This window comes from Necator americanus, chromosome V (assembly GCF_031761385.1).
Source record: "Necator americanus strain Aroian chromosome V, whole genome shotgun sequence".
NCBI lineage: Eukaryota > Metazoa > Nematoda > Chromadorea > Rhabditida > Ancylostomatidae > Necator > Necator americanus.
The window spans coordinates 10,649,690-10,775,702 of record NC_087375.1 but is presented as its reverse complement, the minus strand read 5'-3'; the positions used below and the strand labels follow the sequence as shown (position 1 = coordinate 10,775,702).

The window sequence follows — 126,013 nt, the reverse complement described above, 5'->3', positions numbered from 1 at the left end:
ACAGATTTTGACGCGTAGCCGAAAATCTGAAATTTCGCACTTTTCCTCACTGCAAGACTACGGTAGCGTGCTTTAAAAAATTCAGTGCAATATTTTGATACAACATCAAGAAAAACCCTTAACTGCAAATAATTCTGGTGTCTGTAGGTGTTCTAGATCCCTCAAAGCTGGTTGAAAAACTTGCAAATTTGAGGAAAAATTTGGGGCTTTTTCAGCTGGAGTTCAAAATATTTTTTTGAAGGTTAGAAGCACCAACCTTTGTAAGAATGTAGACGAAATCTCTCCCCTCCATTCTGTAAAAGCGTTATTGCATAAAATTAACTTCGAGCGAAAAACTCAGAAACTCGTTGAACCTGCTTTGTACTAATTTTATTCCTAACATCGGCTGTAGATGTCTTTTTTCGCTCAGTAACAGCATCGGAATTGCTTTTTTTTTGGGTGATAATAGGAAAATCCGTCATTGTCGTTCGAGAAATGTGTACTTAAATTTCCTAAACGCTAAATCCAAAAATCACACATCTGTATGGGATTGATACCTCGGACCTCAATTAACCGTGGTAATAGAAGAGCGAAACATCGCCCTCTGCCATCGATTAGCACATCGTCTATCAACGGAGCTTTCAATAAAGTACGTAATGCATTCAATTGGTCGTAATGAAGGAGGTCCCGAAACGATGCTCAACCGATGAAAGAAACGAGGTTTGCCTCCTACGGCCTCTTAGAACTCAACACCTAGTCTGGTTAGTTCCATTTCTTTTATACAAAATAATAATATGGAAATTTGTGATGCTTAGATTTAATGGTTATGAGAGCAAGTTAAATTCTTAGCAGGATCAAAATTTTTGCTTAGTCACGTGCATTTAAAAAAAAACTTTGTTTTCCATTTAATTACCTTCACAACTTCTATTATATTATTTATAATGCACTACACATATTTACTTCGTAATTTGATGGTGTGTTCTCAAATTGACAGCTGACTGTGGACACCGGATACTCTCTCGTTTTTATTCCTTCTCTCATACTCAATTTCATACTCATTTTCTTGGTGAAATTTTTAAAAACAACTCACTTTAAAGCAAGGCCGGAAGTCTTAGCTAAGAACGCATTGTATAATTTACACTCTTTTTTCTTGCCTTCACACTCATGACCCATCGTATTTATTCTAATCTAGATGTCCTTCATTTTTTTTTAGAATTTTCCCAAACGTGTCCCAGACAAAAGGTGTGGAACTATTGCAGCAAAATCTTCAAAAAATACTTCACGCCATCTTTTTTTTAACCATTTTGCCTCCGTTAACGTGTGTTTATTTAATATCGACTATCCCTCGTCTTCCACTCCTTCTCCTTCATTTTTTTCTCCTCTTCTGACAAGCCTTACAACTCCCCTTCCGCTCCGATACCCCACTTACGACCCCCTGTGGAGAAATTCTCAGCGTACGTTTGACCCTGCCCTTAGTAGCTGCTTTCTGCGAATGTCAGTACGCTTCTCCTTTTTCGTAGACGGACATAACTATGAATACACATTTCATATTCGCATTTCATTTCCATAAAATCCGCTCTTGACCAAAAATGGAACATTGACTGTGGTAAAAGCCTCATGAAAAAACCTTTCGGAAATTTCACGAAGTTACTGTTTAATTCAATCGAGTGTTGAATAGAATAGAAATTGTAGGCATTATTTCGCAAAGAAAACTCAAAAAGCGAAAAAAAATCGCACAAAGTGGGGGAAAAACGGGAATCTCTTGCGCAATCAACAAAAATTCTGCTAATGAGGAGCAATTTTCTAGAACAGAATTTTTTCTTTCCATTCTATAATGAGGAATTATAAAAATTATACGGTTTAACAAGGTTAAAAGAAATAATATGAGAGGAGGAAACACTATGAATTGACATTTAATCTCTGTTGATCCAGCACATTGAAGACCTTCGCGAAAGTTTGAGAATCCTAAGGGTGTGAATGGCTTATCGTTTTGATCTTTGAAGAAGAACTTTTGTGGAGAATCACGGTAGTCAAAGGTGAAATTGAGATGAGAGATCAGCTGGGAAGAGCTTCCTGATCTCAAGGAGGGAATCCCCCTGTAATCTGTTTTTTTTTCTAGTTAGAAGACGAATCCATCATCTCTCCAAACTTGAACATTTGAACATGAACAAAACATATATTGATGTCATATATATATGGATATAAATAAATAATTAAATAAATAAATGAACAAATAAGTATACAGAATCGTGGTTAACAACATCTCAATACATATATATTCACAAATTATTACTACTCCTTATATATACATGTGATAAAGTGAGAAATAAACAAACAAATAAATAATGCTCGTGCTGCACTTTGGAAAAGGTTTAAGGAATGCATGAAAAAAATGAAATTTAAAATATTAGCAAAACATGAAGGCAACTTCTTCTCATTCAAATAGCCTCAATTCGTTATATATTTAACATTTACGCATCACTTACAGAATAGATGAATCACCTAATCCATACCTACGGGCATGTACTAGGCACTGAATTAAAAGCGAAACTAAAATCTTCCCGGATGAGAAATATACATAGAGGACAAGATGGGAATTTAGGAAAACCTGCAGATAGATAAACAGCTGCGGAATGAGATGGTTGCTTTGTAGATTTGATTTGAGGGGCATGGGAGTAAATAGGGCTGCGAACGCGAAATGTGCAAGTTCTCGTCTCGCTTCCATAGATTCTACTGGACAGCGTAAAGAGAATGCAGAAATTCTGACGCCAAGAAATTGACAACTTTTCTTCTCACAGAAAGAGGTCTCTTTTACTACTGTGAAGAAATCGAAACAGGTAGACGTCATATTCCTTCTCATTGAGTCATTTTCGGTTATTTTTTTTTGTAATTCTTGGTTTTACCGTGAGCATTTTTCCTCCTCACCGAATTGAAATATCGAAATTTGTAGTAGTTTGCTAACGAAGTTTGTGGAACGTTTTTTTTTTCAGGTGTATTGAAAAATTGTTAAAGTTAGCCTTGATTTTCGTGGACCTAATTGTAACCTCTTTTCCATTTACTGCTGTGAAAAAATAAAATTACAAGAACGAGACTGTTATACAAGAAGAAATGTGTTGAACGAAAATAGAAAGGTACTAGCCGTGGATGCGAATTTTAGGAGAAAATTTACTGGAACCATCCTGAATAGAACTAAAACTTTTGCCAGTACAAGTTAACAGGTGCTGAAGAATCGTAGCGATAGTGAATTTTGTTAGAAAACTGACCAAAAATCACAAATTACGACTACATTGAGGAGAGCCTAACGAAGACTTTCAAAAAAAGAGCTACAGTGTCAAACAACAGAATGGCTTTGTTGTTCCGTAATGAGAATTGGTGGGATTATTCGCACCGATGTGTCTCTGCTTAGGTAAACAAGTTGAGTAATCCCGTCTAGGCAATCCGGGGCACTTAGAAATAGCCTCAAATCGTTTTCTTCTGTCTTCAGCTGAATTGTTTTCGTCGTCACGTGTTCGTGCTGTGTGTTGACATTGCAAGAGGTACAAGTAATACAGTATTAAGAAGGAAGGCAAAGCCAATAAACAGTGGCGAACGTCTCAATTATTACCTACACCATTAGCTGACGAAGACAATCTTCTCACCAGTCATTAAAGGTAGCAAACTTTCGCAAAAAAGAAGTTTTATTAACTAAGTGATGTAGCGCAGTGGTAAGAGGTCAGCACTTAAATGGCACGATCGACAGTTCGATTCCGCACATGACCTCACTCGTTTTGGGTCCCACAAAAATGATAGTGCGGTACGAGACGTGTCTGAAAAGATAAAACACTGACTTCAGACATTCCCTTCTCTCCGAAAGTCATTCTGCAAGCAGCACAAGAGTTCATAAACCGGGAACTTTTCCGAATGGTAGTCGGATGCGTGGGTGCTTCCTATAAGAATTGACTAAGGTCAAAAACATTACGTTTTCGTGGTTTGTGACGACGGAAGTGAGTATAGATCCGGAACAAATCCGAGACAGAAATCATTTTGGATTTTTTTGGATTCATTTCTTCGCTAACCTCATATAGAAAGATCGAAAGAAAGATATAAAGGTTACCTTGGCGCAGTAGGAACGTCTTCGAAGAAAATTCAAATAAGAGTGGACAAAATAAAGAAGCGAAGATAGGCATCAAGACGCTATTTAAAGGACATCCCTCGCCCGAGGATGAAGGACGAACGCAGAATTAAACCTCCGTGTCCTTCATTACTTTTTTTGGAGATAGTAAATGAGTCTGCCAAGAGTAAATGAATCTGCTAGGCCACTACCCACTAGAACCCGACTAATGACAGTGCAATCCGTTTGGGAAACAATTACTCTGCACATAGACTTGGAACGAATGAAAATTGCACTGCTCTTTGTCCTGAAACGATGAACGAGAAGCAAGGGAAAGAAAAAAAAACGAAAATGCCCTCATTCAATTAGGTATTAGTGCTTTTCTGCAAGAAGAAAAGGAAAGGTAGGTCCCAAAAAAAAAAACGCCAACGAATCGGCCTTCGAAAAAAAAAGTGTGCGTTGCTCCATCAATTGCTGGTTTGAGACCTAACGACCGCATCGTGATTGCTAAACGCTTTAGTTCCGATCGAATGTCAGTATTCGAACGAACACTGGGGAAATGGATTATTCTGACATTTAAATAGTCGGATATTCGAGGTGAATCACCTAGTGGAATACGCAAAGATATATCGCATATCGTGAAGTCGTACATACAATTGGAATACATGAGGAGCTCAAAAGTACGCCCGCTTGACTTTAGTTTTTAAGGAAAAAGAAGTTTATAAACTTTTTCCTGGATGATTATGTACTTTGTTGATTGAAATTGTTAAAGTACGTCAGACATTAGAATCTGAAGTGCTTCCAGGATCTCTCTCTCTCTCTCTTTCTTTTTCTTTGAAAAAGATCATCAGATTTAGGAAGAACTTCCCTCTAAAAATCGTCACCTTTTTTTCGAGACCAATGAAGACATCAAATCCAATCGGTGAATCGATTAAAAATTGGGAATTTTATTTCGGGAACATTTCAAACACTTGAAGAATTAGATTTGGCCGGATAGAATTTCAGAGCGAGACTTTCGACTGGCTAGCTTAAATATCATTCATTCAGCCGGCTAAGTTGGATCGTAATAGGCAACGCCTTCCACGATAATGTGGATGGAGCACGCTTTCTTCATTATCATCGTCCTACAACAGACTTACTATTAAGTAATTGAGGACAAGCGGCGAAAATCTAAGCGGATCAACATTGGGGCATCCGCAGACGGTACATAATCAAGAGAATGGAAGTGTCATAAAGATCAGAGAGATTTCTGAAGTTTTCAGGATCTATGGTATCCTAAGGCATGTATCAACACCATCATCATCAGCATTTCCGGAGTGCTCCACGTAATGAGGTCGACTAATCGGCAGAGGCAAAACTCGCATCTTATGGAGGCGTAATACGGCAGCGTGCGATTAATAGCACTGCTTCCATTAATCCGTATAAAGGTCTGATATAAGGGAACAGCTCCAGGAACTCATCATGAAAATAGGTGAGTGGAGAAGAAATGAGCGTAGAAAGTTTAGAAGTGATTATTTAGGCCTCTGAGAACGACAAAAAAGCCGAAATTTCAGGCCAATAACGGTTCCGTTCAAGAAAACATCGTGGGGACATCAACAGAAAACATAATCCAGAAAAAGTTCCAACAGATTGAATTTTGCAAGGTGATGGAGATCAATCGAATGGGACAAGATGACAAATGTTAAATGCTACTATTAGAACGATTAAGAATCCTGAACAATATCGATTAATGTCAAGTAGATCGGAAATCGAAACAAATCTTTGTACAGCAATATACCTTTCTAAAAATTGCTGTCAGATTGCGTCGATATGTATTATATATATATATATATATATATATATATATATTCAGATCATCCATGAGAAGAAATCATCATAGGAAGAATATAAGTGTTTGAAATTATGAGAAATGAAAAATGCATGAGATTTGCTAGAAACGCGTTTGGGGAGCATGAAAATAGAACGTTCACATGAAACACATGAGATAATATCTATAATTCACTGAGTTCTTTTTTTTTCTGCTCGTCCAGTAGAATTTTATATGATTGACTTGGGCTAAGACAGAACGTCGACAGTGATTAGTGGAGCATACATATTTGCAGCGATAACATTTTGCTCATGTCGGTATTTTCAAGGAATAAAATAACTACTCAAATTAAGGTCAAAAGAGCCGGGAATAGTGCTATGGATTTGGGAGGGGAAAAGGAAAGGATAATTGAAAAAAATGCATTGACGAATGAAAACCGTGGAGTGAAAATGAAAATAAAACAACTAAGAAAAAGTGTTTGAAATAAAGATTGAGAACGAACAGGAGAAAAAAAAGCTGATATGCAAAAGTACTTTCACGTAGTCCTATTCAAGCCAGCGAAATACGACCTAAATCACTATGTAGGTTTCTGGAAGAGCTTTCTGCTTTTGTTTGAAATAATAAAAAAATCCTGAAGTCCTAAAACTGCATCTGCTCTTTCTTTTGTTGGAGCATCCAGAATCAACTTAGAGTTCCCTGGTCTCTCCATAACTAAATTTTCAGCTGTTACAGCTTAGAATCTCTAACGATGAACTCCTTTTAGAAATGGGGCCCCAGAAAACAACGAACAACTTATATTTACATATATGTATGTGCATGTATACAGAGGTGAGGGTAAAGAAATAGGAAAAATGAAGGAGGAAAGAAATAGGAAGGATGAAAGAGGAAAGGAGGAAAAAAACAAAAAGAAAAAGGGAAGAAATGCCAGGAATAAGAAGAATGAAAGAAGCAGAGAAGAGGAAGGAAGAAAGAAGTAGAAAAATGATGAAACGAAGAAATGATGAAACAAAAATCACTACTCCTAGATTTTGGAAAATGAATTGGTATGAGGAGAATAGAAAAAAAAAGAAGAAGATTTTTTTTCCTGAGAAGAAAAACTTTGCTGAACTAAACAAAACAGAAGTGTATTAGTTTTCCAATGTCTTTGATGAAGTTTACGCTCATTTTTTTCTTCAGGAAAGCGTTCCACGTCTTTGTCGTATTTCTCATTATACATACATAGACAGCATTCAATGCATAGAAATTACCATATAAATAGGATAAAGGAATAAACAAACAAATAAATATATTGCCAAGATATGTTGATGGATAAATTAATGAATTGTTTCTTCTGAGTCACATTCTCATAGAATTGTAGCCGAAAGTGTACTTCGTAAACATTTCGTAAGTACGTAACATGTGTAAGTTCAGTCTTTGTACTATAGATAAGGGTGGTCATTTTAATCTCAAACAAAATCAGAACCTAAAGATAGTTGTTATGTTTGGTGTATTTATCCAAAATTAAAAGATAAACTACCTGTAGGAACAGGGTTTCAAAGAAAAAAGAACAGTAGCAGCTTGATTGACATTACGAATATCCACGACCATTAGTTGGTGCTGAAGGATTTCTTCCTTTTGTGGTTCTAATCATTGCTAAAATTATCCTTAGATTACTGTATATTCTATAGTCAGAATCGCGTTATTAACTGAGGTGCAGCCCTAGAAATTATTACTGTGATGATTACTGGATGAGTCAACTAAAAACTATGACGCTCACAAGATTAGAACTGGAAATGTAATTGTAATCTATCTCATTGGTTTGGAATTATTTTCTTCTTTCTTCGAACCATGATTTGAAAATGAAATGAAAATTGTCATTATTACTTTACTTTCACCAAACAAGAGATTTCCTCCCTCGTCCACTTCCCAGAAAAAAGTAACTTAATGAGTTTTTATTGGCTCTTTTAGAGAATTCCCTTAACGATGGTTACGATGTCTATCACATTAGGAGACGAGAGCGAAAGGAAGAAGAGGAAACAACGATCAGACACTAAGGAAAACAAGAAGAGAACACGAAATGCTCAAGTTTTTCTTGATAAAATCACTGTTGATGCTGAAAAAAGAAGAGAAAAAGAGAAATTAAAGGTGAAAGATTGAAGGTAAATGGAAAGGATGTTGAAGTGACTTGTGGCTCGGAGAAAAAAAGAAAACAAGAGAATGCTTTTTCCAATTCGAGTGTCTTAGAGCAAAGATGATAATTTCTCATTTCTGATTTCTGATGCTGAGATTTCTTTCTCATAGGAACACATCTCTCTTGCTTCTCCAGTCTGTGAAATGGCGGCCATTTATCCTAACTTCGACCACCATTTTTACTCTGTTTAGGAATTTTCTTGAATAAAAAAAGATAAAGAAGAAAAATGTGAGATTAAGAGTGTTTGTTTCAGTTTCAGACAGCTCCATCAATTTGGAATTGAAGGCGAAGGGAATTAAAGGATTGTAATAGTGCAAGGATAGTCCGTCCAGGACTACACAACTTACTTCAGGAAGAAGAAGAGTCAGAATTGAGAGAATAAAATCTCATAGAAGTATATACATAGCTGGAGTACAATTCAGCTAATGGATGGTACCATTAACGCACATAGGACATTTAATGTTGAGGAGATGAGGGGTTCGAGAGCAGCGAAAAAGTTTCTTCGAAATTACATACATACCTCTCCTTTGTCAGCACACTGACAAAGCCGTTTGTGCGCTGAGGAATGAGTGGCATTTAATGGAATCTGAACATTTTTTTTTCAGCAAGACAAACAATTCCCCTAAAACTAATTTCAATTCCTATTTTCTGTATTCTAAAAGCCTTTCTCTGCGGTTTTTTATTGAAAATTGAAATGCAATCTGGATAATGTGGTGGTCATGGTAGTCTTTGTTTATATAACAAAAATCTCTCTGTTGGAGAGGAAGTAAGAGAGAAAAAATTTTGGTAAATGTCCTTAGTTGCAACCGGTTGGAGTTTTGTGGAAGCAGCAGAGCGCATATTCAAGTGAATAATCGATAAATCAATCGGTCACTTCCTTTGTCCCTCAAGGACAGCGTATCACGAAATTGAATTAGTACGGAAATCGTGAAGTTCGGGCTGTAGATTACGAAAACCACCGTGGTCCGTTCATCTTTCTCTAATCGTCGTGAAAAACCGGCGTGAGAACAGCGTTTTTTCCTACGAGGTACTTTAGTACACCTTCCCTTGTGCACGCTACGATCCCCTCAGCAGATTACTCAATCGTTTTACTTGAATACTTGCTGGTGAGAAGACTTCATTACTCTTCGACCACTCGCTCGTGGTCGTGGCGCGTGCACAAGGATGTGGTCGTGCTGATATCGTAGGAAAGAACACCATCTTTTGAGCCGTTTTTCAACCACAATTAGGGAGAATTGAGCGGAACCACGTTCGTTTTCGAAATCCGAATCCGAAATTTACGTTTTTCCTGAGATTACCGTACTACGTCAACCTCGTGATACGCTGCCTTTAAAGGCATCACCCCACAAATCTGGAGTGGTACGGATTTCCAGTGGAGCATTCGTATACAGGGTCGTAGATTATGGAGAGGAGGGTGATCCCGTCCATTTCTTATCTTTTCTTTTTTCTTCCTAAATTTTTTCTGTTAAATGTTTCCTTCTTAAATGCCGTAGAAAATGGCCCGAAAAATACGGCTTCGAGCGTTCCGGCGCACTATTTTCTACAAGTTCGGTTGGAGCGCGCCAGCCCTGTGCGGCGCCGTATCTTCCGGGCCGTTTTTTACGGCAACTAAGAAGAAATGGACGGAATCACACCCCTCTCCGTAATCTACGATCCCGTATACGAATACTCCACCTGAAATCCGCACCACCTCAGATTCGTGGGGTGATGCCTTTAAGAATCACTAAATAATGATGTCGAGTGAGGCATCCTTCACGAGATCTCAAACCTGCAAAAACAACTTAAGCACTTTGAGAATGATTGCGAACGAAATTCCTAGCGAGGATAAAAAGGACAGAATTTAAATCTGAGTGCGAGGCGGTGAAAATCGTATTGACCAAAAAACCCTCTTCCAACAGCTTTGCGAAGAGTGCATTGAAGTCCCTGTTTGAAACACTTCCTCTTTGTTTGATAATTTTGTGCATAGAAATCTGCAGAAAAAAATGTTAAGAAAAAGTTATACAGTTGTGAGGTAAAGGAAAAATGTCAGCATGAAAGCAAAAGTCATCACTGTTCATACTTCTTTGGGTTCACTGGAAAATATGGACTTCAAGCTATGATTAATAAATAATTGTAGTCTTAAAATGAATTTGTAGTTATTTATCCAGGAAAGACGGTGGAATGTGAAACGAATTGTGGCATGATGTGAGTCGTGTCGACTTCGTCTGAAAACATCTGGCTGGTTAGCTACAAATTGGATGTCTTGTGCTGTCGTTTAGTGGCGAAGTTGCATATATTCGGCACAAACATTTACATCTTGTCACTTTCGCTATAGGATACACATAAATGCCTGAGTGAAGAGGCATGGCTCTCAGGAATAAGTCACCCTGAGCAATTTATCTTGTACATATAAGCTGTAGATAACCAGCAAATCATAAATTTGTTATTATGAGTAGCTAAAAACTGAGATGCATATGAAAAAGCATTTTAAAAAGTTCCTGGAGTGAGATAACAGATTAGAAATGAAGTGCGCCTACGTTTTGCATCAGTAGGCCTACGGCGTTTATGGGTGGATACACCATTAGCTACTAAACTTTTGGGAGCTTACACTGTTTCTGGAGGATCAAAAAGAGATAGGTCAGACAACAAATAGAATAAATTGTTCATAAAATAAATACAGCAATACAAATGAGCAAATGAAATATTCTATCCTAGACATAATTTTGTCTTGAATAGACAGAAATGTTCTTGTTTTCAGCTGATATCAACTGAAAACTACAACTTCACAGCCGGCTGTGACGATCGTGGTTGGATTTCTTTGTATTCGTCGTCGACGTCGTGTGTGCATTGTGTGCGTATATATGGGAGCAAGGAATGAACAACGTAACACGCGGAAGTGGAAATAAACACCCTAAAAGTATTAGTGGTACCTACATATGTATAGGGAGTACTTAATAGGCATTTATTCTGTTTCTTATGGTGAAGAAGAACACCAGCAAAAACCTAGTCGACAGTGTATTATTATTATTATTTATTATTACTATATATTAATACTATCATCTGTTATCGCTATCGTTATTATTTTCATTTTTATTACTAATATTGGGGCGGGTGTAGTGTAGCGGTTAGGGATTCCGCTACCTGCACGATCGACCAGAGGTTCGAATCCGCCCTGGTGCTCACCATGCCCTTCATCCCTCCGGGGTCGACAAATTGGTACCAGACCTGTCTGGGAGGATAAAAACACTGAGTTGACACATCGGCTAACCCCTGGAAGTCACTGTATAGGCCAGATTCACGTTCGTAAACCTCAAACGATTCTGAATTGAAGTGAACGTGGGGCGCATCCCAAGCGGATTGATGAGCGCCAGAAACTTTATCCTTTACTAATATTATCACTATCATTATTAAATATAAAAAGTATTTAATATTTAGAATTTCACGTATGTGAGTGGAAATTATCCGAATTTTTCGAAATGTAAGCAATTAATTTACAAATACAATAAAGAAATTAAAAAATTACAATTGAAGAATTACAGAATTAGATACAGACCATGACGTATTCATTTATATTTTGATATTATTTTGACATGTATGAAAATTTTGCTTTACATAGTACAGTAGGATGTGAAAAAGAAATCTTTAATAACATTCTAATGTTTGCCAGAAAAAATGTTCACCTCTACAGTCTTATCCACGAATGTATAGCCTATCCTAACTCACTTTTTACTCATTAGCGCTCTCCATCTGTTTAGTTCTAAACGCATAGTGGAGAAGCAGTGTAAAACACCTATAAATGAAGTTATGCTAGTGCATATTCAAATTTTATTTAAATTATATCATAATTTATTCTCAGAAATTATTATACCCTGAGAAAATCATGCTAGTCGGCGGATTTGCTGAAAAAAACTGTTATTGACCACCCACCACTAGGAGAACTGTGTCAGTTTTGATTGCAAAAAAAAATACGTGCAGAGTTTTTTTGTAATGTTTTTACTCGGACAAAATTTTAGATTCTTTTTGGGGCACCATCGATATATTGAATAAATAAATAAACAACCGGAAATACCTACTACATATATATCCGTGCTAGCAAGCCTATCTCATATTAAATCTAATGAAAAGTAGACAAGGAAGGGATAAAACACCGAGTGTGCCAAATTATGCCAGATTTTCCATGATTTTCTTTGCCAGAAAAGGAATCATTTCTTTTGTTAGAATAATAATTTGAAGGATTTGCTGTTACATCAAAAACAACAAAACACGATTTTTTTTCAGAAATCATTCAGAAACTCCTTTTTTCAGAAATTCCTAGCATCTTCCCACTACACATGCAACGCTTCTGTGATCTTCGAATTTACGAACAGCAGATTTGCTGCAAATAAGTTATTTTCAACGGAAAACTTTGGTTTATCTGCCGAAAATCTGGTTTAATCACGGTTCTAATGACTTTCGCGGTTGCAAGAGCGATTACTGTACGAGGAGTGTGTTTAAAGCATGACAAATCACTTTGAATAATTGAACGGTTTAGTGAAGTATTATGGATTATGGACTTTGGGATAGGGATAAGTCTGTGCGTCTTCTGCGGTGCTCCTCATTCTAACCACAGAGATCAGGAGTGAAAATAAAAGTTTTCATGTCTTCTAATTGATAGTTAAGCTGACTTAGCTCAAAGCTTCTTCAAAATTCACAAGAAAATCATAAAAGTGCCCAGTGGGATCGTTTGCGTGGATTTCAATCCAGGGATTATGAAGTTCATAAGGAGTTTCCTTCAAAATCAGTTTAATTTGATACAGGGGTAACTACGAACCGGGTAAGTGCATAAATAAAAGTAATAAAATAATAAGTAGTAGTAAAAGTAATAATAATAAGTAATAGTAATAAAAGTTCATAAATAAAAACCTTATTTAAAAAAAGAAATATTGAGAGCTTGAAATTTTGTCTTCCGAAACAGCAGTTGAAGCATACAGTGCGAGCCCGATGCCCCGACCCTTTTCACTTTTGGAACCTCTTCCAGTATTCGACGGTTGGCGAAAGGATCCCTACCCCTTTGGACCCCTAGGGAAGAAACTCCTCCACTTCTGGAAGGTTGGCGAAGGGACCCTCATCACCTGCGGTGCACCTATGAGCTAGACCCCCTTCACCTGAGGAGGGTCCGGGTCCTCCCTATCCCACCTATGAGTTGGAGAAATTTGATTCAATGGTGGACCCCTCTTCGGTTGTTTTTTCAGACTAGTAACATCTAGCACGGAGAGAGGATACCATTCTCGACAATGAAGAAATTTTGGCCGAGATAGTTACTGCGCGACTACGTATCCTTTCACTTATCCTATTAATAATCTTGTTTTATTGTATCCTTATAACCCGTATGTTATCGTCTTACTGTATTACTGTATTTTTATAATTGAAGAAAACAGTTTGTCTGTGAGCACACAAAACGAGAGAGCGCGAACCTTGAAGAATGTACAGACGACAGTGGAAATCCGAGAGAGTATTCCTCGCTGAGAGACTCTTATTCTCACAACTAGGACGGGTTGGGAAAAAAAGGAAATGAAACAAAGAAAACGAAGTAGCTCATTCTGATCACTTCAAAACACTTTTCCACATTTTTGACAGGAGAATCGTGAATGACATGGATGGAAAGAATTAGAAAGAGTTAGTAATTAGAATGTTTCCTCTAAAATTGCAGTATTTCTGTTTTCATTAAAACAAAATCCTTGATTTCCAGGATCGAACTCTTCGAAAGAGTAAAATGTTCGTTGTGGTCCTAACGCTAACATTGCTGCGTTTGTTTGAACATGAAAGAATGAATGAAAAATGAAAATGAAATGAAAGAACATGCTTGTACGAAAAGGAATCGTGCATAGGATGTCATTGAAGAGGCTGAGCTCCAATTGAATCGGCTTCTTTCACTTCTTTTTTACACCAACGAAAAAATGATGCTGCGAGGTCACGAAATGCAATCGTCAATTCTTTTCGTGTTGTCTTTTCGTTTGAAATGAGGCAGCACTATGTACAATGAGAAAAAAAAAACATTCTCTAGAAAAATATATCTTTATTATATTTATAAGATTCTTCTCAACTGGTTTTCAATCCTTACATCAGGATCGCCATCATTTAAATCCGAAAGATCCATTTTCTTCACAAATATGAAAAAAACTGGTAGAAATTTTCCTATCCGGAGGCTTTCAAAGAAAATATATCGTAAGGAAGAGTTTCAATCTCCATAAGAGGACAAGTACTTCATAATAATTGTCTTTGCTTTTTCGATCCCCACTCGTGTATAGGAATAAAGAAATTAAAGAAATAAGCACCTCAAATGTAAGCTCTAGTTCAGTTTCTGCTACCTCTAGAAATGTTGTAGTACTGTTGTAGTACTGTTATGATTCTGACATTTTGCCATCGATTTTTGCTTGGTTTCCTCTCTGGTCCACTTTTTTGTGTGGAAATAAATCAAACAAAAAAATCTGATAAATACTTAATGAACGGTGCTTAAAGAAAACATTCTCAGTGTGTTCACGTTTCTAAGATACTAGATATGAAGTATTTTAATTTCTTCTGGAATCTGTTTCTCAGGCCCCTTTCCCTCCAACCAAAATTTCTATCCCATGTGAATTCTATTGAAAGCTTTGCCCTATGCACCGGATTACTGTCCGCCTAACAGGAGACGGCGTGTGGGAGAGTGGGACCATCAGTCGACTACTCGTCCGGGTGCGGATAAACCACGCCCATCCCCACCACCACCACAACCACTTCGAGGACGAGTCTTTGCTAAATTAACTAATTGTTTTACATACTGTTGCTCTTAAAGTTACTTATAAATCGAACTCAAACGAAAATGTTAGGAATAAGGATAAAGAGGGATTATTCATCTGAACTAGCTTTGCTTTAGACATTAATCCTTTAAATTAGCTTCTTTTTATTGAGCAAAAAGAAAAGTGATTTGCAACTAATGAGATTTTCTTTTGCAAAATTCTGCTGGGAAATTTCTTGCGAAAAAACGAAAATTCATTGCCTCAGTTTAGGCTAATAGGCATCTATTCTTAGAATTTAGTCAAGCAAGCAATTCAGTTGAACAATGACGACAAAATAGCCGCACTGCAACCATGTACGGTAGTTGCAGGAGAGTTTTATACGCATGAAACTGTTGAAAAAATAAAATATTGGATTAGAAGTGAAACGACAGGTGCATTGTTAGAAATATTGCGATGAAAATGAGCTGACGTGTGCAACGTTACGGAAATCAAGGGTTTTTTTGCGAATTGAACAAAAAGTAAGTACATGGAAGATTTATGATTAAAAAAACCTATAGTCGCCAGAGAGTCTATTGGAATACATAGGAGAGTGAGGAAAAAAACTAGGAGAAAAATTATGAAAAGTTTCAGCTTACGGTCACTGCTGAGACGCAGCTTCGTACAACTGTATACGAAGATACATATGTATGCAAATTTTTTTCTTTTTTTTTCAAATTTTTGTTTCGCCGTCAAAAAGACACAAGGAACATTGAGAGAAAAGAGTGGAATATGTCCGGAAGAGGATGACGAGGTGATATGGTTGGAAATATTTGTCACGGATACCAGCTGTAGGAGCGGATTCCAGGAATTTTAAAAGGAACACGAACGAGACATACTCTCCATAGCACTTTTGAGGCGAAGCAGCATTATTTGCAAAGTGAATAAATCAAAATATGACTAAAACTGCTGCGAAAGAAGTGGAAAAATAAGAACAACACGGATATCCATGTAATACTTTTTTTTACTACTTTTTTACTTTTTTTTCAGGATTTCTGCAGATGCAAATTTTTGAGAAAGAGGGATCGCAGAGAGAATAAGGAGGATATATTGAGTTTTTAATTATAACAATTCTTTTTAAATTTACTCGAATCAATAGCATTGGGTTTTATTGCAGAACACAAGAAAAAAAGGAATTTTCGTAACAACCATCGATCTGTCTATCGTTTGCACCATATACACTTCTTGCCTATTTGTACTGTCAAAGAAAGAGGCATAAATTCCGTTCCGTATAATAAGTCCAAGAAATCCACTTTGAGTAATCAGAAATAATCCACTTAATTTAAAAACTAATTTTAGAAAAACTTAAGATGTTATGTGAGTTTCTATGATTTATGTCATGTAAACGAAGCACAGCTCTGGTAAGTGAGAAGGGTGCGAGAGAGAGGAGCCGGACCCTCCTCAGGTGAATGGGGGTCTGACTCATGCGGTGCAGCTCAAATGATGAGGCTCCCTTCGCCAACCATAAAGAGGTGAAGGGAGTCTCTTTGTCAAAAGTCAGGATCTGACGAGGGTCGGTTCTCCAACCGTCCAAAAGTGGTCGCAGCACTGGCTCCGACAATAGCATGTTTGTAAGTAAGTAGTAACCACAAATCGCATATCTACAATGCGCGGAGGAGGAGGGTTCGAGGAACAAGGAATGAATGCCTCTGAATACCTCGTATTTGATGCATTTGATGTATTGCCGAATGTTCAACACGCATCAATGAATTCTTTCAGCACACACCACTACGTACGAGTAAAAGCCAATCCTGTGATGTATAAATTAAAAATGAAACAAAAAAAGAGGAAATAATCACCACCAACTGCGACTAACCATTTATTTCGTGAACGTGTTTGTCATTTTCGTAATTATTATATGTGGTAGCATCCCAGATTGCGTTATTTATCGCAAAAATAGAATTTGGAATATTTTTTCAAGGATTTTCAAAGGAAAAAGAGTAGTTAGGGAGATTTTTTTTATAAGGTTTCTTTCGAATGTACAAACCTAATCTGTTAAATCTAATTTCTTCTCTCCCTGGCGTATTACCGTACCATCCACTTTGGAAACTTTTAAAATTCGATGAAAGAACTTTCCTCAACAGAGAACACTCACACACAAAAATCGAAATAAAAAAAAACACGTCTTATAATTAGCATGCGGCTAGACATGCTTCTTAGTTTTTCTTTGTTCAAAAAGTCTTTCTGAGAATCTCTCAACGAAAAATCTCATCAGAAGTTTTGATTTTTTTAAAAAAAACCAACATAGCTGTGTTACAGGGGTCCAACAACCTTGGTTTGATTGTTGTTTCTCTCGTTTATTAGAAAACATTTCGCAGGCCACAGATGAAATCATTTGGTCAGTTGGTGATCAGAAAGAAGTAGATGGAAATTTTCCAGAATTTAAATCTTATATTAGGAGCTTAGCCGAAATTCGTTTGGAACGGAGTCGGGGCAGCTGTGGAATTGTGAATATGTGTGGATGAAAGGGTTGTTTACAGCGGAATTCTATATAATTTGGGAGGTTCGTATAGTGAAGCATCAAAACATCTAAACATAAGCAAAATTCGTCAGAATAACTGTCTATCTAAAATTAATTTTAAAAAAAGATGCAAAATATCTTTTCAAAACCGGTGAGGAATAAATTCTGAACGAATGATAAAATCTTAGAAGGAAGATTGGCGATCCTATTTTCTGGAAGACCACCCTCGGTACTCCGATTAGAAAATAGGTCTAACGATTGCTTTAAATGGCTTGGCATTGAGCACTGTATCGAATCACCTTCATCACCAGAATCAATCGATAAGAACAAATTGACGATCCGATCAAGTGGTCAGAATTAACATCTTTTCAGTGGCATCCTGAGAGATGATTTTTTTTTAGCAAAAGGCTTCCTCAAGACAGGATGCGGTTCAAAACATGAGGAGGAAACAATGTAATATACATTTGGAAATATCCGGAATAATCGAGTAGTGCTGAAGCGAGAAGCGAGCGAAGAGCATGAATTATGATCCTAAAACTAATTGCTGACTAATTGGTTGTCCGTTCACCGAAAGTGCAGGATAGCTTTTATTTTTTCCACGAACGTCAAACTCTTGTACTCAGTCGAAAAACATCCCTGTTAATTATCAATATCCAAGAGGATGTTGTGACTTGACGGCTACATCGACCAGAAATCAGGATCTATGTACCTCGAATAACTGCTTGTGATCTACGCCTGTGTTCAACAATAGATCAATATGTCAATAAATCAAAATAGGGTAAGATAACATAATAAGATCATAACTCTTTCGTAACCTAGGAATACTCTTGTGCCCGCGTACAGCGCCACTTACTCAGGGGGGTAACCGCGTTCAGGCGGATAAATGAGCCTCGTTTGTGGACATTGTTCTAAAAATCATACATATCCAAAAAGAGAAAATTCTTTTCGAATAAATGCATCGCATAGTGGAAACTTTTATCCACTCGTTTCGCGATTGAAAATGTTCGTCCCAGCACACAGCTTAGGTCCCGCAACACACGGCTTAGGTCCCGCAATACCACTGCGCCAAGTTTGCGTGAGTTTCAAATCAACCTAATAATATTGGGTAGTACGTCAGGAGAAAAAAATCGCCAATGGTTCTATTCCCATCGTATTTACTCTCCAAAAGACAAATATGTTGGATACAGGTTCTAGATGAGGATCCTTCAGTTTCACGTGACTTGAAATGTTTCCTTAAGCACAATCGATAGCCTTTCCATACCGCTATGTGAGAATATAATCCTTTAGAAATGTCTACTTCTCAGACATTTTCATCATATTCATCGTTTTCGTATGCTGCTATAGTTCTGTATTGTCGTCCCACGAACTATTCAATATGACTAAGTTCACTGATTCATTTGCTTCTATGCCTGCTATTGTCTTCTATAGCTCCTTCGTACGTACATATTCCTAATGTTCGACTTTAAACTTTTCATCTCCGCAGAAAATCTGTACAGGATCTCTTGCGTTTCGCTCCGAGCTCATTTCTTTCTTTCTTTTTACTTACTCAGTGGAAAACATCGTTTACTGGTAATTCACTTTACTTATTATGTACTTATTTATACAATTTACTGGTAAATGTTGCCGTTTCTGTATTTTTATTGTTATTGTTATCGTGTTCTTACTGTGTACTGTGCAAAACTACAAATTCTAAACCAATTTAAATCAATTTCTCAGGAGTCAGAAATATTCCACAGTTGAATTCATTACCTATGCATCATGTGAGCGAATTTTCAACGTATGTGGATGATTACACCCAACAGGTATCAATACAACAACTTTTTAACCGGTTGAAGCGTAGGTAAGTGAACGTATCGGATTCATTCGCATAGAGTGTCAGTTCGAGCGCTAGATTGACAACGGAGCGTGGTCACGTCTCTTCTGTGTTCAACTTCCAATCGGGTGAAATGTATGCTGGGGTGAAAACGACATGAAGCAGGTACGCAACCGCATACGCAGCTTCTCTCGATGCCGTCGGTGGAGCGTAGCGGCTACGGACGTGGTGAAACGCTTGCTGGCGCCATGCATCGCTGCAGTTCGCGACGGTCCCAACACGGTCCCAACTGCTACCTCCGCCGCACCGCTTCGAGCGCGTACGCAAATGCACCACAACTACACTCGTGATTCTTGTCGTTTTGACCCGACTATAGTTGGGGAGTAGGGCACTAAGTCGCCCTTATTTCTCGAAATAAATAATCAAATCAGTTGGGACCCTGAGACTTAAGCATTGGTCTTTGAGGATCTATGGCATGTAAGCTAAAGTTACCAAGAGAAAAATGTAGGAAAGAGCGTCCAGAAATAAAGCCTCCACTAAGTGCCCCGCACCCCCTCCTCCCCACCCTCAACTACATTTTCCTCTTCCAATTTGACCACTTTTTTGAAGGAAGGTCGTTAGATCCACTGTCTCAAAGACACGTGATCGGGTCCAAATGATCCGAAATTCGGTGCAGCTGCGTAAGCGGCTGCGTTCGATGCGACGCGTTTGAGCGAGCGGTTACAATCAGGGTGAGAATTTCGCTAACTCCACTCGGACTGCAGATATGAGTGGAGCTAACGAAGGTCCCACCTCCCACCGAACACAGCAGTAGATCGTTTTCACAGGATAGTACTCGCTTGGACTAAACGCAGATATCGTAGATGAAAATTCTGTCCGCTCTTGACCTCAGACGAAGAGTAAGGTTCATTTCACTGCTAATTGGATTCCATGTCGAAAAACTGAAGAAGTCAGATTCAATCATAATAGAACAAAAGAGTAGGAACGTTCGAGTGAACACATGAAAACAATCTTGGCAACCCGTTATTGTTATTGAAGAGGAATTCTTCCACGTTCGCGTGCGCAGACACAAATGATACTTGAGAAGTGAGGGAGATGGAGTTATCCAACACCTACTGCTGCAAAGAGTTACTCAAAATGTTGACGAGAAGAAAAAAGAAACTACACTGTTCTGCTGTGACCCGTTTCTTTCACAAAATCTTTCAGGAAAAGACTCGATGCTCCTTCATTCAAAGTATGACATAGAGCTGAAGTGACGCTGTTTACAATGTTTCTGGAATCTCTTTTCTGATTTTAGCGCTAACCTTAACGCGACAAAACAGCACGTGCAGTTGTGTCAAAACGACAAGGAGCTCGGTGAAGTTACTTAAGAGGATCCGCTCGAAGCGGTACGGTGGAGCGAAGGGGTTAAGGTCGGGGGGAACCCTTGCTAGCACAACTCATCGCTGCAGTTCACAATGGTCCCACCTCGATTACAACCGCTCGCTCCACCAGGTCGGTTCGAATGCAGCCACCTAAGCAACTGCACCGAGCTTCATGTCCTTTTGATCCGATTATGGTTAAAGGCAGCATGCCAGAGATCTGGGGTAGTACGGACTTTAGGTGGAGCATCCGTATACGGGGTCGTAGATTATGGAGACAGGGGTGGTTCCGCTCATCACTCTCTGAATCACTGTAAGCAGCCGGCCCCTGAATGCTGCTTTGTACGATGCCTTCTATTGCAGCGCACCACCCTTGCACGCATAGCGTCCCTTACAGCCTATCGGGGCAGTCCGAATTGATTTTCGACGAATCGCAGGGCGGAGGCGGCGCAAGGGGTGGAGCGTGGCAATAGATGGCGTCGTACAAAACAGCATTCTGGAGGCGGCTGTTTGCAGTGATGCAGGGAGAGATGAGCTGAACTACCCCCGTCTCCATAATCTACGACCCCGTATACGGATTCTCCACCTGAAATCCGCACCACCTCAGATTCGTGGTATGCTGCCTTTAACCTTGCCCAACCTTGCGCACTATGAGAGGAATGAAAATCTCCGAATGAATAAAGAAAAACCCAAAACCAAAAAGAAAATCTCGAGTTCCTACTTTTTGGAATTAATTCAGCTTGTTTACAGCCAATTCCGACTGCTAGATCCAACTTTTTGTTGTACAACGTAAATAATAACTACTCAAATAATGGTTCCATAGTTGATCAGGTGAGAGAGGTTTCCCGTAGTACTGCATGATATTGCCAACTTCATTGAATTTACATGAAAAAATAGTTGTTGCTAATGTTTTTCTTTCAGATGGGTGTAATTGAGAATCATGCTTCGATGACAATCAAACAGCACTCACGCATGCGTGTAAGTACAACCTTAATCTACCGTAATTTGTTTGAGATTAGAACAATATTTTTTGCGTAGGGGTGTACTAACGAATGTGTAAGAACTATGTATGGTTTTCGGAGAATATTTAACATACAGAGAACGACAGCCCACACAAACTTACTCCAGCTAAGAGAACTAATCTTAGTAGAAAAGTAGAGAAAATAAAAGAAAACAAAACTGATGGGAATCACCAAAGATTATACCTGGAATTAATCCTGATCACATATCCACTTGATGAAGTGTTTGATTTCCATTTTAATACGCGCTGACGTATTACGTTGTTTCTAGGAACTCGAATATGCCCTGGAGGATCTACTCACGGCAGATTCGGATGGATTATTGATCGTGATCAGCTTTGGACAAGAATCGCAACCAGAATTTGTTGCTCCTCCGCCCGCAGAACGAGCAGTAGTTTTGCCTCCACCAACCCATCCTGTATATGTTACTGAAAAATCGATAATAATACAAGAAACAAAATGAATCGGCAATTTTCGGTTCCCTTGTCGAGTTGAAATAATAATTTGTTTCTCTCCTCATCGATCTCCTTAATCAGAACGATAGCACCATATCAATTGAGATAATTAGACCTCAAATATAAGCTAATTATGAGTGTTTCTCATTAATTTCCCCTACCAAGCACAACGAGGTGAACAATCAGAAGATGCCGAAAGCAAAACATGAAGGTAACCACACTCACCTACTTGTTCTTTCCTGAAGTCGCGGCTGTTCCTGGAACAGGAAGATCGAATTCCATCACTTTGCATACCTTCGTCCTTGTATTTAGGAAAACAGCCTAAAGAAAGAAAGAAGAAAAGCAAAAAAGGCAAGAAGAGTGGAAAAAGTGGAACTAGCAAGAAAATTAAGAAAAGTCAGAAAAAAGATAAGAAACTTCAAAAACAGTCCGGAAAAAGTGGTTGGATAGATGCTTTTTTTGGCTTTTTCTTTTTTTTTTCTCGAGTTTCAAATCTCACGGACTTCCAAGTGTTGCAGACAGGAAACGAACTAAGGGAAAGGACAGAAAAAAGAAAGAATCCGTAGATCCGAAAGTGAAACACAAAAAAAGTAAGAAGGATAAAGCAGACAGACATCACAAAAAAACTAAAACGTCCTCTTCTGCGAGGTAAGTCCTGGAGGCAGCTGGGAGTTAGTGAGTTTGCTGCGAAAAAACTTTCGTGATTTCCGTAACTGAGGGCACGATGGGCGACCGAGATATCGTTGGTTTTGAGGTGATTGAATAATGGTATCGTATTACCGTATCATCCGTACAAGACCACGTAGACCACGGGAAATTAAGGCCACATCTCGTCGGATCAAAACTACTTACAGCTTGGTGCAACTGTGTAAGCGGTTGTGCTGGGAATGGCGCGATGGGGCTAGCGGGTCCCACCTCGATGGCAACCGCTAGCTCCACTGCGCCTCTTCAAGCGCATCTGCTTCCAGTATTGTAGCCAAGCTTCCAGTCGTCCTCTGTATATGCTTCTACTTGCATTCTACACGGATATGAGATATACTTGGGTCAAACCGACATGAAGCACAAACAGGTGCGTAAGCGGCTGCGCTCGAAGCGGCGCAGTGGAGCGTCGTGTAAGAATCCTCGCTACCGCCATCCATCTCTGCAGTTCACTATGGTCCCACCTCAATTCCTGCCGCTCTCTCCACTGCGCCGCTTCGACCGCTGCCGCTTACGCAACTGTCCCCGCTACATGTGGTTTTGATACGACTATAGTATCTGGCTGTGGTTTGACTCGCGATTTTGAGAAACACATATCAATTTAGCCTAGTACACACGGTACTGCTTTATCTTGCCTTGCCTTTCACAGCTTCCAACAACCGAGAGCGGCGCGACGAGCTATGTCTAGGTCAAAATCGTCCGAAGTTTGGTTAATTTGCGTAAGCGGTTGCATTCGAAGCGGCGTGGTTGAACTTAGCTGTGTGAATCGAGAGCGGACCTTCGCTAACACCATTATGGCGAAGCTAGCGGTAGTCCTACCTAGGCCCCAACGACTACCTCTACCGTGTCTCGTCTGTCTGAGCGCCGGAGCTTACGCAAGTGCACCGAGCTTCAGGTCGTTTTGGCCCGACTGTTGACTTTGCCGCAGCGCGCAGCGAAAACTGTGCAAGTACACACACTGCGTCGTTTGCCCCAGATGGCTCGCAGTATAATAGGGTCAAAACGACATGAAGCACGTACGCAATTGCGTACGCGGCTTCTCTCGAGGCGCTTCAGTGGAGCATAGCGGCTGAGAGGGTGCTGAAACCCTTGCTGGCGCCATCCATCGCTGCAGCTCACGACGGCCACACCTCGATTCCAACTGCTGCCTCCACCGCGCCGTTTCGAGCGCGTACGCAAATGCACCGCAACTGCACTCGTGATTCATGTCGTTCTGACCCGACTATATATTCCACCACATACTTGCACTATGCGGAAAAAAACTGTGAACATGGCTGGGGGATTAGTGGACTGTGCTGGGACCAGGAACGAACGGGTTGGAGGCGGACGTGGTGGCAATTCGAAGTGTGAGAAAAGAAAAAATTGTTAACAATCTGTGGTTCAGCAAGAAGAAACCGAAGACAGATAAAAAGAACTGGATCGAGGAGGAGTTCCTGCAACCTGGAGCTCGCGATGCAAAACCTTCAAAGCCTTCGCCTCAAGAGAAGATGTAAGTGAACTGGAACGTTTGCTTACAGCTTTTGCTTGTTTTTTTTTCTCTATTTTTTTGTTCCCTTACTTGTCCGTAATTCACTTCAATTTTCAGTTATATATCATCTTTATTTAAAAGAAAGTTTTTTTTTTGATACTTTGCACTAGACCGTAGCATGGAATCAGTTCTGTTGGAACGCGGTTAATTTTTGCTAGTCAGTAGTCTGTTATTTCCGAGGCGAAGACATTTGTCTACTCGTAATAGGATTTAAAAGCATCGTATCACGTGTTAGTGTGGAAATTTGATAGAAAATATATAGTTAAGAAGTATGTTACGAACTTGAATTTGAATAACGAAATTCAACGTGACCCCCTCAACCTCCCTTAACAATCCTGAAAGCCGTGGGAAACAGCGCTCGTTTCTACGAGGTAGTTTGAAAGGCGTCATTGTTGTGCGCGCGTCGCGTCGACTAGCGAGCAGTCAAGAATCGATGAGGTCTGAGGTCTTCTCAACAGCTTATTCAACTAAAACCAATGGAGGATGAGGGGGAGAAGACCGGTAGGTTTACAAAAGGGTGCGTTCTAACCTACCTCGTAGGAAAAAACGCTGTTCTCACGCCGGTTTTCCAGAACGATTAGGGAAAAGTGAACGGACCACGGTGGTTTCCGTAATCTACTGCCCCAACTTTACGATTTCCGTACTAATTGAATTTCGTGGTACGCTGCCTTTAAGGGACAAACTAAGTGACCGATTGATTTATTGATTATTGACTTGGATATGTGCTCTACTGCTTCCATAAAACTCCAACCGGTTCCAACGTCCCGAACTCGGTGTTTTGCATAACGTTTTCAAATTACGTCAATTTCATGATATACCTCCCCTTAACAAGTTCTTTTGTATTGTGGTGTGGGATTTGACACCCACTGGAAAAACATCCACTGTTTTTTGTCGTGTCTTTCTGAGAAATTTGTTCCATCTTTAACTTTAGAAGTTCCTTTTCTTGACGACGAAGAAAGGACTTTCTAGAAACTCGAAGCATATTGTTTAGATGTGATTAATCTGCCAGTTTCTTTTGTGTTTATTGTTACGAAGAAATTACGCCACCGTAATTTATTTTCCATTGAACAACAACACAGTGTCTGTGTCTGTATTAAATTGTTCGTAGTAATGATTTCAGGCCTGAAGGTATGGGGGCCATTGATTCAACTCAACAATTTCCACCGTCAGGCATTAAAGTCGAAAAGAAAGTGAAGTAGGTTCTCTTCAGCTCATCGAAACCGTCGCCATGATTCTTTCGAACAGAAGAGTAGTAGCCGTCGCCAAGCGTATTCTGCCTTGGCGACCGGCTTCTACTCTTCTGTGAATATGAGAGCAGCAGTGACTTGGGGATAGGAAAAGAAAACAGTCAATTTCCCACGATAAAGACGGATTCGCAGAAATTTTCCTGTCAAACTCGTAGGAAAAAAGAAGCTTAATTACTTATTTATTTATTTGGTTGAAATCACACGTCTTTGCCCGGTAATATGGTGGGGTCAAAACGACATTAAGCACGGTGCAATTGCGTACGCGGCTTTTTTCGAGGCGGTGCGATGGAGCGTACTGGAACCTTTATTGTCACTTCCCATCGCTGCAGTTTGTGCAGGTTCCACCTCGATTCCAACTGCTGCCCTCACCGCGCCGTTTCGAGCACGTGCGCATTTGCACCGTGCTTCATTTCGTTTTGACCTGACTATAGATAGAGTTGCGTCATCGGTGAAAGCGGACATAGACACTCAGTCAGGCAGACCTATACGACTGTAGTCGATGGAACAATGGCACCGATTTAAAGGCATCACTCCACGAATCTGTGGTGGTACGGATTCCAGGTGGAGTATTCTTATAAGGAATAGTAGATTATGGAGAGGAGAGTGATTCCGTCCATTTCTTCCTAATTGTCGTCAAAAACGGCCAAGAAGATGCGGCGCCGCACAAGGCTGGCGCGCTCCAGTCGAACTCCCTGTAGGAAGTAGTGCTCCAAAACGCCTGAAGCCGTATCTTCCGAACCGTTTTTTACGGCAATTAGAAAGAAATAGACGGAATCACCCCCTCTCCATAATCTACTATCCCTTGTAAGAATACTCCACTTGAAATCTGCACCACCTCATATTTGTGGGGTGATGCCTTTAAAGGAAGAAACTTTGTAGTACGACTACAGATTTATTCTAATCATGAACGGGTACACGAAAAAAGGACAACGCACTACGGTAAGACAAAAATGGAAAATAGACGTAAGCGTACGAGCGCCATCAGTTCGTGAAGAAAAAGAAGGAGGGGAAAGATGCAATCGTTTCGCCTACAGTGGGAGCATCGCTATTTAAAGGCAGCATACATGGGGTGGTACAGATTTCAGATGGAGTATCCGTATACGTGGTCGTAGATTATGGAGAACGGGGTGGTTCCGTTCATCTCTCTCTGAATCACTGCAAGCAGCTGTTGCCGTTGTTGTTGTTGTTGCTGTTTTACACGATGCCTTCTACTGCAGCGCACCACCTATCGGGGCAGTCCGAATTGATTTCCAACAAATCGCAGGGCGGAGGCGGCGCAAGAGGTGGAGCGTTGCAATAGATGGCGTCGTACAAAACGGCATTCTGGAGGCGGTTGTTTGCAGTGATGCAGGGAGAAATGACTACCCCGTCTCCATAATCTACGGCCCCATATACGGATACTCCGCCTGAAATCCGCTCCATCTCAGATTCGTGGTATGCTGCCTTTAAGGATCTCACTTGTTACCATAAACACGATTTCTGCAATGGCGTTGTCCTTTTCGAATGGACTTCGTGGTAAGGAGTCTAGCTGGGAAACGGATTTTACCGGCCTTTATTTTTACTGAGCTCTGTTGAAAGATGGTCAGTAAAGTATCCAGTCCTATCGACTGACATAGGCGGGCACTGTCCGTTGAACGATAGACACATTACGTTTGGTGACAACTAAGAAGATATGTTGCCATTTTCAGTGTTTGCGGAGTGTAGCGACATTTTTCATGCCAGAATATTCAACCTAGCTTTTTTTTCTGTAGTAGTGTCCTTTGTTGAAGATTTCAAAAAGCAGCGCGAATGCATTCGTTTGGTCGGAACTTTTAGAGAAGGTAGCGGTGAAGCGTTGGTGGTGATGGACTCGACTCAACGGTACCCACCAAATATGATTAAAGAAGAGAAGAAAATAAAGTGGGTCCTTTTCGTTTCTGTTCTTTTTTTCATCTTTTTGACTCGACTATCCTCCGCAGCTGCTGGTGATTACGGCTAGCACTGGCTGTGGGGATCTCATTCTTGATATTTGTTGGTTGTGGGCGAGTCAGTCGCGGTGGTTGTTGTTATCCTATGCACCTAAGACCAATGTCTTCTGGAAATAAAGTCATCATCTCCAGTTTAGCAGTATTTTCGTGGTACCGTTGATATCACGAAAATACTGCCAAATTCCCTCCCGAGCCGCGAAGGTGTAAGAACAAGAACTCCATGGATGTGAAATAAAATCATACGATGAATGCGGTTTGCAGATTCCGATGCTTTTCACTGGATGTGTCTACATGTTGCACTGAATGTGCAGTGTGAGCACTCACTGCGAAAGGTTAAAGGCAGCATACCACGAATCTGAGGTGATGCGAATTTCAGGTGGAGTATTCGTATACGGGATAGTAGATTATGGAGAGAGGTGTGATTCCGTCCATTTCTTCCTAATCGCCGTAAAAAAAACGGCCCGGAAGATGCGGCGCCGCGCAGGGCTGGCGCGCTCCAATCGAACTCCTTGTGGAAAATAGTGCGCCGGAACGCTCAAAGCCGTAACTTCCGGCCCGTTTTCTATGGCAATTAGGAAGAAATGAACGGAATCGCCCTCTTCCCCATAATCTACGACCCTGTATGCGAATACTTCACGTAAAATCCGTACCATTCCAGATTCGTGAGGTGATGCCTTTAAATAGTGATGCTCCCACTGTGAGCAAAACGATTGCATCTTTTGCTGTTGCTTAAATTCGATTATCAACAGATTGCATCTTTTCCCTCATTCTTTTTGTTTTTCTTTTAAATCCTTCCGTCTTACTTCTAAACAGAGATAAATGCTGCTGGAAGACGGGCACAATTTTTTAGGGACGCATAAGCATGCGCAGAGAACTTATCTAGGTTTCTAGATAGAGGTATTCGTTATCTAATAACTCACCTACTACAATGATGACACCGTAATCAACCGAACTGCAAAAGTTGGATGAGTTGCGTGAGAGGATGTGAGCTTTGCTTCCTCTTTCCCCATACTTCATCCGCTTATTCTGCCTCAATGCTCTACACCCTTCTCAACAATTCCAGCATTTTCTTCAAACAAAAAGGTGGCAATATTACCGAAATATTACTAAATATTGATAATCTCCTACTGATTGATTGAAATTGATTATTTTTATTGATCTAGACCCATGAAAGAGACGGCAAAAATGGTTCCAACTGCAGATGAGAAGGCAAAGTGTGTGGATTTTTCCTGTTTTGTTTGCTTCTGTATTCGTTGACATTGTGACTATCCATGTACATAGTTTGTCGTCAGCGAATTAACCTGAAAATTCCAATGAGAGTCAATTTCTTGCCAAGTAGATTAGATTCGACATCGTTATCATAATTTAGGAAACCAGACGAGGTGCCAATTGCCCTTGTAACATCGACGGCGTTGCCACCGCCACCGCCGCGCCTAGTAGGGAAAGAAATAGAAGTACCATCACCTATGGCCGCCAAGAAGTCAAAGGAGAGGGCTGATGCTGAACGCCTTAAAATGCTCGAGGAGAAGGTAGCTTTGACTACAAACTTTGTAGATTTTGATGTCCATCTGTCGTCTAATGAATCACCAGATGAATTTACTAAACACCCACCACAGATATACGGCATCAAGCCGGAAAAACCAACCCCACCGAGGGCAACAGTGGTAAAGCTGAGGCCGTCACCTCCACTGCAAGGAACACAAGATGATGAAATGGTGTCATCTCGCAAGGCAAAGGTGCAGTTTCTATTTTTTACTGGATCCTAATTATATAAACGTTTATTTCCGCTTCGCTTCAGAGAATAGCTCCTGAACCACCGCGTGTGAAAGCATCACCACCAAAAGAATCAGTTACCATATCAGTAACGGGAGGTCCCACATTGTCAAAACGACTGCCTGTTGTAAGACGGGAATCAGCCGAATTGGCTGCTGTAGGTTAGTGTGCTAACTGGAATTTTCTTGACATTCATTACATTCAAATCGGATATAAATTCACGTGATTTCACAATTCAACAATTTCTCCACTATAGATTTCTCGGAGTTTTATTGATATTGATACGTATCGATTGTCCCGTCTACATTGTCTTCACACACTTCTGCAGTTAAGCGGGATTTTTCGACAATTTGTGAAGCGTAGCTACATTGCCTTTGCCTTTTACCAATTAGGAAAATTTGTTTGAATTTGACTTTCGAAATTTGATGTTTTTGGTCATAAATGTGATGACATTTATGACCAAAATTCTTCAGAATTTATTTCAAAGCTAAATGCTGTGAAAATAGGAATATATCCGGGAAAGTGATCTCTTGAACAACCTCTATTACCTTTCTCATCGTTCCTTTAAGACGCTTAGTTTTTTGATCAGGTATTTTGTTTATGGGGAATTGTAAACGTTGATTCATACATGTATGTATATCCAGAGGAGGAAATTGCGGAAATGATGTACTTTGGATGTGTTAGATGCACTTACTCGACTCAACAGCGTTTCACTTGAAACCCGATTCCAGTTGTTCTATCCTAAAGCTGTTCTATCCTAAGCGTTCTGTCTCCCTTTAATGTGATTCTGTTAGTTTTCGCATGAAAAAATGCGAACCTAACAGATCGTAATGTGATAACTTGTGGATAGGGAACTGTGGGAAAGTACATATTAGTTATCCATGCTTGATAACGAACGACAAAGATTTTAGGGTTGAAGGGAAGATTTTGAATGTACAGATAATTAAGCTAGAAAATTATTCCTGATTTACATACATTTGAAATCATCTGAAAAAGATATTCAAAGTCTGCGATGTGACTTTAGTGATTTTAATCTTTAAGCTGTTATTGAGAGAAAGGTAATGGTTTGATGAATAATTTTGATGAAAAGAACGAAGTCCAGGCAAAAAGTTCAACTCAGCTCATTGAATTTTATTTTTATAGGAGATCTCAAAAGTTGTAATATTTAGGAGAACGTCTTCGAGTCAATATTGATGAGATCTTACGTCTTGGTAGCGTAATGGAGCGACGAGGTATCAGTTCAACAAAGAAGGTTTGTGAGAGATTATACAATGATAGTGAATTCGGTCTTTGCCAAATCCTTTCAACCGAGTGACTGCGATGCTGACCGTAACGCATGTTCATTTTCTGATCTCCCCCAGTCCTTTTTTGGCACGAAGATTACGCTCGCTGCAGCTACTTAAAGGCATCACTCCACGAATCTAAGGTGGTGCGGATTTCAGGTGGAGTATTCGTATACGGGATAGTAGATTATGGATACTGGATAATTACCCGCTCTCCTAATCTACGATCCCATATACGAATACTCCACCTGAAATCCGTACCATCTCAGATTCGTGGAGTGATGCATTTAAATAATTACGGTCTGGTAGGCAAACATAAGTGCTGCTCACTCGCAAAAAATGGCAGCATGTAGACGGTAGGAGGTCTGACCAGCTTGAAAATTGCTACTTTTTCAGATGTCATTTGAATGGATTGCTATGAATAGACATGTTGTTAATCAACAACCCGAAGCGTTCTCTTCTCATCTCGTCACCGCTGTGGGAGATGTGCGATTGGAAAAGTTGGTGAAGATTCTATTCTTCAAATTTTCTTAGATTTTTGAGGGATTTTCCAGGTCTTTGGCATGTGACGCGTTGAATGTGCTGATGTACCAACATACAGTATCTCCGGACGAGTATCTACGTTTATCGCAACATTTGGAAAATGTTCAGCCGATCACTATTGGACTACTTGCTCAACTTCTTAGAACAAACACACAGTATTACAATACAATGCCAAATATACGTGCACAAGCAGGACAAATTGATAACTACTACTGCTGAAATAAAATTGTACCTGCTTTTCGGCGAGAAATTTCTAGAAGCATTCTATAATTTTACGATGAATGTGTGGAACACATGAGGGGAAATTTTAAGAAAAAGGGTTTCTGTGCCACTGATACTCAGAAAGGAAGGATGTGTTCTTGTAGCCTGCACTGAACTAAAACTTGGAATGTTTATGCATGGTACACGGAACTGTGGGTGCACGCTTGACTGCTACCACATGGCGTGAGCCACCAGTGACTCACTAGGTCAAACCTATTCCAGAAACAAACTGACTCACGAGTGCTTAAAGTGTTCCCAGCACATATGTTTTTTTTTCTGGATTTCGTGATTTGGAATTCATATTCGCGTGATAAGAAACTGTTTCTTCAAAAAAATTAGTCGATTGCTTTGAATTTGCCGTCTAAGTTTGCAAAAGTCTGTAATCCGCCGCAAAAAAAGACAGGGAAAGTCTTCTCTGGCAATAAATTGGGTTCCGGTTCTAGTAAGGTTTGTAATTTTTTTTGTTCGTAAGATTCTCTGAATCAGACAAAGTGTGTTCCATTTCTTTTATCTTTCTTTTCTGGTGCACCATTGGTGCATGCGAATAAATAAAAAGACAAGTTTGAGGAAACCTGAAAAAAGCTAGTAACAAGCTGTTTGGACCTCTACGGCCTTGCTGTGTAGAAATTTAAATTTTTAAGTTCTTCAACTAGACTATGAGTTTCTGACTGTATGCTTGCCTCATAAAAAACAACGTGCTTTTCATATCTTAAAAGAAAGCATGAAAAAAAAAACAAATAATTTGCGACACATTACTTTTTAGATTTGACCTTAAAGATAGCGTGCCACGAAATTCATGAAGTGTGGGAATCTGTTGAGAAATCATCGAGTTTAAGGTGTAGATTACGGACGTGAACGTCGCGTCGCTCAATTCTTCCTGGTCGTCCTAAAAAAAAGGGCATGGAAACGAGGTTTGTTCCTTTTTAAGTACCTTAGAACGCTCACCATTGTACCCGCTCCGTTCCTCTCCGCATTCTATTCATTGGTTTTACTTGAACAGGCTGTTGAGCAGATCACGGATCTTTGACCGCTCGCTAGTGGACGCGGTGCGTTCCCAGGAATGGAGCGTTCCTATGTATCTCGTAGGAACAACCGCTGTTTCCCACGCCATTTTTTAAGGACTTTTAGGAGAATTGAGCCGATCCATGGGCACGCTCGTATTTTACACCTCACACTCCATGTTTTCCATCAGGGTTCCATTCTACATCAATTTCGTGGTACGCTGCTTTCAAGTGTGCAAATATCAGTATGAAAAGAATAATAAAAAAATAAGAATAACAAGATAGGGATAAAGATGATGTAAGATATTCTTTCACTGCGATTGGGAGAAACATAGAACAAGGAGGAATAAATTGGGATTACTGTATAGGCTTTAATCGGTGCTTCCTAGATCCATTATCTTAAGCTTAGTGTCGGAGTAGCCGCACGGCATTGGCGACATCGCGACGCGGCTGCACTGATCGATAAGAAACGGCTATGTGTGAGGTGGACAGTGATCAAGGCTGTGTTGGAACGGCCATGGTGGTGAAAGAAATCGTAAGCACATGATCCTGGCATCAATGTGGGACCACTCAGAATTTTATAGGCTGCCTAATGATGCTGTTTAGGCGAAGTGGAATAATCCATAGTGTGATTTTGTGAGATTATTCCGAATTGAAAAATTCGGAATGTAGGAGGAATTGGAAAAAAATGTGTAAATGATATTTGTGATATACATTCTTTTCAATCTCAGGCGTATAGGTATCATTATTTGAAAATCTGTGAAGAGATCCTGATCTGGTCCTTCTTTTGTTGACCACAGCGCGGATTAGCGTTAAATCCATTTCCAAAACGAGATTATGCGGCGACTATACTTTTTTCTGTTAAACCACATGTATGGTTGACCGTATGTGTGGTCTTTGTATCCACTTCTTACCTTCCGAAAAATATTTCACTTTTCCTGTTCCTATCGAAGAATTCACATTCACAGTTTACTTCCATTGAATGGAAGGAAAACTTGCTCTACTATAGGGTAATAAAGTTACATTAATGGGCCGTAGTACTGTGCATCCGTGTGTGTGATGTTATTGCCACAGAATTGAAGCGCTTAATATAACCGGTTCATCCACTCTGAAGTGTCACATCGATGTTTTTACTAATTGCAACATTTGCAGCACATTCTTTGCATTCATTTCATCTCACTTTAAAGGTACTCGAACGAAATTCAATGCCATTTCCACTTTTTACACTTTACACGTTATTGTATTTTTCGCACTTCTCGCTACCGTCCTATTTATGATTGTTCCTAAAGAATGGAGAATTTTGATGGTTAGACCTAGGAAGTCTGTTATTTGCATGTTTAAGTCTAGTTTTATCGCTTTAATCTTTTTTTTCTGGTTCTTCAGATTGAAGTATTTTTAGAGTTTTAAATTATATCCTGTATATTTTAAATGATCTTGTATTTAAGTAATTGGTTTCTACGTACCCAAAGTGTTACAACAAAGCTATATTAAAGGACAAATAATACCCTCACTGGCGTATGAATCTGCTTGGAATGCGCCAACGCATCCAATTACCAATTCAATTTAACAACGCAATTCGTAATCGTTGGGTTTTTTTCTTCTGAATGCGCGTTGCTATACACAATTGACTTACCGGAGTAGTCTACGTATTAAGTAAGAGTTTTTAGTCCTCTTAGACGAGTCTGGTTCTAATTTTTCCTACTCGGAAGGATAAAGGGCTTGTTTGTTACTAAGACGGTTTCGAACCATCGACCATGCAGTCACAGTCAGTCCTCTAACCGACTGCTCTAAACCCGCACCTGTGTTATATCAGGGCAATTTTTATTAGACATATTATTATATCACCCGTCTGAACGTCCGGCTAAAGCCGGACTTCAGACTTTCTGTGGTGCTCGCTTCGTTCTCCTTCGCTGATCAACGAAAATCAATATTAGCGCCCTTTTCTGTGAAATTGGACTTGTGTATCTCTAACAATCTTCATTCATTTTTTTTAAATTATAAATAAAGGCAAAAGATTTCATAGCTTTCTTTCTAACCGCGCCAGTTCTAAATTTGGAGAATATTCAAACTTTAGCTTCAAACACTCCGACGATACCAATATAATGTAGACACAATTTGCAAGTATTACTCGAAATTTGGGTTATCCTCCTGTGTCCCTCCAAGAGTTATCAATGAATGATGTTTAAGCAGAAAATGGCGTGAAAGACTTTATCCTACTGATAGACATAACGTTCTACGTCAGAGTCGTCAGTTCAACTGCAAACTGTTCGCTACTATTTAAGCAGCTGTTTGCATGCATGTTTCCACTTTCTGACCAAGGCATGCTACCAAGTAGAGGCGAACGGAGAAGGAAATAGGCGCGCGGAGGAGTAGTAAAGTAAAGAAAAGCAAAGCGCCCAGTGGCCACGGATACGAAACTGTTGCAACGTCTCATTTACCTTTTGCGAAGACCATGATCACGAGGTTATTACGCACCGATCCGACGCCAGTGGATCCGTCGCACCCCATATTGTAGTTATCTGGCGCCGGCGCACCAACCCGACGCCCTGGGACCCGTTGCACTCCATTTTATAGCTTTCTGGCGTCGAGGGAACAACTCGACGCTAGTGGACCCGTCGCACCCCCTTTTCGAATTTCGTGACTCACACACACCCACACACACACGTGACAGAATAAGCCCGTTATTATATATCATGATCATGATACTATTATTACAACAATGTTGAATGTCAGATATTTGGGCTCAAAAGCAAGATGTCGATAAAACTCATTTGTTTATTTTTCAAAATTAATTCATCAATATTATGGATAGTTTAGAATAAGGAACATTGCTGAATAATAATCGGTAACTGTCGTTTTGATTTTTCCGGCTGAAATGGTTTTGGTGGCTGGCTTTAAGAGGCTTTGAGCTCTATCTCTATCGCGCTCTTCTTCTGCTTGCTACAACTTCTGGAAAATTTTCGCACTTTTTTATTCCGCCATCTATTAGCGTAACCAGAAAAAAATTATTCATGGAAATATTCCACTTTCTATCGTTCTTTACATTTCTCGCTGCTTCATAAAAGAAATGAGTTTTTCTTTATATCTTTTTTGGGTGCTCTAATGTAATAGAAAGTCATGTGTAAAATCACGAATCATATTAGATGTGACAGCTTCAACAATTCATCACAGAAATGTGAGATGACAGCAGCATATGTACTTGTCTCCACTACTCGGTATTTAATTTCATTTTTTCCCCTTTCTTGTTGCGTTCCGCCTTTCTTATTGCGTTCCTTTACTTGCTGAAGCAGCTAAATAAGAATAAAAGTAAGATACGATCTGCGTTGTCATAAGAGTTGAGGAGAAGAAACTTACGTACAATATCTCGTAAGGCTTCCCTCATTACCTCTCTGCTATGTGTTGTTTGTTTCGATGGTCAGAAGTTTGGAATTTTAATGAACTAATAATTTATTATAATAATGAAAATGATATAATTATAAGTAATAAGTAAGTATAGTAATAATAATTAATAATAAGTAATAGTTTTCAATAGAGAACCTTCCAATTTCTTATTTATAACTTGTTTTTGTGATTTTTTAATTAAGTTTCGTATTGCTGAATATCTCATAATAATGTGTGGCTTTTTCCTTAAAAATTCGAAAAGTGTCGAGGAGAGAAAAGATAGTGGTGTGGCTGCTAAATACTGTAGGAGTCCGATTGTCAAAATAGAGATCAATCAATGAATGTACGATGGCACTAACCTGACTACAAACTGTGTAATATGCTCATCCGATAAGGGAGGCGACTGCATGGTCTTTGGTGTACATAGTTTGTTTAATTCCGTGCAAATCATGTGCCGAACAGTATATTGGCAGAACAGGGTTACCTCTTTGTGTTCGTACCAAAGAACATCTAGATAGGATGAAACATCCAAATGCAGCAACCTCTCTCGGAACACATCGCAGAAAATGTCATGAAAATGCTCCTTTCTGCATAGCTGCCATGATCCTATCATACGAACCCGAAAATGCGAAAATGAGGCTACTTAGGTAAGCACGACGTTTTGGACTCTTTTGGTTTCGGTTTTGGACGTACCATCATACGGAATGATGACTTGTGCAGAATGAGGCATTTGAGAGGATCTATTACAAATGATAAGAAAGGTGACCGAGAGGACTTTCGGAACTACCGTTCGATATGCGTGTTATACCACGTTTTCACCAAGATCGTCCTCACGCGCATATCTAGGACGCTTGATGAAGCCCAGCCTTGAGAGCAAGCTGGATTCCGCCGGGGGTTCAGCTGCTTGGACCACATCCAGACCGTGTCTAGGGTCATAGAGGTTTGCTGGGAATACCGCCTGTTCCTTGCTCTAACTTTCGTCGACTATTAGAAAGCCTTTGACAGCGTAGAAACGAATGCAATACTGTCAGCGCTGGTCGACCAAGGTGTGGACGCGTCGTATGTGAGAACATTAGCCGATTGCTACGATCGATGCACGACTAGGATATAGCTTTTCCACCGCCCTCTCACCATTGGATTGGAAAGGGGGTACGACAAAGCGATACTATATCGCCGAAGCTGTTCACGGCTGCATTGCAATGGATAATGAAATCACTTTCCTGGGAAGAAAAGGGCATACGTGTTGATGGAAGATTTCTCTCAAACTTTCGTTTCGCGGACGACATCGTTCTCTTTTCGAGCAGTACCGGTGAAGCAGAAACGATGCTGAACGAACAGAACGAAGCAGGGAAGAGAATAGGACTGCGAATAAACAGAAAGAAGACACAGTTCATGAAGAACGCCTACTGCGAGGACGGAGGAGTACAACTTGAAGGCTCCCAAATCGTGGAAACTTCGTCATACGTATACCTCGGATGTTCTATGAACATGGAAAACGACTTGAAGGAAGAAGTGAATAGAAGAATGAGAGCAGCATGGGCAGCATTCGCAGCCGTCAGGGAAGCTACGGACCAACTGACGGGCCAAGATCTTCGTGCCCATCTGTTCGACTTGACAATTCTTCCAGCGCTCTGTTACGCAGCGGAGACGTGGGCAGACACCGCTGCCACGTCTAGGAAGCTGCTTACTACTCACAGAGCCCTTGAGAGGTGCCTTCTAAAGTTTAACCGGCGCACACAACACCTGCACGGTCTTCGCAGCTTCGACTTAAGAGGACTGTCCCGTCTTCGCAACCCAGCGGAATATGTATCGAAAGCAAAACATAGATGGGCCGGTCACATCATGAGAAGAATCGACGATAAATGGACTAAAAGAATGCTAGAGTGGATCCCTGGAGATGCTAAACGCCCTCGAGGGACCGCCAACGAGGTGGTGTTCGCTACACGGATGGACCAGCTGAGAGCTCCGCTGGATATGACTCAGGGAACTCGTCAACGTCACTCACGAAGCTTGAGAACATCTTGGATGACAATGGCGAGGGAACGAAACGAGTGAAAGAGATGCTGGGGCCTGCACGTTCATTGAAGACGGACCATCTAAGTATCTAAGTATCTAAGTATTGCAAATGATCTGACTTTCCAGGCTCTGACGAAGGAGACGACGCCGAAACGCTAGCCGTAACAAAGTTTGTTGACAATCTTGGCTCTTGCTTCAATTTGAGAATCGACAAGTTGCAATCTCTATGCTAAGATTGAAAGAAGGTCGAACTTTCGCGTTGCTATAAGAGTCCATTCCTTGTTATGGACAGTGCTCAATTTATGGACTACTCATAGAATCCAGTAAATCACTTATTCGCTATTTACCTCTTACTACCAGTTAGAAGTTCTGGAGAAATTCTAAAACATTACGGAGAAAACCAAAAAAAAATCTCTGTTTTTTCCTGAAAGACTGACTTGTTACTATAACTTGTGACCGATTAAAGTTAGCGAATATTTGAGCAAGTACATATACATTTATGTATACACAATAAACGTGTTTGGGAAAGATGTACTACGAGGATCCAGATTTCTCCTTAGCATTAGTTTTTTTTCTCTCAAACACCGATAAACTAGCCTTTTGTCGATGCATAAAAACTCATACAGTGTGCGTTTATTTGCTTTTCCTTACCGAAAGAGAACGAATGCTATGCACTGAAAACTTACCTGTTCAAATATCGCCGACTCTTTGCTTCCTTAGTTTGACTCATGTGTTTGCGTAGTGTTGCTGAGTCAAGGATTTTCGATGATTGCTGTCATTAAGAGATATCTCTTTTGTCATTGAAATACAGGGTGATTACATATGATTCATCGGGTTTCGAGTGAATTTATTTTACAAAATATTACATGTAGAAATAACGATCGATACATTGTATAAAAGAACACATTTTTAAGTTTCTTATACCTCATTACAAATTTTTTATGTGCACTGCTCCTATTTCACGACCCACACATCTATGCGGTGGTCAACTTCTGCCCACGCACGCGCTCAAGCATGTTCCTGTCAGTGTTCACCAGAGCTGCAGTGATGCGATCCTTAAAGGAATCACCCCACGAATCTAAGGTGGTACGGATTTCAGGTGGAGTATTCGTAAACGGGATCGTAGATTAAGGAGAGAAGGATGAGTCCGTCCATTTCTTCGTAATTTCCGTAAAAAGCGACCCGGAAGATACGGCTTCGAGCGTTCCGGCTCGCTAGTTTCTACGGCGAGTTGGATTGGAGCGCGCCAGCCATGTGCACGCGCCGCATCTTCCGTGTCGTTTTTTACGGCAATTAGGAAGAAATGGACGGGATCACCCCCTCTCCATAATCTACGATCCCGTATACGAATACTCTACCTGAAGTCCATACCACCTCAGATTCGTGGGATGGTGCTTTTAAGTTCGGCCATTGTTGTAGGAAAAGGTGGCACGTGCAGATTGTATTTCACGTATGAGAGTCCTCGTTGAAAGCCCTCCTTGTCGCTCGTAGCTTTCTCCTTCACAGAGGTAGCATGTTTTCTCTAAAGTGTTGATACAATCGCAGAATTCTTTTGATAGGTTTAGTGCTGCACTGTCTTCAGAATGCACACTACACGATGGTGACTTGGATTCTGTCTTTTTATATTTCAAGACACAAAAGTGAGTCAGAACGGAACTTGCAAAATCATAAATAAAACTTCAAAACGTGCTCTCTTTATTGGTTGTTATTATAAATGGATGGGCATCATATATTTGAATCTATAAAACGTCTAATTTTGACGAATCATTTGTGACCATCCTGTACATATATCTCCGTGTCTTTTATAATATTTAATTGCTCTGTTTGTATTATATTTTGTTCCCACTGTTCCACTGTTTCCATTGTTCCACTTTTTTAAAATTATTTCACTGTTCCACTGTTTCCATTGTTCCACTTTTTTAAAATTATTTCACTGGTCTGCTTCAACCAATTTTACTATTTATTTGCTATCTTTACGCTCTAACTTTAAATGATTTCAAACTACTTTAAAAGAACATTTTCACCAAGAAATCATAGAAACGCAATACCCGACGAGGCATGTTTCCGAAAAGTGTTTTTTTTTTATACCACAACTGAAATGTAGGAAAAAATATCAGGAAATTCGTATTAATTAGTAGAGCACGTACAACAATTCAGCATTAAAAAACTGCCATGTTTGAGGCGTACGTAAGAAACGTCGTCAATCATACTTGAAAAAAAAAGAATTCCCTTAGCCCCATAAAAATACCCCAACTACATATTGATTTCTGTTAGGGCGTTAGGAAAGCATCTGCCGAAATACGGCAAAATTTCAAAACAGCACAACTTTTTAACAACATTCTATTATTCGACGAAATAATCTCCATCAACGTCGACAACTTTCTGCCAACGTCTCACAAGATCACGGATTCCTTTGGCGTAGAACTCCATCGACTTGGAGGCGAAGAAAGCCCTAAGACCATTTTCGAGGTGGTCACGATTATCGTAGCGCTTCTCTTCCAGGTGATGTTGAAGCGATCGAAAGAGGTGGTAGTCTGGGATTTTCTGGGAAGTCTTCTTCGCGATGTGAGGGCGCGCGTTATCCTGCAGCAGACGAGCGTTGTCGAGCTTCGGGTGCTCCTTGCGGATCTTGTCGGCCAGTCTTTGCAGTTGAGCGCAGTAGACCTCGGCAGTAACTGTCGTGTTGTCCGGCAGCAGTTCAAAAGATTCCATGAACTCCCCACCAGACGATCAACATGACCTTCTTCTCATGGATTTCACCTTTCACGAAAGGATCCGCCAGTGCACCACGCACATTTGTGGGTGTGGTTGACGTAGAGGACCCATTTTTCATCTTCAGTGACAATGGTGTCCAGCCAATCGAATCTGCGGCTTCTGGAGAGCAGCCGAGTGCGGATGTCCAGGCGTCTTTGGAGGTTGCGGTCTCTCAGTGCATGTGGGAGCCACTGACCGAGCTCTTTCAGCAATCCGAGATATCGCAGTCCATTGCTCACGGTGTTTTTATATAGTCTATTTAAAACAGAAACTTCCAGAACATCTCAAAAAATCTGCGCTACTGCGAAATTTTCGGTAGATACTTTCCGAGCACCCTAATATCAAAATTCGGACTGACTTGAAAATAGATTCGTATATCTACACTGATACTGGCAAAATTCTGCTTTGAACATTCATTTTATAATTCGAATGAGACTCAAAGCTCGATTTGTTTAAAAGTGAACTTTTTCCTCAATTGAATGCAATATGTTTATTACGAGTTTCAATGTGAATTTTTCTTCGTTTATTTTTCTGTAAATGTACGTATACTCCACACAAAAAAAAACATAAATGACGTAAATGAGTTTTTAAAACCGTTTTTTATTCTGTTTAAGCAAAGATAATTTCTTGATTCTGGATCACTCACCTTTTTTCCTCACTATTTTTTTTTCTTGTTGATTTTGGAGTTCTATTGAGAAAACTGGAACTATACATACCGTCGTGCTTATTGTGTGTGGGTGGATATAATCTAGGCTTAGAAAGAAAGCGAGATGAATAATGAACAGAGCAGAGTAGGATGAAAAACTAATCCTGTCAAAGATGGAGCAGTTTGATTAGTTTGAATTTTTTCTTTTTTTCTGAATTCAGAGTATATAAACGCAAGCAAATTTGTGTATTTCATAATTTTTCATCAATTTTCCCCCCTCCATTCAATGAATAAATCCGTTTTGTTCAAGTGCTAGCACACCCGGTGTGTATAGGTTAATCAAAATGAGTAGCGTTTATAGTACATAAACTCGTAACTACACGACAAAAAGCCGCCGTACATGATTATTTCATTCTAAGGCTTTGACTTGTGTTTACTCAATCGGTTAAGCTTGCCGCCGCCGCCACATACGTGTGCAAACCTCCGTAGTATGTGTACCTGTGTGTTCATACGCCCACGTTCTTTTCACCTCAACCTCCGTAGCTCAAGTGAACGAATCGTTCCTCGTAGTCGCTATCGGCGGCGACTTTTCTTTACTCTTTTCTGGTTCTTTCGTCAATAATTTTTGAAAATAATTTGCAGGAATGAAACTGTTGAAATGATAAATATGTATGTATAGCTTCTATCCCATAAATAATGTGCTTTTCTCATAAATTTCAAGTCCAAGAGCAACTTCGAATTTTCAATTTTGAAAACGAAGAATTGAAAAATCTCCAAGTCCTCTCCTCTTGAAACCTCAGCATTTGGAAGTGCATTTATGTTTGAAAAATAGAAAAATGAATTGAGGAATTGAAAGTCTGCCAGGAAGATATGGGATAATTATGAAAAATGAAAGGGAGCTTATTTTGAATGGAATTTTTTATGTTTTAATTTTGAAAAAAAGGCCCAGGATATCCACCACTCATAATTATGCGATGATCTAATATATATGTAAATAGAGGTATTGAAACAATGCAATTTCGATTCATATTACTATAGTAAACTAGACAGTACAGTGTATTTAATTAATTTCAATATTTATTTAGTATACATTATCCACATTACGTAATATATCATATCATTTAGCTTACATCAATATTTTATTGGTATAAGCTAAATGATATGATATACTACGTAATGTGGTAATATAATATATAATAATATATTATACTATCCACATTACGTAATACGATAATATATTACCTAATGTGAATATTTTATTGAGCTTTTTAGAGGAAGGAAAGAAAAAAAAACTCACAAACTTTTCTACTAATTGTTTTTTTTTTTGAATTTATTTTCTCTTCTCTTTGTTTTTTTCGTCTCTTTTTTTAATCTTATCTGATTAGTAGGGGCCACAAAAAATATCTGTACATTTATTGTTATATTTGCGATAGTATATTACATTGCTATATGATATCCAGGACGGTCATACATCGTTCATTCCTAACGTATTACATATGTACTGAAATTTATTACAAATAAATAATTAGAAGCACCACGATATAATAATATTCTTGTGCCAAACTCATTTAAGCTTAGAGATAATACTATGTACGTAATCTCACTACCAGATATTACTTTTATTTTGAGTATTGATTGAGTTATTATAACCACAGTTAAGGAAACTCCATTAACATGCATTACATGCACACAAACCACAATTTCTGGGAAATTTGTAAAAAAAAAAGTCAATGAGAAGTATGTTTTTGCATGATGAATGGATTTTGCTTAAAATAGAAAGAAAAAAGGAAATTAAAAGAAAGGAAATTTCAGCGACTGGCAATAACTTTTGTGTTCTTTTAGATTCCAAATATGTTTTCATTTATTACAAGGAGCACTGACAGTTACGGTGGGAGGAAGGTGAGATATGTGGAGTGGGTAGGGAAAACAAAGTAATAAAAATTTTTCGCGTCTTACCCGTATCGTTTTATGTGACACATCAAAAGATATTGCAAGGGCGATTTCAACGAAAAGTTTTTCTTTGAATGGTTTGGATGTTCTGCTGTTTTTGTAGGATGAAGAAAAATCTAAGGAAGCTAAAGAACAAATTAAGAAAGATGGAAGAGAAGGCATATACGGAGGTAGTGGTTCTAGGAAACATTTCCACTAGAACTGAGCATCGATTTCTCTTTTGCGTTCCTTTTCAATCTTCAAAATGGAAAAGCTCGATTCGGAACTTTTTTTTACCAAACTATTTTGTATTCCAGAAAGTGTTCTGTGTATTTGCATGGGAGTTCTCATCCACTTCCTTCTTCGTTATTTTCGACGAAGTGGAAAGTTTTTAGATTTCAATTTAACGGAATAAAAGCCACTCTGTAATCCATCCGAGTGGTAACATGTAGATATTGTTACTTTTCTTTCACACTTTTTAGAATTTTTGTTTTTTCTTAGCTTGTGTTCGTGCTCTAAATCGGATGTATAGCAACATTTTTCTGACAGAAAATTGTTTTTAGAGGACACTAATTTCAAATTTTTTCCAGGCACCTATCAAAAATGTGCTTTCCACCGGTGATCATGCAAAGTTTTGTCGGGTAAGTGTTTAAGCTGTTCTATTCTCTTCCGAGCATCGCTGTTCCATTTTTTTTCGAAAAAGAAAAAAACAACTACATTTTAAGAAAATATTTTCTTTTTTTATTTAAAAAGATTTAAACATCCTCGTCTTTCTATACATTGGTACTCATGGATGTCTCTTCAAAACGTTTGAACTCTCTAGGACCACTATAGAATTCGAACGCTCTAGGTTTTTCTTTGTGGTTCTTTGTTTATTCTCAGGTTATTGACATACTTTTAACTACAAGTACAAGTACAGTAGAACTCAGGAACTAGCACGCTTTACAGTTACTGGTTTCATTTCCTCTACACACTTATACTCTTACCGGTCAGACGCATTCGGCAAGACCTTTTTCCTCCTCAGGCTGAGCGCTCAATTCGCTGAAAGCCGGATCTGTAGCTCAGGATTTTCTTACCAACTTACCAGAAGCATAAGTTATCTCACAGAAATGCGGTCGGCATTTGTCCAGTAGCTTTCGGAATTTCTGGACCCATTTATACAACAAGAAGCCTTTGAAAATGTGGTGGTGCTGACAGCCCTATATATAGCGTGATCGGGACCTTCGTGTAAGTTGGGAAGAAACTATTTGAATGAGCTCCTTTGAATATTAATGTCTCTGGATAATTGCATTTTAACGCTGGAACGTCCTGTTTATGGCAATTTTGAAATAACTGACTTTTTCTCCTCCCGCCGGAGCCGTGCCGGCCTTCGCGTGACGCTTGCCAGCGTGGTTATGTTATCCTCCACTCTTTTCATCTAGCTGCAAGCTGCAATTCTGTGATTTTACGTAGTCTTAATTCTTTTATTTCTTACACCTATTTTTATAGGTCAGCCTATTTTCAATGGAATATAATATTTACAGCAGTATTTTGTCATAAATGGTAGATTTTTCATTAATTTAGCAGCAGTAGTGCACCGAGGCGCGTTTATCATTTGGCTAAAAGAGCTCAATGTGCAATTTTTGAGGTCAGCCACATTTTTGCGGTTAAAGGCATCACCCCACGAATCTGAGGTGGTACGGATTTCAGGTGGAGTATTCGTATACGGGATCGTAGATTATGGGGAGGGGGGTGATTCCGTCCATTTCTTCCTAATTGCCGTAAAAAACGACCCGGAAGATACGGCGCGTGCACAAGGCTGGGGCGCTCCAATCGAACTCCTTGTAGAAAATAGTGCACCGGAACGTTCGAAGCCGTACCTTCCGTGATGTCTTCTACGGCAATTAGGAAGAAATTGACGGAATTACTCTTCTCTCAGTAATCTACGGTCCCGTATACGAAAACTCCACCGGAAATCCGTACCACTCCAGATTCGTGGGGCTTTTAATGTTGACAACAATTCCCCTGACTACTGTATACAGTATAATTAATTCTAATTATCTCTTCGTACCACTTCCTCTTTAATCCGTGGGATTTCCCTCGGTTTGCAAAAGCTGCATTTGACAGCTTCATTAGCTGATTCTGAAGAAGACACATTCCGCTTCCCCACCTCCGTGTCAAGATAACGTATCTGTCATTTTTTACAACACCATGTACTCTTTATCAGTGGCGATCGTGGCGAGAAATGTCGCCTCATCCTAAGACGATTAGCTCTTTGAAACAATGCCGCGCTTTACGTTTTCCTTCTTACTGTATACTTCTTTTTCTCCCCACTTCTACTGTTCATTTTCAATAATCAGTCGCAATTGCCCCCATTAAACACAAATATTTACATGTTTGAGATATTCGTCTGGCCAAATATTTGATTCACGGATTACACAACGTTGTTTTTCGAGAATGAATTATGTAAATCGTACAAATAGGACACACTCACCCCGTCAAAACATAATTGTTCAAACAACGCTCCACGGATACAGCACTCCCAGTACATCTTCATAATCCCTGTGGGTACAATTCGGAAAAATTTATGAAATTGCTCTCATTCCGGGAAGATCCGGGACATATTTTGACGATATCACAATGAAAGTGCGAAACTAAATAGGTGTAACTGTTCACGGAGACAAATAAAAACAAGAAACCGGAGGTTTCTGGAGCATCAGGGGCATCAGTTGACCCAACGGTACAACTCTTTACACTTCTAGAAATAAAGGAATGAAGAAGCGTGGAGTGAATTAGTGGTGAAATTATCCGGCAGAACTCTTCAGACCGGTATAAATAATAAAATTCTTAATATCAAACTTCACTTTGTGAGTGTGAACGTAAAGGTTTGCCTCGTCGGACATACTGACATCCCGAATTTTCCGATTTCTGGATTTGTGAGAAATAACCTTTTTCTTTTTTGTTGTGAAGCTTATCCCGAACAATATTTACAAGATGGAGAGAAGTGAATATTGAAGATTTTTTAAAAGCTGCATTTAACAAAGATGGATTTCTCACATTTGAAGGTAGGAGAACTTCATGTTCAACATGATATCTGCCACGAAAAGGACTGCTCAAGGTTGAAAGAACATCTCTAAAAAATTGGGACCAGGTTATAAACCTGGTCCCAATTTTTTAGAGATGTTCTGACTCAGCCTTTTAATCATTTTTCTTTTTCTGGTGCACCATTCGCGTATGTGAATAAAAAAGTAATAGAAATTTGAGGGTCTCCTATAGTGTTAACGATGTGAACAAAAAACGTGAACAATTTTTACGATACATGTGGGCGCAAGTATTTATGTTTTTCTCGACAGGATACGGAGAGAATGGGTATCAGAGACATAGAATGAGCGAGTTCCTGCAGACGCGTCGCGGAACTGTGAGTAAACATAGGTAGCGGCAAATAAACTAAGTCTAAAACTTTTTTATGTATATCCGAAGTAGGAAAAGAGGCGAAAATCGGCATTGCATTAGGAAAAATAGTGAGTTCTTTTTGCCTCGTTCACTCAATAATGATCGCTGAATTAAATGAAGTTGAAATTAAATAAATAAACAAAGTTTTAAGATACGTCGTAACCATAGTCGTAGCTGTGGACCGAATTGAATAATTAACTGATCGAGTTGATCACTTGAATTAGGCGAACAGATTATGAAACGCCCGAAAACTCGAAAAATCGAATTCTAACCCAAAAGCGAGTAGATCAGTGATAGGTCAGAGATACAATACTCTGCATGAACATTGAAAAACCGACAGTGAGTGACGGTGCGGCACCGTCGGCCACCGTCGCTTGCTCATAACTGCTCATAAAATGGAAACTTCAGGACAACTTATGTACCATTAGATTCCTCTCTTTGAGATCATTTTGCTCCTTTCTCAACAATATTTCGGTTTTTGTGTAGATCTCAAAGAGAGGAATCTAATAAGTCTAATAATCTAATAAGTTGTCCTGAAGTTTCCATTTTATGAGCAGTTATGAGCAAGCGACGGTGGCCGACGGTGCCGCACCGTCACTCACCGTCGGTTTTTCAATGTTCATGCAGAGTGCTGTAGATATTCGAGATAAGCAGCGGCGATTTGGGTGGTCGACGTCTTTCAAACATGTTGCGGAGTTTTTATGTTGGTTTTTTCGGCCTTTTCCACACCTCCGAACAAATCTTTGGAGGATTCCCCAACCATTTTTTCTGCAGTTTTTTCTTCGTCGATCCACATAGACAAATGTCTTGCACTTTTGTTCCACTCGCGATTTCGTGTATTTTATTCAACATTTTTTTTTCTGAAAATCGACATCCTGCCTATAATTAGTTATATTTACCATTAATTCCTAAGAATTTCTGATTTAAAAGAATACCTGAGAATTTCTGATTTAAAGTGCTTGTCCGAAAAATGATGTGTTTGTCCAAAAAGAAGGATCATTGCTTTAAAATGGAAACTTTCTTGCTTTCCGGTTGTCCACGTAGCTTTGATTATCCTTTAGTTGATTTCTAGCCCAAATTTTTCACTAAGTTCTTTTTTTTGGAGAACTAGGGGATTTCTATGGGTCCTCTACTATTTTATAAACAAATTGTAGCCACATCATTCATATGATTGCAAAGGTTTATAGGAATGTGCGACTTTTTTGCGTGGTAGTGAAAGATAAACTTTGGTAGTGTGAGCTTTCCTCTCATTGCAAAATTTATAGAAGAACAGGATTATTAGGAGTTCTTCTTCCCAACATTTTCCATGCTTTCTTCCTGCTTAAATGTTCAGATGCTAACGCTGTCAAAACCTATATGAATTACATTATCAATAAGATCACAATAGATTTAGCAAAAAACGTCTTGAGTCTTCGGTGTTGTAAAATTCATCCGAAAAAATTCTGCACTCACGTACATTCCCTTCATTGTATGGAATTTATTTACTTTACGCACATTGTTCGTGATGTACAGATGTTGTGTCGTTGTTATGTGCGTTGCGTTGTCCTTGTGTGGTTGATTGTATGACAGCAGCGGCGGTGGCGGTGACGGAGGTGGCGGTGGCGGTGGCGGTGGCGATGGCCGGACAAGGGCGACTCGGTTAGTGATAGTGTGTCGTGTCGTGTCGTCGTCGCAGTGGCGGCAACACGGTCTCAACGAACGCTATTCTCACAAGCACGCACACCTTGTTTATGACTTTGGTCTGTGCTGTTTCTTTACAGTTTACTCCTATCTGTGTATTTACTGTTGAACCGTTCCGTTTTTCTGCCGTTTGGTTTGGTTTTCTCTCTTCCCCGTTTTTCTGTCAGATTTTCATTTTTTTTCTGTTTCTGTTTTTTTTCGCGAGTTATAATTGGATTTTATTATAACATGGCAGTTTAGAACATACCCTACATACACTTCAATTAACCTAACTCTTAAATGAGAAAACAGTAGAAGAAAAGCAATTATTTATCATTTATTTTTGTTTATTTACTCTTTATTTTATCAGTTTCTTTTATTATTAGTATATTATTACTATTATTGTCATTACTATTATTATTATTAGTATATTATTATTATCATTGTCATTATTATTATTATTATTATTATTATTATTATTATTATTATTATTATTATTATTATTATTGCTATTGCTATTGCTATTTCCTCTTATCACCTATTATTACCATTATTATTATAAGCTTTTTATTATTAGTATTTATTGTTATTACTTACTTATTACCTCACTCTTATTTTATTATTATAAAATAAAAGTTATTTTATTATTATTTACAGTTATTACCTGAGAGGGATCCTTAAGCCACGCTCGATAAATAACGCGAAAATTTTTGCAGACGCATGTGTAGCCGAAGAAAATGATATTCCAGCAATAAAAATCCAGTTCCTCCTATCTTACTGGATTTTCACACAGCAGTCCTCACGTATTCCCCTTCACGAGGTTCTTCTTTGTGGATACTCCTAAGATGAGCACCAAAAAAAAGCTTCTATGAGAGATTTCATTTTTTTTAGTCGAATCCTCCTCTCTAGTGCTAGTATTAACTCGCAGTGGTATGAGTTAAGTCTTGCAAAGAGGATTTTCTTTGAACTCACTGATTACGCATCGCTACTCCCGCTACTGATCGTTTTTCCGGCATTCAAATTACATTCACCACTTCTGTCTAGTTTTGGAGGTCACATCCACTCGTATCTAATTAATCGATCCTGTCGCCGTTTCCTATGATTATCGAGAATATCTTATCTGTAGTGTCGTACCAGATTGTCGCGATAGTTCTACAGAGAATTTATCAACACAACATTTGTATAAATGGGTTGGGCTGAAAAAGGATTACACGGACTCTTTCTTGGATTCTCGAGTCGTTGAAAATCGAGGTGATCGTGATCAGAAAAGCATGTGGATCTCTTATCCTGGCGCACTCAGGAACTAGGGAGTCCCACAGGCGGAGACCTGGTGTCTTACAATTGTCGTGTGAAACAGGCATGGCTTAATTCTCCCAGGTCATCTGTCATATTAAAACTTTGCCAAGTGAACGAGAAGGTCCTAAACTCATCTGGTTCCTCATGAGCTCACTCTCTAACGTGATCAGGTAAGATTCATTTAAAATTTTGGAAGTACTGCAGTACAACCGCAATCCACCTACGGAAATTTACCAAAATCTTATTGATCGGCAAATTATCTCGCAATTTAATGAGTTCTTAACCAGCGGAAAACCTCAACGCTTTTTCAAGATCCATGTGGGCGGATGACAGTTCTCACTATGAAATTATTCCGATAGATTACCACGGATCTAATTGAAACGAGGAATTGTTTTATAAAAGTTAGTTAACTCACTAGTAAATATTTAAAGAATATTAAACACATCCCTGGATTCGTCCTCTCTCATGTTCTCCCTGGAAAATTCTGTTTATTGCATCCGTCGAGACTGGGAAAAACTCTTTGCCTTGCTTGAAATTCTAAAAGCCTGCTGCTATTCCCATGTGATTTGAAGAATAAATGTAATTTCATCTCTACCAGCATTTCTTAACCTTAATGCACCATCTGCATGTTTATGGACTTTTTTATATGCCCTTAAGGGACGTGATGGACGTATAAAGGACGTGTTGGAGCCCATTTGGTCAATTAGCTCGCAATAATTATCTATCTATTGAAAAGAGTCCATGTTCTCCAAATGTTCCTAGGAATAGAACCGCATATAAAGAAAGTCGAGCTCGACCTTGCGGCGAACCATCTTCCCGCTCAGATTCCCTCTGCACACTTCAATTTTCATTGGTTTCGTAAATTTTTATGGAAAAGAGGGCAGCGAGCTTCATGGTGCAGGTGATTCGAAATTCTATCGCAGTAGCGATAGAATTTGAAATGATTAATAATTGCATTTATGATTTATTTTCGCTGCTATGAAACTCAGGAATTTTTTTCCAGAGCTTTACATAGTTTTGGCCCAGGTACTTTATGCATCCATCTTTTTTTAGATAAAATAATCGTGATTGTCATTTTTAAACTCTCATAAGTACTATCTATTACTAATGTTTTCGATTTTCATCCTAACAGAAGGATTTTTTTAGCTCTAACGGCATTGTTCACTTTTTCAGGAAATTTCTACTACCGAGAAAAGCATTTATCGCCTGGTTTCCTTAATTTTTCTTCTATTTCACCCCTGAAAATTTACAGCATTGTTTATCTAATATATATTAATTAGTAGTTTTATATTTTATCCTTATTCATTATACATACTTGTTTATGCTTGCGTTGTTTAGGTGTGATAATACTAGTAAGGTGTTTACTAATAGTGTGCCTACGAGGTTTTTTTTTGGTTTTTTTCTAGATGGAAACTTTTTTGCGCGTCGTCTCGGCTTTCTAACCGCGTCTTCAAAGCCCCTTCAGTAGAGGTTGATTGGAATAGTCCTGCGTTTATTCCTTCAACTGCCACACTATCCTGGGTCAGTGTTCCGAAAATCGTTCAAGGTAGCGAAAACGGAAGCCGTAGGAATTGAAAATAGTCTTGGTACTTCTGGATCCATCGGATGTGCTGCAACTGGTAGCATGTGCTTGTCACTGCTCGGTGTACTAGCGGATGAGTACTGCTGTGCGTGGATCAGCAGCGACGATATCTGAATCCCGACACACTGTTGAAAAATGCAAACTAAACTATATAAAAAATAAAAAATAAAACTATAGAAGTATAAAATATAAAAATATATGTGCAGGTTTGAAAAAAACGAGAAGGTTTCAACTACTACAGTAGTATTTATAACAAATTTTTGATATTTATCATTGTTAGATGCGAAATATGTTGATCTAGACTGTTCTCTCTCAAATTTTTCACAGCAAATACCGTTCACGTGATTTTCTCATACACACGTCAATGAGAGAAAACATCAAAAATCAGCATCACTCCTCCTTTTGTTCTTAGTTTTCGATTTCGTACCGTGGTTTTTTGGAAGAATTTCTCTGGACTGAAGGAAGATCTCACCAAATTGCATATCTAGAAATATTTAATATTAATTATGTAATATTTAATAATACAATATTTTAGGCCTGATGAAATTATAGCGATATTAATGAATATAATACATTCACACAAGGATTCTTAGTTTAGCTATGAGAAGAATTTTAGGATTTTTGCGAAATTTAATTAAACACGTTAAATTTTACTGAAATTACTCTAAAATTTATTATCCTTCGGAAAGTTTAATTGATTTGTAGTCAGCCTAGTGGTAACTTATTTCGAATCGCGCTCCAACTAATTCAAATTTGATATCTAGCCCTAAAAATTCGTACTTCTTGAACAATTTGTTTTTTTATCTTAATTTTTAATTCTTTTTTTTTTCAAAATACTTCCAATGTAAGTATTTGATAGTTTTTTGGAGCTGCTTTTGTGGCGACCACTAATATTACCTAATTTGTCGTCATGGTTGATCATTAGGACGATTACTATTATTTGCGCTAGATAGTTCAAGGAAAAGGGAAAAAAGGGAAGGAAACCGCTTCATTTCGTCGACAACTTCTGTGATTCGGCTGAGTGCACTTGACCATTTCTTCTGTTTTTAGCTATTCAACGTCAAAGCACATCGTTCTTCTTTTATTATTCGTTTTCTCTTCCTTTTTTTCCTTCTTTTTTTTTGGTTAGTTTGAGCCAAAACGTAATGTGCCAGCAATATAAAGTACTCTTGGCAGGGCAGCACAGATTTTTCCACGAACGGATACCCTCTCCGGACTGAACATTTCTTCCGGGAATTGGCTGCCTTCAGCTGTTTCAGTGTTTGAGTTTCGGGTCAACGGCTTTACAGCGCAAACATTCTAACAACATTCAATGGGGCTACTGTTGACAGACCTTCAGCTGTTGGTTAGGGCCCTTCATTATTTTTCTGAGAATGTTTCAGACTCTCAAAAAATTCGCAATACACATTCATTTTTTGACACTCATTTTTTGCGACTCCGAAGTGGATGCGTGTTGTTTATGTGTAGAATTTCTTAATTTCAAATCAATTTCAGTAGATTTCCCTCTGAATAGCGCTAACAATTGTTACAAAGTCCATCTCGATCGTTTTCACTTTTTTCCGCTCGAGAGTTTTTTCGCGTCGTTGTTTGGAATGCGCAGCAAGGGACCGCGATGGCGCTCTTTCGAGTTCAGGATAGTTTCGGGTCGATAGCAACTGGCGATTATTGTTGTCGTCGGAAAAATCTCCATATATATTTCGATGAGAACTGCAGGCTTAAGCCCCTTTCCAGAGAGAATCCATGTGATTAAAACACCCTTTTTTCAAGCCTTATCGACGTATTTTTCCAGTAATCTTCTTATTTTTCCCCCATTCTTTGCCGTTAGTTTCATTATCAATAGCGTTGATCTGTGTTTACAGAACATCGCGATATTTCCGCTAGCGTTCCCGGGGCGTTTTTTTTTTCTCCCCGCAATGATTTCAGTGAGACTTTTTTCGTTGTTTTGACAGCGGTGTTGCTGGACTATTAATACGGATTATTACTATTTCTTCAATTCTGTTTGAATTTCTAGACGGAAGATTATCGTTTTCTTGAAAACTGTGACAGTTGATGTGTCCATCACTTCCTTATCTCCGCAAATAAGTTTTACAGCATGATACGGCTAGAAATGAAAATCCTTCCCTTTTGTTTGGGCTGGCTCGTCATTCGTAACTGTCTATTGTCAAAGCACATTTCCACGTTAGTCGGATAGAGTTACGAGCCACGCTGTTCCCAGAAATGTCGCCCATTTTCGATGCAAAACTCTTCCGCTTCATTCACCTCAACAACACTCAGTCTACTGCTGCTGCTTCTGAGCTGTTCTTCGATCTTTTCTTCCTGGAACTGCTTACTGCTGGCGAAGCTTCCAAGTATTTAGGACGATATAGTCATCGATTGAATCCAGGGATGAGTCATTGTCTTTCTCATGTACTCCAACGTCTTGCTGCTGCTGAACTCTGTAATGCTATATGGTTAGCTTATTATTGGGGAAAAAATCGCGAACACTTAGTTTTTTGAAAATAAAATGTCTCTGAATCACAGGAGCGTAGGGCTGTGGTAGTTTTAGAGCCGAGATGCTCAACTCTTTCAATGGGAGTAATTTTTTTACCAGGCATTTTGAGCACATTTTTTTCCTAGAAAATCGGTTCAGCTTCAGATTTTTTGAAGTTTGAATTGGAATAATTTCTGCGAATTAAAGGAATACTTCTATTGAAGCATTATTTTTCTAGTAAAATCGCTGTGAGTCCTAATTTTTCATAACATAACAAGTTATTTGCCAAATTAAGTACTTATGCTCTCATACCAATCATTTTTCATTCTCTCTCCACTCGACATGATCATGTCCATTAAAATTATAACGGATGATTGTAAACGAACGCATTTAGAATCCTAGAAAGAACTCACCCGAATCTCTAAATTGAACCTATCCACAGTTTAGAAAATTGTTTTGTTTTGTGTTTTGAAAATTTTGTTGATAGGGAATTTATTCTTAGACTGTACCTGCCTGCAATATTTCTAGCTCACACTTTCAACGGGGCTACATTTTTGCAGCGTTAGTTGGATTTTACGGTTGAGCAGTTGTTGACCAATCGTCAATTCATCCAGAAAAAAAAGTTTGTAAAAAATGACATGTACCTAGGTGTTGTATTTTGTGGTGAAGCAGCGGTTTCACGAAGATTCTCACTGATTTCTTAAATTCTCTCGTTATTGCTGTTAACTACACCTAATGACTAGGATTACATATTTAGGCTCTGATTGTTTTTTTTCTGCTAAAAAATCAGCATCGATTATTTTCTGTAGGATTATCCAACAAAAACGTTTTTCTCTTGTTTTTTCGTATCTTTGCTGAACTTTTCACGAATCTCCAATATTTCTGCGGGTTGTGTGAAATGTTGTGAATGCAATCACATTTCAATGCACGGCACGGCAAAATACTCATGCTAACGCCTGCGAAAAAATTCGCAACTCTGTGATTTATGCCATACGATCGTACCAATGAACAAGCTATGCAGCAAGCGTCGCCGTTGCTTTCGTCGCCGTTGCGGAGAGCATTTTTTCATGATCCCTTGTCCAACGTGGCAATATCTACCACAATAGCACGTCATCGTCAGCAATAGCTCTCCGCTACCGTAACCGATCCCAAACTTTGCTTTATATTAACGGGTCAAAACAGCCTGAAGCTCAGGCCACTCATGTAAGCGGCTGCGATCGAAGCGGCGCGATGAGACGTTGGGACCAAGAAGAGAAACTCGCTGACATTAATCATCGCACCAGTCCAAATGAAGTTCCAGCGATGGTCCGGTCTCGATCCCAACCGCTACGTTCCACCATGCCGCTTTGATCGCAGTCGCTCACGTAACCGCATTAAGTCTCAGGTCGCTTTGACCCGACTTAAAATCCGAGAAAAGATCCAGGAAAGGCTGTCGTTGTCTGTCCGGAAACAGAGCTGCCTCTGTCGATGATATAGATTCCTCATTTCAAATTCTACTAGTAGTAACCCATGTTTTATTTGGAGAAATTTAAAATTTTCCCATAGAAGTTTTACTTATTATTCTCTTTTTTTCATTTTTCACAGTTGTTAAGAAGGAGACAGTTCATCCATTTACATAGTTCCTGTTTATTTTTTTCCAGGTTTTTTAAATGAAAACTTCAGTAGAAATGGTTTCTTTTCGGGAACTAATCAAATCAGAACTATGTATATGATATCACACTTCGTCCCCTCATTCGTGCTTTGATCCACAAATAAACGGATTTGTTGATGTCTCAGAGAAATGGGCTTCGACGGAGTTCTACTGAAATCAGTGCTGGAGAGTTTTGTTGATGAGATCGCGGAAGAGTCGAGCGAATTGATACTTGAACGACCACGATACGCCTACGCTGTCGTAGTGATAGCTGACGAACACGAATTATGCGAGGTATACCTACATTTTATTTAATATTGATGTACTGTAGGGATGTAGGAAAATGAGCAGGAAAATAGTAAGGCAGAGAAACTAGAGAAACGATTTGTATATCCTAACAATAATCTGTTCACAATTTTTCAAAAAATTTTTGTCTGCTGAGTCAAGACCAAGAAATATAGGTAAAGTCTATGTTTGTGCTTTTCTCTCCTTCACCATACTTTAATAGTGATCGGTTTTTACTTGGTCTTAAATTTTAGGTCGCAGTGATAGCTGACGATGTCTAACTATTTTCTTTCGAATAATCATTCAATTCATTCGCATCCATTCGAAATCTGCACCACTGTTTAGGCAAGTTGCGTTCGACAACTGGATGTGGAGATTTTACAACCTCACAATTCGTTAGGGTGAGCAGCTACGCAGAATTTTCCCGTAGAAAAAATCCCGAAAATTTTTCATCTAAACCCCCGTTCAACGCAAATGCGAAGATGTACAGTAGTGCCGGACAGTGCCTTTTGTAGGTACCAAGATGACTATGATTCGGATATTCAGCGAGCTCTACGGGAACTGAAAGAATCCCGAGATCTTCTAGCAACTCCGAGAAACAGTGTGGCAGTAGATGTAACGAATCTCTCCATGGTAGTATTTTCATCATCTTTTCACCTTTCTCCATTTTTACTTTCTGTAGGAGTAAATCAAATTGTTCTAGGAATCGAACCGCTACAGTAATGAAGCTTCTTTTTTGACTAGGAGCAATCATTTTGCGGAGGATATAAAGGAATCAACAAATCCTAACAGAAGAACTGCCATCCAGGTAATCACACACATATGAGAATATACTCAGCCGAGAATTTTCCCGGTGAAAAGGGGTTGTCTTCTCCAAGTTTTTTTAATATTTCAATGTATTTTATCTATTTTTTTGGGGTGGGTGTGGTGTAGCGGTTAGAGGTTCCGCTTCCTGCACAATAGATCGGAGGTTCGAATCCGCCCTAGTGCTCACCAAGCCTTTCATCTCTCCGGGGTCGATAAATTGGTACCAGGCTTGTCTGAGAGGATAAAAGCACTGACTTGACACATCGGCTAGCCACCGCAGGTCATCATTGTATGGGCCAGTTACACGTTCGTAAACCTCAAACGATTCTGAATTGAAGTGAACGTGGGGGCGCATCCCAAGCGGATTGATCAACGCCAGAAACTTTATCCTTTATCCTTTTATCTATTTTTATAGATAGGTGAGCATTAAAAACAGCGAGCAAGAATGAGTTATATAAACTTTCCAGCGGCATTAGTAATAATAGTTGTGATTTTGTATTTATTAATTTGTAATTATGTTTTGTAATTATTATATAATAATGTTGTTGTGTATTAGCAGTAGCTCTGACGATTTGGATGTCATTGTTGTTTGGAGAAGTACCTCTATTTCTGCAATTAACGAGAATATTTTGCGGAAGTTCTTCTCTGATTGATCAGTTTAATCTGATTAATAAGTATCAGTGAAATCAACATCTTTGGATATACTTTAAAATTTTGGAATATTCTTATAGCAACAGTATATCCTTATATAATATAATAGTTTATCCTTATATAATGTAATAGTTTATCCTTATATAATATTTATGTACGGGTGTGGCGTTGTCGGTTAGAGGTCCGTTGTAGCCGCACGGTCGAGGGTTCGAAACCGCCCTAGTGCAAAGCAAGCCTTTCATCCTTCCGGGTTCGATAAATTGGTACCAGACTTGTCTGGAAAGATAAAAACAGTGACTTGATCATCGGCTGGCCCCCGCAAGTTATTGTATAGGCCAACACACGTTCCGAAACCCCAACGATTACGAATTGCAGTAAAACGCGTTCGCGCATCCCAAGTGGATTGAGACGCCAGTGACTTTATCCTTTTTTATCCTTTTATATAATATATATTAAATATTCTTATATAATACATTTCTAACTCCTCTTACTTGTACTTGCTGAATTTTTCGATTGTTTTTCTTTTATTATTCATGGCCTACTTTGGATATATTTCTGAGATTTGCGTTGTCAAGGTGCTTAGAGTCATCTCTTGGATCAGAACTTCATTTAAAAGGGAATATTCAGATAACCTCACTCAAGATGTGAAAATTGAAATAATATCGATTGTTTATCAACTGTTTATTGTTTACTGGATTTTTTTTTGCAATTCCCTTTTATTGTTTACTGGATTTTTTGCGGTTTTCTTTTATTGTTTACTGGATTTTTTTTGCAGTTTCCTTCAACGTCACGTTCGAGGATCTAGCATGGTGGACGCTTCTGCTCAGTGCTACTATCGCTTCAATGTGATTGTTTGTGTAAAGAATGATTTTTCACCTCATGCTACATATCTTCCTTCTTCCTTTTTCCTCGTTCTTTAGGCGTCTTCTAGATCTCATATATTTTAGAATAAATGTAAATGTATAGCGTTGTTATATTACCACGAACTAGTGCTATTAAAATCAAATAAGTCTGCCAGACCTCATACAACACCGCTAATAACTTCTCTCCTAAAATCCGTAGCAAACGTCAGAATCCTTCGGGGTCGCCACGAAATCGCCAGAGGAATCGCCTTGTGGAGGTGTGAGGTGCTGGCGAACCATGCTTGGGTCGCGATAACCATTCCAGCTATATGATATCCCTTGCTATATAAGTGGGCACAGTCACTGTTGAAATTTTCAAGTTTATAAATCGAAGTGAGTTCAACATCATTCGCTCATAGAACTTTTTGTACTTTCCATCTTCCTCAAAAAATTCTATCATGTGTCGAAACACTCTAGAAGCAGCCGAGGTAATGATTTTTACGAGAAAACTTTCTGAAATGCCTTTGGTCAGGACAGAATGTGTCCAACCGGGCGCATGCCACGCACTTGCTGCAACGCATCCCTTTTTGTGCTACACATATACACAGAGGATACGCTCGCTCTGCTCTCTGGAAATAGAAGGTGCAGCGCGCTCATCCACTCGATGTCGAATGTGTTCGAACACATTCGACATCGTCTCTGTTTAACAAGCAGAAATCGTAGACCATTCATCCTAAAAAAAATCCTCGTTAAGAGGAATTCTTGTGTTGAAATTTGATTTTGGGTAGGATAATTAGGCTAAGTTCATGGTTATGAAACGGAAAGTATGCGCTTCACCGCATAAAATGTTTTTTGTTCAAAATAAGCTAGCTATTTAATGAACAGTTTTAGAAATTATTCTTGAAATGTTGATAGTCAGTTGTAGTCCTCTTAACGCAGCTTCAGAGCTCATACTCGGTGCTTTCTCGGCAATAGCAGAAACCTTCTGGACCAATTCCACGAATACACCGTCCTTCTTCAAAATAACAACTTCTCAGAATAGGAGAGTTTAGCTTGAAGCCGCCTACTCTATAGCAAATATGGACCTGAATTACGTTGGACTATCATATTTCTGAGAAAAATAGATAGTACCTGCCAAGAGAAGATTTGTCGACTCACTGAGAAAATAACCCAGAGGAACGGAGAGAAGCAAAAGTTTCATATATAATTTCCTGTCTTGCAGAGCTATGGTAGATATGTATGGTGTGTCTAAATAGTGCTGCTCAGAAAACGTTAAAATAATAGTGCTCAAAAAACGTTAGAATAATGGTGCTGATGCTGCTCGCTGAAAGAATAGTGGTCGATTTGTACGATGTAGACTTCCGCGTACATATCTATGTTCTTCTTTATTCGCCTGTGGCGGTTCAGCCAACTCTATCACACGTGCGGCGCGGCTAACAGCTGCTCGACCATTTCGACCTTCGCTACTGCCTGCTCGAATGTGGATTGTCCAGGTTGACGTAGTAGCGAACGTCTGGACGCAGCCTGGTCACAAACACTTCATGAACCCATTTTTTGACCATTAGCAAACGTCACTGACAGCTCCGCAACTTGGGGCGTCGCAGCTGCAGCACGCAGGCGCATTACGTTTTCTAGGCGGCGAAACCACAGCGAAAACTGCGTGGCTCGTCGCCTGAACCTGTAAACGGTATTTGCCTGGGTGTCGGCCCATCGGAGCTATACGTAGCAACGAGAGGGATAGCGTCAGTTCTAATCCCAACTGTCAAAACCGACTCACCTAAATTGTGAAGTATAAGTACCTTCGTCCGCTTTCCTTGTTAACGTGCTGGTTGCTGACCTGGCATCGTTCCATACTTCTGTAACCGTCAGGGCAGTAGCGTCTCGGAGCGTCTTCACATCTCTCCCATGTACGCTACCGTCATCGTTGGTTTCCTGCAAAGTACGCACGAGCCGCTCGGTGGTGCTCGTCATAGAAGCTGAGCTGTGTATCGGGGCAGTAGTCCTAGCATTAGAAGACAGAGTGCGCGAATGAGTAACGAGCGGATCCATCACATGACGATGTGAAAGATAAGAACTAGAAGCGTGGCGAACGAACGGCAGCCATCAACAAAATTCACCTTCATAACATACGAATAAATATCATATAACATAAATATATGACAAATGCGAAGAATAGGAAGCAGGTGGGGTAGTAGAAACAGGTTCAGTGGAATGTGTTTATTATACAGCAGGTAGAGAATGATGTGAGTGAAGTAATGAGTAGGCAGAGCGTTGTCTGCCGCACACTTAGATGGTACAAGTCGTTATGTCACGAAAATAACCATAACAGCGAACGGGTCTTTATGCCACGCCCTTTATCTATCATCGGAGTCGATGATATTGCCGTGGGCGACAACACGAACTTAATAAATTATGACAACAATTTCTAGTTCGACAAATATTTCTCTTCGTACGGCTCGACTGTTGCGGGGTTTGTGGAGTGGCGTGGGTGGTGCGTTGACGTTGAGCTGACAGAGGCTTCTCGATAGTGGATTGCTAATGGTGGCTTCAGAGTTCGGCTTGGTGCAGGTGGATTACAGTTGGTGGCTTGCTGACGGCTTATTGATGACGATGACGGTTGGCGTTGAGGTAGTGCTTACTTCTTGTATGGCGCAACGCAGTGGTTTATGTCCAAATCCTGGGATGTTTCGCAACATCCAAATTCAAATTCAAACACGAAGAAAGTTCCGAAACTCTAGCATCCCAATGGGCTCTAAGACCAGAGGAGATTGGGAGTGAAAGAGAACCAAAAACGGATTAAACTTCAAAAGAGACATAGCGAACGGACAATACTGACGAACTGCAAACACAACGAAGAACCGGAACAAAGTTAAAACGAAACCAAAACACTAAGAATATCTCTACAAAGTGAATCACTTGGCAAAGTAACGACACAGCTCACTATGACATCTCCACAATACTAATCTCGACATCGGGCCGGCCAACCTAAATACATATATACAGGACACCCCAGGCATGATCTCGCACCCCCTAGTGTTCCTCGGTCATGACCTCCCCGCCAGGCTAAAACAACGGGACCGGGACATTACGCCCGCTCCTCAACTGTTAATCTCTATCTGTTCCACTATCCGCAATTCAGGCGCCACATACCAGCACATCTCTCCACAACAACTCATCACAACAGATTAAACGCGCTAAGCAGCCTAAATGCCCTACTGCTGTTGCCCCGTAAACCCCAACCACTGTACATAACTACGATAACCGAACTCAACATAAACGGTACCACTGCATCGGATATAATCTATAACCACGCAACTTCTGCACTGGAACTCAGAATCACTGCTCAACGTACCCTAGCGCGGCAACCTTTCTAAAACACAGTTTATACTCACGTCAGGAACTTTCCATTGTTTCTCCTTTTTCTTTTTAGAAGTTGTTTTTTTTGGGATTCGTGCTTTTTCCTTTTTTGCATTATCATAAGTACCACATGAATACAAAAGTTGCCGCTAACACTTTAGTGCTCCGTAGGCTGTTCGCACCTCCGACTACATGGCAGCGAGGGGTGAACCACTCGCTGCTACCAGTAAGCATTGCGGCTCTTAACCCACCCAAAGAGCAGACCTTACCTCTGGTAGCTGATCTGTGCTTCGCCGCCAGCGGGTGCATCATCGAGAGGCATCGGCTTGCATCGTTGTCCTTGGTGTTGTCGTCCCATGCGTCTTTGCCTAGGCCTAGTGTGTCCGGTAGCTAAGGTCCTCTCCGTGTGCTCCAGGCGTGGGCTCATAAGAGACCAGGAGCGAGGCTGCTCCGCCTCCAGTATTGGAGAGCTCCGCCTCCAGTATTGGAGAGCTCCGCCGCCAAATGGAATCTTATCGATGTCGATTAACTGACTAACTTAAAATGATTAAAGATTAACTTGCAATGAGGTGCATTACTTACATCACTCATTTGTGCCATAACAAAGAACTTAGCTCAGAAGTGGAGATGGTGTACCGGCTGATGACATTTATAAAACATCAACATTCTGGCGCACCCTCTAATGTAGTCGGGAAAACTGTCTTTGCTTTGTTGGTCACATTATAGGGAGACCATCACATTGTCTAGTCTAAGTTATCTCTAGGATATTCACAGTCCTAAACCGGAAGATGCTACCTGGATGTAAGAGGAGTAAAAGAAGGAAGTGGTAAAGGAGAATCTGAAGAAACTTTGCATTGACAGGCAGTTCAAGCCAGGCGTTAGTTTTCACAGAATATGGAACAGCAACGGATGGATAAACTGTGCGCAAGCTCTAGCGGAGGATCGAACAGGATGGGCTCGAATATGTTCAAGTCACCTCGACGAAGATGAGGATAAGCTGCGTTACGCCATAACATCCTCCTGCCATTTAAATCAAGTAAATCCAGGAATCGGAGCACTACTGTAATAAAGCTTCCTTCCAAGAGCTTCCTTTTGTTGGGAATATTAAATCACTCATAAATACAAATAAAAGAATTGCCATTCAGGTACGTATATGCAGATACAAGAATATTTCCTGCCGAATTCTTTTTCCAAAAAAAAAAACGAGCCCCTGCTCCAAGTTTAGAGTTTTTATAAGGGTTTTTTTTTCAGGGGTTATTATATTACTATGTGCTCATCCATTTATTATAGTCAGCTCTGCACTTGAAAAATTATTTAACCATGAGATATATAAACATTTTGAGCAGCATTAGTAATATTATGAGTCATTATATAGCGTTGATGTGTGTTAGCAGTATTATGGTGATTTGACTCTCATGATTCTTGAAAGAAGTGGCTTTATTGTTGCCATTAACAAGGACATTTTGCGGAGATCCTTTTGGAAGATTCTTTGGTCAGTCTAATCTGTCTTATTGACATTAGTGGAATCAGTGAATAAATTTCAAAATTTTTGGATATTCTTAATGTAACAACATATAATCTTATGTTTTCTAATTCTTTTTATTTGCACTTGTTGACTACTTGGGTTCCTTTTCTATTACTCATGGATTATTTAGTTATTTCGAATATATTTCTGAAATGTGCGTTATAACACTGGTCATTTTTTAGATCACACATTCATTTAAAAAGGAATAATAATTAAATGAAGACTCATGATGTGGAAATAGAATTAATGTTGATTATTTGTGAACTGTTTATCGTTTACTGGACCGTTTACAATGTCCATCAACATCACCTTTGAGAATTAGCATTTTTGAAGCTTCTGCTCACTGCTACTACCGCACCAGTGTGACTGTTTGTGTAAAGATTGATTTTTTATCTCATGTTACATATTTTCATATTTGTTTCTTCTTTGATTGTGTACTACTTTTTAAGCCGAACCAAGATTGTTATTGATCTTTATTCTGGCTAACGTTTCGGCGTCGTCGCCTTCTTCAGAGCCTGGAAAAATCAAAGACACGTGTAATCTACTCTCTCAAACGTCTCGTCATCCCACAAGATATGATTTAGCAAAAAGATTATTTAATCTTTAATCTTGGTTCTGCTTAAAAAGTAGTACACAATCAAACTCTACGATGCCAAGATTCAAAAAAGGAACTGTTTCTTCTTTGTTCTTTAAGCGTCTTCTGGATCTCATTTAATTTGGCATGAATATGAATGAACAACACTGTTACAACACTGTTTTTTAGGCTACTGCTGTTAAATTCAAGTGATCTCTGTTGAGCTTGAAAAGTGCAAATAATCAAATAATCTAGCACGGCAAAATTTAAGGAAGAGATTATGTACATTATTTCACACAAGATTCTATTCTATTTTCTATCTCTTCTTGAAACGACAAAAGAGATAGTACCCGAGAACCAGCCAGAAGTAGAATTTTTTTCCGTGAAAACTTCCGAAAGACTTTTGGGTAGGGCAGGATGCGTTCAGCCAGGGGCAGGTGACGTGCCTGCAGCGACGCATGCCCTTTTTTGTCTCTGACGCGAGAGAATTCGCTCCCTCTGCTTTCTGGAAATCGAGGGTGCAGCGCGCTTACGCAACTGGACACACTCACCATTGTATGTACCTAACAAATAGGAATTTTGAACTATCCTTTTTAAAATCTCGCCAAAAAGAATTCTTGCTGTAAAATTTGTTTTTTTGATCAAATCATCTAACTATGTCATTGTTATGAAACGAAAAGAATGCAAAAGAAAAGAATTCGTATGCATTGTTGTAATTGTAATGATCGGTTGTAATCTTCCTTGTAGAGCATCACCGTGTTCGAACTCGGCAGTAGCAGAATTGTTGTGGACCAATTCCAAGAATACACCGTCCTCCTGCCGAAAATCTACCTCTTCTTATAACAGGAGAGTTTAGCTTAAAGCCATCTGCTGTGGAGCGAATATGGGCCTGAATTATTTTGAGCTGTCATAGGATCCCTAGAAAAATATACCGTGCATCCCGATATGGTGGGGGGAAAAATCACTAACTCACTGAGAAAATTCCTCCGGAGGGGCGGACCGAGACAACAGTTTCATATATAGTTTCATTGTCGACTTTCAGAGCTAAGGTAGATATGGTCTGAATGGTGCTTTTTTTTTGTTAAAAGAAGTAGAAACAGAAAAGCAACAACGAGAATGGGATAAAAACCTAAAAATGACATAGATGTCGATAAATATACAATATATGTACTTATAAAAGTGGTTGCAGTTTACTCCGTTTGTCCTTTTCTTAAATAAAGTCGCGGTGACCGCGCGTTCTCGATCAGATCGCAGCGGAAGCAAATAAGAATGAAGCCGTGAGCGCAAACGTCGTGGCCTTGCGATAGGAGCGACATCAGGGAGTGTTCAGGAATTGACTGAAGATTATCGTCAAGTTTGCGTTACGTCGTAATCTTCGCTTATCGCTTACGGTTCTCACATTGCGTACACTTTAAGCTATGAGAGGTGGACAACTTGCAGGACTCTTGCTGTGCGCATCATTTACATCACTTACTGGCTCATCCTTAAGGGCAGGACCCGAGTGAACATTTCAGAAAGTTTTGCAATTAAATCAGCATATCCCTCATTGCTGACATAGTGCATTTCTGCTATCTTCTGGGCATTTTATTCTTGTCGAAACGACTACAGTATTTGCAGCTAATAACAGTTAAAAAAAACAGTAATTTTTTTCTTTTTCATTTTCATGACCTACGCACTGTTTAGGCAAATAATGTGGTAGTTCCTGTAACGAACGACTGAATGACTATGACAGCTGCGTAGCAAATGTACTCGTGCTCTTAGCTGTAGCAGTTTTTAGGTTCATGCAAATGATGAAAACTGGGACATATCCATATTTTGAAGAAAAAAAGAGATATTTCAATTGTTGTGTTGGAAACAAACAAAATTCTCTTAGATTTGTAGCTTTACTTACACTTACTAGAGTTTTTTTTTTTAAATTCATTACTTTATTACATTCCAAATAATCCCCAAAAGAACACATTGAAAAAGTTCACGTATGCAGCTATCGTATGTATATAGTCGATTCACCTTCTCAAGCTGTATTCATCATGATTTAGAAGATAAAAATAAGAAAAAAGGAGGTGTAGAAGAAGGATCTACAAGAAAATTTTACACTTACTGAATTGTAGAAATTTTTCATGCATAATCCAGTTTTTATGTGTTCTTGTATAGCCACATTCACGTTTTCCGTCAAGAAAATGCCCAATTCCTCCTCGATTTTTTGATCTCTATAAGAAAACTAGAATTTGTTCTACATATAAATATAACATCTTTGATCTTAACTCTTTTCTAATTCACCAACTTGAAAACCGAGGTGTTGAACTGACATAAGCAGTAGTGTGAAGAAATAGGTAAAGTACGACAATTTCGAATTCCTTTCCATTTTCTTAACAATGACGACCCTTTACTGAGCGGTGACATATCCAGAAAAGCGCTATCACTGAAGTTCTTTTCTGGTTGAATCTAAAAATCCAGTGTACTCCGCGTAAGACATAGAAAATATGCTTATTTAAAAAAGCTTAACTTTGCAATATCCATGAGAGTAGCATGTACATCAAATGCCGTTATTAGCTCCATAGATTTACTCCTTAATTGCTTATGGATGCTAGAATTGCGATATTTTTCTGGAATTGTTATCAACAACAATGGATTGTTTGTTTCGTAACGACTGAGAGCAGTGATGCCTACCTGGAAATTTTTCTATTTAGGATTGTTTAAAAACTTTACAGCGTTACTTCCTAATCTTCTTTAGAATTTATGGATCTGCGCTATGTTCTAATTTTTTTTTCTTCAAAGTGTTAGTATTGGGCAGTTGTTTCCTTATTCCGAGCAGTTTCTGACGGTAACGTCAACGCTCATTTGTACTTAAAATTACTGTAGCTAGGAAAAAAAAATAAAAGTAATTGTTTGTTTGTTGACGGCTGCATAACATAATTGCAAATTCAACTTTCTTTGAATTTTGGGATTGCTTAGTTGAATCATATACTACTTTTCCTGACCAACACGAAGAACGAGGTGCGCGATTCATAACTTGATTGAAGATGTGAGAATGGCGATTCACGCTGCGTAGTACTGTCCATTTCGATACTGGCAAATCAATACGACGCCGCAGGCTGTCCTCGGACTCGCTGCTGCTGAAAGCCATCCGAACAAGCAACTTTCATCCCTTCTAGATTACTTTTTTGCACACCCGGTGGTGATTTTCTCTTTGTAGGCTTCCGTATTCTTCACATATTGGTTGATGCAGTTGTGAGATCGTCCAGGTTGTGCCGCGAACTTCATGTTTGAAAGACCAGCCTCGTGAAATGCATCGGCCTCAGCTTGCTCGCCATTGAAGCAGACGATGAAAATTACTTTTTACGCAGCGTTATGGACCTATTTGTGCCCAACTTTGCATGAGAAATCCATGATCGTGGGACAACCTCAGGTGGAGCTAAAATTTTGCACCGGCCTATTTCTCAATAAGCGTTCGTGGCATCCCGCACTCATCAGGTGGCCTGCCAAGGGTACTTGTGTGGAGGTTTTTGCGGGTTGCAGAAATACGATGGTGGTATTACCTGGCTTTGGTAATCCGTTTTTAGGCTGCTATTAGGAAAATCAGGGGTGGACCTAAGATTTTGCACCACACTGTATTTTGATCTCCTTCTTTGACCTTGTCTTTAAGTTTTCTGTTTGCTACTTCATATGTTGTGAGGTGAAGAAGCGTTTGAGGGAATAGATTACACGTGTCTTTGATTCTCCATTTCTGAAGAAGGTGATCACGTCGAGACGTTAGCCAAACTAAGAATTAATAACCATCTTGGTTCTGGTTCTGCTCAAAGAAAGAAGTGCAAAAGAATTAGTTTAAAAAAGGACAAATGATGAAAAATCAGCAAAGAACCCACGCCACTGGCTCGTGGCCCGTGATCGCCCATAAGAAAAACGAACGCATTCCGAAGGTTCTTCTCGTTCTCTTGGAAAAATTTTAGAAAATGCTTATCAACACCAAAGATTGTTCCAGATTTAGAGTGAGCAAGTGTAGTAGGCCATATCTGAGCAATTTTTGGAACTCCTGGAACATTCCAATATTTTTTCCTCGAGTTAAAACAAACATGGAGTAAATTTCAAATCGAAAGGCATTGGAAAAGTCTAAGAAGAATAAGTCGTCGGACCTTTGTAGGATCTGATAAAATTCTCCAGATAGTCCAACATTTCAATGTGTCTTTGGCTGCAGGACCGCTTGAAAATGCGTTGGAATATTTCTTTTTGTTGAATAAGTAGAGCGAAAGGCCTCAATTACCGCTTTCTTCACATTTAACAAGAAAATAGAAAGAAACCGAGAAATAAAAAGAGTAACGGAATAACGAAGAAAAGAACTCTGCAAAAACCTCCAGACGTGATCCGCTTCGAGATTCTTGAAACCTGAGCAGTTGGGATAGAAAACTATGCCAGCCAGATGGTCCTGTGCGATCATGGTCTAAAATATAGGCGTAGGTTGAAATTTTCAAATTTTCCTGGAAAATGATTTCATCGAAGAAGATCCACGTGAATAACTAGTAAAAAATCAATAGAATGAAATGGAATTACATAATAAACCTTGTATCCATGCGCACCAAATTGGTGCAGATGATAGTCATACTTATCCAAGTATTCCTGGCAGATCTTATCTCGGTCCCAATCAGGATCCATCGGTGGAAGTCCGACTATTGATCGATCAACCAGCTCTATTGATTTACCTAAACACTGGATTTAGAAATGTCCAGCGAATGAGGATTCCTTAAACATTCCCATGATCAAACCACGGACATACCGAATGCAAGAGGGAATCCATTGGGTTTGCTATTTTCACCAACTCTATTCAAAAATTCCATGAATACTGCGCCCATATTTCTTTTAAGATAGTCGATAGTTCTTGGTAGAGACATGAAAAATCAAATAAGTTCAAAGTAGAGAAAAAATATTGGAATCGAAGTTATATGATCTTCACCAGGAGGAGGAATGAGAATATCCGAGGTTTTCGCGGGGTTAAAATCTTCTTTTTGTTGTTATTATTATTTTTTCTATTTTCTTTCAACGCCTGTATACCTATAACTGTTACCATGATGTATTTAACATCATTTATTTATAGCTCTGGGGCGGGTGTGGCGCAGTCGGTTAGAGGTCCGTTACAGTCACACTGTCAAGGGTTCGAAACCGCCCTAGTGCAAACCAAGCCTTTCATCCCTCCGGGGTCGATAAATTGGTACCAGACGTATCTGGGAGGATAGAAACATTAACTTCATACATCCGCTTGTCCCCGCAAGTCCTTGTATAGGCCAACACACGTTCCAAAACCTCATCGATTACGAATTCCAGTAAAACGCGTTGGCGCATCCCAAGCGGATTGATACGCCAGTGGCTTTATCCTTTGACTTTTTATTTACAGCTCTTCTATTTATCCTTTCCTCTATACTTTGTCGTATGAATTTGAATTGTTTTGTTTTTGAGTGTGCTTATTGTTTGGGGTGGTGGTGGGGACTGTAGCATAGTAACAAGAAGATACCAATACAGCTGGTCGGCGCCGTAGGTGGTACGACTCCGCCGCGCAAGAATCCGGCGATTTCGTTGGAATCGCAAATTAGTATCCTATGTACCTTTCCAGGAGATCAAGGACTACGGACTCGATGCAGCGGTCGGACCCGCAATTAGTCGTGTATAAAAAATAATCTTGACGCAAAAGGACTTATATAGTATGTGATATAGTATATGTTGGAAAATTTGTAGGTCACCACCAAGTTAAATTTTAAGAAAAAAAAACAACGGAAAGGAAAAAAAATAAAATGTTTGCAGTTGAAAGACTCCAACCCGCACTAGTAGTTCGAATGTTCTTTTGTCTTGAAACCTCGGCATATTCTGTCTGTGTTTTGTTATAGTGTGCCTAATAGTTATAGTCAGTAAGCGATAAGGGTGAGGAATTCGTAGTCATGTTACGAGCTCTGTTTCGGGAAATAACAAATCTTCACTTGCAAGATGAAACGATCTATCGCTGCGTAACAGAGAAAGAATTCTTTGTGCTGTGCTACGCTACGCTACGCTTGAATCATGTATGGATGACTATGGGAAAATTTGCTGGTCTTGACGAACGATTTGGAAGCCCCCTCAAGCTTGACAAACCGACCTACCCTGTGTTCTATAGCCTCATCAAAACGCATAAACTGAAACCCGATGAGATGAACTCAACATCAGCGGCAACATTCAAAATCTGACCAATAATAAGTTGTGTTGGAGGACCAACGGATCGAATTTCGCGGTTCCTTAATAAAATCGTGAGTCAAATTTCGCCTAAAATGTCATCTCATTTGTCGAATACGCACCATTTCTTTGAGCGATTACGCAATGCGAGAGTTGTGCGCAATTGCGTAATAGAGTCCTTTGATGTAACCTCACTCTATACGAGTGTAAAAAACAGTGGGGCGCTGCAAACTCTCTCTGAGATGATAGATTTATACGGTAACAACTTTGAAACATATGGACTTAGTAGATCTCGCATAATAACACTTATCAAGGAATGCCTGAATTGTGATATCTTCAGGTGGTCAGGAAATTATTTCGCACAACTGAGAGAACTAGCAATGGGTCAGCGATTAGCACCAGTACTGGCGATCTGCTTCATGAGCAGAATCGAATAACCAGTGCAACCAAGAACGACACGAATCACGAAGACTAGCCTTAAAAATTGCATGTGCTCATGGTCATACAGTATGTCCGCATTACCGAAGAACCCGCACTGTAAATAAATGTTCCGCGCGAAAACAAAATTTCTCTTTGTCTTCCTTTTTCTCTGACAGTGTCAGTGCCGCTGTTCAGCGCAGCATTACCCAAGCACAATTACAAGATGACGTGATCTTGGTAAACATCCCAAATGCAAACATCAAAAGCCAGCTTGTTAGAAACAGACTATATGATAGATACTGCATCTGTGAAAGATATGTTATTTGTCCATACGGAAAGACAGGCGACTGCGCACAAATGGGGGTAATATATGAGACTGAGTGCTTGATGTGCAATGCAACTTACATTGAGGAGACCGGTAGGAATGTTGGAGTGAGGATTAATGAACACATGGCAGAAAAACGACGAAAAAGTTTGATAACACCACTAGGAAGGCACAGACATGAGGCCCACAACGGAAACGATTACGATGTGAAATACGTTATACTGGCTCACGAAATAGAAATATCGGCAGGGAAGACGTTGGAGGCGTTTTTTATTCTTAAAAGAAACCCTTCAGTGAATAATAGGAATGAATGCTTGTCGATAATTACTACTTTGCTCATTCGCTACTCATTCGCTGGTACACTGAGTGACAAGTGCGTGCAACCAGCCGCGCCACATCCGGTGGAGCAACGTAGGACTATTTTCAATGTAGATGGGGTCTGCTTTCACTACCCTGAACGATTATCGAAACACTGACCCTGGGTAGTTTGGCACTTGACGGGATAAACGTAGCATTGTTCCAGACATCCTCTATTTAGGCCTCTGAAGACGGTGAAGAAGCCGAAACGTCAGGCAAATAAAGGTTCCATCTAAAATCCTCGCAGGCACACTATAACAAAACACTCTAACCTGCAATTTTTGAACTCGTTGTTCGACCCCTTATCCATTAGGCCACAAGGCCGAACCAGTACTTGATTAAAGGCATCACCCCACGAATCTGAGGTGGTGCAGATTTCAGGTGGAGTGTTCGTATACGGGATGGGAGACTATGGAGAGGGGGGTGATTCCGTCCATTTCTTCCTAATTGCCGTAAAAAAACGGCTCAAAAAAAAAAAGAAAAAAAAAGGAAAAAAAGAACGAGGCCGCGCCGCACAAATCTGGCGCGCTCCAGTCGAACTCTCTGTAGAAAATAGTGCGCCAAAACGCCTGAAGCCGTATTTTCCGGGCCGTTTTTTACGGCAGTTAGGAAGAAGTGGACGGAATCACCCCACTCTCCATAGTCTGCCATCCCGTATACGAATACTCCACCTGAAATCCGTACCACCTCAGATTCGTGGAGTGATGCTTTTAAGGAATTCTTCTAGCAACCACGCGTTCGTTGTGGTGACCTCTTTCTACTGTGGGACATTCGCCTGTTCTCAAAATTTGAAAAACTTCTGATAAACGTAACCAGATAGAATTATCCTTGGTGAAAAAGAAGGACTCTTAATGCTGTTTCAGGTTTCATTCAGGGTATACCAAAAATTTTCTTCTTCGCTCATTGTAGTGACTGCAATAAGCATCATATCATATGAATGAATGTTCCTAAACCTTTTGAAAAAAAAGCCAAAAAGTTGATAAAGGAAGTTCGAAAAAGTTAAGTATACAAGTTATGTAGACAGAATAATCGCTAATGTGAATAATTTGGCTGTTATTTTACAGTGATGCGTTGAAATTGCATTCCTTCACACCAAAAAGCTGCAAAGATATCTTATGGAGGGCTACACTTGAACTATAACCATTATGAACGTCTGGCTTACGCCGGATCCCACGAAGCACCACAAATCTTCTTGTGGTTCTCGCTTCGTTCGCTCCACTGGTCAAAATTAATAGCAGTGACACGTTCTGCAAATCTTCGCTACAGAATCACGTGCCTTTTTCCTAACGGCTTTTTGGTTTCTCTCTGAAAATTTAAGCATTGGTGAACGTTTTTAGTTTTCTTCTCAAAGGCGTCAGTACTACATACGGAGTATACTCAAAGTTGATTTCACGCATATATTCCTTCGATATCGCTATAATCTGAGAACATTATTCGCGTATTGAGTTTTTCTAGTTTATTCTCAACATTTGGCCGAGAATGGTCTGTTAAGACGAAAATCACATGAACGTCGTACTGGTGAAGATTAGGTTCTACGTTAAATCACGTGAACTGTTGGCCACTGTTTAAAGGCATCACCTCGCGAATCTGAGGTGGTACGGATTTCAGGTGGAGTATTGGTACGCGGCATAGTAGATTATGGAGAGGGGAGTGATTCCGTCCATTTCTTCCTGATTGCCGTAAAAAACGGTCCGGAAGGTGCGGCGCGTGCACACGGCTGACGCGCTCCAATCGAACTCGTTGTAGAAAATAGCGCGTCGAAGCCATATCTTCCGGGCCATTTTTTACAACAATTAGGAAAAGATAGACGGAATCACCCCCTCTCCATAATCTACGATCCCGTATACGAATACTCCATCTGAAATCCGTACCATCTCAGATTCGTGGGGTGATGCCTTTAAGCAGCCATTTATATGCGTGTTTCCACCGTCTGAAGAAAGAATGTTTTGAATTTAAGGCAAACGTGCAGGAAAATAGATGCGCGGAGAACAAACATAGGGGTGAAATGCAACACATGGAGCTGTCACAACTATAAAACGTCTCATTTACTCTTTGTCAAATCCACATGAAGTTATTTCGCGATACTACTGGACCACGGGAAACCATTTCCACGCAGTTAGACCGGCCCGTCATATCCCACCGCTTTGAGGCGCTGGAATACGAATAAGATGGCAGTGGGACCCATCCATTCTGGAAATTTGTTTCACATTTGTGCACACATACACACGTGACAAACTAACCCCGATACTATACAGCATTGTCGTTGTTTTTTAGTGGTGACGTTTTTTTTTCTGAAGTTAATATTTTTTATGAAGTCGTTCGAACCTTTTCGCCATATAAGACGATACAGAATCAAGCACAATAATATACACGTCTGGTTTGACTGAGGGTGAAACCGGAGCATACCTGTAAACATAATTTTTTCTCATTTCATTGTAATAAAATAGAATGATTGAAAAATGAAGCATAAGGTCCCCTTAACTCAAAGATTTGTGAATGAATGTACGCTTCCTCTCTTGAGGTGTCATCAATGCAATACGACTCGATTATATCACATTTAAATGCTTCCGACGAGGGAAGACACCTCCAACGATCGGGAGAGTAGCGAAAATCGTTTACAGGTAGTACACATCTGGAGAAACCCGTAATTAGTTTTAAATCCGTGAAAAAAAAACACTCCCAATCACCGTACCTTGCTTTACACTGAAACCCCTTCGATTTTTCCTCATCCATGTACAGTTTCCCATTGGATAAAGTGGTCAGCGGGTCGTAAGGGATACAATCCTAAATAACTATGGATTCTTGGAAGCTGCTTAACTGCCGAAGAAACACTTGTAAACACCTTCATGGGATCGAAATTTGGATCAGGATACGATTGAACATCTGGGTCAAGATGATCGAATACAGTAAGATTACAGGTGTCAAACATTGAAGGAGTATTTATAGTGGGTTTCGTGAAAATAGCTAGCATAACAATAATAAGCCGTAAATAGTGGATATAACAGAGTTGTGGCATTTGAAATTTCTAAAAGTCGTCGAATAGGAGAGAAATATTGTACCTAAAACGTGTCAGATGGCTGTTCCTAAACGAGGATCTCCGATTAACTGCTCGATGCCGCCGATAATTAAAAGACGGTAAAGATGTTCTCAAAAATGATCGATGAAATGTATTTGTTGAGAATCACTGCCATCTTTATAGATGAACATCAAAGGCGCTACCTGCCCTCACATTGTTCAGGCACGGACGCAATTTCGAATCAATTTGAAATTGTTTTGAAGGAATCTACTCCAAGTTTAATCTTTTAGTTGAATTCTCTCGAAAGAATTTTTAATCAATCAGCAGCGAATCAATCAGTTAACCAGTTAACCAATCATCATCATCATTAAATCTTCGCAAAACTATTTTCTCTGCAAAATCCTTATTGTATTACAAAATCGGAGATAATGAGCTCCAGTATAAAAAAAACCCTTAAAAAATTTTTCTGAATGTGGAATGGGTAGCACTGAATAGGATGGAAGCCAAACTCAAACTCCATCTCTTTTTCCTTGCTGATCTGTGACTTAGTGACATTAACTTCAAAGGACGTTTCCCGCTCTATTTGCGAATTTTTGATGATTTTCTCGCTCGAATTAAGATTTTCCACCACTTGCTCTCAAAATCAATTTCAAAATCATCGCTGGCTTTCTTTGGTTGGATTCAGAGCTGGTATACTATAGCGAATCACCGACAACTCATCGTTCACTCTTGTGATCATCCAGAATCGGTAGCTTATAAGTCCCCTGTACTTGCAAAATTTTGTCTCGAACGAGAATCTATCTTCTTACGTAAGCTCGTGGTACTCGCGAATCACCGCACTACACTATAGAAACACTGCAATGATTCCTCATGTTCGACTGGTCTTGAATCTTGAACTTGAAAGCTTTTTATTGATTTGCTTCAGCTGTAGCGAAGATATTTATTATTGACATTTATCATTGGTGCTGATATTTATTAAAAGCTAACGTTTCGGCACTTTCGCCTTCGTCAGAGCCTGCAAAAAATCGAAGCCATCAGTGATTTATTCTTTCGATGGCTTTATCACTCCAGTGAAAGCATCCAAACGGTATGTGAACTCAAACAGCAACGCATCAGCCTTATTTGCTAGATTTGGTACCGGTAGTTCCTAATCGCAATGCACTCACCCTTTTCTGTTCATTTTTGGACTTTTGGAGCCCTCTTGTGTTCTGCGCGCTATTGTCGCGGACTCGAACGATAGTACCTAACTTCTACCTCCATTTTAGAGTTTTGATGGCGTATCCTACGGCATGCTCCAAGTGAGGTGGGTCTTTGTTAGGTCACCAAGATGCTCCTTGACCCGAGCATTCAGTGGGCGTCCAATTTCTTTTATGTAATAGTCACCACACAGTCTGCACCTCTCAAAGATACAACGTAGTGAATAGCCTATAAAAGATTCCGTTCTTAGCAGAGTGGTATGGAGCTGTGTACGGAAAACAAGTCTACAGAAGGACGTGGGGATTGTGGAACTATCACAAACGAACCTCAATGGTCAGCTGGTACGTAATCGGTGCGTATGACCGACTTAGCATTCATAGCTCCCAGCTGCGTAGTTTGTCCGTATGGCAGATAGGGTGATTGTATCAGAAGTGGTGTATCGCACCACGTGCAAGTCGTGAGATGACGATTATATGGGGGGAACGGAACGTCCCTTGTGTATTCGAGTGAAGAGAAATCCAGGTGAACTCGCTCTCCACCCAACTCGGAGCACACCGTATAGTACGTCATCAAAGCTTCCAAAATAATGTAGAAGTTAGGGTACTATTCTAGAGTCCGGGATCATAGCATACAGAACACAAGAGGCATTTTGCATCACCTCCAAAAGTCCAAAAATAAAGAAAAAAAGATTAGTGCATTGCAATCACAAACGAACTATCCCCACATCAATCTCTGTGCGAGTTTTGATCTACCGGGCGGGACGACAGGTCCCTATAAAACGATCCCCCGTGACTCTAGTTATGGTACGTGGTGGTCTGTTTCGTTATCAGATTCAGCAAATGAGGTAAGCATTAGCCGATGTGTTGCTGTCTGAGTTTACTTACCGTTTGAATGCTTTCTGAAGGGTAATAAGGTGACGGAGAGAATAAATCTCCGATGGTTTTGAATTTTTGCAGGCTCTGTCGAAGGCGATAATTCCGAAACGTTATTTGTTATTAAAGACCAGTACCAATCTTGGCTACAGCTCAAGCAAATCAATAAAAAAAAACCGTAGTACTCTTCAAATCGACCTCTATACCCATCTTGATTTGTTTTATTGGCTATTTTCAATTTCGTCTCACTATTTCTGGATTCCGAATCTAACGCGGTACTCTTCATGTTATAAAAAATTGTGATTTCACGGTGAAATACATGTTATTTAAAGAATTATTTATTTCTTAAATAGTTTTTTTAATACAACCGGTGTATGAAAAAGGCACAACACATCACGAACTTGTCACCACTGCGACTAGCATCGAGCTATGTAAACAGCTGCGATTACCTTATGCAACATGTGAACAAGATTCGAAACCCAAATCGATTGGAATAGTTGATCTACAGATCTAAACACACAATTTCTATAAACTACAGATATATAAAAAAATGGATGGTGGTCCCGAAGTTGAAAACCTACAGATGACGGGTTTATATTATGAATTAATTATCACAGAGCAATGAAATGTCGGAAGGATCCTGACAAAATCTGACATGGTTTGAGAGTTTCCCTCTCTCTATGCTTTCTTCTGGATTTTAACCGGGATTTGAATTCAAGAAAAAGAAATTCTTTTGTCGCTGTGTGATCTCCTGAGATAACAATGTGACACATATATGTACACAAATAATGACGACACAATATAAGCTTAAGTCTATGGTTTAGCACCGAACAAACACTGGGAGAATGGCAAGGAACCAATTCGGCTCCGCGGGCGGGGCTAACGTTAATTGGCCAGCAGGTCATGCCATTCACCAAGGGTGTGTTTAAGCGAACCTTCCGGAACCTTATGTGGACAATTGGCAATATTTCACAAGTTACCGTATTCAATGAGCGGGACAACTAGGCAAGTAGCTAAACAATTATTTCAATCAAAGAAGTCACAAGAAGCATCAAAGGCGTAGGTTTTTACTATCCCGGGGGCGGAGCTTGTAGTTCACCACGACTGTAGCTCACATACGGCTACGAAACAAAAAGAATATATTAATGAAAACATCCAGTCGACGTGATTTTCTCTCAGTAATCGTCGATAACCATTGTGGCTTCTTCAGCCGTGGATCGCAGATGAGACGATTTGATGAAGCACACCAACGAGAACAACAGGGAAAAGCAAGCTGTAAAAATCGATGAATTGATCGTGATCTAGATTTGTAGTCTGAAATATCAATGAACTAACCGGCAATAACAAGATAAACTCTTTGCGGTGTTATTAATGCGAAAAACGCTGCCAACGCTGCACTCATCACTAACAGTGTACTGGCGAACGCCAAATACTGGTATGATAGTCTCCGATTCTAAATGAAATCAATAAAATCAATACTGGCTCGAGAAAAAGACAAAAATGATCGCTCACATATCGTCCCACTGATACTCGATTATAGCAGAATGGACATACAACAGCACCTCGAAGGCGATGAAACTAAAAACGTTCGATGAAGTCATCCATTCATCCGATCATTTCATTTTAGCTAATCATCAAATCATCCGTACACTAGCAAATAAGGCCTTCTCGATGTCCCTATCTCTAGTAGTAGTTTTCAAATTGTCCTAGAGTAAGTAAAAAAAGGATAAAGTCACTGGCGTATCAATCCACTCGGGATGCGCTAACGCGTTTTACTGGAATTCGTAATCGTTGAGGATTTGGAACGTGTGTTGGCCTATACAAGGACTTGCGGGGGCAAGCGGATGTATGAAGTCAGTGTTTTTATCCTCCCAGACACGTCTGGTACCAATCTATCGACCCCGGAGGGATGAAAGGCTTGGTTTACACTAGGGCGGTTTCGAACCCTTGACAGTGTGGCTGTAACGGACCTCTAACCGACTGCCCTTTTTAGAGTAAGTATACTTAGCTAATTGGAAAATTCACTAGTATTTATATGAACGAACAGTTACTTGGAATAAACTAGTTAAGGATCCCATGTTCGTTTTTTTCTGGCTATTTTACTGCTAAAAATCAGCTATTGGTGATTCACGAGATGGTGAGACGTGCGCACCAATGGGGTGGGATACGGTTGTATCACTGTGGTGAGGCACGGGTGCAACCCCTGTGTGAGACGGAGGTGCATCACTAACTTTTGCAGTGATATTAACGCCTTGAGATGAATTTACCTACTTGTATAACTCACTAAAATATATATTAGATTGATCATAAATAACTTCTGCCCAGGTACATGGTACCTATTGTTATGGTTTACGCGTACAATGGGTTACACAAACAAGGGATTTTTGTTATGTCGCTTCAAAGGTGGAAGTTGTCCTTAAACAGCAGTCTGGTGGTGTGCACGGTACGTTTAATTTTTTGTTCACGTTAAAATTGGAGGATGAAAAAAATACATTTGTGCCTTGTAACGCTTTGGGAATTTAAACAAGGCAATAGTGCTGCAGCTAAAGCTAAAAAAATGTGCAGTGTGTACGGTGAAGGAGCGATAACCGATCGAACGGTGGGAAATGCTTTGCTAAAGACATCACTCCACGAATCTGAGGTGGTACGGATTTCACGTGGAGTATTCGTATACGGGATCGTAGATAGTGGAGAGGGGGATGATTCCGTCCATCTCTTCCTAATTGCCGTAAAAAACGGCCCGAAGATACGGCTTCAGGCGTTCTGGCGCACTATTCCCTACAGAGAGTTCGACTGGGGCGCGTCAGCCTTGTGCGGCGCCGCATCTTCCGGACCGTTTTTTACGGCAATTAGGAAGAAATGGACGGAATCACCCTCCTCTCCGTAATCTACTATCCCTTATAAGAATACTCCACCTGAAATCTGCACCATCTCAGATTCGTGGAGTGATACCTGGAAATTCCGTTCCGGACATTTTTCGAAAGGCGAACCAGGTGGGACGGGGGGAGGGTCACCCGTGCGACTTCGGCGTACGATATTTTGAAGTCAATATTGAACAAAATCCCAATCAAACAACGAAAGAGTTAGCAGAGAAGCACATTATGCCACAATAAACTGTTTGTCGCCACCTACAGAAATGTATGAAGAACAGAACGGAAGTAATTCATTACTCAACCTAATTAAATAAAAATTAGCGCCTAACTATCATAAATTTGGTAAGAGTCCGTTGTCTTTCCGTTCCATTGGTAAAAGTGGGACATGGATGCCCCACTAAATTGTACAAAATCCATACATGAACGTTTTCCCGCCAAGTATTCACAGTTTTCAGGCGAACCCCGGTATTTCCAGTCAGTGGAACTGAAGGATATGACATTTGTAGCGACCGGCGCAATTAATCATTTGCAAACTCTACAAGCAACCAGATCCGGATTCGAGTGCATAGCAGAAGTGGCCGAAACTATGAAAGGAATCCACTTCTACTTGTATTTAAATCGTAAAAACTCTTATCAAAAAAAGCCGAGTCACTTACGGAAAACTGCTCACTACAATGTGGACACACGTATCGTGGAGAGCATACATCTCGTGGATATCGTACCTTAGAGAGATTAGGTCCTGTAACGAAATAATATTGTATTTGAAAACAAGTGAGCAACGATTGTTTGGGAAGTGATTTTGATTTTGACAAGTTCCCAATGCTTTAATACTCTCTACTCAAGATTATTTATGTTTAACTTTATTTTGTCCAGAAATTTCTGCAGCAAAAATAAACATCTTTACTATAAACAACATTCCGAACTTTCAAAACATGTCGTCGATTTATGGGAATTGAAAGATTTGTTAGAGAAGCTATTTTGCAATTCAATTACTTATAAATCAAATGATAATTCCGCCGAAAAATTTTACAATTCAATTAGGGAAGCGTTCGCATTAGTAATTCGTACTAATAGGCGCTGATCCATAGGTTTTTAAGTGCTTCTTTATTCCTATCTTTCTTTAAAAGTGGAAATCCCTTAAAAGAGGCAAAATTGATTTAAAAAAGGAAAAAGGTATGATCAATCAACAAAAAATATTAAAAACAATTGGAAAGGGAAGTAATAAGGCAGAAAATAAATCCACGAGGTAATAAAAACTGATGATTTGGTTTGTTTGAATTATGGGCAGAAAGTACTATTTTATGGCTATGGCGGAAATGATGATACCAAATAGAAATTAAATCTGCATTGATTCATTAGAGATATGTGCTTAAGAAAATAATTAGAGAATCTAATTCATTGCTAAAAAAAGCATCAATTCTTCTACGTTCATTCTAATTCTAATTCTAATTCTAATTCTAATTCTTCGTTTTTAACGAAAAAAGTAAAAAAATCTAAATCTTCGTTTTTAATTTGAAAAAAGGTGAAAAAACCATTTGAAACTGAAGAGGAGATTTCTGTTATCATAAATACTCAAGAATTTGAAACGTCGAATAATTGAGAGAATTTCAGCTAAAAAAAATAATATAAAAAAAGTTACCTGCTGGATACGGTGGAAGGGTTTCGAACGGGAATGCTTGTCCGGGTGGCCATGAGAAATGATGCACTTTAGAGGGAAGTTCGGTAGTTTCCGGTTGCTTTTCCTTCATTTTAACTACTGAAAAATTAGTTTTTTTTCTAAAGATCTGTCTTCAATATCTAATAATTTGAGGGGGAAAAATTGACTTCAACTTTAGAAGAGAAATAAAACACTGGCTGGAACAAGGATAAAACGAAAATCCACATTTATTTGTATGGAAATAGAAAGAAATATGAGAACATCGTCTAGGATTACACTCTATGTCTCACCAGAATAGCATGTCTAGTGGTTGTTGAGTGGGTGAAGGTGTTCAAGTATGAGCTCGAAGGCACACAACTTGTACGTCAGTATCAACGAACGAAAAAGTGCAGTGGAAACACGATATGCTGCTGATTCTAAACGTCTCGACGGCTCTTTGATTTTGGAAAAAGGTCCCAGACAAAAGGTCGATAGCTCGGCTGAGTTTGAAAAGAAAGACAGCGAGAATCCTGGATATCCGTGGGAGTGTAAGAGAATTTTAGGATAATATGTGAACACTGTAAATATTATAGGCGTCAATTAGATGGAAGAGATCCGTAAGGATCTTTCAACTTCAACTTCTTAATTATTTTTGCATTTAAAATTGAAGTTTTATAGATTTAGAATAATAGAGTTTTGTAGAGTTTTGTATTTCCCCAACTAAACTTGGAAGGTAGTAGAGTTTTGTATTTCCCCAACTAAACTTGGAAGGGTGGGGAATAAGACCTCTCGATTGAAGTTATCCTCGGAAAAAAGGGCGGAGATCTTGAGAAGCAGCTCATAAAAATGGGACAATAGAAAGATATTTTTGTGAGGAAAAAAAGAAAAAAATAAGAACCCTTTATAGAACTGTACTAGGTCTCGAAATGAATATGCAAGATTATGAAAATATGTAATTCCATAAAGAAACTGAGCAATGTGAGATACATCAAATGTCAATGTCAGATGGGATCGCAAGTGGGAAAAGTTTCTTGCCTTTCAATACATATTTAACAATCTTTACATTTTCAAAGTAGGACATGTACTTTTAAAATTACATTATCGATTGTCTGAGAACTGATACGAAGTGTTCTGGGGTAAAAAAATATTAGTTTCGTTGATATATAAAATTAACAAAAACAGATAAGCAAATAACTCAAACAAAAAAAGGTGTACATTAACTCGCAAAAGATTTGAAAGAAGAGATGAGGAAGTAACATGGAAGGAAACAAGTAGATGGACCGATAAACAAGCAGGTAAACAAAGAAACAAACAAATAGAGAGACTGGACCACCTACACACTAAGAGACAACTATGCAGATATTCGAATACAGCTGATAGCAATATAAAGTTAATATAAGGTAAAAGAAAGAAAAAAAAAGAATAAAAGGGATGGAGGATGAAAGAAGGAATGATTAGATGAATGAACGAATGAATGACTGAACGAATAAATGAGGAAAATTAGGTCATAATGAGCTAAGAATAGTAATTTCCAGGCTGCCGTGCACGATAAGTGGAGGAGTGCTTGAGATCACTAAAGCTCGTCGCTGAAATGTTTCGAGAGCTCGCGAAGATCCACTAAGCTCAAAAAGTGCCCGTAAACGGCAAAAGAATGTGCCGTAAATCCAGACCGACACAGTGCTTTGGCGTCCCACAACGAACACAAGCGTCATCATCTGTATATGTACATACATCAAGGAAAGGATTTCTTTAGAAAAGAATGAGGTTAACATGCGAAATGGCAATAAAATCGTCTTGTGTGAAAGGAAGCAAAATCGCGGTAGGCGACCGACCGGGATTTCGTCACGATAACATCGACGGATAACGTCGCGTTGATGGAATGCGTTTCCGGAAAACACAACCAAAACTCCATAACAATACGTCGATGTTCTTAAATTATACGCAAAAAAGAACATTCTACAGTAATTTCAACTACATAGAATCATTCTCGCTCCAGTCCAAAGCATAAAAGCTTGGTTAAAAAATAATAAACCAATCCTTGTTCGAATTAACAAATCATTTCATTCGAAAAGAATAGATTCGGAACAAATATGTATGAACTAATTGAATTATGTTTATTATTATAACTACACGGGTAACTGGCAGGAGGTCCAGAAAATCAAATAAACTAGAGAGTTCTGTTATAAAATGTAACATGGGAACAGAAAGGGGCTTTTTTTGAATATTCTATAATTAAAAGCAAGCCGCAGTGTAAAAAGACCGCGCAAATTTAAAAATGTTCATTGGAAATTATTTTAAAGGAAATTCCAGAAAAAAACAGCTAGGAAGAAAAATGAAAAAAATGAAAAAGCAAAAGGAAAAAGAGGGATGTTGAGTAAATAACTACAAATCAATTTTAAAAATACAAAAATAATTTGCTGTTCTTTTTTTTGCTAGGAATAGTTCGTAAAAACTTCGGTCGAGCTCCAGCGATAGCATGAAGAAAGTGTTGCCTAAGAGGAACTGTGCATCCCACAGCGAGATCACACGAGCGAGCGCAAGCGAGAACAAGCAACAGATCACAAGAATTATAGACTTTGATACCGTCAACAGTGATGCAAAAATTTGCACTCATAGTTAGAAATAAAATGATCGGTACATAAAGTTTTTTTTTCGGGAATATCAATAACGGCGAGCGTCAGCGACACTAATACCTCGGCAAAATTACAGTCCTTGCGTATACTATTCTGATACTTGATTTATTTCTCTATTTTTTCGGAGATTTTATGTCAAAAAGATGTTTAGGCGATTGAAATGTTTATTCGGAGCGAAAATTACGTAAGAAAGAGACGAAAGAGCAGCGAGCGAGCGCAAGCGATGTGAAAGTGCAGAAGGTTCTATGGTACGTTAGAAACTCAGGAGTAAACAAACGAGGGAAGAACTTGTCCTTGCGTTCATAAGCAATCCAGCAAGAGGAAATGTAGATATTTTTAAGTTTCGTGGGAGCTGATGTGGAGCCGTGATGTAAAAAAAGTATAATTAAGCTAATTAGTTAACAAATTACTGGATGACGAACTGTAAATGTCTGAATTTTGATATGGCAAGCAAGTAGCGCATTTGATTACATATGTATGCGCGAAGTTCCAAAGAGACGACGACGCTGTGGGCGTGGTTGGCGCGTGAATAATTCCCCATAATGCCGCTAACATCGGCCGACGAACAAAAATTCCTCCATCGGCGACCGACAAAATTTCTCAAACAACAGGAAACTCGGCTAGAACAATCAGATTCGAATCGCTTCTTATACAACGACTAACTCATTTTTGTGCTGAACCCGGACGGCGGGAAATGATTTTAAAATTTGCAAAGCCGATAAACTCGGCCACGTTCTAAAGCTTCTTAGTTCATAGGTCGAGGATAGCCGTGTCTACAAGAGTCCAAATGACAGCAAAAAAAAAGGAAAAACAAAAGGCAGTAGATAATTCTAAAAAATAAATTTCAAGAAATAAAATTCTGTGAGATGAGCGCTAAGAAATTTTTGGAAATTTATCCAGAAAAAAACTGATGTGATGGAGGAAAAAGAAAGTGTATTTATCATATAAACCAGAGAAATGGCCCAGTCAATGTAAAAAAAGAATTTCAGAGAAAGAAGACACGGTTTCGAACTGGGAAAAATTGGAATATGATTGTAATATTCCTTACTTGCTTAATTATGCCAAAATTTTGAATTTTTGAGATTTAGCACCTACTGGAAATAAATAAGAATCAAAGAAGAGTTCAAAAAGAAATGAACGAAAAAAATCCAGTTTATTGGAAATGGTTCTTTCGAACACATGACTAGACTACAGTACACATACATACATACAGTCACTGTCAGCAATCGTTGAGCGCTACACTTTCTTTAATGTTTTATTTGTTTTTGTGATCTTCACCTGTTTTGAATCTTTTCGCTCTGAGTGACATTCTTTTCTTCTCGTAGGTTAACAAGTAAAGTAAGAGGAAAGTAAAATAATGGATTAGAGAGGTAACAGTCACTTGAATAGGAGAAGGTTGCAAAAATTTGAGAAAAATTTAGTGAAAGGAAATGACTGAAGGGATCAATTCACAGAATTGAAAAGAAATAAAATTTTAGACGCGAACAATTCAATTTGCGCTTAATCGTGTGTAATGAGAAAAAAAAAGAACATTAAAGGTTTTTTCTGAAATATTATTTCGAAAAATAATCAGAATCTCCCTCTCTCAAATAATTCACGTAATCGATTTCTGAATATTCGTTATACTTATTGATATTTGGAGAGAGACATTTGACATTTCGGTCTTTTCGATGAATAATTCTCGAACATTCGAATAATTCGACTTCTTTTCGTATCGGTTTCTGTTATGATTTGATGGGCTGATGTAGAATACACTATACCAGCAGCAACTAACGTCACATTAATCCAGATCATGCCAAGAGGAAAATCCAGAAATCCTCTGTTACGTCTGAAGCGGCTGATCCACCAATCAGAGTATGGTTCTGACCCACCAATCACAATTTTGTTCCAGAAATCTCCCCGTCGTACGAGATAGAAGGAAAGAAAAATACTTGAATGATGATTTAATATGTGAGTGGAGAATGAATTGTTATTTAGGTTCACGACAGATCAATAGTAATCGTTATTTCAGGGGAAAAAACGACAAAAGAATGTGGAATGAAACAAATTTTTATGAAATAGCATTCACGCCACCATTCGCGTAGGCGTAATCATGTTCTCTGTCAGCTTTATCACGGTGAAGCATGTTTCCACTGGGTTCCCCTTTGGTTTGGCCGACGTCCAATCGACTTGCGCCAACGAGGGTAACGGGTTTGCGATGTTGAATGCGCAAAAAGATGGATGAGGTGGTGATGAGGCGGAAATCAGCAACTCAGTTGCCAGATCACAGCGCTCTGATCAACGAAACATAAGAACAGTATCTAGAACCTGACGTATTAGACGCTGATGAGAAAGCAACTGTGTTTTTTCCTCCCTCGAAATTTCTGGAGCGCCGGGGGAGGGGGAAGAATGCTAAAAGGAAATCCTGAAATTTCAGAGAAGTAGCAACAAGAAACCATTATTAAGAGGTGTTCGTCCACAAATACGGACAGAATGATCGTCGCAAACACTTTAGACCTCATTATTGCGCAATATGTTCTTTCCTTTGGGAAAATATGTATTCTATGACCGTGACCTCATTTTCTGGATGAAGAGAAAAATCAGAAAGGACAGTGAAAAAGTTGAAGTAGACGGTAGCAGTGAAGAATTGCAAAAACAAGAAGAAAAATAGGAAAGTCAGGAGAGAAGACGTCCTACTGCATAGAATTAACAGAAAAAAAAAGGTTGGAAAAGAATACCAAGCAATTTTAAATGAATCCCTAAATGTCAAGAAATAAAATGCCGTGTGATATGCACCAAGAAGCTTCTGAAAAACTTCCGAGAAAGAAAACTCATGTGCTGAAGAAAAATGACGAGAAAATGAAATAAAAAGAAAATGCATTGATTTTCTAAACCAAAAAAAATAGAAATTCCGCTATAGAAACTTTGAAATGAAAGTTCAGTAAATGTAAAGTTTTTTCTTTGGTTGTAACGAGGATTATGTTGCTAAAATTAACACTTAAAAAATAAATAATTGGTCAAAGTCTTAGGAAGAAAAATAAAATAAAAATAATGCCTCTTTTGTCTGGGCACACCTGATCTTTTGGTGTTCAGTCCCACATTTTCTTCTTGCAAAAAAAATTCGTTCCAGAGATTTTTCAGATCTTTCAGGAGAAAAATGTCTCCTAGGTTTGGGATGTTCCGGTCAGGAAAGAAAAGAATCTATAGAGTAACCACAGAGATCACATACCGAAAATACGTATTCCAGCAAATTTTCCGATTTCGGACAACCGCAGCTAAGTTAAAACAAATACGCATTAAACGAAAAACCCCAGGGAAAAATTGAGAGTCACAGGAAATTCTGAAGGAAATCCAAATCAACTTAATCAATTAATAGACTAATTTTGAGTTACACGAACGAGTAGTTTACAGTACTCCTTTTCAACGGGAATATCACGTGAACATATCGTGACAACGTAGTAGTGGTGCCGTAAACTCGTCCTTCCTCCTCCGTTGATATGAGCTTTATTTTTGGAGCAGATATAACAGCTAAGGTGGTTCTATGCAACTGCAATTTGTATTCATCTAGTACACATTAAAACTCGTCCAAATCCATAACGATCCACATTTATCGTTGGTTCTGCTTCTAATCAACACGAGACGGCGGAGAACTGGTACTAATACTGGGAAAAAGCAGCAGTTAGATGCAGAAAATCCCTCCTGGCGAATACGTATTAATGCGAATGAGTCAGATAAGAAGAAAATTCCGGCGAAGATTGAGACAAGAGATTAACGGATCGCAGAACAAAATCCGTGAATCCGATAGTAGACAATTAGCGTAATGGAAAAAACGTACTATTTATTCGAGAAAATTCCGAAATTAACTCATCGATCAATAATTAAATGAATGACCATGAAGGGGACGTTCAATGGCTGGGCGAAACAAGTGAATTCTATCAGGGCAGTGTATGTGTCGTCAGCTGACGTCACACCACCACCGCCGCCACCACCATCATCCGCGTACAAGAAGAAGGGATGCAAATTCTCGTCTCGGCGGAACTCGTTCGACGAACGAACGACGGACAGAAGATGGCGGCGGTGGTGGTGGCGGCGGCGGCGGCGACACAACTGCGGTTGTAGCCCGTCGCATCAAACGTAAGACGATCGTCCTTTTCAAGTAGGGTTAGGAACGGCGGAAAAGTGACACGATGTGGGCCTTCGCAGAATTTTATGGATCCCGTGGATCCTATTCAGGAGAAATTTCTACGAGATATCAATCACGACAGCTGCTAGATATCGTGGTTAACACGAGAGCCCATTAAAGGTTGCCAGACGCGAACGGCTGAAATTGGTTAGCTGATCTGGTTTGTAGGCGGTTACGCGTTCAAGAATCTTACCATTAGTGCTCTTACGAGTTTAATGCTAGCTTAGCTGATAGTTAGTGAAAAAAGCAAAAAGTCTCTTAGTTTAAAGGTTAAAGCACCTAAAGCGATCCAGAGATACACATCAAAGCTTCATTACTAGCTGACTTTACTCAGCACAGAGCCAATAGATTTTTTTTTTCAAAAGCTCGAAGAAAGGAAATTTTTTTTATGAGGTTACAGTTCTCTTTTTTACTTCGTGAGAAAAAAAGCCAAAAAAGGTTGGTAACACCTTTATTAAACACAAATGTGAAGTTCAAAGAAAAAAGACCGAAAAAGACGAAATGAACGTGAAAAAAAAAGATGGAGACAAAAGAACGAGAAGGAAGACTTCGATGAGGGGATGAAACTCATGAAACGCCACCGTATCGGAGAGATAAAATTTATCGCCGAAAGAGACCTTGAGCTTCCGTTGAGCTCTTCTCCTCCCGAAATACTCTATATTTCCACGATCCAGCACCGCCGCTGTATTCATCATCCTTAAGGTTAACCTAGGCAAAGATAGTGACGTTCCCTGATCCATCTAGGTGCTGAACTGACGAGACGACTAAAAACATAGAGGTATGTACATCTCGAAGAGGGAAAGTTCATCGGCCTTCGCAAAAGTGAACTCTTTGCTGAGCGCGCAGCACGAGTAGAGTTCTTCAAATATTTGATTTCAAGATCTGTTTCCGCATTTCAGGACCATATACCGTACCTCAAACGAGAACTTTCAAAAATTAAGAACCCCTTAGCCCTATTTTGTTCATATATCTAGTCTACTTGTGCATTACAGTAGCATATAAAAGGGATAAAAACACTTGGAACAGAAGCAAAAAGAAAAAGAAAAGAAGGAGGAGACCGATATTAGAACTGATGCTAGCAACATTGGTGGAGCAGAAACGGTCCAAACCAAGTTTCAGATGTGATTTGAAAGATCTATCGGGTAAACGCAGTGAATTCCATTCTTTTTTCTTCATGTTCAAAAGCTACTTTGTCTTATAATTCCTGTGTCTACTATAGAATTACATTTCATATTTTCCTTTCTTTTCCTTTCTTTTCTTTCTTCTTTTTTCTTTTTTTTTCAAACATTTTCTATCGTCTGCATATAGTTTTTTTCCCTCTCCCTGGTCCATTCTACTTTTCATCTCCGTTGCATCCCTATAGTTTTATTTTTTGACAGTATTTTGTTGAAATTCCCCTACAAAGTACTCCGAGTCATCTTCGCTTCCTAAGAGCCACACAACTTCCTTCTCATTGCTATCCTTATTTTCTTTTCCTTTCATCACATCTCTTTCATCTATTTATGTTTGTCACGTTTTTCTGGATATGTGAACACTTATCTCATTGCATTATCTCTCTTCCTCTCTCAAAGAAACCCCATCACTATATTTTCTTTCAAATTTTTCAAATTTTGTAGAATTTCTTTGTACGATTTCTTACCTATGTAGTGATTTCGCTTGCAGCACGATGTCGTCGAACCAGTTTCTTGCAGAACACTCTGACATACCGTATCCAAGTCTGATCGTTGATCAGAAATCTAACGAACGAAGTCCAAGTTTTTTTCCAGAGAAACTGTACAGCTCTTAACCTAATCAAGAAGAATAAACATCCGGGTTTTTTTCTTCCTATCGGAATTTCCTTGAAATTACATGCTTCCTCGTTTTCACCCATCTAACCCTTTTCAACGAGATGATTTAATATGAAAAACATGGAACATCTGAACGCAATGTAGCATACAGTTTCTCTGGTTCTTCTCAAGAATTCGTTCTTTCATCGTCCACATCGAAAAAACCGCACATTACACTGTGAGAAATGTCCGTTGGAATGTATGGAACGCAGATGAGATCAATATCGGGAGAAGTTTGGTAACAGAACATATGTCTCTGATTTTTCCAGAACTTTCTGGAAAGAAACATGAGGATACGATAGTTAAATAGGGGACGATTTTCGCGTTGTATGCCATTACATAGGTAGTCTATGTCTGTTTCATTGCCAATTAAAAGTTAACGATTGTGATGAGCCCCCCTTAATTACCGTGCGTTAATCACCTTGCGAATATAATTACGTGAGTAGTGCTAAACTTAGAAGATGAGAGATCAATGTAATGAAGAAATGTGTTGCACGAATCGAAATCCTTAAAATAAACACCGGACGCATCCTTTAATTAGTGGTTTTATTGCGCACACGTGATCCGCCGTATTACATTCTTTGCATATGCAAACAGTCGGGAAATTAGGGACATTTTCGGCGGGGCGGGGCAGGCCGAGAGGAAAAAAGGAGGATGGGGGTGATGGAAAAGATTTGGGTTAGTGTAAAGGTATATAGTAAGAAAAGACAACGGATTTTTTTTTCTGACGGGAAAAGGAAGAAAAAGAGGAGGAAGAAAGTAGGCAAAAGCGGAAAAATTGTGCAAGAGCGAAGTGAAAAAAATGCAAAAAATTCCATTTTCGTCATCTTTGACTTCTGCTTCTTTATACCGCAATTTGCATAGATTAAAATTAATAATAATAACAGTAAAAAAATAAAAATAATGATAAATAATGGATAAATAAGTGCAGACTCCTACATATGTATACTCCTATATAGGATTCCTCTCTCTTTTTGCCAGAACTTGGATCCTTTCTTTACTCCTCGCTCAATAAGGGACCCACATTAAGGCAAAAGAAAAACATAATGATGATAGAAGAGAAAAAAGAATGAAAAAGAAGATGAGAAAACTGACTAGAAGGTAAAGTGAAAAAGTAGACGTCTTTGACCACCGGTGGGTGGAGGAGCTGTACGTATGTGGAAAAGTAATTAGTAGGACGATGCATTCGATGTATTTAAATGAATTCTTGGCGTCGAGTGTTCAATAGGCCGATTTTTTTGAATCATCCGAATCCTGGGGTCAATCCTAGTCCGAATGATTCGAATACTCGACGTACGAACAGCAATGTTCAGATAGATCGGTACATTTTTCTACTGCTATGTTATACGTAGTAGTTCTGCGTGGATGCGGAAAACATAATACACGGATGGAAAAATAGTGATAAAATAAAATAAATAAATTCTGACGAGAAACAACTACGCAGTCGAACCGATGAAGATCCAACAAAATGAATTTGAAAACAGGGAAATGCTGAGGAAGTGGCGGTGTCCTGAAGAGATAAGCCAGTTAGAGGGGAAAAAAGATTGTAAATGTGGTGGGGAAAAAGAGCAGAAGAAGTGAAATAGGGCAGATAAGGAAAATATCGTTTCCAGAAACGTATACACTTTACAAGAGCACAAAGGCTGATAATACTGATAAGGTGAGAATAATTCGTGGAAAAAAGTGCATAAAATTGACATTTCACTGACATCTGCCAATCTCTCCATGTTTCAACCATCTTTTTCCGCTACATAATCTCCTGAGCGATAAATGTCGTCTGTTGAAGTTGTTGAATCGTTGATAGGAAAAATGCACACAACCTGTGTTTTGAGAACAGTTCGGACGAGTTCTCACGTATTAGTGGACGCGAATTCAGAAAGTAAAGATGTATAAAGTTGAACGAGAGACGATAAGATGTTACTTATGGTCCGACTGGGATATTTCGAGCTTATGAGAGCATCCACGAGGATGATCTGATATCCCACCATTCACCTGGGGAGATGTACGCGAAAGCCAATAGCAAACATCCGAAACGCCCATCAATGATGAATATCTCTCCGGAAGCAAAAAAAAGGAGGAAAAAGTTGGATAGAGCGAATTGGTGTCCATTTATTACATCATTTTTATATTTACATTTCTATGTTTAAAAAATAACTTATAACTGATATAATAATTGCAGAAAATTCGACCTATCAAAGCTCACAATTCCACTTCACCACTAAACCAGCAATTCTGAAAATTTACGTTTTTTATGTTAAAAAAAATGTAGCGGTGATTATAAGGAAGTTCTAAAGACGATGGGGACCAGTTATCGCATCCGTACGGTATTTCATACGTTCATGAGGAGTGTTTGACGTCCTATGAGATCTATCGATTAACTGTCATGGTAATGGGAGGTGCTGACGGGAGGTCACGGCCAATAGCAGTCACCCTGAACCGCCTCCATTTTCTATATAACGTTATAACTGTAATTGCGAGGAGGTATTTTAAAAAACACTGATTAAGAACATTTGGATGGCGTGGTCGGTAAAAGGTTCCGCTGCGACTGCACGATCGACCGTTGGTTCGGGACCGCTCCAGAGCCAACCAAGGCTTCCATTTCTCCGGAGACACATAAATTAGTGTCTGACTTCTCTGAGGGAGGGCAAAAACACTGATTTGATAGGTCGGTTGATCCCGAGAAGTAATTTATGGACTGCACGCGAGTTCGTAAACCTCAAACGACGAAGTGAAGCGAACGCGTTGGCGTATCCCGAGGGGATCGGCTAACGCCAGACACTCTATCCATTACCCTTTATTTACGAAAAATTCAATTTTAAAATGATTTTAAACATACTTGCAAATGTTATTTGATGTACGTATTACTGTACATATTACTATCAAGTTTTAGAATGAAAGATGTATTTATGTTATTCTTACTTGTGGATTTAAGTTTAAATATTGTAAATTATAGTACCACGTGGAACGATGTTGATAAATGACTTACGAACATTTCAAATTACGAACTGTCCTTTGCAACGTAACTCGTTCGTGAAGCAAAGACGGTCTTTTTCAGACTTTTCCTTCTTTCAAAAAATCTTCGACTTTTTAAAATTAACCCCATAAAAATATATATCTGTTTAGTATACGAAAGGAAATAAATACAGTATAGAATTAAAAAGAAGTGGATAGATAATCACAATAAATGATTGTCGAAAGGGAAATAGTAGGAGAACATGAAGAAGTTCCTAAACACTTAGGTAATTATCCAGTCACCTTCTGTTCAGAGTCTGAAACTACTCCGGAAGCTATCGTGCACAGCAAGAAAAAAGCAAATTTTCAAACATATTCACCATTAAATGGCCACGAGCCATTAAGTCCTTGAAATCTCAGGCAGTTATCTTATACTGTTTGCGTTTGCGTGCTTACGTAGGTGTGTGAATGTCTCTCGCTCCTGCTCTCGCTCTCGCTCTTCCTATACATACGAAAACGATTCTTCTGCATGGTATACTGTAAAAAGACAAACAAACCATTTGAAATGGCCGGCAACACGACGGAGGAGAATCGCCGTCAGTGCACTGTTATCTTGCATTATAAACGTATTATTGCATCTGAATAGGTGTACGAGAAGAACGGAATGGCGTTATACCGCGATCGTTCGCGATTGGCATAATTATCACGCCATTCCCCCGGCGACAACAGTCCGGACATTGGTGTACTGTAGGGACAAAGTTCTACTCGTTAATTTGCCGATAGGCATGTGTCAAGAAACATTGTTAACACACCGTATTACAGTTGACGAGTCGTCAGATCCTGGAAAAACGTCCGCAGATTTTGATCTACTGCATAGGTCGCTAGGGTCCCATTGAGGGCCCTTCTGACGTAGTTTGCTACGCAACCGTTTCCTCAAATTGAGTGGATAGCGGTTAATATGTTGTTTATTGAGTATAGAAACTGTTTGAATGCTTTTTGTCCGATGACAAGGCTCTTGAGAGGATAAATCACTTATGGATCTGATTTTTCCAGGCTCTGTCGGAGGCTGGAATGCTAATTGTTAATGAAGATCAATATCAATGTTAGGAACACCTCAAAAAGATTAATGACGATTTGGAAAAGTTAGATCACTTTGAATTTCACTTCAACCTCATCAAGCGCCTCATCCACAACAACCTTACACCCTTACCGTAGGAGGATCACGGCCGAAACCAAGATCAGAAGGCCGTGAACCTTTCCGTTCATTTCGGTAACTGTATCGATATCGACTTCAACGACTTAAAGTACACTTTTCGCTGTGAAACATGAGATCTCGCTTACTAGAAAAGAGGGAGAAACCTAAATGGAACCGTTAACCTTTCTAACCTACACTTAGTCCTAAGCGATTCAGAAATTAATGGCATCACCCCACGAATCTGATGTGGTACGGATTTCAGGTGGAGTATTCGTATACGGGATTGTAGATTATGGAGAGGAGGATGATTCCGTCCATTTCTTCCTAATTGCCGTAAAAAACTGCCCGGAGGTATGGCTTCATTCGTTTTGGCGCACCATTTTGCACAAGAGGTTCGATTGGAGCGCCAGTCTTGTGCGGCGCCGCATCTTCCGGGCCGTTTTTTACGGCAATTGAAGATCAATATCAATGTTAGGAACACCTCAAAAATTAATGACGATTTGGAAAAGTTAGATCACTTTGAATTTCACTTCATCCTCATCAAGCGCCTCATCCACAACAACCTTACACCCTTACCGTAGGAGGATCACGGCCGAAACCAAGATCAGAAGGCCGTGAACCTTTGCGTTCACTTCGGTAACTGTGTCGATTTCGATGTAGGTTTCGGAACTATTCTGACATCGATTTTAACGAAAATATCCTTTTTCGTACAACAAAACAAGAAAAAAAAAAGACTAGTAGATATTTTCTCGGCAGAAAAATCCGCTACTAATCGATAAAAGCGCTAAGAAGAAGGTGCTGGATCAGCGGGATATCGAAGCAATTTAGTTCTTCGTATCTTAATGCGTATGTGCTTGGTTGATCGTGGAAAATGAGGCGAAGCATTACTTCGAGGCAGTAATATCCTCGTGAAGCGCTTATGGATCTGTTTCGTGGATCCCGTGAAACACTTCAGAGTAGAATTTAACGGTTGTGTCACCTACTTCTCGAATCACCTCCAAATGAGGTTTTTTTTAAGGTTCTCAAAGGTCCCCCCAGACGCTTAAAATCCATGTCATATTATATTTCTTAACTATATATATATCATACTATTTTTTTATATTTTAATATTTTGTTAAAGCTGCACTGGTGAGATTATGAGCTCCGATGAGTAACCCACTCGATTACGGACCATTGTGTCACCATCTATCGGTTCTGCGCGCCAGGATTTGAGAAGTAAATCCATCTTCCATCACCGATGCCTATTCTTGTGGTGGCAGAAGGCTCGTTCGTTTGGTACTTTTTTAGGTCCTAATTTAACTATTTCTATTATTTCATTAGCTAGTAAATTAGTTGATTTCGTTATTTAATTATCAAATTTATCCTAGCACAAGCACATTAAGAAAGTGTTGTGATTATGCTAGAATAAATTTCTAAACACTGTTACGCAGTTTTTATTGACCGAAACAAGGTTGTGGAAGTTATAAGCAATTTCTCATTGTAATACGTTAAAGGCGTCACCCCACAAATCCGGGGTGGTACGGATTTCAGGTGGAGTATTCGTATACGGGATCGTAGATTATGGAGAGGTGGGTGATTCCGTCCATTTCTTCCTAATTGCCGTAAAAAACGGTCCGGAAGATGCGGCGCGTGCACAATGCTGGCGCGCTCCAATCGAACTCCTTGTAGAAAATAGTGCGCCAGAACGCCCGAAGCAGTACCTTGCGGGCCATTTTCAACGGCAACGGAAGAAATGGACAGAATCACCCCGCTAATCTACTATCCCGTAGACGACTACTCCACCTGAAATCCGTACCACCTCAGATTCGTGAAGTAATGCCTTTAAGCTCGCTTGATGTGGCATTGTTCGTTCCAGATGTCTTGTCTCGGAATCCGGAGAACTCCGGGGCTTAAAATTCACAGCAGACCATCTCTCGAAAAACGAATTCATCGTTAATGTTTGTCTCTTACGGTTAAGTAACCGTTTTCTCTAGGATAATGTTAGAATTTTCAACATTGCATTTCTTTTGCTTGCTTGTATGCTTATTACTGTACTTGCGCCTTTGTCTTTTTTCTAGTCATAATACGGAAGAGTTGTGACCTCAATTTTTTTAGATTCCTATCTAAGAAGCTTAAAAATAATCAGTCATAGTAGTAATAGACAAATGACAACCAGACGCACCAGTGCAGCTGCAGCTGTAACCTCTATTCTGAGGACTTTTTCAAATGACGGAGAGGTTCCTATGATGACGAGATTAATTACAGAAGCAAAAATCACTGGAAGAGACCAAACGATCAAAAGTTCCCATTATTTTCGCATCGCACAGCAACTACATATTGCCAGCAGCTGGTTCCCGGTTGGTCCCAGGAAGATTGAGATAGAAAATGAGGGAACAGAATACATTTCTCCTCATTTTCTACCGCAATCTTCCGGATCGTTAATTATGAAAGAAGTTAATGAAAATGATATGACGGAGAGAGGATGATCTCTAAGCGACCATTCCGGAAGAAAACGAAAGAATAACGAGAGGAGAACATGGATTCAAGTTTATCTAAGCATCTTAGAGGTTGAGGAATCGGGCACGCCATTTGAGCGGATCGATAGCGGCCGAAATGCACAAAAGTCAAGGGGGCTAGCTTAGAAGGGGCAAAAAACCGCTATGATTTCATGGAAGCATTGCTGGAACTAGAATTAGAATTTCGAAAGGTCTAAAATAATTTTTAAGAGAAATAATTAGTAATTTTGGAGTTAGAATGAGAACTTGAAGGAATATAGAATAGACTGAGGACGTTAGAACTTAAATTCATGCTGAAAAATACAGAAAAATAGTGATAAACATTTTAATATCTCAATCAAACGACCGATAGCGCTCCTGACACCGCAGACACTGATTTACTCTTAGGCTTTTTCAGCTGAATCGTCACTAAAAGAACGGTCATTCCTAAGCAAACATGAACGTCAGCGTTTCCAGACTTTTGCTGACTTAGATAGCGTTTTCTGTTCGTTTGCTCACCTACAGAGGTGCACGGTGTTGTCGAAACACGGATGATTCAACGTTAAAAGCTAGTTTTAGCGAACTACACAACGTTTTTGGTGATTCTCTCTGACGTCACAAGCTAGTACGCAGAGAAAAAAATGTTCCAGTCCATGATACGCCAATAAGTACACGGATTTCTTGGAAAAACTTGCTGATCAACCAGAAAAAAAATTAAAAGAAAAAAAAAGAAGATGTAAACATGATGTCCAAAGAAAAAACTCCTTGGAATTTCTTCCAAGGAGTTTTTTCTTCGGACTTCCAAATAAAAATAGAAATCCGTGCATTTGCGGACTTTTATACTTATATACCTATTAATGTTTAAGGTAGAGATAAAAATAACGTTAATAAAGTACATCAATCCTCCGTCATCTGAGTTTTTGTCATCGACTCAAAAAACTGCCACTTCCCAACATACCAAGGAAAATAACTTTGAAAATTTCAGGAAACAGAGGGCATTAAGGAGAAAAATCGCGGACGATAACTTCGCCAAAATCTACCAATACTTGTGGAGCACAGAAATTGTGGAAAAAGTGGCGCTCGCCGCTCGCTTATCGCCACACCCATTTTCGGAGAAAAAAATCTAATCCCTGTCATCCGACTTCAACTTCTAGCAATCATTCAAACACATTCAAAAAAGAATGACAAGTGAGAAAAAGTTTGAAATCTCTTGGATTTGAATATTCATGAGCGAGTCACGTTCGGGAGGAAATTTCTGCAAAATTAACTGCTTTTGTTGAAATCGACTTTAGACACACACACGGGGTGGATTTGCAGCTAAGCCACGCCCACCATCCACAGTAATTTCAGCTATAGCTGAGTGAGCAGCTACATGGGGGGGAGGAGAAAAAAAATCAGCTACATTTTTTAATGGGCAAATAAAATAAAACGATTTTTTTAATAGACTAATAAAATAATAAGAGAAATAGAAATGACAGTTATGAATTTGGTGCTAAGCCACGCTCATCGTGATTCGAAAGAGTGCTTATATATGTATTTGCCACAGTTAACTAAAAATATTTACATTTGTTTATTTTTTTAGCATATGTTCACGACGTTACTTCATCAATTATTTATTATTATAATATTATTAAACATATTCTATTGTCTATATTACTTCGAGCCTAATAAAAATAAAATAAAATAAATCGCCCTCGGTTATTGATCTCGGTCTCATCGCACGCGGAAAGGCAGAGTTGTACTGTAGAAATTGGTAGGAAAGGGGATAACTCGTCCAAATCAGAGCTGTACTCAATAGGGCACGTGAAAACAATGACATTCAGGGAATTCGTAACGTTTTCACGTGGAATAGGACAAGAATGAAAGAACAAGTTACGTTGTTATCTACCACCACACATCTACTAAACCTTTGCACTTTCTGAACATTTTCTGCAGAGAATTAATCGCCCGTGTAGATGCAATTGAATTGGATGCAAATGTATTTTTTTATAATGAACAGCATAGAAAAATTAAGTAAGAGGGTTATTATGGGGTTGTTATTTATTTGCAGTAGAGATAGTCACAAAAAATTAATTCCACTGTAAAAAAAAAGTTCGAAAAACTACCATCTCGAATTTCTGATAGATTTGGATTATAAGCGAAGAGAAAACAAACAAAAAAGTCAAAATGTAAATAAACAAGGACCACGTATTTCTTTTATTAGTTACATATAACTACTAGAAGCACTATGACGAAAAAAAAATACAATACCATTGTAAGTTTATACTTTATTATTTATTTTTTATATTTTTATAAATTTAATTTTTATATTTATATTTTATTTATTATATTTTCATAAAAATTTACATATGTTTCATGTTTAACGTAAACGATTCGAATAAAAGCCATTTTGCACGCATCGATATAAATGAAAAACTTAATTGATGCTATATGTACACAAAGAACAAAAAACAAATAAATAAAAGAATAAGCATGCATGAAAACCAAAAAAAAAATAAGAAAATAAATTTTGTTTAAGTTTGAAAATCAAGAATTTATCAGACATTTTCCTAACTTCTTTCTGGTTCTACTATTTCTTGCTGAATAGGTCCCATAGATGATTTCAACGAAGTTCTCCTCGTTTACGAGACAAAACCACAGAGGTCATCATGACCAAAAAGTGACAAACGCAAGGCGCGAGAAGTCGGCAACGTGGAGGTGGCGAAAAAGCTACGAAGGTACGTCGTAAGTGTGGCCACCGTTGAGTGAATAATGACACTGATAACAGGCTGCAAAACGATAACAAATGAACGAAAAATGGCTTTCACTGACTGTACAGTGTTCGACAACAATTATTTTCTAATGTCATGCGCTCAGTATTAAACGTAGAGAGGAAATTTCAAGAGAAAAAATGGGAATAAGAGAAATAAACGAGCACGAATCGGCGGAAAATATCATATATTTTCACAAAAATTTATATTTTATGTTCAACGTAAACGATTCGAATAAAAGCCATTTTACAACATCGATACAGATGAAAAACAGAACTCATACTATTTTCGCATATAAATTAAGAGAATGAATAAAAGAATATCTGTATCTGTGAAAACAGGAAAAATAAAACATGTAGAATTTTATTATAAGAGATATTAATGACACTGTTGTGCTGAAAAGAAAGAAAAGGACGGAAAAAGAAAAGAGAAAAATTAAGCATTCCTGAACGAAGAGATTACTGGTATGATTAAGTAGTTAAGTTAGTATACCTTTCAATAGACCAAAGGATTTCCTATTCCAGGAACGAAAAAATTTTACGATCTAAACAATTATCGGAACTATATGGGATTTATGAGAATTTATCAAACAATAAATAGGCCGATAGCGATTTGGAGGCTTAGCGATTATTAGAGACTGGTTCTGACCGGGTTGCAGCATTCATAAACACGGGGAATTGCCGGGTGTTTTTTTTTTTCGAAAATATTTTTTTTGAAGATTGGCAATTGTTGGGATTCGGTAAGTTGTTCATTCGTATCAATGAATGCGAAAGTTTTTGATCACGACCGAAACATAGGTGGATTAGAAAACTTGGAAGTGGTCTTAGCAGAAATCCTAGGATTTTATCGCCAAAAAAACTTATTAATTAACAAGTTGAAGTCCTAGGAAAACTTTCGCATGCATTGACACGAATGAATAAATGACCAAATTTAAACGAATACCGATAAACTTTGATAATTAATTCTGCCGCAATGTGAACAGCGCTAGGAGCACACATCCTTAAACGTAGCTGTTCTCCCCTCCCTTATTCTCTGCTGAATTCTGATCTAGTGCGGAGGTCACAATGATCTGTCTGGCCGCATCCGAGAATGGGAGAAACGGTAGCTCGACGTACTAAAAAAAACAGTTATAATCGGGCCCGAACCAGTTCAACGTCTTCCGTTGGACACAGTGGGAGGAGAAACCTGCTGCGGTAGTTGCGCTGCGTTCATTACGTTGAACATATTCGACGCTGAGTACATACATAAAGGCGCAGCTACAATTCAGAAAAAAATATGACTTGTTGCGCAAGATACAGTAAGCAGTTATATGCAGCGACTAATTCCATCTAACGAATGGTTGGTTTCATTGCGTATCCGGAAATTAATCTTAAAATTAAAGGATCCTCCAGCTTAGATATCTATGAAAGTTACGCCGAGCTTCACAAAACAAGTGGATCGCAAGTTTTTGACAGAACCATACCATACGCGACGCGTCTGCTGCAATTCTCGCCTTTTATCTGGTCGGAACAATTCCTCACTTCATAACAAACTTCACTTTTTGATCCACTCGAAAAAGAATCGTGAGTATCCGGCATAAAATACGCCAAATCTAATGCTAATCTATGCCAAAAATGTGATTTTGTTTCTGATTAGATTCGTACGAATAAGCCACGCCCACCTTGACAGACTTTCACCAATGTATAAACTACTTGCGTTTCGATCCAATCAGAGAAGAGAATAGATATATCTTACCCAGAAAATGAAAATTTAATGGATTTATTCAAAAAATCAGACGGTTTCTGTTTGGATCGACACAAATAAGTTACGTGCATCCACACTATGTAGGCTCTCTTCAATGTGTGTACTACGATTTTTTGTATTCGTACAGTAACGTGAGTTCTGTCTGTACTAAAAATAATTTGTGCGATCAGATGACAACGTAATGTGAGCGCTATACGATTGTATTGTTGGGAATTTTTTTCTGACTTAAATGGCCACGATTTAAAAAATCACTACCATGAATGGCCATGGATGTTTATTACATTCATAATACCCATTGATACATTGTAGCTTCCGTTTACGAAAAAATCACCTGGTGGAAAAACATTTTTCCATATTCGAAATAGATTTTGAAGCCGGTATTAGTTGGAAATTGATAAACGAAAAGGAAGGGACAGGGAATCCGTGGAACTTTCTCGATAAAAGCAAAACAAAGAAAGAATGAGGAGAATTGCGGTGAGTGTCCACGTTTCTCCTCCTTGAAGTGGTCTTTTTATTGCGAAGATTTCGAAGGGATTTCCTACCATGATGGACTGGTTGCAGAATAGGGGAAAAATCTCAGAAACTTTTCTAGAACAACGATACAACAACTAATTTCACATATTCCTGAGGAAGGGAAATTGCAGTGAAAGCGTCGCGGTCACTCAATTCAACACAATTACAAGTTTTTTTGCATAGCTTAGACTCTCGGAAAAAAAATAAAAAAAGGTGTGGGTATTCTTTTTTTTGCATTCTATCTGCAATACACCATCACATAAGAATAAGAGATGATGGAGAATTTGACCGATAAGGACTGCGACCATAAAGGTTAGAAAGAAGTGCTAATAAACTTTTTGTGCAGAGTAGCACTGCATTCAACAAAGGAATTTGCACTCAGAACGGGACTCAGAATCACGGGATCAGAAACGCAGGGAAAATCTGTCATTCTTGAAAAAGAGCTTCGAAAATCTTAGTGCCAATTAAAATTTTACTGTAGGATTCGTTGTGGATTTACTGCAGATGAGTATAAGGTTGAGATAGAGCTTCAATTCACTACAGCCGTACAGTTTAGAAGCAGTATTTAGTAGTACTACAAATGTAAAATAATAAAAATAATAAATGCGGTCTTGTAAATAGTCTCGTTGGCATAAAATTAATAAAAAGAATAAAAGCATGAAGCCACTGGCGTATCAATCCACTTGGGATGCGCCAACGCGTTTTACTGGAATTCGTAATCGCTGAGGTTTTTGAAACACGTGTTGGCCCCAAACAATGACTTGCAGGGGCCAACCGATGATCAGCTCAGTGTTTTTATTCTCCCAGACAAGTCTGGTACCAATTTACCGACCTTGGAGGGACGAAAGGCTTGGTTGGCAGTAGGTCAGTTTCGAACCATCGACAAAACGTGCAGCAACAGATCTTTAACGAACTGCGCCACTTCCGCCCTTGAAATTAAAATAAATAAAGATATAAAAAATAAGTATGATCATGTAAACACACACTCTTATCGTCGTTATGAACAACAAAATCTAAGACATTTCAAAGTTTTATCTATTTGTCTGGAAGTACTTGAATGATTATTCGAAATTAAAGCAGTTTTGTAAATTCTTATTGGTCTCAAATGGAGAAAAGTGGATTTGTGACAGTTGTCCTGAGACTTTTTGATGCTTGCAGTTGCTTGGTTCTACATGATCCATGGGTGATTAAATTGAAGTATGACAGCCTTCATCAGATAAAAATATTCAGAAGAATGAAATAAGTAGTAAAACAAAGAAAATAATTAATAAATAAAATAAAAAATATAAAGCAAATGAACAAAATATTTTTGAAAAATAAAGATGAATTGACTTTCATAGTTACACAGAAGATAAAGGAGGACAACTGCCATGTATGAATGTCTTCCGCATGCGATCAGGGCTAAACCAGCACGGAAAAAAATGAGGTCGTTCCATTCATAAGCGCAGTTTCACGCGGTTGAAAACAGCTGAGGGCACAGCTGTGTCATGTGACAGCAGATTAGTCGCACGATTTATTCGAACCGCTTAACGGCCGAGTTCATCCGCTATCGGGGATATCCAGGTGGGCGCGGCAAAGGTTACCAATCCCTGCGTCTGTGCCTGAAACTAGTTCTCCTACCACTACATATGTACTAACAGTAGAATGATCTGTGGACGACAAATGGCAAATAGAAATAATATAAATAATTTTCTGGAAAAAATCGATACGCAAAAAAAGATGTTTGTCATGCTGCACAAATAATACGAATAGGGAAGTATGTACGATTTTTCGCTCACGTTATTCAGTTCAAATTAAAATTGGAAACCGTTCAAATTTTCCGTTGATGCAGGCATGGTAAAGCTCTTAAGATGGTAAAAACAACTAAGAATCTATTGTCCAGCGTGGTGATAAGGTTGGCGTCTTGTTAGCCAAGCCACGCCCACTTTTCGAACAGATCCGCGGTTTTTAAAGGCATCACCCCCACGAATCTGAAGTGGTGCAGATTTCAGGTGGAGTACTCGTATACGGGATGGGAGACTACGGAGAGGGAGGTGATTCCGTCCATTTCTTGCTAATTGCTGTAAAAAACGGCCCGGAAGATGCGGCGCCGCACGAGGCTGGCGCGCTCCAATCGAACCTCTTGTACAAAATGGTGCGCCAAAACGAATGAAGCCGTATCTTCCGGGCCGTTTTTTACGGCAATTAGGAAGAAATGAACGGAATCACCCCCCTCTCCGTAGTCTCCCATCCTGTATACGAATACTCCACCTGAAATCTGCACCACCTCAGATTCGTGGGGTGATGCCTTTAAGGGCTGAGGTGTCGAACGAAATGGAAGAAGAGGAACTAGTTACTGGTTAATTAGCGTCGATAGAATTCTTGGCTATTAATTTTAGTTATTTTTCAGTACTCCACTCATTAAATTCATTAAATTGGATTAGTTGTTAATTTCATGATAAATCTATGTAAATATAGATAGTCTGTCTTAATTTTTGCAAATTTTACCTCTTCTGGAGGACTAAGGCTATAATTACCCGTTCTGGAAAGCTAAGTAGATCAAACTTGAGCAGGTAGATAGAATAGATCTAGAAAGAACCAAATAAAAATTGAAAGATACAATCAATGACGGTCAGGACTGGGGAGTACCGCAGCACTATTCTCAAAGCAGCTATTCGTATAAGATACATATCAAAAACGAAAATTAAGAATTTGTTGAAAAAGCTGAATGTCTGAGGTGGCTGAGTAGATTATCGAACGGTGAGGAATTTTTCATAAGTAGTAATAATTAACGTCAATTAAATTAATTAATTACTTTATAATTAAGACGGAACGGAGAAAAGCTGTGTTAGATGATTGCATAGATGAGAACGAACGGCGATATTACGACGGATGCAACTGTGGCAGACTTGAAATTGATTGGAAAACTCAAACAATAAATTTTGGGAAAAAAACTTTGACGGCACACCATCATCAACAATAAATAGACCAGAGATACGCGATATACATTACGTTCCAGAAAAAAAAGGATTCAAATCAGTACGCGAAGCAGTACGAAAGCAGCCCTAGAGTGCAGACATTGGATTGAAACGAAAAGCATAACACGTTGTGAGTGAACGAGTAAAAATAAATCGAGAATAGCATAGCAGAACAAGAGAACGCAGAGATACTAGACAGTTCTCTGTGAAAACTCTCAACCATGCAGGAAATATCCAAGCAAATGAATGCGAAAAACCATCATCATCGAAAAATCAAAAAATGAATAATGGTGACTATGCAGCTGTGAACGAGAGAGAAAACTCTCGACGATGATGATCGATCAATACGCATAAAGATTACGGATGGGAAAATAGAGCAAACCTAAGCTCGAACACACAATCGGTTCGGCACACAGACCAATGGACCGGACTACTCGGCAGGAACCTGATCGAAAATAATGGAATCCTACGTGATTTGAATCGAACCCGGTGCCCCCAAAACATCTTATAAAATAAAATCTTTTTTTTTCTAATTAATTAACTAAGCAATCAATAACCAATTAATTTTCAATTAAAAATCAATTTTTTTTTGGAAAAATCCCCCTAAATTCCGCCGAATTAAATCATTTTTAACACGGTTTTCACGGATCATCGGATGCCGGCAGAGGTGGACATGGAGGTTTTACAGGCTGGAACCAGACAACTGACATTGACGCTGTAACCACCTCATGTGCAAGAAATCCATGAAATCAAAAAGAAAAAGCAATAGAAAACATGAAAAAGACGGCATCAACGAAAAAATGATAATCTCCTAGTCCTCTCTTCTTGAAACCTCGGCATTTGATAGTGTATTTATGCTGGACGTGCGTATCAAGGAACATTTGGCAGGTAGAAGGCGAGGGAGTTCGGTGACACCGTTAGAGAGCCACAAAAATGATAAGCATGATTGAAATGAGTTTGAAGTAAAATGTACGATATTAGCGCACGAGAAAGAAATTTTCCAATGACTTCTGCTAGGAAGGCTTTGGAAGCATTCTGGATTTCCGTCAGGAATCCGTCCATGAATAACAAAAATGAGTGCTTATCTATTACCAATGACTTCTTGCTGTTCGTAACACTCTGTGAGCTATAAGATTGCCCCACATGCAGTTCCTTAACCTTATCCAGACACCAGTACTTAAGGATACTGCACAGTGCGTAGATCTCATTCGCCTTGGTGACAGTCTTTAATAACGCGGTGGTTTACCAACCCCGCTAGTCGGTTGAACTGGTCACTTGTTTTCCTTTTGAAGGTCTTGCGTGGTGTACTTGGAACAATATCGAGCCTTGGCGAGGAGATAGGAGGAGTTTGATGGGATATGCATGGTATCAAAGACCTCGAACCATTTTCAGGCCTTTGAAAAAGACGATTTGGTCGAAACGTCAGGCCAATAAAAAAGTTTCACCTAAACCTCGTTGGCATAACAAGAAAACATAAATAGAGAAAATGAGAGGTTTTGTACGTTCCCGACAAAGCGGCAGCCTTAACAATTCTGGAATTTCTGTAGAATGATGAAAGACTGGAGAAAAACAAAAAAGAAAACATGCTCTGAAAATGTTGAGAAGGGCAACATATTACATAACACACTTCGAAAAAATCCGGATCAGCATAGAATTCCTTTGAAGTGTTGTTAGACGAGCAATTCAAGAATCGAAATTTTCAAAATGGAATAGGAATTAATTTCTTTTTCTTTAACGTTTTTTTTACGACGGGAAAAAGCTCATTTCAGGGAATTGCGATTCTTTTCTGGACTTCTTGGAAAATGATGGCACAATGAGCCTGATTTTTGCAATTAATTTTCTTATTCCTGTGACGAAACGATTATTCTTTGATTAACGACTTTTTTTCGTTTAGAGACACTCGAGCAAAAATAGCATCTCATATCTCTGGGCTCGGCAGAATAAAGCATTGATGATTCGAACTATTTGGAATTGAAAAATCCTTCTCAAATTCAATTTTAAGCGAAATGTGCAGCTTGAACTTGAAAATTAAAGCTGAAAATCAGCTGACCTAGGCGAAAGAAATCAAACAAAGAAGTAGACTGTTGACAGACAGAGATGGAGTCCTCGAAATCACAAACAAACTGATCCTGTTATTGTGGATATTGTGTAATTAAAGCTTCATCAATTATCGAAAACAATAAGCGAAGCGGCGTGGGGAGAAAGGAGAACCGCAGGGAAATAAGCAAGAAAAAAGAAAAAGAGAGAACTCCACTCAACTTTAACGGTGGCGAGCGACAAATATTTGGCGGTACGTTCCCGTCGCCTTCTATTAAACATGGAACCGTAGAAGTTCAATCAAACATTACAATGTCCTTGTGGATGGCGAGGGAAGGGAAGATGAGGAGGGAAAAAACAGGCTGCAAATGTTCAACGGCTGCGCAATGATGCGTCTTCAAATCGTCCGTCTAAACAAACATACATATGCCTTGCATTTCACGATGACATCATCGCTTTCGTTGACGTTCAGAGGACGCGTTGAATGTTTTCATTTTATATCATTTTCTTGCGCCTATTTCAGGGAAATTACATCCAGGAAAGCGTCATTGGCCAATGGTAGCCGGTTTTTTCGTTAATGATTCTATTTTAGGAAGTAAGAATACGTCAGAAGCACTTTTGTAGTACACTATTTGTGAGACGTTTAAATTACAACACGCATCGTTTTAACGTAAAAACTGGCTTGATCAATAATGTTTTTCTTTTGATAAACATATTTGAGTGAAATATTTATTTTAAAATTCGTTAGTGGATCCTCCCAAAAGTGGCGTCCATTACCATTTTTTTGCGATCCTTCTTCTTCCCAGCCAAGATAAACCTCACCATTCTGCAAACTACAACAAGGTTTTGCCCATGTTTGACTGTCTTTGAATCTCGGCATGTTGAAACGTAGTTTTTAATTGATTTTCTTGATTGATTTGATTTAATTGATTTAAAAACAACAGGGTTTTTTTTAAAAAAGGCAAAAACTTGAACGCAGCTTTGTTAAGGAAATAATCTGCAAAATTAAAAAATTCATTGGAATTTATAACCTTTAGAAAATACTAAAGAATATTCTTTGCAGTAAAAAAACGATTGGTTTATTGCACGAGAAAAAAAAATCTATCCAAAACGTTCCACATGTGGAGTGTCTGACACTCCCTCTGCTTATTTTTGCAAAAAAACGTAGAAAAAAATCCCCTGCAATCAAATAATACATAAAGCAGTGTTTGATAAGAATTTTTAGCGAAATTATTATTTCGCATTCCATCACAGTTCGTCATTGAGAAATAAAAAGAAAATATTTCTCAATGACGAACTGTGATGAAATGCGAAAGCATTTCACTTTAGCTCAACTTTTACGATGTAATGTAAGCGAGTGAACATAATGGATGAATAAGTGATGGAAAATAAGGAACAGAGATGAGAAGAATGAATGAACGAATGAATGAATGAATGAATGAATGAATGAATGAATGAATGAATGGCCGATCGAAGTAAGGCAAAAGATACTGAGCTGACCTCATAGAAGCTGATTCGAAATTTTTGGGGGCCTCGAAGTTGTTTGTGTTGAAGTGGGCGACCGCCAAGCGTTCGCCGAATCTTGCGTACGCCGTCCGACCAACTTCCGATCTATTCGATCTTCCATTCCCGTTTCAACGGTGTAACGAAAAAACAAAATTAGCGCCTCATTTAATGAAGTGATGCAACTTTTTTTCTCATCGCCCGTAAGTACCGTAGAGCGTATCATCTCTCTCGAATCGGATGCATACGGTAAATCCCCCTGAATATATAGACACACACACACAACAATGAGAAGCGGCACGGTGGCGGAGAATTTCGCGCTGTTTATGATGTGGTTTACAGTTTGTGGATGTCTCGCCGTTTTACGAACGTTTCAATCCAGTTACCAATTTTATGTGATCTACTACGAACGAAGAAGGCAGACGGTGTGGAGGATAATGACTGGATTCGAGGTATTTGTTGGTTGTCAAGAAACAGTAAACTCGATACCTGCCATCTGATAGCAGTTAAAGAAAAAAGCAAACGGCGACGGTGCTAAAATTTCCAGGAACTTCTCTGGAGGATTTAAGAATAAATAAGGAATTCTCAGAATGGTAAGAGAAAGTTCCTAGAGAATTCCAATATATGTGCTCATACTCAGCTGACTACCCTAATAGTGTGTTCCTAATAAGTACAAAAGCGCTACTTCATCTATCTTCATCGAATATTCCTTTTTTCGATATTATTTACTGTTATTTATTCATTTACGTAAAGAAAATTCCTTTAAAGTCATCACACCACAAATCTGAGGTGGTACGGATTTCAGGTGGAGTATTCGTATACGGGATCGTGGATTATGGAGGGGTGGGGTGATTCCGTCTGCTTCTTGCTAACTTGCGTAATAAACGGCCCGGAAGATGCGGCGCGTGCACAAGGCTGGCGCGCTCCAATCGAACTCCTTGTAGCAAATAGCGCGCCGTAACGCTCGAACCCGTATCGTCCGAGCCGTTTTTTACGGCAATTAGGAAGAAATGGACGGAATCACCCTCCTCTTCTCTCCCGTATACGAATACTCCACCTGAAATCCGTACCACCTCAGATTCGTGGGGTGATGCCTTAAAAACCCATTGACAATATACTATTACACTGTTTATCCCAAAGAATTTCCCTCACAAACACCTCACATTTTGAAATTTCCCGTGTTCAAAACGTGAAATGAATTTGTCGTATCGTGGCTCTGAGAGTTTTTTCGGATTTTCCTCTTGTTGTGCAACCAGTTCTCTCGAATAGTAAATGCTCTTGACCTTTTCGTAAATCTCAACAGTTGGCGCAAAGAGAAAAAGAAACGTTTGAATGTTTGTTGACAGAGAAAGTGGATTATTTCAAGGGGACACGACAAACAGAAAAACTACAAAATATACAATAAAAAAAGGGCGACCAAAGGTAAATCTAACTTTTGCACTGAAATCGCTTTTATGTTTAAGCAAATAGCAGAGAACTTTCTTTTGCACCAAAACGTCCGCAGTATTGTTTTTAATTAATTAATTTAATTAAATTATTTTTTATTTTAATTTCTTTATTAATGTTGTTCCACTTATTTTGAATTTCTAAAGAGATTTCAGTGCATATGACGGAGCATTGACAATGTTCAGATCTCTCAGCAAAAAGATAGAGTTAGGGGTGTAGATCGGGAGTACGTGTGTTTTACGAGACACGTTTCCAGGTGCCTCGTAGGGAAATTAGATCGACATGCTGGCCGTTTCCCATGTCGTTATTTTTTAGTAGAAAAAAGGAGAATTACGCTGATACTCTGCACCGCAAATTTTCGCATTCAGGCGTAACATCTAATGAATTTTGGTTTAGAACTAATATTTATGAATTTCCAATTTATCTTTTAAGAAGACGACGAGTTGGAAACCAACGGAACTACAAAAGCCAAAAAAATGTTTTTGCCGTGGTTTAATGAAGGAAACCCCAAGCAGAAAACTCGTACTCATGATCCGCATCCCTAACCTTATCTAATCGTAAGGAGGTCCCACCATCATCGTCAATTTCGTGATATGCTTGCTGTAGAAATAAGAAAATACTCCGGAATATGGTAGTTCCCGCGAACTGTTTGTACATTCTCCGATTTCGGTGCCACCTGAGCCAAATGTACTCTAGTTGTGTTTTCCTAACCACTAAGTACGTTGTTTTGCACAATTACTGAAGTGTTTACCGAATGTGGTAATGTACTGAACGTAATAACAACTGAACGGGGAAAAAGTACGAAAAAGTATTGAGAAGATGGGGAGAAATTTGTGAAATTGCGCGGGCAACAAGCGGAAGATGAAAGAGAAAACGTGAACGATGATCGACAGGCAGCGATTGGGAAGGCGACGACGCGAAAAGGACGCGACGACGAAGGTGATTTGTTCGTTGAAATCGCAAAACACTCGTCTTTTCTGATTCTGTTTTGAGGAGGCAAAAAATCTGATAAACTTTGAATTTTTTCTTTGTATTAGAAGCTTAGAGAGATCAGTACAACAGATGCAGACATTGCAAAGCTTTTGTTTATCCTTAAAGTGCTTCATTCCTGGAAAAAAAGTCATTCGCCGTATAAACATTTTGTAGAGGGGTTTTTGTTTTCTGTAAACGAAGAACGTTTTGGTCCTTGACTGCTTCAGAGATTCCAGTAGAAAAATGAGAAAATCTTTTGAAATATGTTAGTTGTCCAGAGCTATTTACAGATTATCGATCGGTTCTATCGTTTTTAAAATTCAAAATGCACCGCGAAACATCACTGGCGGAACTATGTATGTTTGAAATTTTTTGCATGACCAGATTTTTAGATCTTTTCTAATGTTTTTTTCGCTTAAAAATTACTTCCATTTGTAGAAAATTTGCAAACATCTAGTTTAGATCAACACATTTCTATCTATGAAACATGTGTTTGAGCTCATTTTTCATATAAAAATTCCCGAAAATATAAAAAAATCTTTTTATGCATTGCATCTGATGATTTTTGAAAGTGAACATTCAGAGTACTGGTCCTACGCCTGATCTCATCTTTCTTCCAGTAGCGTTCTGATTTTTCAAGACAATAGCTAATTTTTCTATAGCATAACTTGTCCAAAATGGTGTTTTTTTTCATTTCAAAGCACATCAAAAGAGGAAAGAAGCCTCAGCCTCTGCTTTTCTCATTTTTTCCCAAAGGTTTTAAACTTGGTTTCCTTCTTGTAACGGGAAAAAATTGCAAGAAAATGTTAAGAACAAAAAAAGCGAATATTTATTTGTATGTTCATATAGATATGCTTGCTGCAAAGTGATTTTAATTAATTCTAATCCAAATTTTTATGAGCTGCCCTCATGCCCTCATAAATCTGATGGAACAAGTCGGGAGAGAGACGAAAAATAGCGATCCCGAGAGTCCCTTCAAATTCCCCACAGGAAAATTCTCGAACATTGGGAGAAACCGACAGCAAATGTTCTGATATCGACGATAATAACAACAATTCGTTTTTTCCTCCTTCCCACTTTGTTCTTTATTCTTTATTCTTTCTTTCTATGTACTCCTAAAACACCGGGAAACAAAGTACAGAAAATGATTCGATCGCGACAGTACGCAGAGAAATGGCGAGGGTGCCAGTTGACACATCGAGTGATGAGGGGAGTAATAATGGAATCAAAGAGGAACAGGAAGAAAAAGAAGAAACGAGAATGAAAATGAAACGGACGCACCCAAATCTGATCTTTGGTGCAGAATCGGGATAATTTAGGACAACTGACATTTTTTTTTGTTATTTTAGATGTCGGCATTGCTGTCAGAAACACATGCTGCTACAAATATTGAACTGGAAATTGCTAGTTGTCCGTTTAGGAAGAAAGGTAGAGAGAGTTCGAGATGAGTAGATGATTTTTTTCCACCTTCATGATGTCTCGGTTGTATAAGAGGATAAAAAGTGGAGAAATGTGTCAGTTGTCCAGAACATAAGTAGAACTTGGCTAAACATGATATAAAACTCGGCCAGTGACATTTAATTGCCCACAGTTTTCGCCATTTACGTCGATGGACGACAGGCGGGCGGGGCACCTTCGGCGAATTCGACCTCGAATTTGGCGTGTCGCCAAATAGCCGATGTTTTGTGAATTTAGCGCTAAACAAGGAATTACGATACGGTAGAGGCACGAGGAACCACAGAAATGGACGACAATTACAGAATTGCATAAAGATTAGAAAAAAACCGGTGAAGAAAAATCAAGAAACAAAATCGTGTAAAATTATAACGACTTCTAGGTTACTGTAAGGAATTTGATAGATTTCAAGTAATTCGGGAAGAAACTCACATTCTTCCGCATCTGGTAGGTCAAGCATCTCGGAAATGTTGTGTCGACCTGTAATAAATAAAGCGACAATTTAGATACCGTTAAACCGGTCCAGCGACGTAAATCCGAGAAATCGAATCGTTCGTTCACGAAAGAAAAGAAATACGAGAATTACGATAGCCAAAAATAACGCAAAATCGTAGGGATTTTGACGTGAGAGGAAGAAATTTCCTAAGAAAGAAAAAAGATGAGATAAAAAAAGAAATCTTCCATGAATGGAGGAAAAAATACGGTCAATGTGTGGAAACCGCAGCAAGTTCTGCAAGAGAAACAACGCAGCTAGGAAATCAACTAAATTCCGTAAAATTGCGTTGTGCAGAGGAGTGTAGGTGTGAAATACGGTAGAAGGTGGTGGTGGTGGTTTATCGTTGTGAACGGCATGTAAAGATTGTCTGTATCGGCTTCACACCAGTTTCTTCACGGCCAATCGACGGGTCGACGGGCGGCCACCGTAGCCAGTTGGTTGGTTGGTGGTGATGGTTAGTCGGTGTAGTTTTCGACTTGCTACTCCGCAGCTGGTATTAGCTGCGCCGTGTTGTGGACATAAACAAAACAACAATAAATACAGGGATGAAATGAAAATAAACAAGTAATGAACGAATGAATGGACGAATGAATAGGTGGATAATTGAATGAATGAAGGAATTGATGGATGAATGAAAGAAAGACTAAATGAGTGGAGGAATGAGCAGCTGAACTAAAAAATGAACGCTGCAAATAGTTTGTTGACTGGCTGAATGAATGAATGAAGGAAGGAACTGATTGATTGGTGAATGAATGAATGAATGAGTGAACGAATGAATGAATGAATGACCAATTGACTTAGTGATTAAATGAATGAATCATGAAAGAACTGACTAATGAATGGATGATTGAATGAGTGACCTAATGAATGAATGGACCAATGAATGAATGAATGACCAATTGACTTAGTGATTAAATGAATGAATCATGAAAGAACTGACTAATGAATGAATGATTGAATGAGTGACCTAATGAATGAATGGACCAATGAATGACTGAATGAATGAATGGACCGATGAATGAATGAACGCCACTATGGATAAATAAAGTGACTGACCGACTGACTTACAGACAGTATGAATGAGCGAACGAATGGATGAAAGAACTGACGGGTGGGTGAATGAATGAATAAATGAATGAATGAACGAATGAATGAACGAAAGCTACCAATTTTGAAATAGGCATAATATTGGAGAAGCGCTTCAAATATTCCCACGGGTCACATTCTTATGATAGAGGGATAAATCGGTGTGGTCCGCCTTGTCGTGGATAACAGATGGCGACAGCGATTTCATAGCCGCAAGGAAAACTCATACAAATTACGCACCTTTGGGGATTAAAAATCCGGAATCTTTCAAAGAGAAAAAATCACAAAAAAAATGTTGAGCGGAAAAATTCCCTAAGGAATTTAAAGAAGAAAAGATGGAATTGTATTTCAAATTATTCTCAAAGATTTATTACTTTAAAAGCATGGATGTAATGTAAAGGAAAATGCTTCTAACAATGTTTTCCGCCCGGAAAAAGTTGCGATTTTGGTTAGAACCTATTCGACCTTGTTAAATTTCTAATTTATAGCGAAATAGGATGCGCATGTCCGGTATAAAAATAAAGAAATAGTAAAAATAAAAACAACAATAATAACTAATAAAAACGCTGCGAAAGAAAACTAGACCAAGACAGTTATTATTATTTTATCAGAATATTTCAGAGATTTCTAACGAAGTGTGATATAAATGTCACTAGCAGCACTATATTGACTTTTTTAGAAAAGAAAAAATGGAGCTACCGTAATTCTATAGCCTAGGAAAAAGGCATTAAGACATGAAAAATGGCAAAGCCACCCACATTTGCTTATCGTAACGCGTCACAACTCGCTGGAAAATGATACGCAGGCATTTATAGCGTCAAAAAAATTAACTATATCGAAACATACTGCCATATGGAGGAAAGTGCCAAGTGCCCAGAGGGAAAAATTCTATCCCACGGAAAGTCACTCATCCAAAATCAATAACAAATAGAGCATTTATTACTAAAATAAGCATTTTGATAGGAATAGAAAATTTTAGAACGATGCAGTATCCTCAAAGAACCGCTATGTGGAGTACTGCAATTTACAAACATCATGTCGTTTTAGTGATTTTCAATGAGGTTTTCCTTTATTCGGTTCAATTTTTTATTCCACAATGAAAAAGTTTCCTTTCTCTCAATTAATGCAATCCGACTTTTCTTTCTTTCTTTTTCTCAGTGCTTTCCCTTAAATTTTGACCTGGAAAAACCATTGTAGTTTTTTTCTCCTGGAAATCTCCTGCTCCAAATACTTTGCGGAATTTTCAAGAATAAATCGATAACGGTTGGTAACGAGTAAGATAAAGTAAGTCAGAGTTGAAAGAGGATAAAGCCCCCGGCGTTGATCAATCCGCTTGGGATGCGCCCCCACGTTCACCTCAATTCAGAATCGTTTGAGGTTTACGAACTCGTAACTGGCCAATACAATAACTTGCGGTGGCTAGCCGATGTGTCAAGTCGGTGGTTTTATCCTCCCAGACAAGTCTGGTACTAATTTATCGATCCCGGAGGGATGAAAGGCTTGGTGAGCACTAGGGCGGATTCGAACCCCCGATCGAGTGCTGACACAGCGGAACCTCTTACCGACTCCACTACATGCTACCCTTGAAGTCGGCGTTTCTTCATGGCATTTCAAGAAGAGTCGAAGAAAATCAAAGAAAGAAAAGCGAGCTGAATATTTTTTAGCTATGAAAAGAAATTCCGGGAATTATAATTAAAAAAAAACGGACATTTTCAGAGGATTCTACGGAAGAAATTGTCATCTATTTTTGCATGTGCAAGCCAATGAATGCCCTTCACTTCATGCACTTTGGTTTTGAAACGAATAACTAATTCAGTACCGAGGACACTTCCGAAAACTTGTCATGATCTGCTAAGATGAGCAATTTTATGAAGATATATGGGGAAAAACGTTTGACATACGAATTGATCGTTATCGAAGAGAAGAATAAAGGCTGGGATTACGACTGAAGTATGTCAGGTGTCAGAATAGCTAATCAGCGCACGGATCACGGGATATGGGAGTGCTGGAGCACGTGAATAAGGACGTAATTGTACCTGTTTCTTCATTGAATAACGTGAGAATAGGATTAGATTGAAGAGTAATTATGAATTAAAATTAGGAATAGGCTAAAGAGGAAAGATAGAGGCTCAAAAATCTGATGAAAATACTTTAAAAGGACGTCGTAGGCAAAGAATTCTAAATTTAGGGGATGAATAATTAACTGAGATCTAAAATCCACAGTTAAATAAATATAATCTAAAATTACGTAATATAGTAAATAATACAACAAATTTATATAGAATAAAAATTATAATGCAGTAATGAAAACAATATAACAAGTAAAACGAAGCAAAGCAAAAAAAAAAGGTTGAAATGAGGTAGAATTAAGGAGAGTTTGAAAAGAATTCAGAGGAAAACGTTAATAACGATGTAAAAGAAGGATGAAACATGACTTAGGAGTAAATATGACGAGAAGAATATTACTTTAGGGAAGAACGAATGTGATTCTCAATTTATGTGAGGAGTTTTGAAAAATCTGCTAAGACTTATGAAGAAATACGAAGGAACGACTAATTCCTGATACTAAGAGATAAAGATGGATCTGATAGCCATAACTATTTACCTCAGGCCGCCTCAAGAACCGCTCAACGCAATGTTGCTGGTCGTTGAACTAAGTAGAAAAAAATAGGACTAAATTTCGTGATTTGTAAAAGTTTTGAGATTCTATGCTGACTACAAATTCACACAAAGAATAGAAGTGTAGTGAAGAAACTACACTTTTAATTTTGTTCAAAATTTTGAGAGTTTTTCTTTTTTTAGTCGTACCGACTGGAAAAATGTATCCACATTCTTAAAATATAATAATAATAATAATAATAATAATAATAATAATAATAATAATAATAATAATAATAATAATAATAATAATAATAATAATAATAATAATAATAATAATAATAATAATAATAATAATAATAATAGTAATAATAATAATAATAATAATAATAATAATAATAATAATAATAATAATAATAATAATAATAATAATAATAATAATAATAATAATAATAATAATAATAATAATAATAATAATAATAATAATAATAATAATAATAATAATAATAATAATAATAATAATAATAATAATAATAATAATAATAATAATAATAATAATAATAATAATAATAATAATAATAATAATAATAATAATAATAATAATAATAATAATAATAATAATAATAATAATAATAATAATAATAATAATAATAATAATAATAATAATAATAATAATAATAATAATAATAATAATAATAATAATAATAATAATAATAATAATAATAATAATAATAATAATAATAATAATAATAATAATAATAATAATAATAATAATAATAATAACAATAATAATATAAGTAAGATAATTTGCTTTACAAGAAAATAATATAATAAATAATAGAAAATAATTACTACGCTGAAATAGCTTTTATAAGTGAATTGAGAAGGACTTAAACTTATTTCTGCTTCTGAGACGTACTTAAACGAATGTGTAATATATAAACATGTAAATATTTATCTGGGATAAGGTGTAGTCGGGGGAGGGGCGACTTAACTCCGCTCTTATTTCTGGAGGCTCTATATTCTTTTTTTTTTTCTCTTATTAGCCTTGGGCTATATGTCATACATCATCAAAGACTTTGCTTAGGTTTTAGGGTTTCGATTGGCTTAACTATTCAATTCCAGAAATAAGAGGGCAGTTGAGTGCTCGCCAACGACGTCAAACAACGAGTCTGCCTAACCGCAATTCGCTCTATCATGACGTACAAGTCTTAGACGTGCAGCGCCGCCGAAGATGATCGAGAAGCTCGATAGCTTGGAGAGAAAACTGTGAGAGAGATTTTGAAATCAGGGTCCAAATCTTAGTGCACGAATCTAAAACGTTGGCTCGAAAATCGCTGCAGGCATTTTGGATCCAAGCCAAAAATCCTAAAATGAACCGCAAGGGCGAATGTCTGACGATAACGCGGGAACTCGCGCCATATCTCGAATGGTAATTCCGATCCGAATGTGACATTCGAACCATTCGCCCTCGTGATCGACCAGTCAGCGGTCCATGCTAGGCGTCTCCGATCTAAGGTGAGCATTCAGTGTAGTCGCTAAATTGGTGATTGAAAGTAGGCGTGGAGTTTATCAGTTTAGTTGTGAAGAGGTTGGTCGTTTAAATTGTAGATTGAATCACCCCTTTTCAGGCTCTGAAGAAGGCGATATAGCCGAAACGTTAGCCAATAAATTTATTTAACAACCTCGTGTACAGCTTATCAAACTCGATACTACTATTTAGACGACTGTTAGGCTATGTTTGGCCGGTGTGCAATAACGAAGAAATTTACTCGGAGCACGATGATATACCGGCGTATAAAAGATGTAGTGGATAAAGTATACGGAGCTGATCAACCTTTATGCGGATGCGCCCTTGCGTTCGACGTGCGTCCGACTCAGACTTCATTTGAGGTTTATGAACGCGCGTGTGGCCTTACACTTGCGCGGCTAGCCAATGTGCCAAGCCAGTGTTTTCAGTCTACCAAGTCAAGTACCAATTTACCCTGGAGGGATTGGTTTGGACAAGAGCGGATTTGAATTGTATCGGTTCTCCCATCGATTGTAGACACAGCGGAACCTACTATCGACTGCGTAACACCGCCCCTCTACCGGCAAATGACCCTGAGGATGCTCGCAGACTTCGGCGGATGACAGGTGAAAACGTTAACATCTTCTCCGGCCTATTGATGTGGTCATAGAACGTTTTGCTTCTTTGGTGACATTAAAGTAGACCGTCTGGGCGTCTTGTTCAAGTTGTCTCAAAGATGCTTCCAGATCCTAATTGGAAAAGGCCCCCTCGTCGTAAAAGAAAGTTCTGGACGGAAGTGGTGAAGGAAGATCTGAGGATACTTGGCGTTGATGGGCAGTTCAGTCGAGACGTAAAATTCCTCCGCTTGTGGAATAGCGACGAATGAGTAGATTCCGTGAGAACTTTAGCTGAAGATCGAACAGGATGGGCTCGGATATGTTAGGGGCGACACGTCGCGGCGAAGATGCGGATAGCCGGGTTAGGCCGTAACATCCGCCCGCCGATAAAGTCAAGCAAGTCAAGTTAGTGACTGTAAACTGTGAATCAAGTATAGTCTGAATCTGATTATTGTGGATTAGAGGTCTTGACTGGATCGAGAACTGATAGAAAGATTGAGAGAGATAGAAAAAGAAAAAGAGAGAAAAGGAAAGAAACAGACCGGTAGATAAGCAGAGATATGTACAGACTTGCAGATCTCAGATTTCGAATTCATAAGAAAATTTTACGGAGGAGGAAAGCTCTTTCAATTAAGTGAAACAGACGATGCAGACACAAACAAATGAATAGGAGCGTTCGCAAATAGAGAGACCGGCCAGACGGTCGAGAGTAAAAATTAATAACAAAAGTGCATAGAAATATACAAATAGATGAAGCAAAAAACCTGCATCAAAGATGAAAGTGAGTGAATTTTTCTCTTCTGATCCAAAGATCAGGATAACCGTTTAATCTACGGATCTTAGGGCGATTCCATAGATATACCTACCCATAAACATACATATGCGAGCATTTCAGTAGGAATTTCTAATGGCGATTTGCGGTGCGCGGAGAAAACCGAAAAATCGCCAAAACGTTGTAAAATGAGTGTAAAAAATCACAGAATCATACAGTTTTGAATCAATAATTACTGCAAACCGGTTCTATTATAGTTCAGAAACCCAGCGAAAAACTTTAGGATACTTTAGGATTTTCAGATCTGTATTTATTGAAAAATCTTAGAAACATCATTCAAAATTTAGAATTTCTAATTGTACTTTCGAAATATCGAATTAAAGGAATTTTTCAGCGTTCTTAATTTCTTTTAATTTGCTAAACAAATCGAATAACTGAATAAATAAACATGTAGATAAAGTAATAAGTTTTCTCTAAGAACATTTTCTTTTCTCAGTTCCAAAGTGCCCATCGAGTTGTTTTTTGTACTAAGTGCCACTTAATCGTTTCCAAACAGGAATATGCTTCCTTCCAAAGAAAAAACAACAGACGCAGCAGCAACTGTCCAGAAAAAGAAATGACTTCGTTGCTGTGTTGCAAACGTACAGAACTAGCACTCGAGTCCAGGAATTGCATTGCGAAAAACCGGAAAAGGCGTGGGAAATCGATAAAAGTCTGGAAAAATGTCAATTTTCAGTTTGATAAATAAAACTGGGAGGTCAACGGTAGTATTGAGATGAAAAGATGCCCCAAAAGCGGAGACGGTGAGCCAGCCAGTCAGCGAAGGTGATTTGACTCTTTTACAGCGTTGATTACTAGTGACATGCATAACAAATGACCATATTCTTTCGTCTAAAAATTATCGTGAGATCATGAAGAGGTGGACAGACAAACATACAGACATCGCGTCTCGTATAATTGCTGTTTTTGCAATGAGATTACTCGGTTAACGTTGAGACTAAAGTTCGAGAAAATTCTTTGATGGGCAGAAGAAAAGCTGTTTCAAAGCTGAAACACATAAAACACGGAGCATAGGAACGTTTCTGGAGGCATCACCCCACAAATGTGAGGTGGTACGGGTTTCAGGTGGGTTATGCCTATATGGTCGTAGATTACGGGGAGGAGGGTGACTCCGTCCATTTCTTCTTAATTTCCGTGGCCGGGGAGATGCAGCGGGTGCACACGGCTGACGCGCTCCAATAGAACTCGTTGTAGCAAATAGCGCCCCGGAACGCTTGAAGCCGTTTTTTGCGTTCAACGGGGCAGTTTTTTTACGGCGATTAAGAAGATGAGCAGGACTCCACTCGTTTCTGCAATCTACGATCCCATATAGTCTTCGACCATCGGAAATCCACATCAGGTCAGATTTGTGGGGTGATGCCCTTAGGGGGAGTGGGTGGAGTCGGAGCAATTAAAATATGTTAAATAAAATAAAAATATGGAAACACAACCAATAATCTCCAAAATAGAACGTTACTATTTATGCGGCAAGATTGATAAGGTGATGATAATCCAATTATTCACAATGCGTTGGAAAAATTGGGTCCTAAAGCGACCTATATGAAATTCCTGCAAAATTTAGCAGATTTTGAGTAAGCGCTGTCCGTTATCTTTGGACGAAGAGAGATCCTACAAAGCACATCCGGACTGACGAAGACAGGATGGAAGGGACGAAGGAGGAAAGAGGAAGAACGGAGCGAAGAACATCCGGACTGGGCGAGTAGAAAGAACCGAACAGACAGCGAGGGTCGAAAAACAGACAAACAGACAGACGACGAAGAGGAGACGCTATGAAAAGCTGCACAAGTGGCACTTATAGGAGTAGAGTTCTAGCAAAGAGGATGACCGCAACGTTTACGCAAAACTCCTTTTTCCGCTTCACTCCACTCTTTATCTTTGTCCTTGGTCCCGCGTCCCAATCGGGCTCACGCAGCAGTCGTCCAGGTGCACATAAGTGCCGGGACCTATAGCTAGAAAAACAAACAGACAAATTAACATTATGCGATACATATACACCATATTACAGTAATTTTACAGATAATTTACTTGAAAGTTATCAACTGCTGAACATGCCATAAATGTAAGAAGTAATGTAGGAGCCCAAAGTCAAAAGAATATTATTGATTTTATATTGAGAACAGTAGGCAAGTTACCGCTACTCTGATTTTGAAAGAAGTGTTCGAGGAAATTTCGAGATTAGTTCCCTCAACTAACAAAATTTGCCGGAACGTCGTTTGCAAATATCCCCTCGGAAGGGCTAATATGCGTTTCAAATCCGAACGGAGATCAGACGGATCCACGGCATCAGAGTGATCAGTTCTAACGACGACATGACTCTTTACATACCATTTGTACGAAAGTGATAGAATGTAAGCATATCTCATAGGTAGGGGACACACGTACAGATGCAAAATGTGGTTTCAAAAAATTTCACTACTACGTACTCTACTCGAAACGTTTCAAAGCTGACGTTAATCACAGCGATTTTAAAAAAACAAATAAAAGTGAGCGATAAACAAGAGAAAGATTATAAAGTTAGGATGGAGATTTTGGTAAATTCGTTCATACTTAGCCATATTTTCTTACCCGTTTATAGAAATTTACATACAAAAAAAAACCTGGGAAGAATGATCTGTTCTGAAAGTAAACTTCTGCTAATTAAAACTCAAAATAAAATTAAGTTATTGGTAGAATGTGAAAAACAATGAGGATTTGGGAGAGATCACATCTGAAGAGACCTGCGAAACAACTACGAAATCGAACGAGTGCAGGATCTCAACGATACGTAGATCATATTTCATTGAGTGAGTCAATTCTATGGGTTATGGAAATGAAGGAATCCTAATTCCAGGCAGGAACTGTGAAGAGAATGGGAGAAAGAAGAAAGGTTGAGAAGGAAGGAAAGAAAGAATGAACGAAAGAAAGAAAGATTGAGGAGGAAGGAAAGAAAGGAAGAAATAAAGAAAGAAAGGATCACTTCGTGAAGTCCAGAAGGGAATGTTGTCCGATTGGGAGATTACAGAAGGCCGAAATGCCCACGTACATACATATAGAACATACAGCAACTGCAGAAAAATTCAGGCAGAGAAAAAATTCTGGATCCCTCCGCAGTATGCAGGAAAACAGTGTTCATTGCAGGAACGATAGTTGATAATGAATTTTTCTTGCAAGGTAATCGTCCATCGCTACTAACCGATTGATTTTTCGAAACGCTTGCAACTATATCCCAAAACATTTAGTTCCGTTTCCTTCACCCTCAAAGATCTTTGGTCTTAAATCGTTGAACTCCATAGAGCTGGAAGTGCGAGAAGATTCTGGAAGTCATCGGCCCTGGCGACATATGCGACAAGTGATCTATAGTCGGGTCAGAACGGTACGAATCACGAGTGTAGTTGCGGTGCATTTGCGTACGCGCTCAAAACGGCGCGGCAACATTTGGAACCGAGGTGGGACCATCGGAAACTGCAGCGATGGGTGGTGCCAGCGAGAGTTTCACCACACTTTTGAATACTCAAGTACAGAAAATAGTAACATCGTCGGAATCACGACAACTGTCACAAACGATAGCGTGAGGTGCGACAACTGTTACGGCTGTGCTGTAGATTTGAATCGCTTCCTTTACATTCGATCGAATGGAATCTCTACTGAAACAGGCAACGCCGGCTGGCCTCCTCTTCTCCGATATGGATGAGATTTCCAGGCGTGGACGTGCGCGCGATTTTCAAGTGGGTAATTTACAGCGGCTTCATGTCTCATATTGCCTTGTATCTAGGGCCGGTCTGTTCTGTGCCAGCTTTCCCTTACGGACGTTATGTCATAAACTAGAAAATAAAGCGTATAATAAGCGGAGGAGGTCGTATTTATTACGGTCACGTTCAACCATACAGCTCTATTTTTGAAGTGCACTAGGAAAGCGAATTATTGAATTAACAGAACGAAATGCGAAAGAAATAGGTGTTCTTTTCATTTTATTTTTTTAATCCTATTTTTTCTTATTTCTTCTTCTTATTTTTGAAGAGCACTAGGAATTATTTATGGAAAAAGAATTATTTATGGAAGAAATAGGTGTTCTTTTCATTTTCGATTTCTTCTTTCATTCCTCTGAGGTCGATAAATTGATGCCAGACTTGTGCGGGAGGATAAAAACACTGACTTGATACATCGGCTGACAAGTATGAGGACGCCCCTGATCATCCTGAGAAAACTGCGTGAGAATCGCTTTAATTCCTACGAGGCATGTTAAATTCCACGTTAAATCGTGCCACCCTTGCGCACCCTCCGGTTCCCACATCAGCCTATCCAATGATTTTACTTCGGTAGGGTGGTGAGGAGACGTCATTGATTCTCGACCGCTCGCACGTATATGCGGCGCGTGCACATGGGAGGAGCGTTCTAACGTACCTCGTAGCAGCAAACGTCGTTCCCCACGGTGTTTTTCAGGTCGACTAGGGGGAATCGGAAGGGGACGTACTAGTACTCGTAATCTACACTTCGGACGCTATACTTGCCCACAGGGACCCCAAAATCCTCAGTTTCGTGATACGCCGCCTTTAATACTTGATAGATGATGGAGTTAGTTATAAAAACAGTGGGATTCACAAGAAATGCCCTTAGTTGGTCAATTTAATAATGAAAAAAGTAGAGAATAAAAGGTTCTGCTTTCGGAACTTATCTGTCTGAACTTTAGTCGGTGACCTCCCATTTCTGCAATTCTTGATACAGTATTTCGTGTAAGGACCAGTTGATCCTTCACTTCTAGTACTCTGGTTTTTTTTTTCCTTTTTATGAGCTATTAAAAACTTCTCAGGGGATTTAATGACCTCAATCAGTTCGTTATGGGATACGAGAAGAACTGAAAAGAGCACGAAAAGGTAGGAAAATGTGGTAGACGGTCGAATCACCATAATCACCGCGCAGTGATCGATCTCGACAAGGCTGCCTATCGACAAAAGCAAAGTCGACGCGCACCCGTGTGAGTCTATGTGATTGTCGAGCAAAAAGGTCGATTGTTATGGTGGAACAAGATGCTTAGGAAGGATTGGTAAATCATTCATGAATTCCTTCCTGGAGAACAAAATATTTGGGAAGATTATCCTGGAAAACTTCATCATTTACAGAATTAAACAATTTTCAGAGAATCTGTAAATATACGGACACAAGCATGCTTTCAGAAGTTGTTAGAGGTTATTTCCAAAGAAAAAGGCAGAGAAACATGCCGCTAGAGCAGTGACGGTCCAGGAAGAGGAGGATAGGGAAGAGTTGTGGTGAAAAATGTTGTAATTCTAGATATATTTCATGTCTGAAGCTTTACTCTTATTTATTTCCATTATTTCCTATTAAAGATTTGTTTTTTTTAAGTTTTTTTTCAAGTTTTCCATAGTCCATAGGATTAGATCGGCAGATGTTTCTATAGGCTATAACTGGCTTTCTCTACTGTTCGCTGCCTAATCGTTGGCCGCCTTTCCGGAAGAAAAGGAAGAAGAAAAAGAATGATGGAAACACTAGAGAAAGGTCAAGGATAGCACGTGAACAGTTTTTCTCCAGAAATTCCCTACGGTTCCTGAATGATCCTTCTTTTTTCCTCCGACACAGTGTGCTGCCTCGCTTCACGAAAACTGCATTAATGAAATGAAGGAAGCAGGAAAAAACCCCTCATATATCAGAAAAGAACTGAGGATCACTCAATCGAATGAATTGTGGTGCAAAGAAGTAGACGTAATTGCAGAAGACATAACAATCCTAGCACTGAAACAACTCCTTCCCGATTTCCACATCAATCAAAACTCCGAAATGGAATGATTCTAATTAAAGGTTACACACGGTCACAAAAGAGAGAAACGGTCGAAAGAGGAAAAAAAGGACAAGTTATTTTGATTTAGGACAAAGTCGCTGATAAGATGAGGTGATCTGGACTCGTTCCACATTTTGACGAGGATTTCTTCCGGAAAAAAATGCGGGGAAAACCCAATAAATACGTACTGATGCACGGAATTCCAGCGCATTAAACATCGCTCAGCTAATGAAACAATGACGAGGATCGTGGAGACGAGCCTCGACGACGATGAGAACTCGTAACGTTGCGCTAATTATACTTATTGTTGCGATAAAAAAACAGTCGTAGCATAAAATGTGGTGTCCGTAGCCAGTCCGCGGTGTCTCATTGAAAAGTATTGTGTGGTAATAAGATTTACTTCTAAACCATCTTGAAGTAGGTAAGGACCAAAAAAAATAGTAAGGTCGAATATGGACGAGGCGGAAACACGGACATCTCAAAGAGAAAAAATTTCTCGAGACGGAAACAAGAAACGTATTTTAAAAAAATAGTGCAGAGGAAGCGCAAACTATTGAATATACAAACGTCAAAAATTCTATGAGCCTGAACTGAACCTATTTACAATTAGGCCGGCGTTTTTTATCGGAAAAATTCCTCTACTTTCCCGATCATCTAGCGAATTTGTTCCACGCTGAACAAATCCATGAAAAATCGAAGACAGTTTGTTCTGCTTATTTATATGTGGTTCATATTATCGTCATAAAGTTTTTCCCTCCACAGGAAATAAAGGAACTTTTTTCTCATCATTTTCTATCTCCATACTTCCAGGCAGATGCTTAGCCAAGAAGAAATAGTAGGAAATTATGCTGGATAGAATGAATGCAGAACGGATACGTTCTCCGAAGGAAATTAGCGGGACAATAACGGCAGAATCGCAGCACATTTTATAGGAAACTACGAAGATTTGCTATGAAAATCGGCAAGAATCGGCAAGGCAAAATAGCAAAAACAGCATGAAAATTAGAGGAATGACTTTTTCAATTCTGTTGTAACGCATTGATACCAAAAGTTTCCTGAAATTGAATTGAAAGGGACCATAGGTTCCATAGATAACATCACACATGATGCTGTTGTTGTGCTCTAAACCTGTTTTTAAAAATTATTAGGCTATTTAAGGACCCGGTGTAGAACTGCTAAGACAAATTATTTGTGTAGAAATATTATAGCTGAGTGGAATTATTAACTTATTATTTACTGGTACTTTTTATTATTGTTATTATTGACCACTACTTATTACTATTTATTTGCTTCTTATTAATTATTTTCTCTAATTTCTAAAATGTCTGAGTTTATTCCGATGTTTCGGTCTAACCCTAAAATTTATTAGGCTATTTGAGGACCCGGTGTAGAACTTCTAAGACAAATTAATATAATTAACATAATAGAGGGATATTCTACATTACTTTTTTTCCCAAAATAAAAATAAATAAAACCTTTTTTTCAAGTTTGAAGCATGCACTGCATGGTTTTCTGCCACCGTTCTCCAATTTTCTGTTAGTGCCTCGATGTTAATCCTATAAAATCTTCCTCGTTTTTTTAGTAGTTTAGTTTTTTTTAGTAGCATAAATTACTTTCCAGGATAATTTATGCAGCTGAATAAGCGCATTATCTGTTGTCTAATGCAGTACTTTAGCGCTCAGGAAAGACTAGAAATAAATGAACAGAAAAGTAAAAAGTAAAATAGACATAGAAATGAAGAGGGATATACAACGGATCCATAAGGATCTTGCGACACGACGATAGAATGCGACGAAACTGCCCGGATTAACGAATGACTTGCGTGAAGCAATAGAGCGCGTAGTCGAACGCGATCGCGATCGTAACATTGATGTCCGCAAAAAAATCCGAAAGATCCGCGTGACGTCAGCTCGTTCGTAACTGGCTGCGCTCTATGTACGTCCTTAAACATCAGCATCCGCGTACGAATCCGATACTATTAGGTCATCATCCGTAATCCACTGCAACCGTTGCGTTACGGAGGATATTTTATTAGACAATAGGATGGCTAGCTGGACTAGCTAATGCGAATAGAAGAACTTTTCTTTTCCACGTGTTCTTTCAGGGATTCTACCTATTTCCCCCGTGCCCGGAAAAATTCCTTATTTGAGCTTTATTCTTTTCACCGCAAGCGTTTGATTTGTTCCAAGTGCCACCACGGGTAGCGCGTAGGGAATCCTAGAAATCATAAAAATACGTATGTGCTACGGAACATGTTCTTCGAATTCTCTTCTCAACTTTAATTTTTCTCTATGCTCGTTTACTAACTTGTTGTTTGTTTATTGTTTATTGCTGGTTTTTTAGTGACGAGCTAAAAATTAGAAAAATCAAAAATTTTATTTGTAAGTTCATTTTTTCTCCTTTATATGCCAGTTTTTGTCATTATTTCAACATGAATACTAGATATTTTCAGGATTCGGATCAGAATAAACGAACATCTTGAGAAATGACCACAGCAGCAGGAAAAGAACCGCTTTTTCGCTTTCCTCTCCCCCTTTC

At 39.0% G+C, this 126,013-nt stretch overlaps 10 protein-coding genes across 16 annotated transcripts; 5 read left to right on the top strand and 5 right to left on the bottom strand.

Moving 5' to 3' along the window:
• Nucleotides 1-19,028: 19,028 nt before the first annotated feature.
• Nucleotides 19,029-21,933, top strand: RB195_013514 (uncharacterized protein; the record flags this gene model as incomplete). Its single annotated transcript, XM_064203368.1, has 4 exons — nt 19,029-19,079; nt 21,202-21,282; nt 21,373-21,429; nt 21,742-21,933. The coding sequence occupies 4 exons, from the start codon at nt 19,029-19,031 to the stop codon at nt 21,931-21,933; spliced, it is 381 nt and encodes a 126-aa protein (XP_064059249.1).
• A 181-nt stretch (nt 21,934-22,114) lies between these two features.
• RB195_013513 (uncharacterized protein) lies at nt 22,115-31,184 on the top strand (the record flags this gene model as incomplete). Its single annotated transcript, XM_064203367.1, has 13 exons — nt 22,115-22,136; nt 22,238-22,366; nt 22,444-22,573; nt 24,009-24,113; nt 25,273-25,347; nt 27,215-27,298; nt 28,530-28,580; nt 28,736-28,895; nt 28,983-29,102; nt 29,165-29,300; nt 30,309-30,391; nt 30,819-30,922; nt 30,977-31,184. 13 exons carry the CDS (start codon nt 22,115-22,117, stop codon nt 31,182-31,184), a joined length of 1,407 nt encoding a protein of 468 aa, XP_064059248.1.
• Nucleotides 31,185-36,814: 5,630 nt separating this feature from the next.
• RB195_013512 (uncharacterized protein) lies at nt 36,815-37,663 on the top strand (the record flags this gene model as incomplete). Of its 2 annotated transcripts, none has more annotated exons than XM_064203365.1 (1): nt 36,815-37,663. In XM_064203365.1, one exon carries the CDS (start codon nt 36,815-36,817, stop codon nt 37,661-37,663), a length of 849 nt encoding a protein of 282 aa, XP_064059246.1. The 2 variants fall into 2 exon arrangements, with proteins under 2 accessions (XP_064059246.1, XP_064059247.1); XM_064203366.1 differs by having other exon boundaries at nt 36,932-37,663.
• Nucleotides 37,664-39,967: 2,304 nt separating this feature from the next.
• RB195_013511 (uncharacterized protein) lies at nt 39,968-40,336 on the bottom strand (the record flags this gene model as incomplete). The annotated part of the gene is made up of 1 exon (XM_064203364.1): nt 39,968-40,336. The coding sequence occupies one exon, from the start codon at nt 40,334-40,336 to the stop codon at nt 39,968-39,970; it is 369 nt and encodes a 122-aa protein (XP_064059245.1).
• A 3,220-nt stretch (nt 40,337-43,556) lies between these two features.
• RB195_013510 (uncharacterized protein) lies at nt 43,557-57,570 on the top strand (the record flags this gene model as incomplete). 2 transcript variants are annotated; one of them, XM_064203363.1, is made up of 7 exons in its annotated part: nt 46,935-47,050; nt 47,955-48,023; nt 55,169-55,316; nt 55,653-55,708; nt 55,823-55,940; nt 56,011-56,115; nt 57,541-57,570. In XM_064203363.1, the coding sequence occupies 7 exons, from the start codon at nt 46,935-46,937 to the stop codon at nt 57,568-57,570; spliced, it is 642 nt and encodes a 213-aa protein (XP_064059244.1). The 2 variants fall into 2 exon arrangements, with proteins under 2 accessions (XP_064059243.1, XP_064059244.1); XM_064203362.1 differs by lacking the exons at nt 46,935-47,050; nt 47,955-48,023 and adding an exon at nt 43,557-43,594.
• Nucleotides 57,571-58,904: 1,334 nt separating this feature from the next.
• Nucleotides 58,905-67,946, bottom strand: RB195_013509 (uncharacterized protein; the record flags this gene model as incomplete). Of its 4 annotated transcripts, none has more annotated exons than XM_064203360.1 (15): nt 58,905-59,077; nt 59,155-59,279; nt 59,385-59,609; nt 61,234-61,501; nt 62,945-63,004; nt 63,895-63,952; nt 64,037-64,123; nt 65,162-65,270; nt 65,345-65,505; nt 65,596-65,730; nt 66,927-67,093; nt 67,194-67,312; nt 67,410-67,498; nt 67,609-67,757; nt 67,832-67,892. In XM_064203360.1, the coding sequence occupies 15 exons, from the start codon at nt 67,890-67,892 to the stop codon at nt 58,905-58,907; spliced, it is 1,986 nt and encodes a 661-aa protein (XP_064059240.1). The 4 variants fall into 4 exon arrangements, with proteins under 4 accessions (XP_064059240.1, XP_064059241.1, XP_064059242.1 ...); XM_064203361.1 differs by having other exon boundaries at nt 67,618-67,757; XM_064203358.1 differs by lacking the exons at nt 58,905-59,077; nt 59,155-59,279; nt 59,385-59,609; nt 61,234-61,501; nt 62,945-63,004 and having other exon boundaries at nt 63,815-63,952; nt 65,345-65,482; nt 65,567-65,730; nt 67,618-67,757; nt 67,832-67,946.
• Nucleotides 67,947-68,984: 1,038 nt separating this feature from the next.
• RB195_013508 (uncharacterized protein) lies at nt 68,985-69,266 on the top strand (the record flags this gene model as incomplete). The annotated part of the gene is made up of 1 exon (XM_064203357.1): nt 68,985-69,266. One exon carries the CDS (start codon nt 68,985-68,987, stop codon nt 69,264-69,266), a length of 282 nt encoding a protein of 93 aa, XP_064059238.1.
• On the bottom strand, nt 69,191-73,370 carry RB195_013507 (uncharacterized protein; the record flags this gene model as incomplete). Of its 2 annotated transcripts, none has more annotated exons than XM_064203355.1 (5): nt 69,191-69,314; nt 72,680-72,760; nt 72,861-72,986; nt 73,047-73,138; nt 73,197-73,370. In XM_064203355.1, 5 exons carry the CDS (start codon nt 73,368-73,370, stop codon nt 69,191-69,193), a joined length of 597 nt encoding a protein of 198 aa, XP_064059236.1. The 2 variants fall into 2 exon arrangements, with proteins under 2 accessions (XP_064059236.1, XP_064059237.1); XM_064203356.1 differs by lacking the exon at nt 69,191-69,314 and adding an exon at nt 69,638-69,728 and having other exon boundaries at nt 73,197-73,283.
• Nucleotides 73,371-76,614: 3,244 nt separating this feature from the next.
• On the bottom strand, nt 76,615-111,026 carry RB195_013506 (uncharacterized protein; the record flags this gene model as incomplete). The annotated part of the gene is made up of 6 exons (XM_064203354.1): nt 76,615-76,712; nt 76,775-76,892; nt 76,952-77,017; nt 78,969-79,051; nt 79,952-80,068; nt 110,999-111,026. 6 exons carry the CDS (start codon nt 111,024-111,026, stop codon nt 76,615-76,617), a joined length of 510 nt encoding a protein of 169 aa, XP_064059235.1.
• A 3,894-nt stretch (nt 111,027-114,920) lies between these two features.
• RB195_013505 (uncharacterized protein) lies at nt 114,921-116,272 on the bottom strand (the record flags this gene model as incomplete). Its single annotated transcript, XM_064203353.1, has 2 exons — nt 114,921-115,556; nt 116,126-116,272. The coding sequence occupies 2 exons, from the start codon at nt 116,270-116,272 to the stop codon at nt 114,921-114,923; spliced, it is 783 nt and encodes a 260-aa protein (XP_064059234.1).
• Nucleotides 116,273-126,013: the final 9,741 nt, after the last annotated feature.